General features: G+C 38.4%; 6 protein-coding genes and 1 pseudogene across 8 annotated transcripts in view; 4 read left to right on the top strand and 3 right to left on the bottom strand.

Annotated features, from left to right (window-relative positions):
* Positions 1–23,639, bottom strand: part of LOC127620086 (nuclear pore complex protein Nup153-like) — a 35,929-nt gene extending 12,290 nt beyond the window's left edge. Inside the window, exons 1-18 of one of the 2 annotated variants that reach the window (XM_052093183.1) lie at positions 23,527–23,639; positions 13,734–13,947; positions 12,541–12,825; positions 10,375–10,508; positions 9,993–10,136; positions 9,706–9,822; positions 9,507–9,551; positions 9,346–9,405; positions 6,988–7,128; positions 5,018–5,064; positions 4,771–4,891; positions 4,512–4,658; positions 4,180–4,278; positions 4,013–4,094; positions 3,827–3,925; positions 2,011–2,598; positions 1,317–1,520; positions 299–1,195 (exon numbers count right to left, since the gene is read on the bottom strand). In XM_052093183.1, the coding sequence (XP_051949143.1) occupies positions 299–1,195; positions 1,317–1,520; positions 2,011–2,598; positions 3,827–3,925; positions 4,013–4,094; positions 4,180–4,278; positions 4,512–4,658; positions 4,771–4,891; positions 5,018–5,064; positions 6,988–7,128; positions 9,346–9,405; positions 9,507–9,551; positions 9,706–9,822; positions 9,993–10,136; positions 10,375–10,508; positions 12,541–12,825; positions 13,734–13,947; positions 23,527–23,604 (3,502 nt within the window). In that variant the 5' untranslated portion in view covers positions 23,605–23,639. The remainder of the gene's footprint in view (positions 1–298; positions 1,196–1,316; positions 1,521–2,010; positions 2,599–3,826; positions 3,926–4,012; positions 4,095–4,179; positions 4,279–4,511; positions 4,659–4,770; positions 4,892–5,017; positions 5,065–6,987; positions 7,129–9,345; positions 9,406–9,506; positions 9,552–9,705; positions 9,823–9,992; positions 10,137–10,374; positions 10,509–12,540; positions 12,826–13,733; positions 13,948–23,526) is intronic. The other variant, XM_052093184.1, reaches the window with a different exon arrangement.
* Positions 23,640–29,171: 5,532 nt separating this feature from the next.
* On the bottom strand, positions 29,172–36,939 carry LOC127619483 (phosphatidylserine synthase 1-like; annotated as a pseudogene).
* Positions 36,940–46,360: 9,421 nt separating this feature from the next.
* Positions 46,361–52,217, top strand: LOC127620332 (stathmin domain-containing protein 1-like). The gene is made up of 5 exons (XM_052093532.1): positions 46,361–46,524; positions 49,160–49,307; positions 49,443–49,576; positions 49,964–50,095; positions 50,256–52,217. Exons 1-5 carry the CDS (start codon positions 46,462–46,464, stop codon positions 50,424–50,426), a joined length of 648 nt encoding a protein of 215 aa, XP_051949492.1. The 5' UTR covers positions 46,361–46,461; the 3' UTR covers positions 50,427–52,217.
* Positions 52,218–57,027: 4,810 nt separating this feature from the next.
* LOC127620198 (RNA-binding protein 24-like) lies at positions 57,028–71,473 on the top strand. Its single transcript, XM_052093330.1, has 4 exons — positions 57,028–57,538; positions 58,383–58,506; positions 59,010–59,064; positions 68,896–71,473. Exons 1-4 carry the CDS (start codon positions 57,371–57,373, stop codon positions 69,239–69,241), a joined length of 693 nt encoding a protein of 230 aa, XP_051949290.1. The 5' UTR covers positions 57,028–57,370; the 3' UTR covers positions 69,242–71,473.
* A 2,402-nt stretch (positions 71,474–73,875) lies between these two features.
* Positions 73,876–126,027, top strand: LOC127620102 (adenylyl cyclase-associated protein 2-like). Its single transcript, XM_052093202.1, has 13 exons — positions 73,876–74,014; positions 82,633–82,763; positions 85,272–85,372; positions 89,115–89,192; positions 99,080–99,223; positions 100,345–100,430; positions 106,406–106,511; positions 116,660–116,831; positions 116,930–117,102; positions 119,855–119,978; positions 120,089–120,171; positions 120,745–120,888; positions 121,235–126,027. The coding sequence occupies exons 2-13, from the start codon at positions 82,643–82,645 to the stop codon at positions 121,316–121,318; spliced, it is 1,416 nt and encodes a 471-aa protein (XP_051949162.1). The 5' UTR covers positions 73,876–74,014; positions 82,633–82,642; the 3' UTR covers positions 121,319–126,027.
* Positions 126,028–127,822: 1,795 nt separating this feature from the next.
* Positions 127,823–130,047, bottom strand: LOC127620403 (aurora kinase A and ninein-interacting protein). Its single transcript, XM_052093631.1, has 4 exons — positions 130,031–130,047; positions 129,729–129,833; positions 129,403–129,559; positions 127,823–129,146 (listed from the first exon to the last, which is right to left on the bottom strand). The coding sequence occupies exons 2-4, from the start codon at positions 129,828–129,830 to the stop codon at positions 128,107–128,109; spliced, it is 1,299 nt and encodes a 432-aa protein (XP_051949591.1). The 5' UTR covers positions 129,831–129,833; positions 130,031–130,047; the 3' UTR covers positions 127,823–128,106.
* A 1,255-nt stretch (positions 130,048–131,302) lies between these two features.
* On the top strand, positions 131,303–139,751 carry LOC127620404 (vacuolar protein sorting-associated protein 28 homolog). 2 transcript variants are annotated; one of them, XM_052093632.1, is made up of 10 exons: positions 131,303–131,346; positions 131,873–131,921; positions 132,062–132,090; positions 132,187–132,224; positions 132,449–132,538; positions 132,626–132,731; positions 133,525–133,626; positions 136,413–136,466; positions 136,569–136,660; positions 138,763–139,751. In XM_052093632.1, exons 2-10 carry the CDS (start codon positions 131,882–131,884, stop codon positions 138,881–138,883), a joined length of 672 nt encoding a protein of 223 aa, XP_051949592.1. In that variant the 5' UTR covers positions 131,303–131,346; positions 131,873–131,881; the 3' UTR covers positions 138,884–139,751. The 2 variants fall into 2 exon arrangements, with proteins under 2 accessions (XP_051949592.1, XP_051949593.1); XM_052093633.1 differs by lacking the exon at positions 131,303–131,346 and adding an exon at positions 131,465–131,500.
* Positions 139,752–144,179: the final 4,428 nt, after the last annotated feature.

Raw genomic sequence — 144,179 nt, 5'->3', positions numbered from 1 at the left:
GAATCCCATCTTGCAAGTGCATTCGCACCTTATCTACCATAATCAGTCATTGTAAAAATCTAAAAACCACATTATATTTTGGATTATATATAATATGACTTTCAGTGCACCCACTGTGATGTGTTAGATAAGATTTATTTTAATTACAGTGCGCAATAAAGAACTTGCGCTGGGAGGACAGTATGTACCGGAGAAACTCAAGTGCGAAAAGGTTAGTTTGTTTTTGGGTTAACTATCCTTTTAAACCCAATGCAAATCCAGATCTAAGAAAAAGCACTAAACAGATGATATCACTTACCTGCAACACTCTGTACAAAACCGAATGATGGCTTTGGGGATTCTGTTGATTCAGCAGATTTACCAAACGCAAAAGTAGAGTTGGGGAGGTCTTTTGGAGGGTCCAGCTTGCTGAAAGAGAAGCCCAAGGATGGCGTTGATATCTCCGCTTCCTTGGCAGCATTGAATAAGAATGTACCAGAGGGCATTGAGGAATCTTTTTTCTCTTCTGGTTTTCCAAAGGTGAAGGTAGACGACACCTGTGTTGGCTCTTTTGCTGCTGGTTCCCCAAACTTTGGGGCAGCTGGAGAAGATTCAGCTACTTTTCCAAAAACAGGGATGGTGTTTCCTGTTGTTGTTGTTGTAACTGTTTCTGAGGGAGGAGGAACATCATCTTTCTCTGCCTTGGACTCTGGCACTGAGAAACTAAATGATGAATTAGAACTTATTTTCTCAATAGGTTTATCTCCAAATGAAAATCCAGAGTTTTCAGAGCCAGCAGCTTGAGAGCCAAAGGTGATTCCACCGCTGCCACAAAATTTAACTGCACTAGAATCCTGAGACTCAGCCTTCTTCTCTTCACTTGTAAATGCAGGAGTTTTGGCCAAAGAACTACCAAATGTAAAGCCCCCTGATGAATTTGTGCTTGTTGATGTAGTTTCTGAGGAGGTACTACCAACTTTGTTTCGACCAGAAGAGGCAACAGAGGATGAGCCTTCAAATTTAAAAGACCCTGAATTTGAGGTGGAGTCACTAGAGGACCCAAATGCAAATTGAAATCCCCCTGTGGTGGAAGTAGTATCTGAAAAAGTGCCCCCAAACTTTAGTCCAGCAGAGGTTGAGTCCGTAGAGCTGGTACCAAACTTGAAACCAGATGAGTTTGTACTGTTGGACTGAACGCCAAAGGAAGAACTAAAACCTGAAACACAGCAAGAACACTGGTCATCAGCATGCTACAAGCTACAACAATAACACTAAAGCTGAACGGTGCAGAAAAGGCCTGAAATGACTTCTGGAAATATGATTACAAGGCACTTTACCTTTGGACTCTATTTTAGCTCCTGGTTTTGCTGACTGGCAGGCCACACACTGCTGGTCCTCAGCCTTATTCTGAACACAGCACACCTCGCACTCCCAGCAACCTTCAGGTTTCTTGAACTTGTCTCCGAATCCTATCAAAGGTGCAACAGTGCTTGCAGGTGCAGGGGCAGGAGTCAGGACCGCTGAAGTTGTAGCTACAGCTCCTGTAATAAGCAAAGGAGGAAATGCACAAGATAATAGTTACCATTTTAGAATCAACAAATATTAGCATTAGTTTAAATATCAACATTGAATTCAAACTAAGGAAATCAGGCAATATAATATCAGGACCTATTTTTTCCTTCCCAATTCTAACTGTATATTCCTATTTTCTGCATGAGGTCAAAATTCCTAAACAGTTACTGATATTTTCTGCTGTACATTTTAATAAAGGCATTACTGCTGTGTCCTATTCTATCAGCTAAAATTTCTACATCAGTTCAAAACTACTCAGATCTTGGTTTACTACAGAAGTTTTATTCTCTTTCCCCGCTTTCATTTCATAACAAATCGCAGAACACAACCTTTTTCCAAATCCCATTAGGAAGCCGAAAAACAAGCATATATCAGAAAGCTGCTGTGATTATAATTTGCAGGTTTGTTACATTGTGCGTTTTTAATTCGACTACAATGACTGCAACACTGAACCTTTACCTGGTTTAGGGGTCTGACAGGACACACATTTCATATCCTGTGCCTTGTTTTGAACACAACACACATCACAATCCCAAGCCCCCTCTGGCTTCTTAAATTTGTCCCCAAATCCTAACAGTCCAGTTGCTGTAGAAGAAGTGGTGCTTAAAGAAGAGGCAGAGGGGGCAGAAGAGAGGGTGGAGGTCTCAGAGACAGTCGGTAAAGTCAGGCTGGATTTCACTCCAATCCCAGGTTTGGCTGTGTCACAAGCTACGCATTTAACCACTTCTGTTTTGTTCCTGACCAGACATGTGTCACAATCCCAGCTACCAACTGGAGGGGCAAAGAGCGAACTGATGCTTGCAGAGGTCTCTGCAGGTTTACTGTTCAATTTAGAGGCAGAGTCTGTAATGAGTTGTGGTGCGAGACAAGCCACACATTTTTTGTCTGAGGACTTGTTTTGCAACAGGCAAGTACCACAGCTCCATGAACCTGCAGGAGGTCTAAACTTGTCACCAAAACCAGAAAGAGGGGCAGAGGTTGTACTCTGCATCAATGATGCGGTCTGTAAGGGTTTGTCAGCTGAGCTCTGAGCAGGGGATGAAAATCCTACAGAATAAATACAAAAAGCAAAAATAAATGCATGCAAGAGAAACATGTTTTCAGGGCAAATCCTTTTAAACCTTCGTTTTCAATACATTAAAGAGACATTAAACCCAAAAATGTTAATATTTTTACAAAAAATAAGATTGACTTTCTTCTGTGGAACACAAATAAAGATTTCAGGCAGAATGTTTGCCTCAGACATCATTAGGGATGTCATAAAATATAGATTACTGATCAGCACCTTATTTTATCTATATATTTTTGAGGCATCGATATTTTAAAATAAGCCGAATTATTTAAATTAGAAGCTTAATTTGTGTGCTTTCCAATTGTCTCAGTTGGCTTCTGTTTAACAGTTGGGAGAACACAAGAGGGTGATATAACCTGTATCACACACACTGAGCTGAAGCGGCGCAGGAGCTGAAATGGCGCAGGACATGGTAGTCCAAAGTTATAAAGGTTTTTGTACTTCAAGAATGAACAGTGAAGTTGAGGAGTTCTGCAGGTTATTGAAACTGGTGAAACTGTGCAATCTCGATTAGAAATAGTGACATTTATTATGCAATTTCACTTTGTTCAGTAGCCTTTAATAGGTCTTTCATTCAAGCTGTCAAATCACAAAACAACATACTTGTAACTGAAAATAGGCTCTATGAAAGATACATGTTCTCAATAGATCATCCAGTGATGGCTACAGTAAATAATGTTTGTCCTTTGATAGTGATGTGTCGAATTTAATGGAAAACTACGCGAGTTGCACTCCGTGGCACTTCAGAATGTTGACGCCGAGCGTTGGTGATGTGCGTTCCTTTGTAGAAAATAACCGGTGTGCAACCCCCTTTGATTTACCCTGCCACTCACACTTTACCAAAGTTGTGTTGAGAAATATGTCTGAAGAGACAAAGACTATAATGCATCGAGAAACCCTATTTATATCTGGAAAAAAATAAAACAAAAATCACAATATATTTCAATAACCATCTGGAAAATCTTCAGATAATCGATGTGTGAAAAAGGCATTAATCCCAAGCCTAGTAATCATTCACTTATATTGTATTGTGGAAAAAAATAGGTGTGATAAAAGTGAATTAAGACTGAGGCTAGTGAGCAGAATTTAGTGAGCCACAGGCTTGGAAAACTATGAGGGGGAGTAAATTACCTCATTTTCATTTATGGGTGAACCACCACTTCAACAAACAAACAAGATTTAAATGACAAGAGCGAATCTTACCAGGTCCCTTAAGTATATCCAACACACTCCCCTGTTTTAAGACTTTTGCAGGTTTGAATGGTCCTTCAAACTCCTTTTCTTCACTGGCAGCTGATTTGACTGCAAAACACACAGTAAAAGAAATTAGATGGGACTCAATAACCTGACTTCAAATTAGAGTTTGTCTATATTCAAAACAAGCTGTACCTGGTGCTACTGTTGGGGTGATTTTCCCATTGGCGAAAGAAGGAACGGTTTTCATGGTAGGTGCACTGAAGGTGAATCCAGACTGTGGAAAGAATTGTTTTTTTTATATTGATGCTTGTTTTCGTGTTATAGTTATAAGGTGCAAAAACAAAACTGAGTAGACTTACTGATGGAGAAAAAGATGGAGGGCTGGCAGCTGTTGCCTTGACAATAGGTGAAGAAAATATGAAGGGGACAGATGGAGGTGTGGATGGTGCAGCTAGCTCCTGATTAACAAGGGAAAGTTTTTTGAAATCAGTTAGGGTTTGGTTTTGAATACTTATGGTTAGGTTATGAATACTTGACTATATATTTTTCGCAGATTATCTTTCAACATAATTGCTTCATAAGGGCCTCAGTGAGTTTGCCGAGACTAGACTTAGCACAGTCAACAACCTTTTGATGAAGACTGTAACGTCATAGAGATGGCACAGTTCTGAGGTGTCAGATGGAGGCATACCTTGATTGCTGCAGGTCCTTCAGAGACAGTTTTAAGTGATGTTGTGGCGGAGGCCAGCGAGTTGGGGGGAGGAGAAGAGAAATTAAATGTGGGCAATGTGAAATTGCTGGGGAGAGAGGCGGGTGGTAAAACTGGTTCTTCAGCAACCTGAAAGGAGAACAGCCTATGTGAGAACAGCAGCATCAAAGTACTCTGATGTACCACTACAGATTAAAATTTTTAAAGTTCTACTCAAAGTACATGACCAACAGTATCTGACCTCATCGTCGGGTCGTTTGGTGGAAGGTCTTGCGGTCCTTTCCCTCTTCATTTTGCCCCCTCCTGAACCAGAGCTGCTGGCCGCTGGGGTGCTGGACATGGGAAAGATCAAACTGCTTGTGCTGGGGATTGCACAAATTAAAAGGATTAATGAGGGAAAAGAAGCTTACCCACAATGTGTGAATATCTTTTTTTTTTTTTTTTTTGGCCATCAGAAATATCTTAAACTACCATGAAGAAATTCTTACCTCGGAGGAGAGGCCTGTTCTGAAACCAGAGGCGATTGTCGTACAGGCTGCAAAAGGAAAAGTAATTTAGCTCCCAGTAGCAATTAAGAGCTCAAAATACAGATCCTTTTGCTATAATTAAATGATAGCGCTTTAAAAATATTACAATGTACAAAATTTAATTTTGTAGATCATTCCAGTGTGCAGTGTATTTTTGTTTTTTATAACAAATTTAACACGTATTCAAAATAATTCCTTTTATTTAATTAAAAGGGGAGCATCAATGTTTTGCTTTCTGCTCTTTTAAGTAGTTGCACTTCGAAGTACAGTGGGTACGGAAAGTATTCAGACCCCCTTAAATTTTTCACTCTTTGTTATATTGCAGCCATTTGCTAAAATCATTTAAGTTCATTTTTTTCCCTCATTATTGTACACACAGCACCCCATATTGACAGAAAAACACAGAATTGTTGACATTTTTGCACATTTATTAAAAAAGAAAAACTGAAATATCACATGGTACTAAGTATTCAGACCCTTTGTTCAGTATTTAGTAGAAGCACCCTTTGATCTAATACAGCCATGAGTCTTTTTGGGAAAGATGCAACAAGTTTTTCACATCTGGATTTGGGTATCCTCTGCCATTCCTCCTTGCAGATCCTCTCCAGTTCTGTCAGGTTGGATGGTAAACGTTGGTGGACAACAATTTTCAGGTCTCTCCAGAGATGCTCAATTGGGTTTAAGTCAGGGCTCTGGCTGGGCCATTCAAGAACAGTCACGGAGTTGTTGTGAAGACACTCCTTCATTATTTTAGCGGTGTGCTTAGGGTCATTGTCTTGTTGGAAGGTGAACCTTCGGCCCAGTCTGAGGTCCAGAGCACTCTGGAGAAGGTTTTCGTCCAGGATATCCCTGTACTTGGCCGCATTCATCTTTCCCTCGATTGCAACCAGTCGTCCTGTCCCTGCAACTGAAAAACACCCCCACAGCATGATGCTGCCACCACCATGCTTCACTGTTGAGACTGTATTGGACAGGTGATGAGCAGTGCCTGGTTTTCTCCACACATACCGCTTAGAATTAAGGCCAAAAAGTTCTATCTGGTCTCATCAGTCCAGAGAATCTTATTTATCACAATCTTGAAACTCCATGCAGGCTTTCATGTGTCTTGCACTGAGGAGAGGCTTCCATCGGGCCACTCTGCCATAAAGCCCCGACTGGTGGATGGCTGCAGTGATGGTTGACTTACTACAACTTTCTCCCATCTCCCGACTGCATCTCTGGAGCTCAGCCACAGTGATCTTTGGGTTCTTCTTTACCTCTCTCACCAAGGCTCTTCTCCCCCGATAGCTCAGTTTGGCCGGATGGCCAGCTCTAGGAAGGGTTCTGGTCGTCCCAAACGTCTTCCATTTAAGAATTATGGAGGCCACTGTGCTCTTAGGAACCTTAAGGGCAGCAGAAATTTTTTTGTAACCTTGGCCAGATCTGTGCCTTGCCACAATTCTGTCTCTGAGCTCTTCAGGCAGTTCCTTTGACCTCATGATTCTCATTTGCTCTGACATGCACTGTGAGCTGTAAGGTATTATATAGACAGGTGTGTGGCTTTCCTAATCAAGTCCAATCAGTATAATCAAACACAGCTGGACTCAATTGAAGGTGTAGAACCATCTCAAGGATGATCAGAAGAAATGGACAGCACCTGAGTTAAATATATGAGTGTCACAGCAAAGGGTCTGAATACTTAGGACCATGTGATATTTCAGTTTTTCTTTTTTAATAAATGTGCAAAAATGTCAACAATTCTGTGTTTTTCTGTCAATATGGGGTGCTGTGTGTACAATAATGAGGAAAAAAAAATGAACTTAAATGATTTTAGCAAATGGCTGCAATATAACAAAGAGTGAAAAATTTAAGGGGGTCTGAATACTTTCCGTACCCACTGTAGGTGTGTTAAATTTATACAGTGTACTACTATGGGTTAATATTGTACTCACAGTCACTATGTTGGTTTTTTCGACGACTCTGTTTACTCCACCCGGGGTGAGTGATGGTCTGAAGGATATTGAGCGGTTACCAGACACTGCAGCAGCTGCTGGGACCACAAGCTTCTGCACAGGAGGGACAGACGACTCCAGCTAGAAGTCAATGGAATAACATTACATTTAATAAAATAACAATTTCCCCAAGCTTGATTTGCCATAACCCTTATTTTGAATTTTGTCAGCTTTTTTTTTTATCCCAAACATGTTACCGGTGCCCCTCTAGCTATCCAACAAGTTCTTGAGTTTTAATGTACTATACTCCTTGTCTTTAATGAAGTGCAATAAACTATTCTGGTTGACAATTTTTGAATTTTCCAAAACTACGTGTATATGCATATCTAAAAAATAAATCTCTGAATCAAAGTTAACTCATGGACATGGTTAATACTCTTTGCTGTGTGGTGTCAAGTATGCACACTATTGACATCCTTCACAAATGGTTATTATAGGCTTTAGGCTGCTGGTGCTTGGTGAATAAGCACATTGTTTTGGATTAGAGTCCAGCTGCCACAGTTGTTAACAGTAAAAGACGATCAGCACAAGCTAAAAAGAATGTTGCCAACTTTACAAGACATAAGGCACAAATGTACAGTGCATCCGGAAAGTATTCACAGCACTTCACTTCTTCCACATCTTATGTTACAGCCTTATTCCAAAATGGATTAAATTCATTATTTTCCTCAAAATTCTACAAACAATACCCCATAATGACAACGTGAAAGATGTTTGTTTGAAATTTTTGCAAATGTATTAAAAAAAAAAAAAAAAAAAAAAAATCACATGTACATAAGTATTCACAGCCTTTGCCATGACATTCAAAATTGAGCTCAGGTGAATCCTGTTTCCACTGATCATCCTTGAGATGTTCTTGTTTGGAGTCCACCTGTGGTAAATTCAGTTGATTGGACATGATTTGGAAAAGCACACACACTTTTCTATATAAGTTACCACAGTTAACAGTGCATGTCAGAGCACAAACCAAGCCATGAAGTCCAAAGAATTGTCTGTAATTCTCTGAGACAGGATTGTATCGAGGCACATATCTGGGGAAGGGTACAGAAACATTTCTGCAGCATTGAAGGTCCAAATGATCACTGTGGCCTCCATCATCCGTAAATGGAAGTTTGGAAAAACCAGGACTCTTCCTAGAGCTGGCTGCCCGGCCAAACTGAGCGATCGGGAGAGAAGGGCCTTAGACAGGGAGGTGACCAAGAACCCGATGGTCACTCTGAAAGAGCTCCAGCATTTCTCTGTGGAGAGAGGAGAACCTTCCAGAAGAACAACCATCTCTGCAGCACTCCACCAATCAGGTCTGTATGGTAGAGTGGCCAGACGGAAGCCACTCCTCAGTAAAGGGCACATGACAGCCCGCATGGAGTTTGCCAAAAGGTACCTGAAGGACTCGGACCATGAGAAACAATTCTCTTGTCTGGTGAAACAAATATTGAACTCTTTGGCTTGAATGGCAAGCGTCATGTCTGGAGGAAACCAGGTACCAGTCATCACCTGGCCAATACGTCCCTAAAGTGAAGCATGGTGGTGGCAGCATCATGCTGTGGGGATGTTTTTCAGCAGCAGGGACTGGGAGACTAGTCAGGATCGAGGGAAAGATGAATGCAGCAATGTACAGAGACATCCTTGAAGAAAACCTGCTCCAGAGTGCTCTGGACCTCAGACTGGGGCGAAGGTTCATCTTCCAACAGGACAACGACCCTAAGCACACAGCCAAGAAAACAAAGGAGTGGTTACGGGACAACTCTGTGAATTTCCTTGAGTGGCCCAGTCACAGCCCAGACTTGAATCCGATTGAACATCTCTGGAGAGACCTGAAAATGGCTGTGCACCGACGCTCCCCATCCAACCTGATGGAGCTTGATAGGTCCTGCAAAAAAGAATGGGAGAAACTGCCCAAAAATAGGTGTGCCAAGCTTTTAGCATCATACTCAAAAAGACTTGAGGCTGTAATTGGTGCCAAAGGTGCTTCGCACTTAAAAGCACCTTTTTTTAAAAAAAAAAAAACTATTTCAAACAAACTTCTTTCACGTTGTCATTATGGGGTATTGTTTGTAGAATTTTGAGGAAAATAATGAATTTAATCCATTTTGGAATAAGGCTGTAACATAACAAAATGTGGAAAAAGTCAAACGCTGTGAATACTTTCCGGATGCATCATAATTTTAAGCAGTCAGCATCAACAAAAAGATGGATCAGGTCAGCTTTACATTTATGATCTCTCGACATATCCAGGACATGCCCTTCAACAAATTTTAATGGGCACTCGGTATTGTTCACATTTTAAGGTGCACGTACAATTACCCTTTTCCTCTTCGACTGGAAATTTGAAATGTCAAGGTCTGTGTGATTCAATGACTGAAAGATAAAACAATTTAATTAAAAAAAAAACTGTACTGATTTGAAAAGAAATCAGACAATTTGAAAGTGTTGCAATGTGAAAGTGATGTGGCACTTACTGTTGACAAAGGTGAAGAAACTGAAGACGGAATTCTTTTTGCATCCTGAAAAGGTATCAATAACATGTTAATGAATAATTTAGTTTTTTTTCGCTTAACATTGATTTGACAGGAAATTAAGAGTTTTGTCAATTGCTATTTCTTCAGTCAAGTATAAACATTTGGAATCAAGATAAGTGAGCAGAGTCCGTGAACTCACAGCAAGAGGGCTGGACATGCGTTCCAGGGACTGAAGAATGCGTCTAGCTGTAGCGCTGGTTACTCCACAAGGATGAACTCCAGCTGGCTTTGCTTTTATCTGCCTTCTAACTGGAGGCTGAGGAACCAAAGACCAAAATACTGCATCAGTCAAAAGAGGGAAAGAAACCAGCAAAAGCAGCAATCTAAACCATGTAATTTCGACTGATATTCTAACAAATTTTATTTTGCAAAGTTATGCCAATTCATACACATTTCAGAGTCTAACATTGGCATGATTGCTCAGACCTGGTAAGGGGTTGCAGGTCGTGTACGCGCTGTTCGGATCGCAGAAGCGCCTCCATATGTGGTCTTCCCTGGGTAGAAGGGTGAATCTCCCAACTGACTGGAGTTTAGCACTGAACTGTTCAGCACTGAACTGTTCAACACTGACTATAAGAGAGCACATCGGCTTAAAAGCAATCTTTCAGTTCTTAATGAGTATATTGGTGACATCACAAAACTTGTATATTCCTCACCTTAAAAGGAACACCATCACATTAAGTATAGAATGTCTTAGTATATCGATATGTCCTGATTTCTCAGTTCTCAAATGATAAATGAAAACGTTCCATTGCCCATGACATGATCTAACAAGAACAAATCAATGTGAAGTCTATGAAACACTTACTGATGGGGAAGTGCCGAAGACTGACAGGTTGAATGCTGGTTTCTTAATGCCAGACTGAGATTGCTGTGATCCAGAGTGGATGCGTTCCGTCTCTGGAGACCAGAGGAGCGGCACCGTCTTTGATGTGGGCACATCTGCAAGAAGATTAAACACTGATCTAAGGTCTATCTACACCTATTGTAAAACTAAAAAATCCTATTTATCTGGGGCCTGGGTAGCTCAGCGAGTAAAGACGCTGACTTCCACCCCTGGAGTCGTGAGTTCGAATCCAGGGAGCGTGCTAAATGACTCCAGCCAGGTCTTCTAAGCAAAACTGGCCCGGTTGCTAGGGAGGGTAGAGTCACAAGGGGTAACCTCTTCGTGGTTGCTATAATTTGGTTCTCGCCCTCAGTGGGGCATGTGGCAAGTTGTGCGGAGAATGGCGTGAAGCCTCCATAATGTTTCCTCATCGCACCCATGTTAAAAGTAATTTCTGCACCACTGCTAACGTAACTTTACAGCTCTCTTGAGTGTGTGAAGATGAACCACTTCTCAAGCGCACTGATGTGCATGCAGTCTACCGAGGCGTGCGCAAAACTCCCACGAAAATATAAACAAGGTATAAACGGATTCGTTTTGTGAACGCACAGTGCTCCAGTTTCACTTTACGACCATGTAATGTCAAATATCATGGTCATTATGGGTTTATTCACGCAGTGTTATAACATAGAGGTCCTGCTCTATTTCTGTGATGATCAAATGCAAGAAACACAATCTCAAAGTCTTCCTTCATGAGAAATAAGGGCTTGTTAGTTAATCAGAGAGCCTTTAAATAATGTATGAAAGTGAAGAATTTAAGGCAGAAATATTTTACTATTGCATAATATAATAGCTATACAGGTTAGCTGGGTTACAAAAGCAGCAAAAGAAAACAAAATATTGAAAGTCCAATGGATCAAAAGTAAATTGTACAAATAAGAGCGATATATTTGAGTTATTTAGACATATTTTGATAATTAAAATATTATTATATTTGACTGTCATTCATATGTTTTTGAAGCCTGAAAAAGAAATCATATACCCTTATTTTATTATATGACCCAAGATATATTTGTATAAATTACTTTGTGTGCATGAAGCACACAGTGAGTTTGTATGGTAATTAATCATCATATTCGTGAAACACCTAAAACGGACAATTAATCATCATAGTCCTAAAACAGTAATTATAGTCATAATCAATTATAAGTTTGACAATTAATTGTCAGCCAAATTTCACAATCGTGACCCCTAATTTTCATTAATAGGTTCCTACCTGAATTGTTTTGTTACAAAGAGTTGATTAAGAATGCACAAGTTTTAGTTATTCTTGTTAGCAAAACATTTAAATGTTACTCAAATTGCACTAATTTTACTGTAAAATATTTATATGTTGGACTGCTAAACTCAAGGTTGCACAATGTTTTTATATTCCCCCTGAAAGTGACTTGAATTTTACATTTTGTTCAATTTATTTTGTTGTTGGATTGCTAAATGTAGATTGCACTTTCCTTTTACTTGAATTGAACATGTTCTTACTTAAAATCACTCCAAAATAAAATTAAAGTAATCTACATTTAGCAATAGAGATTACCAGTTAAAACAGGGTTATTTTTGTTGCAGAATAATGCCCTGCAGTGCACACTTTGTTTTTTGTACAGTTGAGAAGATAATTTATTAAAATATTGAAATACTAATGACAAGTTTTTTATATTTAATTTGGGTTAATTAATTGTTATATTAATCAAGAAATAATAATAAAAAAATGTTGTTAGATTAATCGACTAATCTGAAAAATAATTGGTAGATTAATCAATAAAAAAAATAATCGTTAGGTGCAGCCTTAGCCTCCATGTGTGCCATGTCTCTGCTGTAACACGCTCAACAAGCCACGTGATAAAATCCACGGATTGACAGTCTCAGGCGCCGAGGAAACTGAGATTTGTCGTCCTCTACCCAGATTGAGGTTACTCTAGTCAAAGAGCGTTGAGTCAAATTCCATTTATCCTAAAATCTGTTCTTAATAAAATGCATTCAAGCAATTGTTACAATTTAGTGTTTTCTTTTTGTCCATTGCTAAGGAAATACAATTGGCTAATATGCAAACTTATATCTATTGCTTTCTGCATGCTAAACACTGCTTTTTACCTTTATCAGATGCACGTGACGAAAAGCCACTGGTGGTGGAGATGTTGTCATCCTCATGCTGAGAGCTTGAATCTTTAATCTCCTTCACCAGGGAAAAGTTGGAGGTTACAGCGAAAGGGCTTCCCGAAAAGGGTGCTGTAGATGTGGAGGGCTGTGAGAAGAGGAAACTTGAGCCCCCTAGTGCAGGGGATCCATCCAGAGAGGAGAAATGCAGGTGTGTGCGATTGAGTGGTGGTCTTGACAGAGCATCCTGAAAGTTCAATGATGCTCTGCTTGTAGATGGTTCTGAAAATGAATTCAACACAATTTTTTAAATAATGACCACAGAACTAATTTGCATTATCATAGCAGAACCTTGAACAACAGAGAAAAATAAAATGCATATAGTAATGATTATACTCCACAACGTGTGTTCCATAACCTAGTGAGCTCATGCGCTCATGACATGGAAAGCTATTCGAAACAGTATATAGCACAATAATGCGGACTTACGATACCTTGTTTTGACCAAAACCTAATGTAGCATTGCATGTATCCTCAGTAGATTTTCCCAGAAAACACACATTTTTGTGAAATCGGAGGAAATATCAATAAGCTTTGCATTCAGCACAGAAAAGAATTGATTGTTCCATACATTTAAAAATGCACTAATTCATCTAGTGCAGGGGTGACCAACCCTGCTCCTGGAGAGCTACCTTCCTGCAGAGTTTAGTTCCAACACACCTGCCTGTCATTTTCAAGTAATCCTAAAGACCTGGATAAGCTGGTTCAGGTGTGTTTGATTAGGGTTGGATCTAAACTCTGCAGGAAGGTAGCTCTCCAGGAGCAGGGTTCGTCACCCCTTATATAGTGTGTGCATTTTGTATTTGTTCTTAGAAAATTGTGTTGCCAGCTAACATCAGTCTCAATTGGTAGAAGCAGTAATAATAAATAATAATACATTTTCTCTTCAAAGGGCTCTGGCATGAAATGCGAGTGTTAGTGTTATCTTGTATCTCACACATGACACACTTCCTCACATGAAATGCACATCAATGGAGTTGCTGCCAAAACACTTCAACCCAGTTACTTATGAGGTTTAATTTCGATAATTTTAGGAGGTAGATGTCCATGTGTACAGCAGACTGAAATAGCTCATTAAGATTTAGAATGGAGCTTTTGGGTGTCTGCAGGACAGCATCTACACAATATACCTGTGTTACTTGTGCTCGGCTCTGGAGAGTCTTGACCATCTGGGTGTGGGGCGGCATCATCATTGCCATTGGGGGGAGGAGCAACATTGTTCTGCTCCACCCTAACTGCAGCTCCTTCACCCTCTGCAACTTCTCCATTTTTGAAGTATTTGTGCAGCCAGGAGGGGACTATGCTCTTCACCGTATCTGTCACTCGACTGATCAGGCCTGGCTGCTGTTGAACAGAAAAGACGTCATTAGCATATAAAGCAGAGCTACAACTTGAGAACTACAGCTAATCTGTAGATCCTTTAATTCATGAAAAGGGCCACACAAATAATGAAAATAATATCTAAATGATGATATGACCTTGTGCAATTATTATTCTGCAATGGTCTGCGATTTAATTAAATAAATGGTGAGCTTGCTTCAGTCCGTGCACGATGCTTTGTCATGTCTGTATAGATTTGTGCTCCACAACTCCATCTCATGCTCAATGTAATAGATGTTTTGAGAGTTTGGTTACGTTTGCTAATGTGTGCTGAACAAGTTATATTTAAAGCGCTGCAGATTCAGTTTTGCGTAATTCCAAATAGGTTTGGCCACTACAAATTAACATACAAATAATACACCCCATGGCATGGGGTATTTGTGGACAGTGGAGAAGACTTTAAAAAGAGGAGCATATTTTACAGCTTTTGTGAATGTGAGCTACACAACTTGCCTTGTGCAAGTTAACATTTTATTACAGAAATACACTCACCGAGCACTATATTAGAAACACCTGTACACCTACTTATTCATACTATTATCTAAATCACCCAATCGTGTGGCAGCAGTGCAATTAAGAAAATCATTCAGATATGTGTCAGGAACTTCAGAAAATTTTAAAATCAGTCATCAGAATGGGGAAAAAAAATGTGATCTCTGTGATTTTAACCATGGCATGATTGTTGGTGCCACACAGGCTGGTCTGAGTATTTCTGTAACTGCTGACCTCCTGGGATTTTCACTCACAACAGTCTCTAGTTTACTCAGAATGGTGCCAAAAACAAAAACCATCCAGTGTGTGGCAGTTCTGCAGACGGTAATGCCTTGATGATGAGAGAGGTCCATGGAGAATGGCCAGACTGGTTCGAGCTGACAGAAAGGCTACTGTACCTCTCTGTACACTTGTAGTGAGCAAAATTATTAGCATTAGCACCACCCCAACAACACCCCAGTGATCACATGATTATACACACACAAACAAACAAAATCAGACATCCACTATACCTCTCTCTCCGCTGTCCCTCCCCGAGAGCCCTCCAAAAAAGCCAGATATATGCCCCATTTCTCCACCAAAGTCTAAATTCCCCAGTCTTCTGGATGACCCCTCTTCAAAAGCTGCCACCCTGCCCATCTCCGAACACCAGTCCCGAAATGGGGGCACTCCAGCCAACTTCCAACCCCTTAAAACTATCTGTTTGGCGATCATAACACTACTTAGGACCCAGTTTTTTATGTGCTTATTCTCCATATTAATGACCACCCCATAACCTAAAATACTGAGTCTGGGGCAAAATAAAATTTGAGTGCCCAATACCGCACACATAAAACTCTGAATCTTCAACCAAAATTATTGGATCTTAACACACCCAAAAAAGACATGGGTTGTGTATCCATCTTCTGATTGACATTGTCAGAAAGTGGGTGTGTCTTTAAGACCAAGCCTATACAATCTAGAGGGGGGTCCAATAGAATCTATGTAAATCTTGAATTGCAAAAAGTGCAACCTTGAATGTCTAGATACAGACTTGATGTTATTTAGAATCCTAGCCCACACTCCTTCCTCCAATAAAAAGTTTCATTCTTTCTCCCATAATCTCTTGAGAAGTTGAAGCTCCATCCCCCAGACTCTGAATTAACAGGGAGTAATACACGGATGCCTCATGACCTTTTCCAAAAGCATTAATCACCGCTCCCAGAGTATCTGCCGCTTTAGGGGGTGTAAACTACTTCCCAAAAAAAAAAAATACAGAGCAGATGGCGCAGCTGTAAATACTTACAGAACTGAGATCTGGGAATCCCAAAATGTTGAACCAAATTTTCAAAGGATCTCAACACTCCACTCTCATATAGGTCACCAAGTGTAGTAACCCCCTCACGATCCACTCTGACCAGCAGATAGGGGACTTATGAATACATATTTTGGCTCAAGGCAACATTTAAATAATGTCAGAATAATTTTTTTTTGACTGGGTTCCAAAAATAATAATGATGAATTGGGCTGAGACCCAATCACAAAGTGGACAAAAAAAAGTGCACAGTGGACAGGTACAATGCGAATATGAAGACTTGTCTTTGTTTTAATTTATTTGTTTGTGGCTTAAGTGACAAAGGTCCAGGTTTAGTTATTTTTAAGAGGACTCGAGTGTAAATCCTCAGAGTAACCTTTATATTGGCAGTAGAACATGGCCAAAACATTACCAAACTTTGGTCAAAAGGAATCACTTTTGGGGCCTGGGTAGCTCAGCAAGTAAAGACCCTGACTACCACCCCTGGAGTCATGAGTTCGAATCCAGGGCATGCTGAGTGACTCCAGACACGTCTCCTAAGCAACCAAATTGGCCAGGTTGCTAGGGAGGGTAGAGTCGCATGGGCTAACCTCCTCATGGTTGCTATAATGTGGTTCTCGCTCTCGGTAGGGAGCGTGGTGTGTTGTGCGTAGATGCCGTGGAGAATAGTGTGAAGCCTCCACGCACGCTATGTCTCTGCGGTAAAGCGCACAAGCCATGTGATAAGATGCATGGATTGACTGTCTTAGAAGCGGAAGCAACTGAGATTCATCCTCTGCCACCTGGATTGAGGCGAGTCACTAAGCCACCACGAGAACCTAGAGTGCATTGGGAATTGGCCATTCCAAATTGGAGAGGAACAAAAATCACTTTCTAGTTTTTGTTTATCATATCGAAGATCAAATCGCAATATTTCAAAATAATCGCAATATGACGTGTCTTAATCAAGTAAACATATTCATGACTAATGCAGATTTGATAAAGGCTTCTGTAGGACATCAGTACAAATGAACGCTTCACCTCATTAATTGGTGGTGCCAAGAATGCAGTATTTAGTACATTTCGATACCTTTTGTGCTAATGAATATGCAGATCAAATCAAGCAGCTTGAGGAGAGTGCCATTATTTTTCCAAGCAATCAGACTGATGATTTTGATCTGCATTTGAAAAAAATCCCACAGATTTACATTCAAGGAAGGATTCAAGCAATACCTAGGGTCCAACTCAACCCGAATCTTTGGCACTGTGGGTGAAAGCAGTGAGTAGCTGACAAACAGAATTGTTTAAACTCAAAAGTTTGGGTTTCCCGATAACCATGTTCATGTCACTTTCAACTTATCTATAACTAAGTGTGCAGCAGCCACTAATACCCTTGAACAGATAACACCGTAACCTTAAACAAAAAACTTAGCGGAAAGATTCTTCTCCCAATTTAACACACTGTGTGAGGATGCAGTTTGGCCCCCAAGGCTACAGACTGCAGGGATTTGAGAGCTTCTGTTGTAGTCTAAAAGGGGCCCTGGGACCAAAACACTGTGCAAGCAATACAGGCTTACTGTTTTCTAACACAGATCCAGAGTTACGATACATCAACACCACAGATCAGCTCATTGGCTAAACACTGTAAGCATGTGACTCACAGGCAGGTCGGGAAGCTAAATAGTTCATTTAGTCCCAGCAGAAGAGAAGCCAGGAGAGAATGAGCAATCAAAATGACTTTTAATACTTACAGCTACTTCTGTTTTAAATATAGGGCAGCGAAAGAGCAAAATTCATCGTCCTGTCTTGCTATGAAATCAAAAGCACTGCATAGCTGATCAAGACTACATATAGGAAACACTAAACACATCACACTCTACGTCAGTTGTGTTCATGGCTGGGGCCTCCAGCATGAGCTTAGTGTTGCAACATAAGTCACTTCCTGACAACAGTGCACGCATGGTGTGATCCAAGGTCAGCATGGCCAGTCGATACTACTAGAAATCTGTGGAAAAGCAGTTTTAAACGGTGTACAGGAGAACATTCACTTTCTCCTTCAAAAACGTTAACTTCAGCCAAAATGCACAGCAAAATTACAGTACTCTGGCTTGACGTTACCTAATCTAGCCAACAAACCTGCAAGCACAACTCTAAGCAAGGGCTTTTCAAATTATCGATACAACATTACATCCTCATGTTCACCTTTACGGTGCATGTATCAATGCAGCTATGCAGAGTCCATGCTACCAGTGCATGTGTCAAGATAAAGCCTGTGAAATATTAGCTTTTTTTACTCTTTAACCAGGGTATGAAATTATCCAAAAGGCAGGTACGTTTTAAACAGTGGCAGATAAATTGGCTCATCCTTCTGTTGACCTGTAAGTTTCAGATCCCGCATGCATCTGTATTTAGCATTGTCCACTTATGATCAGATCTCCTGAGATGGAAGTTAATACCAGGTCTGAACAGAGCAAGAGGGACATTATACAAGAGATGTCATGGCTTAGACACAAATAGCATGCTTGAAGGAACACATCTGATTATATTTTGAAGAACAGATGGGGTAAAAAAGGAGCATGCATGTCTGATTAGCTGTTTGTTGAGGTGATCAATGTTGCTCCCACTCATGAATGCAGCACAAGCACTTCTCACAGAATACGCATTTGAAGAGTTTTCTTTATGTCAGAGGCTTGCAAACAGCTCTGTTCTTATGAGTGCTCAGGCCATCTCAGGAGTTGCTCATAGTTCATATCACTTTAAACCCAGCAGCGCGACTTTTACTTTACATGGATTGTGAATAATCTGTATACTGTATATATGAATCGGATAAAGATGGCTGTAAAAATCTAAGTGGTTGGTAAAACCGGGTCAAAAAAGTTAGTTTCGTACTAGCGCTGCAAGATGAATCGAATTTAATGAAATATCACAAATGTAAATATTGCAATCTGCATATCGCAATGAATTGTGATAACGGAATGATTTTAATACAGTAACGTTCATGGCGATATCTTGGCACTCTGATTGTGTGCAGAGTGCAAATGCGCCGTTCCCGTGTGGGCTACAAATGTCTCAATTCATTTTCTCATTTAAACATTAGCAGACTGATAACATGAGAGAAGAAACATTTCAGTATGTTGTGCTGTATCTTTCAACATACCCTCTGATATTCATTTACGTTTTTTTCATGCTATAAGTTAGAGCAAGCAAGCGCTGTGCCCCACTCCATTTCAATGTGCAGCTATTGCAATCGGTCACATGCACAATTAACACGCATGAATAACTTAAAGACTGAAACGATTTTAAGAGATTAAAATAGTGTTTTCCAAAAACTACATCTGGCTTAATGACTCCAGTCAGTTTGCATTGTGGGTAGAGTCGCATTGGGTTAACCTCCCCATGGTCACTATAATGTGGTTCTCACTCTCGGTGGGGTGCGTTTGCGAGTTGCGCGTGGATGCTGCTGAGAATAGCATGAAGCCTCCATGCACTAGATCTCCGCAGTAACAAGCTCAACAAGCCACTTGATGAAACTTTTGCCACCACGAGGACTTAGAGCACATTGGGCATTCCAATTTGGGGAGAAAAATCTACCTCTGACTCAAATGATGGAGCGTGTCAGATTTGTGGATATGTAGCTGTATCCAGCTCTGTCCTGTGCAGATACTAATGGCACCAGACCCGATATACAAAGTCAGACTTGGTTTGTTTATTGGTCTCCGTGGATCTGTGTGGTTATATCAAAGGATGGGTTTCAATTAATGGCTTGTCTATTGATTCATTTCTCTCAGTCTTAAAGGTGGGGTATGTGATTTGCAAAACGGCCGGCAGATTTTGAAAATACACAACTCTAAGCTCCTACCTTCTCTCCTCCAACGCTGGCCCTGACTCCACCCATTCGAAAAACATGGACGCGCAATCATGCACGAGCGAAAACTCAGATGCGCAGTGTTCTAGACTCACTAGTCAAACAGTGCATTCACCTGTCAGACAATTTTTCAGAGCAAATTGTTGACACAGCAGGAGGAGGGGTTCGCATACCACTCTTGAAAGGTGTAGAGCTGATTTTCTCATAACTGTAAAAAAAAGAACATCGCCAGCCCTGGCGTCTGTACAGCGGTCTTCTATTCAAAACAGGATTCATAGAAATGTGGAACAACCCCACTAGCACTATAAAAGCTCTATTCTCCATACATAAATACAATCGCTTCCTGTTACTGGGTCACGAGCTTTGAGTATGCGCACGAACGGGACACGCGCGCCAGGGTGGTGGGGGAGGGGGCATGGTACGACCGTTTGATTGACACATTTTCTGTCCAATGATTCTAGATGGTCTTGAAAATGATTGGCTGGAGTTTTTCGAGTCCTGCCCGTTCCACAGATGATTAAATTGCTTAATTTTCATTTCAGTGCTTCTAATTTACAGCCAGTAAGTGGGTTAGGAATAGGATTTCAAGTTATTTTGAAAAAATGGTCAAAAAAGAAAATCACATACCCCACCTTTAAGTTCAGCATGGACTGAGAGCATGTGGGAAAATTGAATTACTAAGGCAAGCTCTTCTATACTTCTTTTTCAAGATAAGATTTTAAATGGAACTAATATTGAAATTGATATAAACATGAATTAAGTGTAAAAACCTAATATTTTTCAACTGATTATTTTTGGATATCCCATAATATTTAATAATTAATTATATACACATTCATATGATTTTTACAAAAAAATCTAAATAATTGAATTATTATATCTGCTTCATAGCTAATAGTAAAACAGCATATATTTTTTTACATAGTCTATATCCAACTTGGAATAAAACAACTATGCTAAAGCCATTTTTTATTCCAATATACTTCAGTTTATTTGAGCGGTGGGGGTTGCAATTTTCTGCACACTCTGATGACGTCGTCCTAGGAATATTGTATTGCACATCGCATTTTTAGTCCATATCGTGCAGCCCTATTTTGTAAACTGCTCTCATCCAAGTTGCGAGAAAATGCCAAACATCTGCAGCACAGGCATTGTAGATATCACATGCGAGGGTGAGTTAGACTAACTATATTAAGAAAATACAATTGCAGGCTACTATGTATTTTCATTTGATCTTAACAGAATATATTGCACTGCCTAAAATCTGACACTTCCTGTGTCTTTATGAATATGGCCTAAAATATGGGTTAAATAAGTTTCATGTTATGATTATACAACTCTTCTTTTGATTACAAGAACAGTGTATTGAAGTGAGCTGTGTTTGACTGGCATTTTGATACAAGTTGTTTAATCATAGAGTTTGTTAAATCCAGAATTATTTATTTTTCTTTACCAACCTTAGTGTTTTGAATGGTGAAAAATTGTATTAAGTTTATTATAAACAACTATTACACTAAATTATGCTCAGGAGAAATTCAATAAAAAATGAACATGCATCACGATACGTATCATGGCCTCTGTAATGTGACGTTGGTGATTCCCAGCCATACTCTCAGCACAGAGAAAGCAGAGCTTTAGTCTACATGCTGTTGATATTTTATGTACATTGTTAGTGCAGTTAATATAGTGTGCTAGTGGTGAGGGGAGACAAGGTATGGTGATACACAAATGGACAAATAAAAAAAATACAGGTTTGAATGTCCATATAAATGAATCACATTGTATAACAACAACTAATAAATGAATAAATGCAAATATAATACTAGGGTGGACAATATACCAGCTAGGCCTACTGTAATTAAATAATTACAGCCATCACAAACTAGCTAATCGTGAACAGTCCATGTTATAGAAAGCCCTGAGGGTCTTCTCATTTTGAGACAAAAATTCATTTAATTTCTATTTAACATGTTTTTGCAGCAGTTGAGCATCGAAATTAATCACAGACAAGTCTGCTCCTCGCTTCGGTGTATCATTTATTAAAAATGGTAATACGTTTTGTTTTTCATGCTTCTAAGAGGGTCAGTGAGCACATTTACATGCAAGTTTATACACAGATTATGCTTAATAAGCCGACAACAAATATGCAGACGTGTTGAGCACATGTCTCTTCACGGTTTGGTGTCAAAAGCAGAGAATAACGTTATTATTTCAAATCTCACGTAAACATTGTCCTTCTTGCTTTCTCATTTTTTTTAAAAAAAGTTGATTTTTGGGAGTAATCAGTGTATTGGTGTGCATATAAACGTGCTCAATGTTAAGTTGACAGTTTAGGCACCATCTTCATTAACAGATTAAACAGATATTATACAAATACATAAACAGTTCTTGGAATTATTTTAATGTGTAGCCTACATAAAGAATACTGCACACAGCTGATCCTTCCAAATAAGTATTTTAATGTTATTTGTATTAATCAAAATTATTCGCAATAACAGTATCAAGAGAAGTAATTGGCAATTACGACAGTAGAAATGTGCAAACATGAGAATTGTTCTAAAATGTAGTCTAATACCAAAGAATAAAAGCTGTTTTCTTTTATATTAGTCTAAATTAGTCTTTCCTTATATTAATCTCAGTAACATTTATCTTTATATGTTCTTAACTATTGACATCATCTATAGATGGAAATCAGAAAAGATGACCAGGCAAGCATTGTGCAGCAAACAGTAGGTAATCAATCTTAAATTGTAAGAACTTTTAAAATAATATTCCTATTTCAACAAGATGGGCTCAACATTGAATAGAGCAACTTTTGCCTTTGTTGACAGCTCTAAAGCAACTATTTAGAAACATGTGATATTTGTTGGTAAAATCAATAATGCTGTAATTCTCTAGCCTACTTGATTTGCCTACAACGTAGGACCTCTTTGCATATCATGCAAGATGCAAACATAACTTTCACATTCTGGTTCATACGAGGCTGGATTTATAGGCAGCTCATGATTTCTTTCGGTTGAAAATTAAAACTAGTTTCTAATAAAACAAATAGATTGTTTACGTACGCGGATCATGGAACCACATCAATCCATTAACCTAAGTTAGTCACTGCACCATCTTATCTTTCATAAACAAAGCAGTATGTTAGTGCAGGACTTCCCGTGTGTGCGTTTTACAGATCCATCTGAAAACACGCCACGCCACGACACACACACACACACACACACACACACGCACGCACGCACGCACTACCATCCCGCCTTTCTTCAGTGTGTCATGAAGACAACCCCACTGCATTAAATACCTACACTTTCCTCCTTTGTCAAAGCATGTAAACAATGGCTTATCCAGTGTATTTTTAAACAAATAAACGACATAGTATACAGAATAAGAGAAAACAGTGACAAAAGTGCTATTAAGCTCATGTTACCCACGTGTGGGCCATTTGAGCGGCCACTATAATGAAAGCTTGATATTTAGAGCACAAACAATCTCAGTTTACAGGTCAATAAAGTTACAAGGTTGTTATAAATGCTTCTAGGTTTATCAACTTGAGAGAAAAAATATTTTTGACGCCGGCGCGAGCCGCAGCTAACGGCTTACGACACCAGTTTGAAGCAAGCCTTCATACGGCTGTGAGGGATACGCAAAAACTTAAAAATTTCGCCTCTATGACGTCATATATAGCGTATTTTCCTTAATTAACGGCTCCGTCTCGTCAGTCAAATGAGTTAACGGTATTGCGGTGACAGTGGAGGGACCGTGTGCTGGAGGAGCGTGAAAAGGCCTGAAACAGGCCGCAAAATGTCTCCTGTTTGATAAAAAACAATAACAGTCGCCAATGCGGCGCTACGTTAACAACTAAATAGCACTAAAATCCCTATCGCTGCGACTGAAGTTTCGTTTTATTCACCTGTTTGCCTTTGGCGTATGGTTTTGAAGCGATGTGATATCTTCTTGATCTGATTTTCCCTCCTCCTGTCGCCGCCATGGCTATCTAGATTGACTCTGCTCAGTAGCGCTTCGCCGGATACAGCTCCGCTGTCACACCGCAGCCTTCCATTATACCATCAGCCAGTGCGGTGCTGGCGTTTATGGGAAATGTAGTTCGGAAGGGCATGGCACGCACAGACAAATACTAGTCAAATTAAATAAACTGGTGAAAAATTCTCAGGGTGGGTTGATTTTTGTATGTCAGTTTCTAAATACGCACACATCTAAAAGTGGGGTAGGTTGTCACAATGGAACCTGCCCTTTAAAGTCCCAGGTATACTTCGTTTTCTGCGTTCTTGATCGGATCGCACCTGGTCGAGTGCGTTGATACTATTTTGACCGCGAGCAAATATGAATGAGTTTGACACATGCGTACTAAGACTGCATTTTAAGTACACTTAGACGAGCCTTGCTCGATGTGCTACAATCAGTCCTTAATAGTATGTCAGATTAGAATTAGTGTGTCTTAAGTCATAGTATGTTTAAAAAAAAGGTATGCCAAAGTTGCCCAGATGGTCTACTATTTCAGGTAGATTTTCAAATTGACGATGATCCGTGCATGCTTTTTCAGCTAATATTGCCCACAATTCCTGGTTCGATGGAAAGTTCACTTCAGAACCATAGATATTATATAGAGACTATATGATGTCTATGTTCAGAACTACAACTGACCCTTCGGTAAGCCCCGCCTTAAAAGCGTATCTGACCAATCGCAGAATAAATATGCTTTAATGTCACTCTTCATTCCAGCCCAAGTAATAATATTATCGTTTATGATAATTTTTTGCCAAAATTTGGCGCCAAATTTCATGGCAATCTCCCATTCATGGGAAGTTCTTCAAATCTTGTCACAGCGAACAGCGTGACCACGGGAGGCGGAGTTCAGCAAAGTATCAATTGTGAAACGTGAAAAACTACAAATATGGCATAGAGACCGACGGCGCTTCATATTTTTTTAAATGTTTTAACAACTTAAAGGGATAGTTCACCCAAAAATGAAAATGTTCTCATCATTTACTTGCCATCATTCCATCCCAGATGTGTATGACTTTCTTTCTTCTTTCTAGAATTTTAGAAGGATATTTCAACTCAGGTCCTCACAATGCAACTGAATGTGTACCAAAATTTAAGCCCCAGCCCATAAAAGCAGCATAAAATCCATAAAACTCCAGTTGTTAAATCCATGTCTTCCGAAGCAATGCAATAAGTGAGGGTGAGAAACAGGTCGATTTTAAGCCCTTTTTTTTACTTTGGCCTTATCATATTATTATAACATTTACATTTTACATTTATGCATTCGGCAGATGCTTTTATCCAAAGCGAATTACAGTGCACTTATTACAGGGACAATCCCCCTGGAGCAACCTGAAGTTAAGTGCCTTGCTCAAGGACACAATGGTGGTGGCCGTGGGGATCGAACCAGTTTTAGCCCACTGCGCCACCACCACTCCAATGTTTTAAAATCAAATATGAAACAAAACCATTCATGAAACAGCAAAAATTTTAAAGGTATCATACAAAAAAAATAAACCATTGTTTTTGGGCAACACATTTTGTACTTAATAAATTATAAATAATAAAATGGGATTATTCATATAAATCAGGATTGTAACCAATAAGTCTATAAATATTTATTTTGACCAACAGTTTATTTAAAGGCCTAGTTAATTCAAGAATGTAGTACAGAATAGCTTCCACTTTCTTTAACCAAAGAAAAGATTTTTGGAGTGCTGTTTAAACTAATTGGGTACATTAAAAAAGCTCATGACTTGATTTGATGTTGTTTATGATGTATTAGAATAATTGCATTAAATAAAACAAACTATTGGACATACCCTCAAGTCCCTGAAATGAAGATATTGTAGAATTATAGGTTATATGTGTGACTTTTAGATTAACATTAACTCAATTTCCATGGAATTTCAAGCTGAGTATTGCAGTATAAGGACACTTTTATTACTGTAGAATTAATCTACTTATTATTTATTTACATATTTGTAACTTTTTTTTTTCCTTTTCCCTAGAGCCTATTCTATAAAGCCAGTAACTTTGCAAAACTTGTTTATAATTGCCATATGAGTTCTAAAATAAATGTGATATTCCCAAACTGAGACTTCTAACACTAATTATAAAAATAATAAGAAAAAAAAAGCATGGAAATTTTTATTTTTTTTACTGCCATGTCATTCACAAGTTGATAAATTCAAAAGCATAATGGTCACACTTCATTTCTCCAAATGATCACGGTAAAGGGTTGAAATGGTCAGGATTCAAGCTTGACATCACATGACATACAGTTTCATTGGTCGCTTTCAGATGTGAAAATTGCAGAACCATACACATTTCATGACTGTAAACCTGTAAAATTACATTATTTTAAGTTGAAAAAACATTGCAGATACATTGTGAACAACACTTTACTAACATCTTGGGTACTGTTCATTAATGTGGTTCATGAAAATTTTAAAAGTAAAATAAATTATATAAGGCAAAAAAGTACAGCAAGCATTTAGTCGTAGCATAATAAAAGCATATGTAAATATTCAATCATAATAATAGCCATGAAAATAATTGCTGACTATTAAAAAAACATTAGACACAATATACCTTTGAAATATTTAGGAATGTTTCATTAAATGTGGGTTTTTACAGAAAAAAACTGCATAGTCATTTAAAGGCATAACAAATCAAAAAACACAAAAATAATTCTCAAAAGCAGTTGTCTAAAACCATTCCTATTCATACTGTGCATGCACGCAAACACATACACACACAAAATCACACAAGGAATGCTTTATCTCTTTTACCACAAAAGTCACCATGCAAAAAATCTATAAAATATAGAAAACAATCATTCAGAGTTGGAATGTTTTAAACTACCTGCAAAAGTTGCCATAAGTGCTTATTTTAACATTTCAACAGTTCTTGATGCAAAAGTTCAAGGACTGCCTCTCCTTCACACTGGCTCTACACAACTGTAATTTAAAAGAGCAAATATGAGAAGACTGAAAAAGTTGAAACTTTACTATTGTAAGAATAATTTCACATTGAAGTGCTTTCTATCATCATCATCATCATACATACACACCACGCATGCACACACACACACACACACACACACACACACACACACACACACGGCCTGAGAGCCCAGTGTAGTAACTTTACCTTGTAAATGTGTGTGATTGTGTACTTATTTATTCAGCGATTGCCGTCAAAAGCATCCACACACAGATTTTAGTGAGAAAGGAAATTATGTTATGTTAGCAGGGAGTGTTCCATTGTTTTTGACTGTCATTAGTGATTATTTCAATGTTTGGTAATGTGAATAAGTTGCGAACCGGAAGTCTGTATCATCCGCGTTGGGAGTACGAGCTAAGCATAATGGGTAATTTTGCCGCCTGTGAAAATCGAACATATCAATCCCCTAAAATTTTCCTTAAATATAAATTTTTTACTTAAGTGTTCCCTTGTGTTGCATAAAGCCCCATAACTGCCATTTTCCTAAGTAGACCTTAAGGGTAGTAAAACTTCATCTTAAGTGTTTGGCTAAGAGTTACAAGGTTTCTAAAAAAGGAAAAATGTGGAAGTTTATAGAACCAGTTGAAGAGTATAGCATACCAATGCAAATTTTTCACAATAGGGAGAGGCTCTTTAGACCATCTTAGCGACAATAAACAAGTGCAAGATTACTATGGGGAATCGCCAACATGATGAAAGGCAATCTTATATCACATCTAACACCTTAAACTCACCTTACTAATCAATATCAAAGCAGTCTTCCTGAAGTGACACTCGCTGGCCATAAAACCAGAATCCTCCATTAATTGCTCCGTATGATAAACTCAAGATGGATGTTTTTTAATTTACACAGAAAAATGTGTAAACAAAAGAGTTTTAAGAGGTTTATGCAGTAATCACAAACGACTGTAATTAGTGCATCCAGACAATGCCGTTTGCGTACTAGTTTAGAAGAGGTCAGACAATAATTTACACATCAATAATGATACTTAGAAACTTTAATAGTCACTAAAATGAAAAATAAAAAAACTGTAAAAAGTTAAAGTATTCTTTGTGTTAAAATTGCTCAAATGTCTATATTATAGATCAGTGGTAGGGACATGTTGTATCCATGGTAACAGTATAATTTTATTACGGTAAAACCTGGCTCACTGTAGTAAAACCCTTAATGGTTTCCCTTAGCTAAGAGAAGTGTCTAAGGGATTATATGCAACACCCTCAAACCATTCCCTTAGTTAAGGGGAAATAACACCTTAAGTGTATAAGTGTATGCTGTGATTTAACCGAACCATGGGATGCCACAAAGCTTCAAGCTTCTCTTTCTCAGTATCTCAAACAAGTAGACAACTGTACAATGTACAGGCACAGGGCTGCTGTGGTCTGGAGTGTGTCTTTTGTGTATAGAACCACTTTCTTCTCCACCCTTTCACCCAGGTAATTGTTTTACCTCTCCAACATTTGTGACAGATTTTTTTCTTACACCCCTTGTGTGTCCAGGTCCATTGAGAGATAAGCATTCTCTTGTTCCATTGATTGTTTTGCCTTTACCTGAGCCTACTTTTCTTCTCCAGTACAAATTGTTGTTCATCTCTGCTTATAATAGCAATAATAAAATATGAAAGTAAATATTTTACATGAATCCACATGCATGTAGATATTAAAAGGGGTCATGACATGCCTTATTTATTTTAATATGTTCCTTGAGGTTCACTTATAATGAGTGCTATATTTTCAATATTTTAATTGCGATTTAGCACAGATTTTGAATGTGATGAAATTTGACACTATATATAGTGTATTCAGAAAGTATTCGGACCCCTTTATATTTTTCACTTTTGTTATGTTGCAGCCTTATGCTAAAACGCTTTAAATTATTAAAAAAAATTCACATCAATCTACACTCCATACCCCATAATGACACAGCAAAAACCAGATTTTGATAACTTTGAAATGTATTAAAAAGAAAAAACTGAAATATTCCATTGACATAAGTATTCAGACCCTTAACTCAGTACTTAGTTGAAGCACCTTTGGCAGCGATTACAGCCTCAAGTATAATTTGATTCCTCATGTCATGACTTATGACCCCTGTAAGTGTTAAACTTTCAAATCCTCCTTAAACTCAAAGTTATGCATTAAAGTATAAAAATGTATGTAAGCAAATTTAAATCATTAAAGATAATTCCACTGACACAAACCTAAACACAGCCCACCTACTGTTTATATTAATACATGCATAGGCGAAATCAGGACCCCCCTAAAATATAATAAAAATATGTGTATTGTAAATAATATAATGATATATTCTTAAAATAATTGTTTAAGAAATAAAATACAAATGCAAACAGGGCAACAACAAAAAACCCCTTGGTGTCCCCTTCAAAAATTGATTTTGAGAATTGTTATGTTTATTGTCCCGCCCCCAACATTTTGATGAAATTTTCGCCCCTGAATACATGCATTCATGTAAACAGCTATTTCTAAACAAAGACACACAATGCTTCATCCCATCAAAGAGATGAATGTCTAAGCATTTAACGTCATTTAAGAGGCACTCTGGGACAAATCAGAAAGTAAGTTACCTTTGGCAGTTTCAGTAATGTGACCATATGGGTCAGTGGAGGTGTTATCATAGTCTTTAATGCTCTGTGAAAGGTATGAGATTAATCAGTTTATCAGTTACCTAGTAGACCAAGAAGGCAAATTAAGATTCACACTAAAATGCTCAATAATATCATAATGTCATCATCAATGCTTAATAACACATCTGTAAAGAAACAAGGCATTACAATTTCACACTGACTGTGCTTTCAGTTAGAGATTTTTGTGATGCAAAACTGTGAGTGACTGCTTGACAGCACAGTTTCATACTCTTTGAGTTGAAGTCTCCACTTTAATTGAGGTTCTCAGTATAACTCTTCATGTGTCATGCTATGGTAATAATAGATCACTGATTGGTTACAGTAGTTTACCTTCAGTCTTTTCCCATAGTTCTGCTCAAACCAAACCATCCCAAATAGACAGGGAAAAGTGATGAAATCCTGACAAGATGACAATAGAAAGTGAGACAAAGTGTGTTTGAGAGGGAGAAAGACACCACATTATAATTTATATATAAAAGGAAAAATGCAAATAGTTAGTGTGAAGTACAGATGTATAAATTGACATAAAAATTGTAATGTGATTTTACAAATAGCAAAAAAGCATAAAAACGAAATAAATATACATTTTCTTTGAAAACACGTTTAAGGTAAAATTTTAAATGTTGAATATTTAAAAGACCAATAACATTTTTAAAATTACAAATATTTTACTGCAAACACTCACCAAACATATAAGCCACAGGACCTGTGTTTTAGAGAACAAGTCTTGTCCAAATTTGATACAAGCTAGGGCTTCCAGGAAAGCAAAAACCCTATAAGAAGGAAAACAATCATAAACTCATACAATCAGATATTTATATTAATAAAGAACTAAGATTTCATAACATAAGTCTGTACAAAACTATGCAAAAAACAAAACAAAAAATGTATCATTACAATCTAAAATGAAAACCTGCATACTTTTTGTTTCAGACACAATGGGAACTCTATAGTTATTTTAGATTTTAGGACTCATACACTAATACAAAAGTGAGGTTTGTTAACTCTGGTCACCAGACTGAGTTGGAGTAATTTGGCAGTCCTAAAGCTTCGTTCAAGCCAAGAGAAAATGCATCCATTGTTTAGAATCGGATGGAAAAAGGGAGATTGTCTGGAAAACAGGACAACACTAAACATGCCAAATCTAACCATAAGACATGGGATACTTCATATGCCATTGTCTGAACCCTGGATTTAGGATGGACCACACCGAACCTCACTGAAATTACCAGCCAGGTTGAACTGCGTTTCACATCCCTGATCTCTGCCTGCATCACCTCGGTCTATTGATGGACTACAATCTTGAAATGCAGTGCATAGACTAACAATTGTCAACAAAACCCTTCATCAGCCAATTAACAAGGACAATTGCATCTATGTGAACTTCTGCAGTTAATCCAGGATGGACTTCAAAGACATTGGTCATTAATATTACAGTTCAAACAAAATCAATGTTTAAATACTGACCCTTAACACTTACTTAGTTTAATAATTTTAAACCATGACTTTAACTATACAGAAGTAATATTTACATTATATTCATGATGTTAGCCAGAGGGGAACTGGATCACATTTTATCTAATTACACAATGATGATTCATCGACATTATAGACATTAGTTTTATCGTCTGTTAATGCCTGATCTTTTGTAAAGCTGCTTTGAAACTATGTGTGTTGTGAAAGGCACTATACAAATAAAATTTACTTGACTCAAAACAGCTGATTTTGGCAAAACCATCAGTGGTGAGTTGAGGTCAAAAGTTTAAAATTAAATCGGCTTTACTGAGAGCTTGAGCTGTGTGACATGCCCAACAAAAGACATCACTAAAAGGTTATGAATTAGAAGAATAATTCACCCAAAAATTAAACATTTCTCTCATGCCATCCCAGATGTGACTTTTTTTTTTCTTATGCAGAACCCAAAAGAAGGTTTTTAGAAGAATATCTCAGCTCTGTAGGTCCATACAATTCAAATGAATGTGACTAAAACTTTGAAGCTCCGATAATCACATAAAGGCAGCATAAAAGTAATCCAAATTACTCCAGTGGTTTAATCCATGTCTTCTGAAGCGATCTATTTGGTTTTGGGTGAGAACAAAGCAAAATGTAACTAATTTTTCACTGTACATCGTGCCATTGCAGTCTTTAGTAACGATCATGATTTCAATCTCGATTACACTTCCTAGTGCTTGACATGTGCAGAACTCTAGATGGCGCTGGGAAGTGTAAGCAGGCTTGAAATCATGACCACAAAGGAGACTGCTGATGTCAAGATTTACAGTTTAAAAAAAAAAAAAAAAAGTTACACTTTGATCTGTTCTCACCCAAAACTGACTGGATCACTTCAGAACCAATGTGGTTATTTTTGTTCACCATTCACGTGCATTGTATGGACCTGAGATTTTCTTTTTAAAAATCATTTGTGTTCTGCAGAAGAAAGTCATACACATCTGAGATAGCATGAGAGTAAATTATGCGATCATTTTAACACTTGAAGAAAGATTAAAACTAATTTAAATTAAAATTGTGATGAGAAATCCTTTTTAGGGAGGTATTACACTGCAAATTAAAATCCGATATACTCACCCAAACACCCAACACTGTGTTCCAACTCTTTTGCACTGGGTGTCTGTGAGATATGCGAAGTACTTCCTGAATCCAAAAAATAAGTCATATGAGTAATTTAACACCTCTGGCATTAAACATAATTACAGTGGGTTTGATTATGCAAAATCGTCATAATCAAAATGAGTCTAGTTTATTTACAATGAATTATACAGCTGATTGAATCAAAAGATGGCACAATTGTGTTTATATTTAAGGATCATCACTGTGCAATCAATGTAAATAAATTAATAATAAGCACTTTAAATAATATAACTGGATTATGAAAAATTGTCTCTCTGTCCTGCCCTTCCAGAAAAAGCTTTTTTTTTTTTTAGGTACATTGGCTTTAAAGAGATAATTATTCTAATTTCTAGAGAATAATATTGAAGCCGACGTAAAAACTCGGTGTTCATTTATGAGTGTAAACCAAAAATCTGTTGCGTATGGTGAAATCAATAAAAAATCTTGACCTGCTGCCAATCCAAAGAAACTCTCATTTTGAGGGATTATGGCACACTAAATAAGGTAAATGGATATTACCTCACTGTGGGGGCAGTGATGATCCCAATTAATAAGATCCGACACCAGCTGAGAGGATGAGATGCCTGGAACACAAAGATGTGCTTCAGGAAGAATGTGTTCAACTTGGTGAGCTGTTGAGAGGGCGGCAGAACATGTCATAAAACACGAATAGGCAAATGGTGGCTATTTGATTTGTTTAACATTTTTGGTCACTACAAAATTGCCATACATCCATTACATAGATTTGATGACTATTATTATGTGTAACGAATGAGGCAGCGAGGAGACGCGGATCCAAATGCAGACTTTTATTAAAAAGGTAAACAGGCAAAACACAAAGGAAAAACCCTCGATGGGGAAACAAACATAAACGAGTAAACTCGGGCAGGAGAAACATTCCAGGCTTGACAACATACAACGACAGACAAGGAGAAAACAAGAAGCAGGGCTTAAATACACAGGGAGTGATGACTAAATTGGACACAGGTGAGAACAATGAACAAAATGGCAGTGATGATGACAGGTGGATACTGGGAAGTGTAATTCTTTAACAATAGACTAGTGAGACACAGGGCAGACAACAGAGGAACGTGACATAGCCCCCCTCAAAGGAGCGGCTTCCAGACGCTCCTCAGAAAAAAGAAAAAAGGAAATACTCCAAACAAAAAATCATCCAAGGAGAGAGGGTGGGGGGGCACACAGACAGACCAAGGGAGCACAAGGGGCAAACCGACAAATCAAGGGAGCACAAGGGGCAAACCGACAAATCAAGGGGGCACAAGGGGGCAGACAGGCAGTCCAAGGGGGCACAGAGGGCAGGCAGGAAGTCCAAGGGGGCACAAAGGGCAGGCAGGAAGTCCAAGGGGGCACAAAGGGCAGGCAGAATGTCCAAGGGGGCACAGAGGGCAGGCAGGGAGTCCAAGGGGGGCACAAGGGGCAGGAGGCCTGGGAGGAGGCCACAGGACAGGGGTCGGGTCAGGAGGTCTGGGAGGAGGCCACAGGACAGGGACTGTGTCAGGGGGCCCGGGAGGAGGCCACAGGACAGGGGCCGGGTCAGGAGGCCTGGGAGGAGGCCACAGGTCAGGAACAGGGTCAGGGGCCCTGGGAGGAGGCCACAAGATAGGGGCCGGGTCAGGAGGCTCGGGAGGCTCTGGGAGCCGAGCCGTAGGAGGCTCGAGAGGCGGAGCTCTAGAAAGCTCTGGATTCTCTGGGAGCAGTGCCGTAGGAGGCTCAGGAGGCTCTGGAGGCGGAGCCGTAGGAGGCTCTGGAGGCGGAGCCCTAGAAAGCTCTGGAGGCTCTGGGAGCAGAGCCGTAGGAGGCTCGGGAGGCGGAGCCGTAGGAGGCTCGGGAGGCGGAGCCGTAGGAGGCTCGGGAGGCTCAGGAGGCGAGCCGTAGGAGGCTCGGAGGCTCAGGAGGCGGAGCCGTAGGAGGCTCGGGAGGCTCAGAGGCCTCAGGGGGTGGAGCCGTGGGAGGCTCAGGAGGCAGAACCAAGGGAGGAGGAACCATGGAAAGCTCGGGAGGCTCAGGGGGCGGAGCCGTGGGAGGCTCAGGAGGCAGAGCAGAGGGAGGCTCGAGAGGCGGAGCTGAGGGAGGCTCGAGAGGCGGAGCTGAGGGAGGCTCGAGAGGCGGAGCTGAGGGAGGCTCTGGAGGCGGAGCTGAGGGAGGCTCTGGAGGCTCAGAGGCCTCAGGGGGCGGAGCCGTGGGAGGCTCAGGAGGCAGAGCCAAGGGAGGAGGAACCATGGAAAGCTCGGGAGGCTCAGGGGGCGGAGCCGCGGGAGGCTCAGGAGGCAGAGCAGAGGGAGGCTCGAGAGGCGGAGCCCTGGGAATCTCGGGAGGAGGAGCCCTGGCAGACTTGAGAGACTTGAGAGATGGAGCCCTGGGAGGCAGAGTCCTAGGAGGCTTGGGAGGAGGAGCCCTTGGTGGCTCGGGAGACTTGAGAGGCGGAGCACTGGAAGGCTCGAGAGGTTTGAGAGGTGAAGCTCTGAAAAGCTTGGAAGGCGGAGCTCTGGAAAGCTCGGGAGGCGGAGCTCTGGAAGCTCGGGAGGCGGAGCTCTGGAAAGCTCGGGAGGCTGGAGCTCTGGGAAGCTCGGAAGGTGGAGCTCTGAAAGCTCGGAAGCGAGCTCTGGAAGCTCGGAAGGCGAGCTCTGGAAGCTCGAAGCTCGGAAGGCAGAGCTCTGGAAAGCTCGAAGCTCGGAAGGCAGAGCTCTGGAAAGCTCGAAGCTCGGAAGGCAGAGCTCTGGAAGCTCGAAGCTCGAAGGCAGAGCTCTGAAGCTGAAGCTCGGAAGGCAGAGCTCTGGAAAGCTCGAAGCTCGGAAGGCAGAGCTCTGAAGCTCGAAGCTCGGAAGGCAGAGCTCTGGAAAGCTCGGGAAGCTCGGAAGGCAGAGCTCTGGAAAGCTCGGGAAGCTCGGAAGGCAGAGCTCTGGAAAGCTCAGGAAGGAGGAGCCCTGGGAGGCTCGAGGGGTGCTGGCTCTTGGACGGTCATGGCTACTGGCGCTGGCTCTTGGACGGTCATGGCTACTGGCACTGGGACGGACAAGACCACAGGTGCTGGCTCAGGGACGGTCGAGGCTACAGGCGCTGGCTCAGGGACGGTCGAGGCTACAGGCGCTGGCTCACTGACGTCGGAGGCGACAGGCGCTGGCTCACTGACGTCGGAGGCGACAGGTACTGGCTGGATGATCGTGGTATGCGTTAGCTTGGGTTCGCTGACCGGGGCAGGCGAGGGCTCTGGCTCGCAGACCGGGGCAGGCGAGGGCTCTGGCTCGCAGACCGGGGCAGGCGAGGGCTCTGGCTCGCAGACCGGGGCAGGCGAGGGCTCTGGCTCGCAGACCGGGGCAGGCGAGGGCTCTGGCTTGCTGGCCGTGGAAGGCGTGGAGTAGCGAGCAGAAGCTTCTGCCCTCCTCCTCCTCCTTCGGGCTGACAAGGTTGAGTGCGCTGGCGCAGGAGCAGAGGAAGCTGGGCACACCGGCTCTGGAGCGGACCAAGCTGGCAGCGTGGAGGTGTTGATTCCCGTGGAGAGCACACCCGGGATCGAGAGGGGAGGTTCGTCAGCTGCGAACGTCGACAAGATTAAATCGACGTACTCCCGCCACGTGTAACCCTCGATTCCGGGCGACTCTTGCCACCGGCGCGTAGGCAGGCCGACTCGGTACGTCGCTTTCAGCGCTTCCTCACTCCATCTGCCAATGCTGGTCACGGCGACAAAAAAGTAAGTGTATTCGCGGATCGACAGATCCGCTTGGGCCAGCTCATTGAAAAAAGTCGCTAGATCCATTGTTTGGTCTGTCGTTCTGTAACGAATGAGGCAGCGAGGAGACGCGGATCCAAATGCAGACTTTTATTAAAAAGGTAAACAGGCAAAACACAAAGGAAAAACCCTCGATGGGGAAACAAACATAAACGAGTAAACTCGGGCAGGAGAAACATTCCAGGCTTGACAACATACAACGACAGACAAGGAGAAAACAAGAAGCAGGGCTTAAATACACAGGGAGTGATGACTAAATTGGACACAGGTGAGAACAATGAACAAAATGGCAGTGATGATGACAGGTGGATACTGGGAAGTGTAGTTCTTTAACAATAGACTAGTGAGACACAGGGCAGACAACAGAGGAACGTGACATTATGAAAGAAAATCATATTAATAATATTTACATTTACATTTATTCATTTGGCAGACGCTTTTATCCAAAGCGACTTACAAAAGAGGAAGAACATCAGCGAATCATCTTAGGGAGACAGTGGTACAAAAAGTGCCATATTACAAAGTTTCACTATCATCAGAATAGTATACAAAACAGATTTTGCAACAAGAAATGTAAATAGTGTTTTTTTTTGGTTTTTTTTAGTGAACGGTTAAGTGCTTTTGGAAAAGATGTGTTTTTAGCCTTTTTTGAAGATAGAGAGTGAGTTAGCTTCCCGGATTGAGTTGGGAAGGTCATTCCACCACCGTGGTATGATGAAACTGAAAGTCCGGGAAAGTCTTTTGGTGCCTCTTTGTTTTGGTACGACAAGGCGACGTTCCTTAGCCGACCGCAGGCTTCTGGTGGGAACGTAACTCTGCATAAATGTTTTTAGGTATGCTGGAGCAGACCCAGTGACTGTTTTATATGCCAGCATCAGGGCCTTGAATTTAATACGTGCATGAACCGGCAGCCAGTGGAGAGAGACAAAGAGTGGTGTAACATGTGCTCTCTTAGGTTCATTAAAGACCAGACGTGCTGCTGCATTCTCTAATATAATAATATAGATTAAGTATGTCCACATTTTTGAGACAGTACATAATTAGAAAAGTCGCATCACACACCTGCCATATAATCATGAAGAGATAGATGCCAGCCACTATCTGGAAGGAGGATTTGGGGTTAAACCAACGTACATACGTCCAGCTAGCTGGAGTGAACTGCATAACAGCACGTTTCAGCTTGCCTGTGGTGGTGTGGATATCCCTGCACATATAAAATGCACAACTACCAGCACTCTGCAAAGTTAGGCAGGTGGTGCATAAAGAACAACAGAATGAGCGAGAGAGTGAGAGAGAGAGAGAGAGAGTAAAAATGAGAGAAAGAAAAGAGAAAGCATTAAAGAGATCCCTCAAAAATGAAACTTTTATTATAATTTACTCATTCTCATGTTGTTCAAACCTGTATGATTTTCTTTCTTCTGTGGAACACAAATGTTAGGCAGAATGTTAGGGACCGATAGCCTCAGTCATCATTCACATTCATTGCATCTTTTTTCCATTAAATGAAAGTGAATGGTGACTGAGGGCATTTTCCAAATGGCATTTTTGCTCCCTTGAAGGGCAATTCAAGAAGGGGACGTCACTCAAAAAGTCGTTCAAAAGTAAGAAAGTTTATTTTTTCACAAAGGGCCCTTTCACAAGAATTTTAGTGAAGGGTGCATTTAAACTGTAATGCCATGCTCTCTTTAGAGAGCCCACATCAAGAACTTTGTAGGGCATTGGGACTTTCGTTTGGAATTCGTCCTGAGACTGAACATTCAGCTAAAATTTCCTTCAAAGTCAAATCGAACCAGTAAAAGATGACAAAGTTTTCTTTTTTGGGTGAACAATACCTTTAAAATAATAAGTTGCAATATGCCCCTCTATAACACTCTAGGTGGTTTTCACTATAAGACTCAATCAGAAGGGATACAGAAACGCCATTGTGCATTAGTGCTAATGAGGTCTTTCGGCCATCTGTTAATCTAGTATTAGCTCACAGGTAGCTGGTATTAAACTGTAAATTGCCTAAACTGTAAAATCCACAGTCATGCTGCACCCGTTAAGAAAATGAAGTGCAGCGTTACCCCTTATGACATCACCACTATTAAAGGGATAGTTTAACCATTACCTCATCATTTACTCAACCTCATGCCATCCTAGGTGTGCATGACTTTCTTTGTTCTACTGAACAAAATCAAAGATTTTTTTACCTATTTTGGTACCCCATTCTCTTGTATTGTGAGGACCTACAGAGCTGAGATATTCTTCTAAAAATCTCTGTTTGTGTTCAGCAGAATGCCAGGATCGAGCTACACTTTTGTTAGGGCTGTTTTACACAAACTGTGTCTTAAGGTTGTAACAGTCTTTATACTGGTTGCGTGAGCCGTTCATGCGGTGCTGCATCCCTGAAGGCACAGTGAGAGGAGAGAAGTGCTCAGCCAATTGTAATTAAGCACCACACACTGAACTCGGAAAACAAGTTTGATATTGTACTCAACATAAAATACTGTACTGAACTACTCACCCATTGACTGGAAAAGAGACGTGTTGATGCATGTTAACCACCACAGGCACAAAACACTTTCCTCATGTAAATTGGATTTTATGACAGTTACGTTTTTAGTATATTTCAATTACCCACTCTCGATAAACATTAAAATTTTTTATGTCCGTTATCCCAGGAAAAATTAAATGTAGTAATTCAGAAATCACGTTATTTTCTGTACAGTCAGTCACACAGTACTGATGCGATGATAACTCAAAGCGCATCTCCCGTTGATGTCACGCAGCAATGCTGCTCACACCTTACACAAACACATAATATGTGAAACAGATGATACTATTTGGATACTTTGTTGGTTTTATGTTATTTATGTTAAGGGAATTGGAAATTTAGCACAATCCTGAGTAGCAGGCTAGCAGCTACAAGTTTGTTTACTCATGGCGGCTACCAATTCCTCGCTTTTCTCATTGCTTTATGCGTTAAACGTGTTTGACCAATCACAGGTTGCAGCTCCTCCTATAGTTCCTCTTCTCCCAAAAAGTAATAACCCTGGAGTAGGACCTAAAAAGTCTCTCTTAACAGAGGGGAACTATAGTTCCTCATGTGCGAAAGTGACAAAAATGTATAGTTCTGAGTAACATGACCTAAAACTGCCTTTTGTTCCTGGAGTTGGAAAGGGGCTATGCCATATTTCTCTTTTGAAAAATATGATTACACATTCAGCTAACAAGTTTGTAGTTACGAGGAAGTTGCATAATCAGTTCCATTACATTACAAGGTACTTCCTTTTTTCTCCCCTTTTCTCCCCAATTTGGAATGCCCAATTCCAAATGCGCTCTAAGTCCTCATGGTGGCGTAGTGACTCGCCTCAATCCGGGAAGCGGAGGAAGAATCTCAGTTGCCCTCCGCATCTGCCCCACCGAGAGCGAGAACCATATTGTAGCGACCACGACGAGGTTACCCTATGTGACTACCCTCCCTAGCATCTGGGCCAATTTGGTTACTTTGAAGACCTGACTTAAGCTACTTACTTTAAATTTGATTTGGAAATAAAAACCCACCCACACATCAAGGGAAATCAAATCCACAAAACACTGACATCAACGGTGCACCAAGCATTTATTTTCTACTTTAAAAAAGTTTTATACCTATAGGGACGGTGGAATAAATCAATCATAAATCATTCAACAGTAACTGCAAACGTTTGCTTTTACTTGATGTTGAATAAACACAGCTCGGTCCCAGAATAAGTCAAATACGACTGCCATGTCCTCCAACGCAACATGAAAAAAGTGTGCACCTACAGAGTGCACCTATAATGTTACATTACAGTATTTCTCAATTGCTTTGGCACAATCGTTGAATAACTATTAAACTTCGTCAAACTATATGACCAACTATATGAACATTAGGTCGTTTGTTCACATGACTATAGTTATTTATAATTGCTTTGGCACATTGAGTAAGCCTTGCAGATCAAAACAGTTTGCATTCATTTGCTATTGAATGATATTAGTCTCAAATGCAATTTGATGTTCATTGTGTAAATCCCTACATGCTAAATAGAACAACCAACAATCACAATAACCTGTCAGACATATATTAGATACATAAAGGTTATGTGGTATTGTTGTAATAGTTGTCAGATGGACAGACTTAGGCTACATGGGGAACAATTCAATTTCCTCACAATTTAGAGCAATGTACAGGTAAGAATTCATCATTATACACTACACAGTGCTGTAATCTCCTTGTCTTTCAGTATTGACAAGTACAACCTGTATGCAGAATATGTTATACACTGTGGGATATGTGTAACTGTATGATTCACAATATCTACTGTAAATTATTTCCTAAATTGCTAAATTGCTCTCCTATCTTTTATAGAGAGTGATGGAGCTGGAGGCTGATGAATCTCCACACATTTTTGTGTATGTTGATGAGGTAGGGTTCAACGTGACCAAAGTCAGTAGACGTGGCCATAATATTATTGGTCACCGAGCCACTGTTAACGTGTCAGGCCAGCGTGGAGGGAACATTACAATGTGTGCTGCCATATGTGGGAATGGTGTACTCAGCCACATTCCAATCATTGGGCCCTATAACACACAATGTATCCTCAATTTGTTGGAAACTCTTTACAGGGATCTCATTCCTGAGAATGAGAGCAGGTTGGTAAGAAATGATGTGTCAACGTATGTTATAGTTGGGACAGCGTAAGTTTCCATCATTCAAATAGAGTCAGGGTATGGTTTGTTGCCCACCCACATTTTTTGATAGAGTTTCTCCAACCATACTTCCAATTCCTAAATCCCATTGAGGAGTTCATTTCTGCATGGAGATGGAAGGTCTATTGATCACCATCCTCACAACCAGTTGTCCTCACTGGGTGCAATAGATGCTGGTTGTGAGGATATCACAGCAGATTGTTGTAGGGGGTGGGTGCGTCATGCCAAAAGACGTTTCCCTCGTTGCATTAAGTTATTGGAAGACCAATGAGGTTGATGAACTTGCAGCATATTTTCTTTTTTCTTGCACAAATATGTAATGTAAATGTGACAATCTATTTATTGATATCATAAAACTCACAATATACTATACTTATACTTTCTATACTAATATAAATACTTTTAGAGCGACAATTTAATAAATGATCTGTTAACACATATTCTTGACTAAGCCAAAAAAAAAAAAAAGAGAAAAACCTAATTCATTAGTTTTATCCAAAGTGACTTACAGTGCACTTATTACAGGGACAATCCCCCCAGAACAACCTGGAGTTAAGTGTCTTGCTCAAGGACACAATGGTGGTGGCTGTGTGGATCAAACCAGCGACCTTCTGATTACATTGTATTATGCTTGAATATAATACAATTACTATTGATTTATTATTAGTAGTAGTTCTACAGACAGGCTGTGTCTCATTTGGAAGGCTGTGTCCATTGGAGGTCGCATTTGTCAGCCGCATACGTAGTCTCGTTTCAGAAAAGCGAGTAGGACACTTCGAATGCAGCCTTCGACAGCGACCTCTGTTCATGGGAATTCGAAGGATACATGAGGTTGATCATTCATGGGCACTCACAACCCGCAGTTGGGAATGTCTAAAAAAATTATGCCAATTTGCCAGTAAATGTGTTTAAATGCAAGGAATGTTAATTCCTAAGTTGGAGTACCTCAGTAGATGGGTGCAGAGTATATAATATCGTCACCTTCCTAAAATAATGTCCTACGTCATTTTTTGACAAAATAAATGTTTTTGCCTAAATCATCTCCTCATGATGCTGGCCACCTCTGGTAACAATTTCTGAAAAACCTGAAAAAATGTCTTAGGACATTATTTTAGGAAGGTGACGATATGTATTATTATATTAATACAGTGCATCCGGAAATTATTCACAGCACTTAACTTTTTCCAAATTTTGGTATGTTACAGCCTTATTCCTAATTGGATTAAATTCATTATTTTCCTCAAAATTCTACAAACAATACCCCATAATGACAACATGAAGGAAGTTTGTTTGAAATCTTTGCAAATTTATTACAAATAAAATATTTGAAAAATCACATGTACATAAGTATTCACAGCCATTACACTCAAAATTGAGCTCAGGTGCATCCTGTTTTCACTGATCATCCTTGAGATGTTTCTACAACTTGATTGGAGTCCACCTGTGGTAAATTCAGTTGATTGAACATGATTTGGAAAGGCACACACCTGTCTATATAAGGTCCCACAGTTAACAGTGCATGTCAGAGCACAAACCAAGCCATGAAGTCCAAGGAATTGTCTGTAGACCTCCGAAACATGATTGTATCAAGGCACAGATCTGGGGAAGGGTATAGAAAAATTTCTGCAGCATTGAAGGTCCCAATGAGCACAGTGGCCTCCATCATCCGTACATGGAAGAAGTTTGGAACCACCAGGACTCTTCCTAGAGCTGGCCGCCTGGCCAAACTGAGCGATCGGGGAGAAGGGCCTTGGTCAGGGAGGTGACTGAGAATCCGATAGTCACTCTGACAGAGCTCCAGCGTCTCTCTGTGGGTAGAGCAGAACCTTCCAGAAGAACAACCATCTCTGCAGCACTCCACCAATCAGGCCTGTACGGTAGAGTGGCCAGACGGAAGCCACTCATCAGTAAAAGGCATATGACAGCCCACCTGGAGTTTGCCAAAAGGCACCTGAAGGACTCTCAGACCATGAGAAACAAAATTCTCTGGTCTGATGAAACAAATATTGAACTTTTTGGCCTCATGTCTGGAGGAAACCAGGCACCGCTCATCACCTGGCCAATACCATCCCTATAGTGAAGAATGATGGTGGGAAAATCATGCTGTGTGGATGTTTTTCAGTGGCAGGAACTGGGAGACTAGTCAGGATCGAGGGAAAGATGAATGCAGCAATGTACAGAGACATCCTTGATGAAAACCTGCTCCAGAGCACTCTGGACATCAGACTGGGGTGAAGGTTTATCTTCCAACAGGACAAGGACCCTAAGCACACAGCCAAGATAACAAAGGAGTCGTTACGGGACAACTCTTTGAATGTCCTTGAGTGGTCCAGCCAGAGCCCAGACTTGAACCCAATTGAACATCTCTGGACTGGAGAGATCTGAAAATGGCTGTGCACCGATGCAGCTTGAGAGGTCCTGCAAAGAAGAATGGGAGAAACTGCCCAAAAATAGCTGTGTCAAGCTTGTAGCATCATGCTCAAAAAGACTTGAGGCTGTAATTGGTGCCAAAGGTGCTTCAGCGACGTATTGAGCAAAGGCTGTGAATACTTATGAACATGTTATTTTTTTCGTTTTTTATTTTTAATACATTTGCAAAGATTTCAAACACATCAAACTTCTTTTACATTGTCATTATAGCTTATTGTTTGTAGAATTGAGGAAAATAATTAATTTAATCCATTTTGGAATAAGGCCGGAACATAACAAATTGTGGAAAAAGTGAAGCGCTGTGAGTACTTTCCGGATGCACTTGTATATATTTTTTTGTATTAGACTAAAAATACACCTGTAAAATCTATTTTCTTTTCTATTTACATCATTATAACTTACTTAAATGTACCTCATACATTCCCATCCAGGGGGAAGTTGTTCCCTTCTCACTGGAAGCGCTTGCGCAAATTAAAGTGTGGCGTGCTATCATAGCAACCATGTTACGTTCCGTTTCCATATGTCCTATGAAAGTTTACACAGCCTTCGAAATGAGACATAGCTAGATATTATTAAACTGCAAAATGTTGCTATTTAATTAAATAAATATGCAGTCTTTATGTGACTTGCGCTACAAAGTGAATTTGCGCTCCAAAAACAAGCACTCACATTTGAAGAGCGCAGCACATTCAAACGATAATTTATCTCATTAAATCGCAGCTTTTGAATCTTAATAATCTCACTAGGACATAAAGTGATTTTAATTTGCATGCTGAATGTTTACATGATAACATTTGTATGTCACATGGTATCAGTTTTTTGAGCATTTTTATGAGAACGAGTATAAGTACATGAGCATGCTATCGGGACATCCTTATAATATTGTGTGTATTATGCAAATAAAAATAAATACAATAGTAGGCAGTATATAATGTGTAATATTCAGTAAGTAGTAAGCTAGTATTCTATTCTGAACATTACTCCTGGCTTTATTAACACAAGTCACTAGCTCTTCCTGCTTTTCCCATTTGCAGGGTCCGTGGGTGGTGACGGGGAAAAGATGAGCAACAGTACCATCTCCTGACGTGACCTGAAATCAACATGAGGAATTTCAGAATCTCTTTCTTTCTTTCTTTCTTTCTTTCTTTCTTTCTTTCTTTCTTTCTTTCTTTCTTTCTTTCTTTCCTTTCCTTTCCTTTCCTTTCCTTTCCTTTCCTTTAATTTTCTTTCTTTATTTTTCTTTACATTATTTCTTTTTCCTTTTTTCTTTCATTTTCTTCTTTCTTTTCTTTATCTTTTCTTTATTTTTCTTCCTCCTTTCTCTTCTTTCTTTCTTTTCTTTTTCTTCTTTCTTTTCCTCCTTTCCTTTTCTTTGTTTATTTCTTTGTCGTCTTTCCTTCCTTATTTTTCTTTCCTTTCCTTCTTTTTCTTCTTACTTTTCTTTATCTCTTTCTTTCATCCTTTCTTTCCTTGAATTTTCTTTTCTTTCTTTCTTTCTTTTCCTTCCTTTTCTTTGTTTCGATGCCCCTGGATCAACGTGAATTTAAGTGCCTTGCTAAAGGACACAATTGTGGTGACTGTGGGAATCGAACCGGCAACCTTCTGCTTACCTTCAGCAATTCCTTCAGCTTACCTTCAGTTTACCTTCAAATGCTGAAGGAACCTTCAGCATTTATCCAAAATGTATGGATGAATGCTATTTTTTTTCTAATGAAATCCAGTGAAATGCATGTCAACCAACAACACTTATTATGTGCAAGGTAGACTGCTGATTATGTCACTTTGTGGGCAAACAATGTCCTAGAATTGCTGCCTTTGTAGTTAAGGAAATATGTCTAGGTGGCCCATTGTTTTCTGACAGGTGGTGTCATTTAGAATACAATGCATTTCCATGGAGTGAACACTGTAAATGCACCCAACACTTTTGTACAACACAAACAAATATATGCTCCATTCCCAGAACCTGAAGAAATTTGCATAGAGATTAGTCATGAAATCAGGTTGACACAGGAACCTGTTTTCACACTCACTTTGTTTTTAAGGGTGAGAATAATTTATAATTTATTCTACTTTGAAGAAACCTAAAATCACAGGACTTAATGACTACAGACCTGTCGCCCTGACATCTGTGGTCATGAAGTCATTTGAGAGACTGGTGTTGGCCCATCTGAAGGACATCACTAGACCCTTTCTGGACCCCCTTCAATTTGCTTATCAAGCAAACAGGTCTGTGGATGATGCAGTCAACATGGATTTGCATCATATCCTGCAACATCTGGACAGACCGGGGACATACGTAAGGATCCTTTTTGTGGACTTCAGCTCGGCTTTCAACACAATCATACCAGATATACGCCGGAATAAGTTAAACCAACTCCCTGTTCCCACCTCTACCTGTCAGTGGATTATCAGCTTTCTGACGGACAGGCAGCAGCTTGTGAGGCAGGGAAAATTCACTTCCACCACCTGTACCATCAGCACTGGTGCCCCAGCTGAGGAAGTTCAACCTGCCACCAGTGCTGCTGAAACAGTACTCAGCAGTCATTGAGTCTGTCCTCTGCACTTCAATAACTGTCTGGTTTGGTGCAGCTATGAAATCAGACATCAGAAGACTACAAAGGACAGTTCGGTCTGCTGAGAGGATTATTGGTTGCCCCCTGCCCCTCCTTCAAGAACTATACACTTCCAGAGTGAGGGAAAAGGCTGGTAAAATCACTCTGGACCCCACTCACCCAGCCCACTACCTTTTTGAACTGTTGCCTTCTGGCCGATGCTTCAGAGCTCTGAGCACCAGAACCGTCAGACACAGGAACAGTTTTTTCCCTCAGGCCATCCATCTAATGAACAATTAAATTGCCCCATTGAGAATAATTATGTGCAATACACAGTTTAATTTTAATTTAAATTTATATTATCCAACTTATCAACTTCTGCCATTACTTACATTGCTCTGTACATAATATACAGGTTTTTGTTCTTTATATAACAGATTGTAATAGATTTGCACTACGTGTGTATGTGGGTATGTATGAAGGTGAGTGTATGTACGTATATGTATAATTATTTATTTTGTGTTCTTTTTTGTTTTTAATTACCTATGTCTTGCTGCTGTTTTTGGTATTGTTTGTATTGTTGTTGACTGGAAGCTCCTGTCACCTAGACAAATTCCTTGTATGTGTAAGCATACTTGGCAATAAAGCTGATTCTGATTCTGATTCTGAAGAAGATGCTTCTGTATTTGCCTCCATCAAGTGTTTACCTATATTTGAAAATTGAAAGCTTCTATTGTACTGACGTTTTGATTAGTTCATGAATGTAAACTTAGTTTTAACTTCTTTTTTCTAGTTAGTGAATTTTAAATTCTTAAGGAGACTCGTGACTAATTAACAAAAGTTGTTATATGTAGGCCTACTTCATTGCAGTAATCATCAGTTGCTATTAAAAACCCGTGTTTTATATTTGACCAATTTAATGTCAAGGCAACATAACAGGTTACCGTGACCTCTGACAACAGGGTCAGATTTATTGTAGCAACGGACCTTAGCAACACAGAGAGTCCATGACGACGATAGTCGCTCGATCGTGGCTCATGTGTCGGAATGTGAAAGAACTTTTAACAGATCAATTAGTTTCGAAGCAGCCTTGAAGCATCGCGCTGTCCTGAACAAGAAACATGGGATGTGGGAGCTCCAAAATCACGGTGGTTGAACCCGTGAAACCTTTCAACGGAAATGAGGTACAGTCCTTTTGTTTTTCGATTTAAAATTATTGTAAATATGTTATGATCTGTATATTAAAGTGAGTTATATGATGTTGAAAGATATCCCAGGAAACTGATGAAATACTCTTGTTCCCATGACTACGATTATTGCTTAATAGATAATGTGAATTAATAATTAAACACACAATGAAAAGCGTTACACCTAGAGGTTACACTGGTAGTGTTTTGTTATATGGATCAATGACGTCACGTTCATTTTTAGTAGTTATTCATAACTACATTAAATAAATGCAGTTCACACGAACCAGTTACTTGAATTCACTTCTACTATGATGAACGTGGTTTCCATTAGGCTACTCGGTTCAAAGTCATTTTCATATTTTTTTCTGGGGTGTAAAGGGAAATATGTTTAAGAAGTGCAGTCGTTCGAACAGTAAAATAAAATAAAAGTAATTCAGCAAAAAAAAAAAAAAAAAGTGGTTTAAAATATTGTTAATATTGTTTTAAATATTTTTGTTCACCAAATACAAGGTGGTATAACCAATTTACTTGCAATTTTTGTAAAAAGGCACATTTTGTACATGTCAAATGGAGCAATCCTATAAAAACGTATTGATATTCATAACTCAATTTAATTAACAAATCCTAATATTAATAATAAAAAAATAGAAGAAATTAGTGACCCAGGACCTCATTCCACCCCAGGTACCTACAAAACTCTTTAGTATTGTATCTCTCTCTTATTAATAGTGTAATACCCAAAAAAAAATTACAATGTTTTAAGTTCCAAAAATATGTTTTTTTTTCACTTCCATAAATTATTCATAATATTTGATATTTTATGACTATTTCGTATCTTTATGAGTTTACTATCACAGGATATCTATTTCTTTGCTTATTACAAGAGGAATGAGTGATATATTCATTCAAATAAATAATCAAAGTCAGGTGGTGTAACCAACTTACATGGCATTCTGCTGTCATGTGAGGGGGGAAACTTAAAACTGGAGAAGACCCCTTTAGACCCTCCTGACTATATTACATTTAAAAAATGATCATATATTTAGACATTTTTGTGAAGTCACATTTTGTTCAGGTGAAATGGAGTAATCATATAAAAATGTATTGATATTCTTTACTCAACCATTCCTGATATTTAAAAAATATGGGTGACCTAGAAAGAGTAAGAGTGTCATTTTTTTTATTTTATATTACATCTGTGGATGTTTTGTCTGTGTGTTGTTTGCCACTGTTTTGGTGTAGGTTGTTTTCTGTTTTCCACCTTTCCTGTTGCTCTTGCTCTTCTCTAACAGGTATTGATGACTGCCACCTGTTTCAATTTGCCAACTCATAACCCTTACCCGTTGTGATTGGCCAATGGGAAGAGGGTGCCAGGTTAAAGGCCCAACAGACATCATACTCGGAGAGACACTGAGAAATTTGCCTCCAAAGGAGTGTTTCGTTCTCCTGCCCCAGACAGTGTTATTGTGTGCCTCATTGACTTGTTGCTTTATTTTGTCCATTTAAAAATGACCATTTTAAGTTATAGGTTATGTGGGATCATTTGTAGGGAGCTGGATGCCAGTTTTGTTTGTGTAAAAGTTTTACTCTTGTTTTTAACAAAGTGAGGTAGGGAAGTTTGCTATTGTTTGTTTTCTTTTATAGGTAATTTACTTTCCTATTCCAGTGAAGACGCTTTTTGTTTGTTATTTTTGACTAGCTCTCTCCTGAACTGATTCTCTTTTTCTGAACTGATTTTGTATAATAAAGTAATTTTGCTTTAATTGTTGATTTGTGGTCTTTGTAGTGCTGGTGATGGGGAAACCTGAAATCGTCTGATCTGTCCACCTTTAACCTTTTTGTTACTCTTCTCCAACCTGAGACTGAAAAGAATGTAACTACTTGCATATATGATATTGTTATGATTATTTCATATCTATGTAAGTTTATCACAGGATATCTATTTCTTTGTTTATTACAAGAGGAATGAGTACTCCTATTCATACAAATAAATATATCACCTTGATTTTCTGTGCAACAATGAATTAACAACAATGATGAATTATCTGTATCACATATGCGTGTACACATATGTATTATACATTCTATTTCTTACTCAAAGTGACACTGTTTCAGTGATTGACTTGATTTTCATTGGACATTGCTATTTGACGAAGCGAAAAGATTGAAGTGAACTATAGCAAGTATAACACATGAACAGTATTACATGGTTATTGTCGTTTGAATATACTATTGAAATTATTTATATTGGGCATCTATTAAGACTCAATAAGTGTCTTGTGTAGCTCAATGTGTAGCTTATGTGCTATGTGTAGCTCAATATGTTCTGACAGCCAGTTGTGTCTCATGAAATTTTGGTGTTAAAGTAATGAATCCTGTTCTGATGTTTTATGAAAATAAAACATCAAAATATATTTTATTGTATTGTTTTCTACATGTCTAATTTTGTAATATCTGGGCATTTTTTATTGATCCATTTGTGATATTCACATGCATTTAAGGGTTAAAGTCAAAAAAAGGAAAAAAAAAAGAAATGTGTGTATATATACACATTTCTTTTTTCCTTTTTTTCAACTTTCATTGCTGTGAGACTGCTCTGTAACTTGTTCTCGTCCCTGTTATTTTGCAGGCCGAAACTATGGGGTTTGTTGCTCAGGAGGGATCCCGCGGAGACTCCGCTATATCCAAAATTACCACAGACAGCGGGGTCAGCCTAGATGCAAGGGAGCTGACAGTTCTGCCAGGAACTGTACCCAGACTGCTTCCACCACTGCAAGGTTTTGCTTTCATAGTTTTTTAAAAATAATAATAATGTGATTTCACTTTAAATTAACACAGTTTTGTACATAAATCAACAAGACTTTAAAAAAAAAATTATATTTATTTTGACTCAAATGATGTCTGAAATCTAGCCCAGAGTCCTGGACGGGCCCAACAGAGCCAAGACAGACCTGAGTCCAGTGAGATTCTGGAGCAGCTACATATCCAGGGAATTATTCCAGCTCAACAAATACAGGGATGCAGTGGAGAATCGTACAACATTATGGTGAGAAATATTAAGTGTTAAAATAGCAAAAGTCAAATTTTGTGATGATTTCCCAAATATTTCTGTATACATGGGTATAGAAGGCAGTATACTCCAGTGTATTTGAGTCTATTTTTAAGATTTACCCATTTCATGGTCCCCACATGAAAGAAAAAGCTTAATAAACTCACTAAATAATGTCCACACTAAATAATGAAAACCTAAAAATGCCACAAGGTCTGTAAGTTCAGGAGTATACATGGGGGATAGAAAATATTATTAGCTCACTATAAAAAGAACAGAACTCCATGGAAAGTCCCCATCATGATAGGAAAACAAACATGTGTGCATGCGCACATACTGTATGTATTTCTGTTCCACTGGAAAAACATTTATGATGTCTGTCAGATGGATGACACTGGGAAGCCAAGGAGCAGACCACCCGCTCGACTTGAGTCACTCAAGACTCGCAAAGAACAAGAGGTCACCAGAAAGGAAGACATTGAGATGAAAATGAAACAAGTGGAGGAGAGGAAAAAGGTCAAGCAGATCCCTTATGGCATTTATCACTTATCTTTATGGATTACACATTACTTAAGGAACTAAAATCCAGTTTCTTTTGACCTCTGATTTGTCTGCTACAACTTGAGTTCATTACACTGTTTTTGCATGGTTCATATGATGAAAACATCTCTTTTAGGAAAGAGAGGAGGACCTGAAACACAGATTGAGGACTAAGTCAGCACGGCCTCGTGCAGTGAGTGCAGAGCAGGATCTCAATCCTGAGGAACTGCTCCATTCCAAACAGCTTCCTGTCCCAACCAGAACCAAAGAGCTGCAGACACAAATCAATGGAGAATCTGAGGGCTAAAGACTAACTGAGTCTCCAGAACTGGAAAATGACTCCACCTTTCAACAGATTGAAGACACAGTTGAGGGCGTTTAGATTTTAAGACTAAGACAGGTTAAAGGGATAGTTCATCCAAAAATGGGTGAAATTCTCCCATCAATTACTCACTTTCCTGCCACCACAGATGTGTATGACTTTCTTTCTTCTGCTGAACACAAATATTTTAAGATGAACACCTCAGCTCTATATGTCCTTTCAATGCAAGTGAATGGTGACCAGAAGCTCTAGAAATCATGTAAAGGCAGAATAAAATAAAAGTAATCCATAGGACTCCACTGGTTTAATTCTTATGAAGTGATGTAGTCACTTTGGGAAATAGACTTCTGTTTCTCACCCACACGTATTATATTGCTTCTGAAGATATGGATTTAACCACTGGAGTCATATGGATTACCTTTGTGCCACCTTTATGTAATTTTTGGAGCTTGAAAGGTCTGGTCACCATTCACTTGCATTGTATGGACCAATATGAGAGATATTAGAGATATTTTTCTCAAAATCTTATTTTTTGTTCTGCAGTAGAAAATCATACACATCAGGGATGGCATGAGGGTGAGTAAATGTTCAGATGTTGAGAGAATGTTCATTTCTTGATGAACTACTGCTTTTAGGATGTTCCCAAGTGTACATTCTTAGAGTTGCACATGCACTTTTCATGTTAATCATGATTATTTTTACACAGGGTATGGTCAGATCAAACTCTGACTTTTTGTTTGGAAAAAGAAATGGAAAAGATGTGCATAATTAGTGTCAACAGGGGTCATTGTGTTACTGTCAAGTCAGCAGAATAATGGGTTAAGAATTGTAAATGAAATCTGTATAAATGGCCAGTGTTCTTGCTAACAAGGGCAGAATTTCAGAACTATTACTTTCATGTGGTTATTGTCTTGCTAGGGAAACATTATTCTTGTGGAAACAGTAATCAAGTTTCTGTCTTACATGATTATTTTGGAAGCCTTATTATATAAGCTATTGTGTATTTATTTTTATTGTATGTGTAAATGTTTTTTATATGTATTAATTTTATATTAGAATAATGTGTAGATATTTTGTCAAAGTAATCAATATATTGTTAAAGGAATAGTTCACACAAAAATGAAAATTCTGTCATAGTTTACTTTCCAAACCATCATTGATTTCTGTGGCACCCAAAAGGAGATGTTAGGCAGAATGTTAGCCTCAGTCACCATTCACTTTCATTGCATCTTTTTTCAATACAGTGAAAGTTAATTGTGAATGAGGCCACTTCCAAACTAATACATTTTATTTTGAAAATGCATTACAGGAATATTCCAGATTAAATACAAGTTAAACTCAATTGACAGCATTTGTGACATAATGTTGATTATCACAAGAAATTGTTTTGACTTGTCCTACTTTTCTTTAAAAAAAATTAAAAATAAATCTGGGTTACAGTGAGAAATGTAAAATGTAAGTGAATGGGGCCAATCCATAAACATTAAACTACTCACTGTTTCAAAAGTATAGCCACAAGACATAAACATTTGTTTTAACATGATCTTAGTGTGATACAATCGCTTACTAACCTTTTCTGTGTAAAGATATATCCCATTTTACAACTTGCCATGATGATGTAGCGTTAAGTTACATGAATGTAGCACAATTTAAACAACTTTACATTTCAAATAATACACAGAATAAATAATGTTAGTGCTTTAATAAAATTATAAGCTTCACATTTCTGCCTTTAAACCCTTCGAAAATCGGCCCCATTCACTTACATTGTAAGTGCTTCACTGTAACCTCAAATGTTTTTTTTTTTTGTTTGTTTTGTTTTTTTTTTTAGAAAGGAGGAATGATTTTTCTTATTTTATATATATATATATATATATATATATATATATATATATATATATATATATATTTTTTATTTTTTTATTTTTATTTTATTTTTTATTATTATTTTATTTAACCCGGAATATGCCTTTAATTTCTCTAGTTTTACGGTTCTCATTCACACCAAAATGGCGTTTTCCATCACCGAAAACGGAGCGTTTTGAAAACGCTCTGAGGAAAACAATCACGCTACATGAGTAAATTACTACAGAATTATAATTTTTAAGAGAACCCTTTGTTGTTATTGCCTGTCACTGAAGGGAAAGGGCTGTCCACATGGTGGCGCAAATTAACTTGTTTTTGAGCGTAGTGAGAAGTTTGACGCAGAGAAGTTGCCTTTTCTCTTAGTGACAACCGGAATCTGAGCTCTGTTATGTTCACTGTATTTTAGTATATCTCTTTGTAATTATGGTGGTGTAACTAGACCTCTTTGCTAATTATATAAAACTAGTTTAGGGTATCATTAAAGACGTGTTTTCATCAGTGGAGTTACTATGCTTTGTGTGTGTGTGTGTGTGTGTGTGTGTGTGTGTGTGTGTGTGTGTGTGTGTGTGTGTGTGTGTGTGTGTGTGTGTGTGTGTGTGTAGAGAGAGAGAGAGAGAGAGAGAGAGCGAGAGAGAGTATTTATCACTAAGGATAGTAAAACCAGAAATTTTTGACATTGTGGGGACAATTTGTTGGCACCCATGAGGAAAACAGCTTGTAAATCATACTAAATGATGTATGCAGTAAGTTTTCTGTGTGGGATAGTGTTAGGGTAAGAGAATAGAACATAAAGTTTGTACAGTATAAAAACCATTATGTCTATGGAAAGTCCCCATAAAACATGGAACCCCAACATGTGTGTGTGTGTGTGTGTGTGTGTGTGTGTGTGTGTGTGTGTGTGTGTGTGTGTGTGTGTGTGTGTGTGTGTGTGAGAGAGAGAGAGAGAGAGAGAGAGAGTTTTTACTTGAGTGTGTGCTGTTACAGCTGCCAGTGATTTGTCTGACTCCACTGACTTTCTGACAGGTCCCACCTGTTACATTTGAAAATGCCCCTTCTCTCAAAGCAGTCATGCTGTACCATTCAAATTAGATCTTAGCAGACAGACCTTTTATGACACTGCATTAAAATTTGTGTCAGAGACCCAAGCACAAAAAAACAGTAACCACAAAACTAGTATTCTCTTGACCATTTAATAAAAACAAACAAAACCTATGTTTATAGGGTTTTAAACTTTAGTTTGTTTCTTTTTTTATGACAGTGTGTGTGTGTGTGTATGCGTGCGTGTGTGTGTGTGTCTGGCCAATGAGTCAATGGCCTCTGAAAGCTGTAAATGTGTGTTTTTGTGAGTGCAGTGACTGTGTTTGACAGGTGGATTGTGTTGAGGGCTCTCCAAAATCTCCCTATAGTATTTCTTTATTTTTGTTTGACCAATAAAACCAGTAGATAGGTGTATGATAACCTGCTCAGGCAGTGTGCCAATTATTATATTGTGTTTCAACCTGAAGAGGAAGAGAACTTGGAGCTTTCAACTGGCATAACCATTCAAAAGTTATTTCTTGAAATTGAATAGAAAAGTTTTTGAAAATTAATTTCTACTGATGCAATAGGTGTTTTTGATGGACCTTACAGGAAAAATAGTCAAGTCAGTGTCTTGTAGGTAAGCATAGACAATCTCTTGTAAGAAGATAGGTCTTATTTTGTGATCCTGGTGAAACACAAAGCCTCCACCTGTGGCTTAACGGGCGTGTGGCACTGCATGAATAAATTAGTGGACTTATGGATGCACTCTATCAAGTTGCTGCCTAACATTTTTTATATAAAGCCTCAATTGGGCGTTAGGATCTCCACATGGCTCGGCGATTCACACCACATAGACCTGTTCTCAGGTTGCAAGCTTCCACAAAAACTCCATCACCTGAGTGCTTTGGAAGATGCATGGTCTAATTGAGAAGCCCGTTTAATAATTCACTGAGTCACATATCGCGTTCCTCCCAATTGTAAGGAGACATAGAAAATCGTCTGTTCTTTTTGTCCTAAAGGAGATGGGGATGGTCTGACGTCAGCAGCTGTAACTGTTGATGATTGTTTCAAAGATGTGGCTTGCCCATATGTCAATGAAATATTAGAATGTTAAACTATACTTTTAACAGGCTTTCATTTGACATTGAGATAAATAGTTTCCAGGTTCTTGAAAAAGGTTCATGGCCCACAAAACTTCCATGAAGTCAAATCATATCATAAAAAAAAATATTTTGTCAGTATTGTAGTCCTCATATACACTCTAAAGCTTCAAATGAGTATTTGACATGGTGTTTTAAGCATTGACTGTGCCTGGAGTCCTGTGGTGGAAATACTTAATCTTAAACCTTTTAAAAAACTGTTTTTCTAATTTTTGTATAATTATTTTACATACGTTTTTGTGACCTTTCATTATATTAATTGAGAGACAGCGTGGGTTTTTTGTTGCTTATGCTACTTTAACAAAATAATTTGTCACACCCAGGACTGCAATTTTAAAGATGACCAGCAGTGTTTGTGTAATCTGATTACAAAATAATTAGTTACTGTAATCTAATATCTTTTTGTTAAACAAAAGTAGTGTAATGTATTACATTTGGAATTTTTTGTGATTAGATTACAGTCACTAACTTTCAATTAAGGTAACTACTTTAAGTACATTGTGGGTTTCACATATTTCTAAATAATATTATTTATGTATAATACATTTAAAATATTAATTAATATGTTCACATGTACACTCACTGAGCACTTTATTGGGAACCCACGTACTTATTAGTGCAATTATCTAATCAGCTTATCATGTGGCAGCAGTGCAATGTATAAAATCATCCAGATATGGGTCAAGAGCTTCAGTTAATGTTCACATCAACCAATAGAATACGGAAGAAATGTGATCTCAAGGATTTCAACTGTGGCATGATTTTTGGTGCCAAATGGGCTGATTTGAGTATTTATGTAACTGTTGATCTCCTGGAATTTTCCCACACAACAGTCTCTAGAGTGTACTCAGAATGGTGCCAAAAACAAAAAAACATCCAGTGAGTGTCAGTTCTGCAGACAGAAATGCCTTATTGATGAGAGAGGAGAGTGGAGAATGGCCAGACTGGTTCAAACTGACAAAGTCTATGGTAACTCAGATTATCACTCTATACAGTTGTGGTGAGAAGAATAGCATCTCAGAATCCACAACTCGTCGAACCTTGAGGTGGATGGGGTACAACAACCACGTCAGGAACGTTGTTAGGACCATAGTGTTCCTAATAAAGTTTTTAGTGAGTGTACATCCATTTGTGTTTCTTTGACAGCTGAAGAATGTATGAAAATTAAGGAGGAAATTGAGACATTATTTTGAATTTGTAAAACAAAAAAGTTCTGTAAAGTGTTTTATAAAGTAGGGTACAATGGGCCTTAAGGCACACCTTAAGGATTTTTTTTCAGCCACAAAGTGTATCAAGTTTAAAAAAATAAATGTATTTTTATTGAATAATTATGGAGCAACATCATTTGTTTGAAAATGAATAATGGAAGATTTATTAAAACTATCTTTCAACTTACTAAACAGATATTAAAAAACGTTTTATTTAAACACCTTGAGCAAAAATGAAAATGACATTTTAAATGATTAAATATGAGATCAAATTATATCAAAATCAAACTTAAGACATTGCATGTAATAATCTCATGGATCAGGAATTGTTTTTGCAGTGCATAGTGACAAACAGGTGTTAAAGAAAGTACTGTGGTTTGATGTTTCGGGAGAAAGTGCCTTTTACCCCGGGGAAGCTGTAAGCCCTGTTGTTCCATAATTAGTAACGTGATTACTTTTCTGACCAAGTAATCTTATTACAGTGTTTTAGAATGAATTGCTTAATTACTTTTTTTTGTTGTCTACATCTAAAGGTGAATTTGTCACATGCAGGACTGAAAAAGTTATTAAAATGGTGAAATACTTAAATGGTCGCCAGTTACAGAAATCTTTGTTTGTAATTTTGAAATTGGAAAAACAACTTTCCTTTTTATTTGTCAAACACCCACATGCTCACAAAACATATGTTGACTAGACAAAATGTGCGCTTTTACGCACGCACACACTGATCCAGAGACGCAGTGAAAGACTTTGGAAACATGTCCAGACACTCTCTCTGTTTTTAGTTTCAATGAAACAGCATTTAAAAAGCGTCCGTCCTCAAGCACATCAGTGTATATTCCTCTGTTTGTAACACGCACACCAGAGCCCTCACCTGAAGAACTCTTTCACCTCACCACCACCTGCCAAGCTATCCTAACGGACAAGATCTGACTGATAAGATATGCTGGGCTGGCCTGTGTGGTTATCTAAGCATAACGAAGCCTGATGTTTTGTTTGTGCTTAAAATTACACCACATTATTCTATTAGAAAATAAAATAAGCTGTGCCGTTTTGGGTTGTTTATTTGTATTTCTATGTTTGCCGCTGTATATCACACACACATATACGCAAACAAACTGATACACACACACATTTGCATGAATTTACAGAGACAACAACTGTATGAAATATTTCTAGTTTTTCAACAAAGGCGCACAGATGCCCGTTGTGCGCGCCGATGTTCAGCTGTTTTTCCGCGCGTGCAGTGGGCGTGTGGTAATGCATGGCTCGTACCTCCCTCAAAAGTGATCTGGGTGTGGTTAACCGGGTGCTTTTAGGAATGGGACACACGCACTTTTTAGAAATCACGTCAGTTAGGAAGAGCTCGACCCACCTGATGATCCTTGGCTCAATCCGCTCCACATGATTTACCAAGGGAGGGCAAATTAATCTACCTCTTACATTAAACACATCTAATGCGCTTTTTATATTCCTCGGACTCGGAAATCGACTTTTTGTAACTTCGCGCGCGCGTCTCGTGAACATTTTAACCGACCATTAAAGGAGCGATACAGTTTATAATCAAGCCTAAAACTTTGCACTACGTTTGCTAGTTGTTTTATATATATATATATATATACATACATACATATATATATATATATATATTTTGCACTTGAGCATTTTTGTAAGGATGCATACCACCCAAAAGGACACCACTTACACCAAGATATTTGTCGGCGGTCTTCCGTACCATACGACGGATTCCAGTCTAAGGAAATATTTTGAAGTGTTTGGTGAAATTGAGGAGGCTGTGGTGATTACCGACAGGCAGACTGGGAAGTCCAGGGGTTATGGATTTGTAAGTATTCCCATTTTCCTAATTCCTCTTGGAATATATGCAGTTAGATAGAAACTGTCAAGTTGAGGCAGTCGTTTGGACATGCACCAGGGCTGTGTGACAGCATGACACAACAAATTAAAACGGCAACATGCCAGATCGATAGTTAGAAATGTTTCATAAGCGCTTTTGCATTTAGGTTATGCGCATAAAAAGCCAGATGCAACGCATGACATTACGGAGGTGTCTGAAAAAACAACAATAAATTGCGCAACGGTCAAAGACGTCCGTCGAGCGCATGTTTACATAGGAAAACAATTGTAAAACGGTTCGGACGGTGTGAACGACTACTTACAGGCCCATATGTTGTCTCAGCTGTCGAGTATGACTAGTATAACCTGCTAAGAGTTCCACAGTGACAGAGTAAACAAGCCAACTTGAAAAGTTTTGACAATCCACAAAGCCGAAATAAGGGACTCCCAACTGACTTCACAACACATTAATGATGTCTGGTGTAGCCTGATTATTAGACATACACGATGGTGTAGAAAAGATTTGAGTAAATTCTGTTATTAACGATTTTCGTCTGTCAGACATCTAAGAATGTATAGGCATTCTAAAACTTTGGGTTTAAAGCGTTGTTTGGGTCAGGTGTCATGAGGATTGGGTCCTTCTACAGTGATTTTAGGCTGCAAGCTCAGTGCTAAAAAGAGTGGACCTTGCTTTTGTGTTTACAGTATGTCACCAGATATTTCAAGATCAGTTCAACTTTAACTGTTGATGCGATTATCCTTCTAGTTTTTAGAGGATTTGTTACATTGGCTGATGTTTATGTCTCATACGGAACACCTCTGTATGTGTATAGGTGACTATGGCAGACCGCTCTTCCGCAGACAGAGCTTGTAAGGACCCCAACCCCATCATCGATGGCAGGAAGGCCAACGTTAACCTGGCTTATCTGGGAGCCAAGCCACGGGTGATGCAGCCAGGTAAGGCTACTGTGTGTTGCTATGCAGAGCGACGACATATAAAGAGCATAATCATCAGTGGAAACCATTGGTTACCAATGCTGTGGCTGTTTACAATCCATAAATATTGTCACAGTGACTCTCAATAAAACCCACAGGGTTCAATTTGAGTGGCAAACTGCAGAGACATTTCCAAATGGTTTGTTTCAACAAGGACACATACATTTTTCCATAGTGCAGTTTTTTGTTTTTACATGCAAAGAAAGTTTGTGGCATAATATATGATAAATGAGGAATGATCTGTGTAATTATATGATTAACCATAAGCTATTGTAGTTCATGTATTCTACACCATGGGATAATAAAGTGCCAATACATCACAAAATATTCAATAGCTCCATCACGAAAGATTAGGAGTGTTTACCATCAATTACTTACTGCCATCTTTTGGTGGGTGGTTTTAGATAAGGGGGGAAAGAGTTATATTAACATGCTTTTAATGTATTCTCATGCATTGTGTGCAGGTTTTACCTTTGGTGTCCCTCAGATTCACCCTGCTTTCATCCAAAGACCATATGGGTAAGTGTCAGCAACACCTAAAACTTCCCAAAACAGACTGAATGTTTTATTTATCACAATAGTTTTAGGTCCAGTTTGTGAAATCCCCTTAGATACTTTAATGTGTCATGCTTGTTCTTTCCAATTATTCAATAATTTGTACTCCGATAATGTAGAACAAGACATGACATTCAATGCTTAATCACAATTTCAGACCTAATTCAATACATTAATATAATATAATTGGATGGATGTGTGTGCATGCGTGAGTGTAAGCTGAACCATTACACTGAACACTATAGCCTGACTCAATGTTATCTATCTTTCTCTGGTCCGACAGGCTCGTTTTGGGTTAAGATAACTGGTGGTTTGAGGAATAGCTGTGAGAGCTTTGTGCAGATCAGTAGCTACAGTACCTGTAGACTCAAACACACAAAACAAGCTCAAAATGGTGATTACAGATGCATGTATGTTGGTTTTATTTTGGTTTGGACTTTCACTTTTAATAGTACATAGAGCTGTGTGTGCGTTATGAAGTGGTTTTAGTAGCTTAACTGTGTGCTTTTTAATTTAATGGAAAAGGCTGGTTTTGGGGTGCTGGATTTCAGTGTTGTGGAGGAGTGATGACTTTGCCACGGAGCAAAGTGTGATTTTTACTTTGCTTTATTTTATTTTTCTCACGTTTTTAATCGCTGGAGCTTGTGTTTTTGATAATTTTTTTTTTGTATATTATTTTTCACTTTTTGTTGTGTTTTCTGGTGTCTTGTTATTGGAGTGAGTGCCATTTGTTTTGTGTGCCGTTGTTGAACCCCTCTTCACGCCAACCCATCAGCCCGACTACAAACTTGCACGTTTCGGTTTTATTTTGCTCACTGATTGAGAGTTCTGTCACACTCACACCACCGAGACTATGACACATACTCGCACTTTACCGTTCCCTCCCATCTCCATTGTGTCTCTTCACTTCTTTCTTTTTCAGCTCTCTCTCTCTCCTTCTCTCTGCTGTCATCTCTCTCTATTCTAGCCCTATAAGGCATCCGGCAGTGGACCCTGAGTATCTAGAGTCCTGCACTTTCTCTCTCAGTCATGATATCCTTGTAAATCGCCTGTTGTCCTTTTCTTTATGGATTCCAAATACAAATCAGAAAATGTAACCTTTTCATGTAGGTCCAAATCTAGAGCTCAACCGACAATGAATGCGTTTACATGCACGCCAATCCACTGATAACTACCAAAAAATTACGGCAACATAAGAAAAGGGCATTTGCCTGATTTGAAATTATTAAACCATTCTCTGTTTTTAAAGTCAAAACGTCATGGTGTACAACACTTATGAAGTGAATAAGATAAAGATGTTTACATGCAGAGCGAAATTGGGGTAATGGACACAAATCTACATATGCTGATCGGTTCATTCTTAAACTGTTTATGACATTACCCTAATATAGGATTTTTTTTTAAAGCATTTACATGACCACACACATTGTTGCCTTAAGCCCCAAAGTATGCTTCGGTCAGAAGCGTGACACAAATTTCATCATCAGCAGAGTGTTTGAGCACTGAATGTGCGCAGCAACCACATGTCTTTGAATGCGCATGCGCCTGAAATAATTTGCACTAATTAATGGGTCCACAAGGTGGCAATACTCACATTTGAGCCATTGCAGTCAATAAGAAGGGCAAGAAGATTTATTCACCGCTAAACAACTGGAGATGTATTTGGAAACCACAACAAAAACAAAGGATGTATACTGTACATGGAAAATAGTGTCTGAGGGGGCCTGGGTAGCTCAGCAAGTAAAGACGCTGACTACCACACCTGGAGTCGCAAGTTCAAATCCAGGGCGTGCTGAGTAACTCCAGTCAGGCTTTCTAAGTAACCAATTGGCCTGGTTGCTAGGGTGGCTAGAGTCAGTTGGGTTAACCTCCTCATGGTCGCTATACTGTGGTTCTCGATCTCAGTGAGGTGTGTGGCGATACCAATTGCAGTGTTGCCATATCTCACCAAAATTAGTAAAAAATAAGCAATGTTTTTTCCCCTGTGTGGTGGATTTATCAGCATAGAAATAATAACAATACAGTTAATTAACAGTTAAGGATCATTTTAATTACAGATCTGCTTCTCAGTCAAAACCCTGCAGCATCAAGTTTGTATTAATGCATAATATCTAACAATAATTGAGTGAAGACTTGGAAACAACTGGGAAATGTTCTTTTTAGCTCCTTATAATGTTTTCCTTTTGTATCTGGATTAGCCGTGCACGGACAGGATATGTGGTAATTATTCTTAGTTGTTAAAAAATGGCTTAATTCACAAAATGCAACATCCACAATGTGAAATTGGGTGAAATGTGTGCTGCAGCAGTTTCTTGCATCACACATTTTATTTATTATTAGTATTATTTGTTTTATAATGAGTATTTTTATGATTATTTATGCCTTAATAATTAGGCATAGTTGTTCTGTGGTCTAATGGTTGAAAATGAATTTAGGTCCTTTTATTCCACTTATGAATTAATGACCGTTACGTAAAAAGTTAATGAGTGAATTAAGTGTTTACCTGTCAACACCATTTTATGTTGCAACTGAATTCACTGTGATATAATGCCATTGTTTGGTGCTTTTATGGAGAGACCCACCAAATGGTGCCATTTACTGGTAGATGTGACATTAAATAACTTAACATTTATTGCTAAAATCAAGGCAAAAAGACATATAAACAACATTTCCCTGAGGCAACTGGACAATCTACTGTACAATCAACTGGCATAACACATTTTTGGCAGTCATGCAGTGTCATAATTTAATCTGCGGAAGATTCCACTGCATATGTGTGTGGGTGAGAGTGTGTATTTTTGTGTAAGTGTGTGTGTTTGTTATATGTATGTATGTGTTTGCAGGGTTGTGAGCCCTCTGCTGTGACAAATAAATGTCTAGATGCCACAGCCCCCTGAGCGAGCCTTGGTCACATGGCCCTGTGCGGCGTTAAGGAAAACAAGCTTCACCATTGTTTTGCACAAATGCTGTAGTGCTGACACTGCAGTCGCACGAAGCCTTCTCTTGCTATTTTACGTTCTCTTTCTCGCTCGCTCTCTTGTTGCATTCACTGTCACACATTCTCCCTCTTAGCTTTGGGGGCTGGGCTGTTCCTGACATTTAGCTTTGAGATAAACTCAACAAAGCCCAACATGTGCCCCATTGGCACTGATATGGTACCTCTCACGAGGTGGAAGGAAGCCATGAGTCAATTGAATTGGGGCATCAAACTTTAACCATGGAGCAGTTACCGAGTGACGTTCATTTACATGTAGACATTTGACATACGCTTTTATCCAAAGCGACTTACAAAAGAGGAATAATACATCACAAGCGTACAAAAAGACTCAAGATTGCCACAAAGTTGCGGCCCTTGGTGCATGCAATGTAAACTTACCAGTAAGGCCCCTGACTTCCATTTTAATGTTAGCCTACAAAAACACACGTTTCCTAATTTGTTTAGCCAAATTGCCCTTGTTGCTTAACGTAAGGGGTCTGCCGCTAGGAGTGGGGTTGGGAGGACGTGTGCAATGCAGTGCCAGTATTCAAATTGGGACTGTTTAATTTGTGGGTCAGCTGTGAAATTTGCAAGTCATGACTGTTTTACAACTCCCTTTTGTAGACACGAGTTTCCCATGAGCTCATCAATGACTATTTGAAATCATCATGCATAATTCTGTTATACTTTTAAAGAGAACCCATTCAGTTGGTGACAGGCTTTCACTAAAATGTAGTTTGAATAGAAAGCCTAATATGCATGTTTACATTAACATCAGTACGTTTATAATGACCTAAAATCTGCTAATTAAGAAAATCTGACCATGCCAGAAAACTGCTTTTACATGAGATTTGAAATCATAGGGTTATTCACTGCTTTTGTCAAAACATGAACAGACGTTCACACAACAAAATCTACGTGTGCTGATCGATGTATGCTTAATTGGTTTAAGACCTTACCTGTAAATGAAATCTGTTTAAGGCTTTTACATGACCTTATGCGTTGTCTACATATTAAGCATTATCGGTGTAAGATTGTGCATGTAAACACTCACGGACCACATTTACCTGCACTTATGAATAGAAAAGTTCTGTAAAGTCATGTAAACAAGAATGCTGATTTCTTCACTGTGTTTAAGGGATTAAGAGAAAGCAGTTTAATCCACCCAGGTTTCTCCCAGAGAACGCAGCTTATGTGACATGTAAACACACAAGTGGAGTTCTAACAGGTTTTTGAGGAGTGCCATGTGTGTTAACAGACCAGATAACAAACATCAAAGGATGGAGCCCAACAACAAGTCAACAAAGTGGAAAGAATTCAATACTTTCTTGAGAAAAACACATACACTCTAAACTTTACCCATTTATACACACCAATGTGAAATGTCCGTGGTCCCTCAAGTTCGCATACTTTAAATGGGCTTGTACATTGGGGGAATCCATGAGTCTTACATAAGATGGAACCCTACTATTGCAGCAGAATTCTGCTGCAGGTCTCTAACAAACACAGTAACTACTCTGGAATGTCTGGAAAAAAAAGAGAAGCAACGAGGAATAAAATAGTGTTATTTCTACAAACGTTGCGGGGAAATATGTTGCTGTTGAGAAAGCTGCTTAATTACAGAGCCACATGTATATGTGAGTAAAGTGTACACCGCTTATACAGTGCATTTAATCCAGAATGCTGCTTTCTCGCAAGAACCTGCTTTCTCACAACAAGCCGCTTTCTGGTGTCCATGTAATCATAGTCACTATCTGTAGAATAGCATCTCGGCTCCTGATTGTAAAGCTTAGTTATCCATGGATGACAACAAAAGTCTACATTTGTTTCTATGTAACACAAGTCTGAAGTTGACCTTAATTTAGAAGTGAATCTCAAATTGTAGGGCATCAGTGGACTAGTTAGAGAAGCAAGTTTATTTATGGAAACTGTTGTGCTGCACAGTAACAAATTATTTTTAATCCATATTTGAGAGAAATGATCTCCAGTTTTACATGAGGGCAGGTTCTGTTGAGTTTATGATCTAAAGCTAATACATAAATCATCTAGTGTTTCCCAAGTCACCCAGTCAGTATTGGCTCAGAGCCATGTGGCTAATGTAAACAATCAAGAGCATAGTATGCTTGTTTTAAAGTGCTTATTATTTCATGCTGACACTATAGAACAGAATGGGGTTGTAGCTTAGGAAGAGATGGCATCAAAATGTAGAGACCCCAAATGTGCAAGACAGAAAAATAGATAGACAAAATATAGAAGGGGAAATGTTCCTTCATGACGCTAACTCTTGTTTGGAATGACATAGATGAGTGCAGCCCTCTCAGTCACTTGCACTCAAAGGGCCACATAGACTCTGTTCTTGAGTTAGCTGCACTTTATTTAACACTAAAGTAGTTGCACAAGATTTCTGTGACTGCTTGTTCTGTATTGTGAATTCCACTGCAAGTTGAATAACAACAGACCAGCCTAATCTTGGGCTACGTTTCTTAGCCAGACATTTAAAAGTTTGCTACTAACTTTTCCTGTAATAGTTTTTATATATATATATATATATATATATATATATATATATATATATACAGTGAGGAAAATAAGTATTTGAACACCCTGCTATTTTGCAAGTTCTCCCACTTAGAAATCATGGAGGGGTCTGAAATGGTCATCGTAGGTGCATGTCCACTGTGAGAGACATAATAAAAAAAAAAATCCAGAAATCACAATGTATGATTTTTTAACTATTTATTTGTATGATACAGCTGCAAATAAGTATTTGAACACCTGAGAAAATCAATGTTAATATTTGGTACAGTAGCCTTTGTTTGCAATTACAGAGGTCAAACGTTTCCTTGTAGTTTTTCACCAGGTTTGCACACACTGCAGGAGGGATTTTGGCCCACTCCTCCACACAGATCTTCTCTAGATCAGTCAGGTTTCTGGGCTGTCACTGAGAAACACGGAGTTTGAGCTCCCTCCAAAGATTCTCTATTGGGTTTAGGTCTGGAGACTGGCTAGGCCACACCAGAACCTTGATATGCTTCTTACAGAGCCACTCCTTGGTTATCCTGGCTGTGTGCTTCGGGTCATTGTCATGTTGGAAGACCCAGCCTCGACCCATCTTCAATGCTCTAACTGAGGGAAGGAGGTTGTTCCCCAAAATCTCGCAATACATGGCCCCGGTCATCCTCTCCTTAATACAGTGCAGTCAGCCCTGTCCCATGTGCAGAAAAACACCCCCAAAGCATGATGCTACCACCCCCATGCTTCACAGTAGGGATGGTGTTCTTGGGATGTACTCATCATTCTTCTTCCTCCAAACACGGTTAGTGGAATTATGACCAAAAAGTTCTATTTTGGTCTCATCTGACCACATGACTTTCTCCCATGACTCCTCTGGATCATCCAAATGGTCATTGGCAAACTTAAGACGGGCCTTGACATGTGCTGGTTTAAGCAGGGGAACCTTCCGTGCCATGCATGATTTCAAACCATGACGTCTTAGTGTATTACCAACAGTAACCTTGGAAACGGTGGTCCCAGCTCTTTTCAGGTCATTGACCAGCTCCTCCCGTGTAGTTCTGAGCTGATTTCTCACCTTTCTTAGGATCATTGAGACCCCACGAGGTGAGATCTTGCATGGAGCCCCAGTCCAAGGGAGATTGACAGTCATGTTTAGCTTCTTCCATTTTCTAATGATTGCTCCAACAGTGAACCTTTTTTCACCAAGCTGCTTGGCTATTTCCCCGTAGCCCTTTCCAGCCTTGTGGAGGTGTACAATTTTGTCTCTAGTGTCTTTGGACAGCTCTTTGGTCTTGGTCATGTTAGTAGTTGGATTCTTACTGATTGTATGGGGTGGACAGGTGTCTTTATGCAGCTAACGACCTCAAACAGGTGCATCTAATTTAGGATAATAAATGGAGTAGAGGTGGACATTTTAAAGGCAGACTAACAGGTCTTTGAGGGTCAGAATTCTAGCTGATAGACAGGTGTTCAAATACTTATTTGCAGCTGTATCATACAAATAAATAGTTAAAAAAATCATATATTGTGATTTCTGGATTTTTTTTTTTTTTAGATTATGTCTCTCACAGTGGACATGCACCTACGATGACAATTTCAGACGCCTCCATGATTTCCAAGTGGGAGAACTTGCAAAATAGCAGGGTGTTCAAATACTTATTTTCCTCACTGTATATATATATATATATATATATATATAATTTAAAAGTAGATTTAATGTGTATGCTTATCTAGGGCTGGGCAATATGACGATATATGTTGTGGTGATGAGATAGAGCAGGGGTATTCAATTAAATTTCCAAGAAGTCTGGTCTCAATTTTTTTTCCCAGCAAAGGTCCTGATAATAGTATGTAATTTATACTGTCATATGGCTATGAAATGTATATTTGTATATATTTTTATAGTGTTTATAACTTGCCACATTGGTAGCAATAGTACTTTGTGAAACAAATGGAAATTTATAAACAGTCAAAATAGTCTCTTCAAAACTGGGTAGGGATGAGGACATTGGGTGCCCAGAGACAGTCAAAGTAATGAGGTCTGAGGGATCTCCTACCAAAAGATTAAAATGTTTCATGAAGACTTTATCAGTCTCATGAGGGGACATTTTTGCAACCACTTTTTAATATCTTGGGAATTTTGTGTGTGTGATATATTTTGTGTATTTATTACTGTGGTAGTCTATATTAACACAATCCCTGCTGTTACCTCAGGCTGTCAAGACATCTATGAAACATTTCGAACATCTTTGCCCTTTGACCAGAGTGAGAAAACACTGGAAGGTTTTATATCATCCCTCTCATTTATGGCATTATGTGAGCGGTTGTGTTTAGTTGATGTTGGTAATATGTATTGTTGCCCTCTTTTCTTGATGCCTATTTTCTGCTTTTTTTTTATTTATTTTTTATTTGGGACAGGGCTTTTGAAGTTTGTTTGGGGTGGTTAGGGTTTGACTTGAGGTCTTCCTTAATTATTTGCAAACCAGCTGTAAAGTAGATGGTTTTTAAATGTTTCTGTTTCTTAAAGGGATAGTTCACCTAAAAAAGAAAAACTTTTACAAAAGTTTACATCTTCATTTAGCCTCGTATCATTCCAAACTTGTTTTGAATTTCTTCGGTGGGACACAAATGGAGGTATTTAATGGATTGTCTAAACCTGGTCACCATTCACTTTCATTGACAGCGATGGTGAAGCAGATTGGACATTCTGCTAGAGATTTCCCTTTGTCTTTCATCAAGTCAGACTTCATTTTTGGGTGAACTCTCCCTGTAAAAAATGGCATCATAAGCACTTTATGATTCAATTCTCAGGGGAATTGTTGATGATGATCTCTCACGCCCAGTTCTCACAAATAATTTAGTCCTGATGTTGTATAGTCTTATTACATCATGTTTAGCAACTTGGAGGTCATTGAATTCATCGCATCATCCCTTGAACCAATTTTAAAAGTTCTCACCAGTTCGTTTAGTGCAGACAGTGAACGTGTAAACCGCTCTGAAAGTGCAGTGGGGTTTGTAATGAAAGGCAGAATGGGTGCATTGTTCCTGATTGCTTATTTAATCAAAACTCCCTTCTGTGTACGCTGTCCTGCCTCAGGCTCATTGTCTAAGTGTGGAGGGGGAAACAGCCAGCAGCGTCTCTTTTTGAAAACTGTCCAGCTGTCAAAGTAGCCCTGACATTTTCACAATGCTCCCCTCATCTCCTCTCTACCTCTCCTGGGTCTTAACTTCCCCCGTTCACAGAACAAGCACCAGGGTGCTGTATACATGTGACTTTTAGCAAGGCTTCAGCCACAAATGCTGGTGCTTCTCAATTAGTTTTCAATTATTCAATCAACTTTTTATCTATTGAAAGCTGGTGTAATTTTTCCAATGTAAAAAATAATAGGCTTCTTTCTCTTATCCCAGCTTAAAGCTGAAGTGTGTAATTTATTTGCCCCATCCTGCCACTAAACAGAATTAGGAAACCAAACAAGGTTTTTTTTTTAAATGCCAGGCTGTAGATAATGTTTGGATCACTCAACATGTTTGGCAGACATGGGACCATGGTAATTAGTACAATGATTCAGAATTTAAAATGAATAAATTTATAATTATGCTAATTTCCGACGTAATGTATGTAACATCTCGAAAACAAGGATAACCAACACTCCTGGAAACATAATAAACTATTTGATAAAGCTATATAGCTTGATATTATTTACAATTTCACAATGTAGTCCCTCTGTCACATATGTGGCATACATATTTAGGAAAACTATTTGCTCTTGAGAAATTTCTTTTTTGCATGTTTATTAGGTTCTACTAGTTACAAATCAAAAAGGGAACTTTAAAATGCACACAGCAGCCATGCTCTTTCCTCAGGAGGTTAAGCTGGGATAGGAGAAAGTATTTTAACATCGGAAAAGCTACTCACTCAATCTTTAATTTAGAGAAAACCAAGTAAACCATTCAAGTTTGTGTTTGTCCAACCAGTGGCAGATGGGGGAGTGTTTGGGAAACTACTTTGCTTTTGCAACTCTTGTTTGATAATGCTACATGAGAGTACATTACACACTTCATTTTTAGATGGACACTAAAGAAGAATACACAGTTTCAGGTCACTCTCTTGGGCCTCATGGTTTTCTTGGGAGATGTTTATTTTGGCAACCTTATATCTCTAATAATCACTAGCAGGCATTTCTGTGGTGTTGCTGAACTGTGGAAATTGGTTGCTTGGCTGCATTGTGGTTGTGCCCTGTGATTGTTCTGTATACTTCCATAAGTTTTCAAGACTAACAAATTGTCACTTCTTTGTGTCACAGGATCCCCACTCATTACGTGTACCCGCAAGCCTTCATGCAGCCCAGCATGGTCATTCCTCACATCCAGCCAACCGCTGCCTCCGCCACCGCATCCTCGCCTTACATCGACTACACAGGTGCAGCCTACTCTCAGTATGCCAGCGCAGCAACCGCCGCGGCAGCCGCAGCCTACGAGCAGTACCCTTACGCGGCCTCTCCTGCCGCAGCTGGCTACGTAGCTGCCGCCGGCTACGGCTACGCCATGCAGCAGCCGCTGGCCACCACTGCACCGGGTTCTGCAGCCGCAGCTGCTGCAGCCTTCGGTCAGTTCCATCCCCAGCAGCTGCAAGCAGAACGGATGCAATAGCAACCAATGGCGCAAATGGGAGACATGCGGGGGGGTTGACGCCCAGCGACTACTAATAGATGAAGATGTGAAGAATGATGAAGAAAATAATTGCTGGTTGTGGGTTGATTGCAAAAGGATGAAGATGGAAAGAATTCGGGAGGGGGATAGTAATTGGTGGAGATTATTAGTGAGGTGGGAACTCCAGTACTTTCCAACTTGCTGTGATTAAAATCAAATTAGAAAACAAAACAAAAAAAGTTTGCAGAAAAGGAAGGAATCTAGCTTTTTACTATTATCATTATTATTATGTTATCTTTATTACTATAATTAATATTAGAGTAGAATATTTATTGTGAAAGGAGGTATGCAGCGACTAATCACTGTGGTATAGGCGCATTGTAGACGGAACCTTTAGTCCCTATGCTGTCATTAATGTAGGTGACCGTTTTCTTCAATGGACACTTGGAAATGTCCCACAGTGTTTTGATTCTAGGGCTCCTTTACCTATATATTTATTCTAATTTTTTGAAGGGCCGTTTTTGTTCTGTCTTCTCAAGTGCATTTTTTTTTATCATCAGGGAAATGGAGCAATTTTCAGCGAATTAGAAAAGATAAACTCTGCCAATCAGGGATAGTAAACCTAACTGTGGCAAAATGGAGAGAGATCCAGTGTTAGCATGTTTTATGTGTTCTGAACTACCTTTTTTATTATCTGATGCTGAATGTCCCCCTTTCTCCTGTCTTGACCTTTTGACCTATGCAAAGCAAACAAGCCAACAGGGGACAAAACAAAGTGCAGGAAAAGGAGAGATTTTCTCTAGCTCCTCCACAATGGGCATCGAACAATTTAAAGGCACTCACAAAAGATGAAAAAACTGAGACATATGTATTATATGCTTACAAACACACATGGACTAACATATACGCAGTTGCCCACAAATTGAAGTGTTAATGTCTGTCTTTGGGTGAGGAAGACACATAAACGCATACACAAAAAGAAATGACTATGTAGGGAAAATGTCTTGCTCAGTGTACTAGAATCAGGGAGCAACTGTTGTGTTGGAAGAAATGGGCACTGATATACACACCCACAAACAGCTTGCTCTGGAAAGATCACTGTTGCTTGTTTGAGCTGTCACAGTTTAATCCTGGATCCATTTTGAAACTGGTCCTGCTATGGCTCCGTCAACAGTCCCTCTCTTTCTAGAGAGGTTTTGGACACTTATATCACCCAAGTCCTCTCCCATGGATCTCTCTCGTGAGTGACTCCTCGCTGGATCAAGACAAGGAACCGTGTTAAGAGAGGTGGTTAACGCAAGCTTTTCACCCTATACAAATATACCGCTATCAGTCAACACAAATGATAAATGATCTCTGGTTTTTATATGTTTAGGAAGAACTATGTCTAAGCACCAGCACACGTTTATAAAGTCTATGTAGTTCAATGAGCACTAAAGCGAAAAAGGATCCCAACCCATGCGTATGAGGGTGCTTTGTGTGCCTTGCATTTGTTATTCTATTTAAAGAAAAAAAGACGTGCTATTTAAGATATTTATTTTGAGTTGACTTATGTTGTGCTCTAAGATCGCAGACTTAGAAGCGGTACTGTATGGATATAATGTATTCATCTCATGGCATATTATTCTAAGTTATTGAGTAGGTTTAGTTGTAGTATTATTGACATACTCAACCAAAAATGTTGGTGTAGAACTTATTTAAGATACAATTCTGTATGTGCACTGTACAATTCTTTATTTTTTTTTCTCTATACCTTTTGCAATTTTAGAACATGACATTAAATATTGGCTAATTTAATGCCTATTGTATGACATTTATTTCAGGCCTGTTACTCTAGGCGTGTAAGCTCCATTTGTCATATCTAGAACTGTTAAAAAAAAAAACCTGGCAAAACCTATGGGACATGCTGCTTCATACACTAGAATGTATTATTAATTTCAAGGATGGATGCTGTGCTTATATTGCTTTAAATATGCATCAGATGGGCTATTTTACACTGTTTTATACTTGAACTCTTTCTTACAAGGGAAAATATGAAAAAAAAAAAAAAAAAAGAAACCCCACAAGAATAACAACAAAAACAAGGACATTTTTCATTGTCACTGGATTTGGGCATGTAAAGTGTTATTGACTATTTAAATACAAACGTTCTGTTGGTATTTAAGCCTTATTTCAGATTTTCAACACTATTTACTCTAAATGGAAATAAAAGGTTATATATTTAAACCTCAACCGCTTTGTTTATTGCATGGACTGTTGTCACCAACTGTAAAGAAAATTCCATTAGGAGACAATTGTACTTGTAAACTGCAGTGCATGGGATTCCTGTAAGGTGAGGTAAAGGATTGAAATGATTATATTGTGTAATGTTTACACTGTTCTGGGTCATTGCTACATCACAGAGTCATTGAGTCATCCCTATTCAAAACTATTGTTATAAGGTGTATTTCTAAAAAGTTGAAACCCTTATGTTTTATTTCCTGGGGTTTTTGTTTAAAGGGGCAGTAGATGGTAGCTTTACTACTGTTGTCTCACTGCAGTGAGAAAGAAGCTGTCATGCGTTGCTTGGTGGATGAAGGTGTTGTAAAAAAAAGCAGCAGATATGCTTGGCAGGCCACAATATAAACATGCAGTGTCACCCCTCCTCGCCACACACAGATATGATAACCTTGTTTATGCTTGTTTGGGAGGTGACAAATTTAACTCGCCCCAAACTCTATACCAGCTTAGTTTAATAATGAAGCTGTTAAAGACCAGCTAACCTCATTCTTTGTTTTCTTAGGAAATTCTTCCTTTTTTTTTACGTATTGCAAGTTATTAAAAGCTAAGTTTTAAATTTAAGTTTAGAATTACTTTTTAAACCTAAGTGTTTAACTCACAGCACACACATTTTATATGTACTTAAAACCAAACCAGCACCTGTATACTTTTAAACTCTGTTTCACATATTGGAGAATTGGGGCTCCATTAATAATTCAAATCCTCTCTACTTAATAAGAAATGCCAAAAAGCAGAGTCTGTGCACAGGGCACTTGTTCTTAAGTTCTATTTCTGCCTGGTCATGTAACTTGATGCAGGCTCATGTCTCAGTACCACTGTGACACAGCAGTGGTGGAAACTTTCCAATACACATCACCAGACGCCTGTCCAACGTCGGCCATGAGAGTGGGAAGATAGGTGCAGGAGGTAAATGCCACCAGGAGTTAATGCAGAATCAGGGGACATTGACGACTGATAACAATTGACAGGCAGATTACTTGATAATCTAATCTTCTATGTGTGTCAAAAGTGCAGGCATGTTGAGTATGGATAATTAGCCATTCAGGAGTTAATGCACCTTAAAGGGATAGTTCCCCCAAAATGAAGATTCTCTCACCATTTACTCACCCTCATGCCATCCCAGATGAGTATGACTTTCTTTATTTTGATGAACACAATCAACAATTTTTAGAACAATATCTCAGCTCTATCGATCCATACAATGCAAGTGAATGAGTAACAAAATGTGTAAGCTCGAAAAGAACATAAAAGCAGTATAAATATTGAGCTGTTCCTCACCCACACTTATTTCAGTTCTGAAGACATGGATTAAACCACTGGAGTCATCTGGATTATTTTTATGCTGCCGTTATATGATTTTGGGACCTTCAAAATATTGGCACCTATCCATTTGAATTGTATGGACCTACAAAGCTTAGATATTTTCTAAAAATCGACATTCACGTTCAGCAGAATAAAGAAAGTTATACACATCTGGGATGGCATGAGCATGAGTAAATGAAGATAGAATTAAAATTTTTGGGTGAACTATCCCTTTAAGAAAACATATTTGTTATGTCCAGGGTTCCCACAGTTATGGAAATCGGTAAATTGTGATTTTCAGGCCTGGAAATGTAATGGAAATGAATAAGATCTTAAAAAGTTGTGTAAAAGTCATGGAAATGTATATCAATGTAATCTCTCTTCTATCAATATATATCGCTATGAATTAGTTTTCAATATTTTTATCCAATAATCATCATTGGCGACATACTGGAAAAGTTATCATTGGTGACGTACTGAAAAAGTTATGAAAATGCATTGTTCAAAAGGGGTGGGAAACAAATAAAAGTATCCAAATTTCTATGGTATCACCATGTTTTTGTACATGATACAATGCTTTTTCAACCATGTTCCATTGTAGTACCACAGTGTTCTGGAAGTATCTTGGAATACCATGTAAACATCATGGTACAGGACCATGGTACAGTATATAAAAAAGTCTATTGTTATTACTGTGTTTTTGGACATGTTCCATTTTAGTACCATGTTGTTTTTTTCAGTAGCCTTTCTTGAAATCCCATGTAAATACCATGGTGAAAATGGTAATCATAGTACAGCATATGTCCAGTACCATTGCATTTAATCACTTTACTATGGTGCCACTACAGTGCTTTTTATTAGAAATAAAGATGTAGACCTTTTAATATAGGTTACATGCAATGTCAGATATGTCTATTTTTGCTGAATTATGCGATTGTCAATCTTTTAGTATAATTCCATCAGGACTTCTTTCATAGAAACCTTCTCTATCAATCTGGCTCGCTTCACCACACCACAGCTTTCTCTGATTCATCCTTGCCAAATATGGAAGTCCCGGAAGCGTACTGATCGGCTGCTCAGTTGAATGACAGCGGGGAGAACGGGGACACCAGGACCAGACCTGCATAGCTGATCTACATCTCGATATTTCTCAAGAAAACGTGATAATAAGACCCTGATCCCTTTTCAGAGGTAATATTCCTTTTAGAATGACTCGGTTTCTGTTGTGTATTTTATTCCAGGTGAATAGTGTGTGAATGATCAGACATAAATGTCTGGTCGCGCGCTCAACTGAGCGGGTGGGAGGTACACATTGAAACGAGAGTGTTTTTGTCTGTGAAAAGACATTTGCTGTGCTGGCAGGAATTAAAAACACTAATGATAACAATGGTTTCTCGCAAACTAGAATAGTTTTGTGTTTTCGGTGGTGTATTGGTGTCAGAGGGCAGGGTGCGTTATCTTTTCTCTAATTGCTGTGTCTGTCAGTTATCTGCACGACCAGGCGTCTGCTGTTTGCGGGATAGGTGACGAACACGGCTATTTTTTACTTTCACTCTGTGACAGACACACACTACATTTTAAATGATGCTGTCTAGTAACCTAGTATTTCAAGTCTTACATTTTGAAATTTACAGTAACGTTGAATTAAACAACTAATATATATATATATATATATATATATATATATATATATATATATATATATATATATATATATATTGTTGTTTACTGCAACGTTACCATACATTTCAAAATGTAAATAGGCTATATTATACACTGATTAGCCACAACATTAAAACCACCTGCCTAGTATTGTTTAGGTCCCCCTCATGCCACCAAAACAGTGCCAACAGTGACTGAGATCACATTTCTGCCCTATTCTGATGGTTGATGTGAACATTAACTGAAGCTCCTGACCCGTATCTGCATGATTTTATCCACTGCATTGCTTCCACATGGTTGGCTGATTAGATAATCGCACGGATGATTGTTGATGCCAGACGGGCTGGTTTGAGTATTTTTGAAACTGCTGATCTCCTGGGATTTTCACAAACAACAGTCTTTAGAGTTTACTCTGAATGGTACCAAAAACAAAAAATATCAGTGGCAGTTCTTTGGATGGAAATGCCTTTTTGATGAGAGAGGTCAACAGAGAATGCTAGACTGTTTCGAACTGACAAAGTCTACGGTAACTCAGATAACCACTCTGTACAATTGTGGTGAGAAGAATATGATCTCAGAATGCTATTCTGAGATGCAGGTTGGCGCAGTTTTGGCAGCACGAGGGGGACCTACAAAATATTAGGCTGGTGGTTTTAATATTGTGGCTGAACAGTGTATACAGCACTGTGCAAAAGTTTTAGGCACTTGTGAATAATGTTGCATAGTGAGGATTTCTTCTAAAATAATGCCATGAATAGTTTTCATTTATAAATTAATGTCATACAAAGACCAGTAATTAAAAAAAGGTAAATCAATATTTCGTGTGACCACTTTTGCATTTAAAACAGCACCAATTCTCCTAGGTACACCTGGACACAGTTTGTTTTGGTTGTTGGCAGATAGGTTATTCAAAGCTTCTTGGAGAATTCGCTTCAGTTCTTCTATCTATTTAAGTCTCAATTGCTTCCGTCTCTTCATGTAATCCCAGACTCTATGTTCAGTGGGGGCTCTGTGGGTGTCATGCAGTCTGTCGCAGGGCTCCCTGTTCTTCTATTCAATTCTATTTGCAAAAGGAATGATTGGCATCTAAAATGTATATTTCATTTTGACACACTAAAGCTGAAGATATAAATAACCAATTTAAAAGGTTTTTGTGAAATATCTTATGTGCCCAAGACTTTTGCACAGTACTGTGTATATATATATAAATAAATGATTTTGTTTTAATATCAGTTAATGTAATAGATTTTTGGGGGATAATAATTATTTCAAAGTTATAGTTCACCCCAAAATAAATCTCTGACATCATTGTTGTTCCAAAGCCCAATTACTTTCTTTCTTCTGTAAAACACAGGAGACATTAGGCAGAATGTCGGGGACTGACAGCCTCTGTTATCATTCATTTTCATTGTATGAAAAAAAGAGCAGCGTCAGCAATCTTCAACATTTCTCCTCTGGTGTTCCATTAAAGAAAGAAAGTCATACAGGTTTGGAACCATCAGGATACAATCAGGTTCTGGAGTGATTTCCATTGAAATGTTATTTTTTACCACATGGGCTTATGCCCCCAGTCACCCCCTCTGCCATTTATCTGGGTGAAGCATTACTCTCCATTTAGATGCCAAGAATAGATATTCAGAAATAGATAAGCGTGCTTAGTAACTGTAGGCATCTGCATCACTCCTGGATTATTTGTTCAGTAATTATCATGTTGTGCTTCTGGTTATATGTCAGACTACCTAACACAAACACATAAACCACTGGGTTTAGGCACCAGGCTACTTTTAAGTTTGACAAATCTATTGTAAATGGGTCACTTTTTAAAAATAATTTTTACCATACCAATTTTTACCCCATGAAATCGCTTGACAGGTACAGTTTTCTTTACTGTATTGACTAGTGATGCACCAATGTATCGGCTACCAACATTTATTGGCCAATTATTGACCAAATGAAAACTATCGGCATATTGATAATAAGCATAAAACACAGATATGAATAAAATGTAAGGTTTATTTATAATTAATAAGTAACACACATTTTAAAAACTTTGTGATTTCACAATCCAGAAATTTTAAGACACTACTATATGTAGAAGGGTTGGCACTCCTAAGAACGTGTAATATTACATTTTTATTCTGTCTCATTCTAACATTAATGCAGAAAAAAATGTTTCATAATTGATTGATTCATTTTAAACTGCAAAACAAAAAGTTAAAAACTGTTTTAGAAGTACAAAATACAAATTTTCATATTAATCATCATGTTATCATATTTAGTATCTTTTTATACTTTTTATCTTGTATGTATCTTTCTTTGTGGCTCTCTTTACATTTTTGGCTTGTTATGCGTTCAACAGATCCAATGTTCAATGAAAATTTATAATTGTAAGATCAGTGAAAAGGCTTTTGTAGCTCTTTGTCAATTTTATAAGCATTCGTAAGCAAAACAGTGATATAATGACAAAATAAGTTAAGATGCAAAATATGTCAGTATCATATTGGCCAAAAGATTTAATATCGGTGCATCCCTAGTATTGACATATTTCCTATTGAAATAGGAAGTTGGGGCAGGAATTATCAAAGTGCTTATCCCTTTTTAAAAAAATAGCCAATAGGTTTCATTTACATCACAGCCAAGAACCATGATTTGCTACTTGCTGGTTGGTTGCAAGGGGAGGAACATTTTCATTTTAGAGAGAATTAGATTGGACAAAAAAGTGTGTAATGCAAATTTTTTTTGGACCGTTTTTCCAAAATAATAAGACTGAATTTGAAATGCACATGGAAGCACCTTTCCAACCAATAGTCCCGCTACTTCCCCCCTTAACTTTCTAGATGAGAACTATTAAGAGGAACAGCACACTGAAAGAAGCTTTTCCCTCTCTTGCAATCACAAACACACATACACTAAAGGAACCGCTGTAGTGACATCATCTAATGTCAACCATTTTTCTTCTAATGTGTGAAACAGGCAATACTCTTTGGATACTTTGTAGTTTTTATGTTATTTCTGTAAAGGGAATTGGAAAATTAGCGCAATCCTCTGCATAGCAGTCTAGCAGCTACAAGTTTGTTTACTCATACCTACTATTTACCTACACTTTGCATTTCTCTTTGTTTTGTGCATCATACATGTTTGACCAATCACAGGCTTCAGAACCTTCCACAGTCCCTCTTCTCCCAAAAAGTACATTCCCTGGAGTAGGACCTAAAAAGTCTCTCTAAAGTCCCTAAATGGCTAAGAGGTATGACAGTTCCTCAAGTGCGAAAACGACGAAAAGTAGTAGTTCTGTGTAAAAGTAACTAGAACGGGCTTAAATGTAGTCCAATTTTGATTTCATGGGGTCTTTAAAGCCATGTGTATAGTGTGTATCTTTTGCGTCACTAGCTTCACCAAATAAAACCGCACAAATAACGACAAACCCTCATGACTTTTTATCTTCTGTTGAAAAATTGAGAAGTTAGGCAGAATAAAGGTTTTAGTCACTATTCACTTTCATTGTGTTAAAAAATTATGCAATGAAAGTGAATGGTGACTGAGGCTGTATGTTTCTATCATTCTGACTAACATCTCTTTTTGTGTTCCATGGAAGAAAGAGAGTCATTTGGGTTTCTAACAAAATGAGGATGAGTAAATGATGACAGAATTGTTATTTTTGTGTGAACTACCCCCTTAAGGGAGTCGCTTCAATTATAGAATTCGGTTGTCAATGTCTGTCACAACTGAATTGTGTATGAATAGAGCTGTAGTTTTCACTCCAAGTCCAAACAGGATGGACAACTGTATTCTGCTGCTGTGTGAATTTGTCACAAGCTCATGGGTTATTCTGCCTCTGAAAAAGCCAACTGAGACCCAGGTCAGGCATTTGGCAGGGCCTAGAGAATTCTCTAGAGAGATAACTAGATGACGTGAGCGTTTCCACACTGGGTCACTATTAATTACTGCTGACATGTGTCAGAGAGAGAGAGAGAGAGAGAGAGAGAGAGAGAGAGGGTTGCTCTTTTAGTAACTTCATGTTAAATGCAGCTCTTTTGTTATCTCTGCTCTCTCCAATGTGCAGGTAAATGAATCAGTGCTTGCCTCCATGTGGTTGTGGCGTGCTGTTAGATGCTAAGTGCTATTGTATGATGTTGTGTTGTGTGATGGTGCTCAAATTAGAATCCAGCTAGACTAGTGTTGCTTGCAGGATGATGTGAGCTCTATAGACATTAGTCTTTCCTTGCACTCTGTTTGTCATAAACCGATGATAATAATAAGTCATGACAGAATTCATGAACTTAACATTAGATTTGATCAAACAGATGGGGTTCAACAGTCTGCGTTCACTTTTTAATAAATTTTATTTTCATTACATATCAGAAAGAATTACAACTTAAGCAAATTGTTTGAAAAATGTAACATTTCAGAATCCCTTAGTATTTGGTATGTGCCCCTGTTGACAGCATGCATTCAAGCTGGCATGGACTCAACAAGTTTGTGCAAAACCTTATGATTCGTGTTATGCCCGCATGATTTGAAAGTGTTCCCAAGAGCATCTTATGTGTTTCAATGGAAGCAAGCAAATCTGAGCTGTCATACAAGAGTTTACATGGACAATGTCACAAATGTGTTTATTTGATTGATGATCTAGAGATGTAGAATCTAAATCAAAATCATATTGAAATTTTATAGAGATGATATCCAAGATTGCCATCTCTGATTGATTAGAGACAATTAAAGTTTAGGGAATAGTACCAGTTCATATGATCACAAAGATGGTTCAACTGGGTTATCCAGATTGGGTTATCAGATTCCATTTCTTTCCTGTCATAGGAAAGATTATGATAAGTAGTGATAGCCCAATATATCGGCCAAGATTTGGCCATTTTGCAATTATCGCATCGTCTGATAACTGTTTGTTTAACTTTCCCTTGTCTCAGTTCCAAAATAAATTTGTCAATGGATAGTGAACACTTTCTGTTTTCAAGGTTTTTTCTTTTGAAGTTCATACATATTTTAATAAATATTGCATAAAATAAGTGTATGCTTCACTTTAGAAAATGTTTGTATATCTGATTTGCTGTTATTAAATTGTATTATATTTATCAGCATTTGTATTTGCCATCGTGCTCTCTAGATATCTGTATCGGCCATTGAAAAACCCAAATCTTTCGACCACTAATGACATGCCATTCATAACATTGTTTCTAAAGATCGAGCTTATGAATGTACATATTATTGCATTGCTGCAGGTTTTGATGTCTATCAGATTTAATCTATTTGATTTGATACATCTATACATTTGTATAGAGAGTGGCACTATGACTGGGGGAACAAAGAGTTAGATTTAAAGGAGACCTATTATGCCCCTTTTTTACAAGATGTAATATAAGTCTCAGGTGTCCCCAGAATGTGTCTGGGAAGTTTCAGCTCAAAATACCCCATGGATCATTTATTATACCATGTTGTAAATGCCTCTTTTTGTGTGGAATCAAAAACATGCAGTTTTCGTGTGTCTCTTTAAATGCAAATGAGCTGCTGCTCCACACCCAGACATGCTCTGGACTCAATCAGAGATAATGGTAACTTTAGCTGCATTAGCCATGGAATCAGCTAACAAGCACATTCGGAAAGGCGATTTGCAAACATTCATGTAATATAAAGTGTAATACTTACATCTTCAGGATATAAAGCTGGAACACGAACAGTTGGTACTGATCCATGTTGAGAGAATCACATTTTTTGAAAATCCTGCTTTATATTGACACTCATTCACCAAGCAGTCCAGTGTTAAATGATTTGCACAAACATACACAAATTTTTGTGTGTTTTGGGGCACATTTCCTATTTCCAAAAACAAAACTGTCCACTGCGTCTTCATTTGCTCTGATGCCAGGAGTACATGAAGGGAGTACTTATGTTCACTTTTACCATCAATAACAGAACACTTATGATGCTTACGAAGCTGACATTATTCTTCTCTCTGTATCTGCTCCAACGCAGAAAAAAATGGCAGACTGTGTGTAGATCACTCGGGAGGATCTATGGATGATTATAGGGTGGAGTCCGTCACCAGTCGTGGGCAAGGCCTGCTCTAATGTGATGTCACGTTAGAGCAGAAACGAAAACTATTCATTTTGACACACTGTTTTTGATTAATAGAAATATAAGAAAGAGGAGTGGGTGGGCTTTTTACATTGTAGGGTGATTGTGTACACACACTGCCTACTCACATTTATGTACAAAAGTGAATTTTGCATAATAGGTCCCCTTTAATATTTAATTGACTTTGCATCATTTTTGGAGGACTTTTAGAACTTCAAATCTTGACTAATTACTTTACCTCACAGACTGATTTGATGTCATTTTGATTAATAGCGAAGCTTAAGAAATCAAATATTCATCCTCTCAGAGATGTTGAAGTTTTTTTTCTTTCTTCAGTCTTACTAAAACATTTCAAAGATTTACCAGGAATGTGCATTTGATAAAAATAGTTACCTAGAATATGTACTCTATAATCAGATGCTCAGATGAAGCCTTTGTCAAATTGAAACTTGTCAAAATTTCAGCAATATTTATTTTTCTGCATTTAAAGTAATGAGATCTTTTTTTCTTCTTCTTTTAAAAGATTTTAATTTGGGAACAAACATGTTGTAAAATGAAATGGTATTGTAAACTGGGCATTTTGAACTGTTGACAGTGAAGTTCTTGGCCTCGTCTTGATGCTGTCATGGCTGAATTGGCTGTTACATTCCTCCTAGCAGATGAGTACTAAAGGTGTGGTCATGTGTGGTCATTACCAGTGAATTTTCCATGCTTTCAAACACTCCTACTGAATGTACTAGCTTACTAGATTTGCAGAAAGCAAATATTAGCTGATATTGATTTATTTATTTATGGTAAGTTATTGATAACACTGACACTGGTTTAAGCCATCATTTTTAGATTTAGGTCACTGTGGAGGTGAGGGGGTGATCAAGCGCCGATCTGTGTAGAGTGAGGTCCGGAAAAGCTGAGTGGTTAAGGATTTCCACCTGTGCTAACACCTGTTTGTATTCCCAGTGAGCTGTGACATGGAGATAAAAGTGGAGGAGACGGCGGCAGATGAGAGAGGGAGCCGAGCTTCAAGCTGTGTGTGTGTGTGTGTGTGTGTGGCGTGTATTTATCACTTTGTGGGGACCAAATGTCCCCATAAGGATAGTAAAACCCGAAATGTTTGACCTTGTGGGGACATTTTGTCGGTCCCCATGAGGAAAACAGCTTATAAATCATACTAAATTATGTTTTTTGAAAATGTAAAAATGCAGAAAGTTTTCTGTGAGGGTTAGGTTTAGGGGTAGGGTTAGGTTTAGGGGATAGAATATAAAATTTGTACAGTATAAAAACCATTATGTCTATGGAAAGTCCCCATAAAACATGGAAACACAACATGTGTGTGTGTGTGTGTGTGTGTGTGTGTGTGTGTGTGTGTGTGTGCGTGTGTGTGTGTGAGCGTGTATTTATCACTTTGTGGGGACCAAATGTCCCCATAAGGATAGTAAAACCCGAAATTTTTGACCTTGTGGGGACATTTTGTCGGTCCCCATGAGGAAAACAGCATATAAATCATACTAAATTATGTTTTTTGAAAATGTAAAAATGCAGAAAGTTTTCTGTGAGGGTTAGGTTTAGGGGTAGGGTTAGGTTTAGGGGATAGAATATAAAGTTTGTACAGTATAAAAACCATTATGTCTATGGAAAGTCCCCATAAAACATGGAAACACAACATGAGTGTGTGTGTGTGTGTGTGTGTGTGTGTGTGTGTGTGTGTGTGTGTTCTTGTGTTCGTGTTCTGCTGAATAGCGAGGTATTGTGTTAAATAAAAGACTGTATTATTGGAACGAAGTATGCCGTTTCCCGCTTCCTCATTTCCTGGAACTAAGGGATTTCTTATAGTCACCTTCAAGAATTCACTCGAAATTCAATAAAACTTTCTTTAAAACTATTGTTGTCACGTGTCTCTGGGTTACACTGTTGTGTTTGTGTTCATTCCAGAAATGGACCAGTTATTATAGTAGAACCTGTTTTATTTAACTGGCTGGTACTTAGGTCATGAAGTCCCAACTAATCTAACAGCTTTCATGGGCCATAACGCCCACTTAGCACAGATCTCTCTGTTTTGACAGGATTGTTGCTATGGAAGCACTGGTTGAGCGGTTGGAGCAGGCTGTGATTCGTCTAGAGGCCGTGGCTGTAAAACTACAGAACTGTCCTGTGGGCTTGGTCAATGGTGGCATCACTAGCATAATGAATGGAGGTACATTTGCACATTAACAAAAAGCAGAGATTTTTAATAGGGAATGGACTGTATTATTGGAAATAAAGACTAACGGTCCAAATAGATAATGTGCGCCTTGTAAGACAATCATACAATGACCATTCATCGAAACACTGGAGTTTTATGACAGTCAGTCTCTCTTCGTGGATACCATAGAAATGAGTGTGTAGTGCCATAAAATAATGCTACATCAAACTCTACAAAACTAGCATCTCCTTTATTGGCTTCCATTCAGAGACCAGAACTTGCAGTCTCTCCCTGAGGGAGACAAAAAGCTTTTCTCAATGGATTTATGGGATCTATAGAGCTTATAGATTTTGCAATGTGTAATGAAGAGCAAACAAACATGACAACAGCTTCAATCTGTTCTATATATTAATCTTTTATTATTATTATTATTTACAAGGCCTTCCTTGAAAAATGGTGTTCTGGTCTGTTTTGATGAATGAACTGAGAATTGTTTGTAACTATGGATTATCACAAGGAGTAGACCTGAGGCATTTTGCTATATATTTCTCCATGGGAACTGAATTCTCTTGGGAGAAGAGCAACATTAGTCTCTGGAAACAGATAATCACACATTCACTATGGATGTGGATGACTATTAATGCCATTTGAAAACATCCCTCACAACACATTGTTGTATGGGGAGACCGGGGCTAGTTGTCACACAGGGAAGTTATCATATATGGCATTGTTTCTCTTAAGGGTTGTATTTCAGTATAACGATAAGATTTGGAGTCAGAAGACCAGTACACAAATGTGTTTTTTCTAGCAGAGGTTTTGTATTTTGGTTTCAATCACCCTTTAACCTTGTGCGACCCCGTGTACACATGCGTGGACTTATTTTGACTTCGTTATATACATCTCATAATTTAATTTAATTAAAACCAACTGATCTCAGTTCAGGAGACTCTGTGCTGTCATTAAAGGGTTAAACTTCAATGGACAAAGTTATTTGACAAAACAACATGCCGCATATCACAGTGGAGATAATATTTTTGAGAAATACCAACAAAAAAACATCTGGTAAGAAACCAAATTAAGTTTTTACTAATTAAGTTTGAGTCAAAAAGATTAGTCTCTACATTCATCCGAGATGCCATTTTTTAAATTTCAGCGATTTATCGCGAACCGCCATGCTGCCAAACACAGTTTTCATCAGAAATCCTATATTTACTGTGCAGTTTAACATTGAGACATTTTTGTTTTGCTTTCAGAGGCTTTATATGGAATTAGGATGAAAATACGGTGTGAACTATTCTGAGACCACTTCAGACAGACAGCACACTGGAGGTTAAGTCATGAAATAAAAGGGAGCACGGGAGCATCCTGTAGCTTTCCTGTGAAGCCCAGTGCATTCACTCCTAATTTCCTATCAAAAGTTCAGTTTCAAGCTGCAGATTATGCTTGCACCACTCAACATGTTTGGCAGACATGGGCAATGGTAATCAGAACATAGATTCAGAATATATAATGCTAAATTAATTGTAAAATGGTTAGCAATGATTGGACAATGCTGGCCATTACTGGCCATTACAGAATTAATTATGCTTATTTCTAATTGGTGAAAAGCTATCACTTGTTTGTTTGACAGTGCAAAGATAGAACATTGAGCACTGTTGCTAAAGTACAAAGTAAAGTACTTTGTAACATGAGTCAAATCAAGTCCAATAATTTTATTTGTATATTTTTTTATTTGTGATTTTACACATTGTTTTACACATTGTTCCAAAGCAGCTTTACAGAAAATCAGCTGTAATGTCTCAATAACATGAATAACCAACACTCTTGGAAACATAATAAACAATTTGATACAGCTATATAGCTTTGTATTATTTAAAATGTAAATTATTTGAATAGTGTTCAACAGTTGATATCAATGGTATTTTTCATAAATGTCAGGATGGGGCTAGTTGTCATTGTGTTTAAATTGATAGAATGTGTTATAATTACACAATTGTTGGCCAAAACAATGGTTTGATATTTTTGTTGTTTCCTGAGTTGTTTTGCATTCCATAATAGTTTTATTTTTTACATTTTTCTGAAGAGCCTGAAAAGCCTATATGCCTATACAGAAATTAACGTTAGAAAATAAACCTACCCTGAGAAATATTCACTGGAGTAAAAAGTGTGACATCTTCCCATGGTCTTACCCTATTCAGCATTAGGGCAGTGGTGGCTCAGTGGTTGAGGCTCAGGGTTACTGACCAGAAGGTTGGGGGTTCAAGCCCCAGCACCACCAAGATGCCACTGTTGGGCCCTTGAGCAAGGCCCTTAACCCTATCTGCTCCAGGGGCGCTGTATCATGGCTGACCCTGCACTCTGACCCCAGCTTAGCTGGGATATGTGAAAACTAATAAATTTCACTGTATATATGCAAAAAAAAAAAACTGTGTGTATAATGTGTGACCAAAATAAAGGATTCTAAGGATTCTATTAGATTCAATGTCACAGTAGTACATTTCTCCTTTGCGGTTCTCTCAGGTGAATCCCAGTGCATGGAGGCATTCGACCATTTGCTAAATGGGCCAGTGTCTGAATACATGAAGACCAGCGCAGCTATTGGTGGAGATGTGGCAAAGCATGTAAGTGTGTGTAATTGTGAATTTGTATGCCAATGTATATTTTAAAGAGAAATAAAAATGCAGATAGGGATTAGAAGAGACAGAGGAGATGTAATAGTTAGTAGAAAACAAATAAGAGTGCAGTCATTTTAATATGAGCACTTAGTTTATAATACCAAATGACTGCACATACTCACAGTAGCTCTACAGTACAGCTGTTTAGCGAACTCACAACTGTTGCTTTCCAGGTTCACATAACTCTGCTATATTTGACAATTGACTTTGTTTTATTCTGTTAAAATGACTGTGACTCTGCTGTCTTGATAGTGATAGTTCAACCAAAAAAATACCGTTTAGCCTCGGTCACCATTCACTTTTAATGTATGGAAAAATTATGCAATGAATGTGAAAGGTGACTGGCTAATATTCTGCCTAATATCTACTTTTGTGAAAGTCCTACAGGTTTGGAACTACAAGAGGGTGAGTAAATGATGACCGAATTGTAATATTTGGGTGAACAATCCATTTAAATCTTTTTACATTATAACAAATGGGAAAAAAATTTGAATATCTATCAGTGGAGTCATGACGCAGGCACATTCCCCTCTCTCTCCATTAACTTTCTCTACATCATCTTTCTCTCTCAACTGGCCTATAAAATAAATACAAAAAGCTTGAAAATAAAACATCTTTGAGATGGAGGTGGGGAACCTCTGAGAAATAAAATTGTCCTCTGTTGGTGCAGTATGGCCACACAAGCTTTGAGATTCATACAGTCCCAGAGTGAACTGAACTGAAAGCTCTTGGCCACAAACTCCATCAGAATTTAGTGTGGGGTGCAGCATGCACTACACAGCAGTCCTCACAATTCATCATTTGTCTGTGAGTGCTTCTGTCCTGTCTGTCCTAACACAAGGTACTTTTTGTGTTGACACTGGGATGACAGCCTGTAAACAAAGACTAAAATGTTAGGGTCTCTTTTTGACTGACAGTGCAAAATGAATTATATGGCTTGCATTTCATGGCCAGTCGCTACCGATTGGTAACTAAAGAGCTGCTTGAGAAATGAGGCGTTGGACAATGTACTTAGTGTACACTGATGCACAGTGGGTCATTCTAGTATGGAATGTAATATTATGAGAAGACGGAGGAAGTGGTGAAAAAAGAGCAAAAAGAAAGTGGGAGAGAGCGATGTATGTGTCCTCTTTGTTAACACTGAAATTCTCCTCTAGCTCTGTTACTCAGAGAGGAAACATTTCCCTTTTGGTCTAATAAGAGATGAAAAATGGCTTTATGGTCATGAGTGTGTGCGGGATCATTGACTCTGTGGAAACAGACTGTATGCACTTTCACTGTATATGATAACTTATCTTGTCCTATAGGCCTGTGTGCATGTTGTCTTGTTTGTCTTCCTTGTTTGTTTATTGTTTGGGCCCCAAGAGGAAATCAGGGACCAAATAAGTCATGGAAAAATGCCTAAAGGTGTTTGTAAAAGGTAGGGGTAAGAAGTAGGATAATATTATAATTAATTTAAATATTAAAATTAAATTAATTTAAAAAACACAATTTAAAGGTTAATTGTGTAATTTCTGTGTCACATGCAGAACCAAGCTTCATTGTAAATAAATAAATACATATATTATAATACATTTTATAAATAAATGTATATAAATAAATAAATGTAATTAAATCATATTAATTGTATTCCTTTTAAATGTTTCATTTAAACATAATTTATTAATTTATAATATGACATAAAAATAATAAAATATTAAAATGTATTTATTTTTAATTTATTATTTTTTATATTCTGTTTCCAAATCAGTTTTCCAAAGATTTCCACCACCCCTTCCACACTATTGGTTTAGCCAGAAATTTACATGTTGGACTGCTCAAATAAACAGACCGATGTTTTGAAAGCGTCACAGTGTTTATACTCTTTATGAGTCAACCTGCAGTACGAATGGCTTGCTTTAGTTGTCTCTTCACACATTTCACACAACAATAGAAGTTAATGAAAGGTCAACATTCTCATATAAACATGACATGAGTATAAGTATGCAAGTGTGATAGCTATAGTAACACACTACATAGCACAGTTATTTTGTTTAATTTAGTGATATGATTGTCATTGTCAAATTCCTTTGCAGAGATCTAGAAAACCACATAAAATATCCACTTCACCTCTGCTTCACACCGTTGATCTGAACTGCTGTCCGATTCCCTTGATTTAACTGGGACCCATGCAGATCTGATCTTTTGAACCTGAAAGTGTGGGTATAACAGGATAATTCCTGTGAAGTGCCTTTACCTCGAAAGGCAACATTCACCAATCTAGGTTTCTCATCAGCACTGAAAGAGATGTTCTGGAAGAGTATTTTAATCTTTTATAGTCAGCTCCTTTTAAGGTAAAAGAGTCCTCTGGCTTTCCCCGTGTTCTGCAAAGGGAAGTCTTTTCCTAAATGTGGGATTTGCCTCAATGTGTGTATGTGAGTGTATGCAACTATTGCAGAAAAGGGTTCAGTTCTATCAACATTTACTAATGACGAATGTGGGGAAAATAGTGATTAACAGGGTACCCCCAGTCATGGAAAACCTGGAAATACAGTATAATTTTCAGACCTGGAAATGTCATGGAAATTTCAATAATGAATATACATTTTTCTAGTAATGCTCATTTCTAAAATATTTCATATTTCATTTACTCAGCACTTTTGTCTTGTTTTATAAAATGCATAAAATATTTAAATATTCTTAAAACAAGATAAATTACATAAGATTTTAAGGCTTGTTTTCAGATAAACAAAATGTATTGAGTGTTAATGCTAAAATTTAAAGATAAAACAAGCTTATTTTTATTTTATTTTCTTGTTTTAAGAATAAACCACACATAAAGGGATAGTTCACCCAAAAAGGAAAATTCTCTCATCATTTACTCACATTCATGCCATCACAGATGTCTAGGACTTTCTTTCTTCTGATGAACACAAAAACAAAATTTTTTAGAAGAATACCTCAGCTCTTTTGGTCCTTACAATGCAAGTGAATGGGTACCAAAACTTTGAAGCTCCTAAAAGCACAAAAGGCAGTATAAAAGCAATTAATTCGACTCCAGTGGTTAACTATATATCTTCTATGATAGGTGTGGGTGAGAAACAGATCAATATTAAAGTTTTTTTTTTTAATCTTTAAATTCTCTTCGCTGCCGAGTAGGTGGCGATATCAATGTAGAATGTGAATTGCCAAAAACAAGAAGGTGAAAGTGGAGATTAATATAATTAAATATTGATCTGTTTCTCAGCCACACATATCATATTGCTTCTGAAGACATGGATTAAACGACTGGAGTTTTATGGATTACTTTTATGCTGCCTTTATGTGCGTTTAAAGTTTCAAAGTTTTAATACCCATTCACTTGCATTGTATGGACCAGAAGGGATGAGAAATTATTCTAAAAATGTTTTGGTTGTGTTCAGCAGAAGAAAGAAAGTCATAGACATTACAAAATGACAAAAATACTCATTAAGAAAAAATATATATATTTTTTAATGCAGCTAGAAATTGCTCTTTGTGAGTATGATAACTATAAAATTATAAATTCTTTAGTCAAAAGGAATTGAAACCCTGGATTAATGTGAACTATCATCTTATGAACAAATACTCATATTTTCAATGAGGGTTTTGATGGCACTATTTTCACTGAATAGGAAATAAAAATAAAAACGTTTTACAATGTACTTTTTGCTTGTTTTTTATCTGACAGGCAGAAATGGTGAACAATGCCCTGCAGGTCCAGCGTATCTTCCTGAAAATGGCAACCACACATCAGGAGCCATCAAAGGTACAATCAAACCAAAGTGTTCTTATGAGTCGTTTAATTTATGATTAAACTGAATGTGAACTTGCAAGAGTGTGTGATGTTTCGTGGTTTCATGACAAGAAGTAATCTGTGCATTAAGGACCATTAACATACCTTACACTACAGAGTTTGTCATATATTAAGCACAGTTAAAACAATGTTTAGTTTGTTAAGAGTGCCTGCTGGGAGAATCTTTTCAACAAAAGACCCATATGACTCTGTCTGTGTAGTCTCTCAACAGAGGCACTCTATGTCCACCTGAAAATGTGTTAAAGAAAGGAGTGATATAAGTTCAGTGCTTTTCAACCTGCTTTTCTTCTCCATACTATTCCAAGCGATGCAATCAGCCATGCAAAATTGGTCTCTGTTCACATAGGGATTACCTCTCCTGTTAAAAAAAATGCCAATGTGACACATTCCCAGTGCATTCACACAGTGGCCAGGGGGAAGTGCAGGGGGCCAGTGTGATGTCATTCCATCAGACTTTAGTTTGTTGTTGTCCGTTGGCCAAACAGGAAGAAGCTCACAGGCCAGGCTATTGGACGAGAGTAGGACAGAGACTCTAGCACCCTTAAAAAGTTTTTAAAGGGCTAGTTCATCCAGAAATGAAAATTCTGTCATTTACTTTTTTCCTATGGAACTCAAAAGAAGAAATTTAGGAGAATCTCCAAATTGCTATTTTCCATAAATGAAAGTGAATGGTGACCATGGGCTGCCAAGCCAAGAAAAGGCCAAAAAAGCAACAAAAAAAAAAACTGAGTAATATTCCAAATATTCTTTAAGCCCTAACATAGCTTTGTATGACGGAAACCAAAATTGTACTTGTTTTTGCTAAAAATTATGTTACTTTTATGTTACTATTTTGTCATTCTTGGAGCTTGACAGCCCCTGGTGTATTACAAAGAGCAACATGAACATTCTGCTAAACATTTCCTTTTGCATTCCATAGAAGAAAGAAAATAGCATGATGTTTTGGAGGGTGAACTATCCCTTTAAAGTATTTTTACTGTTTTTATTTTTATTTTGGTCTTGGACCTTGTTTAATGTGAACACGTAACCAATATTTACAGCACTCAAGTGAGATTTAAACAGTAGAGGGAAAAATCTCTGATCTTTGTGTGACAGGCTAATGGCCTTTGACAGAAAAACCCATGAGAGGAGCCAGACATTTACAAAGTCTTACATTTACAAAATCCAGCCATCCTCAAAGAACACACACAGATACGTTCACTCTTTCACCCCAAATTTTGTTTTCTTACTGAAGGTTAGCTAGTTAGCTAAGGCAAGCATCATATTTGGCATGAGGAATTTAATGTAAACCTCCTATCTGTAAGTATTAAACTTCAGTGCATAACTCGTCCGTTAATGTGCTACAGACATACAGTACTGTGCAAAAATGTTGCATAGTGAGGATGTCTTCAAAATAATGCCATAAATAGTTTTCATTTATCACTTAATGTCATACAAAGTCTAGTAAACATAAAAAAGCTCAATCGATATTTAGTGTGGACATCTTTGCCTTTAAAACAGCAGCAGTTTTCCTAAGTACTGTCAGGGTTCAGAAAGAAGAGGATTCAATTGCAGGGTAAACCACGGTTTATTGGGAAATAAACAAGCACAAGCCAGACAGGATAATGTCCACAGACAATAACGGCCCCAGAAAGCGTTGACTAGGTCCATGGAACGGTAACTCCCAGATCAAGAGCAGTCCGCACAAGAGGTCAAGGATGGTGGCGAATGAGACTGGGTAAGCAACAGGTAGTGGTGGCAGGTGAGGCGTGGCAAAGGGGAAGGAGACTGGAGAGAAAAATAAAACTTGACTAGATAACTAGACTACCAAGAACAGCAAGATAAAAAGCAAGACGTGAATAACAACACGCAAAACACGATCTGGCAAGGGACAAAAAACACAAAGGGAATATAAAGAGAGGCTAATGAGGAGTAACACGTGAGTGTAATGTTGAACTAACAAGGTAACAAGAGGGAGGGACGACAACTTACAGTTGAACGCATGGAAAAACAACACGTGCAGACACACATGGTGAATGAACACAAACACCACACTCTGAAGTGCGCGGGCGGACAAAAAAGACATCCAAGCGCTCCGGACGAACAACGACACAGACACAAACACAACTAGGCTGATCAAACTGGCTTCCTGACAGGTACACCTAAACACAGTTTTTCTTGGTTGTTGGCAGATAGGATGTTCCAAGCTTCTTGGAGAATTTGCCACAGTTCTTCTATCTATTTAGGCTGTCTCAGTTGCTTCTGTGTCTATATGTAATCTTAGACTGACACAATGTTCAGTGGTGATCCCTGTAGGGGCCATGCCATCTGTAGCAGGGCTCCTTGTTCTTCTATTCTAATATTTTCTGTTTGTAAAAGGAATTTTTTGGAGTCTATGTATTATTTCTTATTTACACTAAAGCTGAAGATATAAATTACCATCTAAAGACAAATGCTTTTGTGAAACATCCATGCACAACTCACCACGCACCTCACCGAGAGTGAACCACATTATAGTGACCACGAGGAGGTTACCCCATGGGATTCTACCCTCCCTAGCAACCGGGTCAATTTTGTTGCTTAGGAAACCTGTCTGGAGTCACTCAACATGCCTAGAGTACTGCACTTCACACTTTTCAGTCCTCCTGCTGTGTCCAGGTGTAGCCTACTTCCCTAAAGTCAGGTTCAACTTTTTGACAAACTCACTTTGGGCTGATGTTTCTTTTCCCATATTTAGTATGGATAATAGGTGAATAGAGACTTCTCCCCTCACCTGTGTTCTTAAATGTATTTTCTGACTTTTATGCAATTGAAACGCAAGTGCCAGCTTTACAAGTAACACACAGAGGTTGCGCTACAAATATGTAATGGACTGAGTCGTACAATTTCCATCATGATCTATTTCATCCGTCATATTAGTTGAAATAACCCTGATACGTTGTAAATTTGATTTAGTCTCTATACTGTCAACTTTTTCAGTTAGAAATGACTTTGCATAGAAAGCGTGATTCTGATAAAACGTGTTCTAATGAATAATTTGGGGAACGTACTTTTTAAAGTGTACTTACGTTATTGATATTTCTGGATGAGAGCGGCAGAGCACGTCTGGCGAATGACGATCGTTTTCCCGCACACACACATACAGTATTAGCGCGCGGGTGAGTGAGAGAGTTAAAAATTTACTTTGAAAGAATCGCCCTGCTGCTCTCAGACAGAATAATCACACGTAAGGACATATATGCGTGAAAACTGATGCACAGTATAAAATACACAGAATGTATGATAGTACTAACTGTAGAGAGCTCATCAATACGAAGAAGCCAAACATTTAGAGGCAATTTTGAAATCCCTTTTTCAGGTCTCAAAAAAGAGGACATGTCTGGGGAAAAGAGGACGTATAGTCACCCTGTGTTATGTTATTTTTTTGTTTTTTTGTTTGTTTTTATTGCATCACAAATGCCATGGACCTGAAAAAAGTCCCAAGTCCGAAAGGCTCGAGTCTGAGTAAAAATGCATTAGAGACTGTGACAAGTCCAAGTCCATTAAAATTGGACTTGTGACTCGGACTCGAGTCTGAACTCGACTACCCCAACTCTACACACACACACACACATGCACGCACTCTCACCCACCAGTTCAGCTCAGCCATAATTCTGAAATGTGTTTTTTATCTGTTCTTGTATATATATAAATATAGCCCACAAACATTCTCTCACTCACACACACTATGTTTAGCCATTGTTCCCCTCCATCAGTAGTGTGAAGTGTGTGTAGCTACCAGGAGAGATGCTGGACAGCTGCCCTAAACCTCTGTCTTTTCTCTCTCTCTGTAAATGTGTGTGGGACTGAGCTTGCATTCTGTGGCTTTTTATGGGCATGTTCTATATTTGAGCCGGTGTGTGTCTGTGGCCTGGTTCACGTAACTGGCCTGTCGCTGTATGTGGAGTGTTTGTGTGGCCTGCAGACTGCAGCTGTTACTCTCTAATTTCCCTTATAATGGAGCAGTGCACTGTCAAAATGTGCCTCACCATGACTTTAAGTCTGGGATTCTGTAATTTCTGTTTAAAGGATACTTTTCTTGTAACGGTCTGCACAAAGACCGTCTATTTAGATTATCTTATGCGTATATCAAATAATGTTTGTGGCAGGTGTATTGTCGCAGTGATTTCAAGTTTGTTTTGAATACGAAACTTCTAAAACAGGCTAAATCTGTGTGTAAAGGAAGAGTTTACCCAAAAATGAAAATTCTCTCATCATTTACTCAACCTCATGCCATCTCAAACTCATATGACTTTTGCACTTCTGTAGAACAAGAGTGAACAATTTTTGAAGGAAGAATGATGTGTTTTTATCCATAGTGTAAGTCAATGGGGTCCAAGACATTCAAGCTCCAAAAAGGGCATAAAGGTAATTTGTTTGACTCAAGTAGTTTAATCCTTGTCTTCTAAATCTGATGAAAATATGATAGCTTTGGGTGAGAAATAAAGAAAAATGAAGTTCTTAAGCAAAGCATAAATGCAGTAAAGTGGTTTTTTTTTTAATAAGGACTGAATTTTTGCTGTGTTTGTTTACCCAAAACTATCATATCACTTCAGAAGACATGGATTAAACCACTTGCATCATTTTGATTTTTTTATGCTGCCATTATGGAGCTTTATGGAAATTTTGGACCCCATTGACTTACATTGTATGGACAAAAAGACATTATTCATTCTTCAGAATATGTTTGTGTTCCGAAGAAGAAAGAAATTCATGTGAGTAAATGACGACAGAATTGTAATTTGAAAAATGAAAAGTCGTTCCAAACCGTATTACTTTCTTTCTTTCATAGAACACAAAAGGAGAATTTTTTATAATGAAAAGAGTATACAGGACTCGCGGCACGGTGGTGCAGCGGTTAGCACTGTCGCCTCACAGCAAGAAGGTCGTGGGTTCAAACCCTGGTTGCCCCGGCCTTTCTGTGTGGAGTATTGCATGTTCTCCCCGTGTCTGCATGGGTTCTCTCCGGGTACTCCGGCTTCCTCCCACCATCCAAAAAGACCTGCAGGCTAGGTTAATTGGTGTCTCCAAAAAATTGCCCTAGGTGTGGATGTGGATGTGGAGGTGAGTGTGAGTGTATGTCTGTCTATGTGTGGCCCTGCGATGGACTGGCGACCTGTCCAGGGTGTCCCCCGCCTTTCGCCCAATGTTAGCTGGGATAGGCTCCAGCCCCCCGCGACCCTGTACACAGGATAAGCGGTTGACGATGGATGGATGGATGTATAGGACTCCGCTATATGCTATATTCTAATTTGTACAATAGCTTTGTGGGAGGAACAGACTAAATTTAAGTTGTGTTCACAAAAGAAAAGAAAGTCATACAGATATGGACCACTTACATATGAGTAAATAATGACAGATTTTGTATTTTTCGATGAACTATTCTTTTAGATTTTTTTTTTGTTTTTTTGTTTTCTCTTCTTTTCTCCCCAATTTGGAATGCCCAATTCCCAATGCGCTCTAAGTCCTCGTGGTGGCGTAATGACTCACCTCAATCAGTGTGGCGGGGGACCAATCTGTTGCCTCCAGGTCTGAGACAGTCAATCCGTACATCTTATCACATGGCTTGTTGAGCGCATTACCACGGAGACATAGCTCGTGTGGAGGCTTCATGCTATTCTCCACGGCATCCATGCACAAATCACCACACACACACACACACCACCGAGAGCAAGAACCACATTATAGTGACCAACGAGGAAGTTACCCCATGTGACTTTACCCTCCCTAGCAACTGGGCCAATTTGGTTGCTTATTAGACCTGCCTGGAGTCACTCAGCACACCCTGGATTCAAACTCACGACTCACGACCCGATGAACTATTCTTTTGAAGTGTGAGGCAATCTCACTTTTTCTGGGGTAATTCGTAATCTGAAGAGAGAGCTCTTAACACTTGTCTGACTCCATTCATAGCTCAGAGATAGTCAGGCTATTTCTGTCCTGCTCTTCAGCTGAGCATTATGGGAAGGGAAGTTCACAAAGATGCCGGAAAGGTACAGAGTCCGTTCCACTCTGGACAATGTCTTAACAAGAGCCGTAATGTCGGAGCAGTGGATGAAAGAGGTGCCTTTGTTTGCAGAAATGAAAAGCATGCGCATGTTATTATGGGTGGAATTTATGTAAATAAGTTTTCTCTCTCTCTCTCTCTCTCTCTCTCACTCTCTCTCTCTCTTACTTTTTATCACTTTGTCACACACTCACAGATACACATACACATGCAAAAACTCACACCATGGCAACCACTACAGTCCTCTGCAGTTTAACCTTGTTGAGACCACTATGACCAAATTCATGATGAGCCACATTTTTAGTGACAAAATTAGTAAATATAGGTGAATAAATACACAATGTGGCAACATATCCTGTATAAATACTCTCTGCCTGTCCTGGCAAGTTAGGTCTTGGCATTAAGACATGGGTCTCAAACTACCAGCCTGCCAGCAGGCCACATTCGCTCTACAAGAAAATTTCATGTAACCTGGGCTCGCATTACTATACCTACGTTTTTGCTAATTCATTTTTACTTGGCACGTTGTACATATCGCGCCATTGTTCTGGTGAAATGAACTATGGTGTTAAGGTGATAGTATGAGCACATCACAAGGAATAATGATTTTGTGCCCTTGAACTGCACTCAAACACAGGTTTAGCCTGTTCCAATGAGTCCAACTAAAAACTAGAGAGGTATTTTTAGTGCAGAGAAGTAGATTGTCCCACCAAGTTAAGGAAAAAACTGAAATAGTGGACATGGCAACTGCTGGAACACAAGTGTAAATACAAAAACTTTAATTTAACAAAGGAAACAGTGTGTTCCCTCACAGCCTTGTTCAATGGTAAACTGTAAACATGAGACAGGAGAGGGCCTTACAAGGCGATGGGGGATCTCCCCATCACAAGCTGGAATGCTGAGTGGGAGGGAGGTGAAGCTCTCTGGATGTTTCATTGGAAAAAAAATGGTTGCACTATTACACGTCCACTCGAGAGCTTCTGGTTTTGTGATTTTCTCTGGGTTTGCTTTAATTGAGGAGAGTGAGCTGTAGAATATTAAACAACAGTGTTGGGAACAAAATTTTGTTTTCTTTGCCTTGAAGAGGCAAATGCCTACTGGGTGTGCCAAGTTAATCAAATTATTAAAGAAATTTGGTTAAATTATAACATAATATGATGGATATTTCATAAGAATATTAACTGTTGAAGTATCTAAAAGACCTCAGATCTATACAAATCTCACAGTTGAGCCATTATCTCAAATTAAATAGCAGAATGGAGAATTACAAATACAAGTTTATTAGTGGTACTTGCATCACTATTATTGCCCATACTTGAATTTAGGGGTTTTGCAAAACCCTTTACCCGAAAGCAGGGGTGTCAAACTCAATTTCAGCCTGGGCCACTTCAGCATTATATATACCCTCAAAGGGCCGGTTGAAAATCTGATTTGGTAGCAACCATACAAATCCAATAATATTGCATATTTTGTGCATTTAAAATACACATTTGTCAATAAATCATTCAATTTGAGGTTGGGATGTATATGTAAATTATTATATTTACAGTTACATCTGTGAGAATATGAATGCCTAATCTGTATAGGGCTAAATGAAAATGTTTTGACAGAGCAACTAAAATGGGTCTCCTCTGTAGATGTCTTTCATCAGGCTCCTACTTATTAAAATACAGTCATCTCTTAGAGTTTATGAAAGCAAACAAACCCTGTTACATTTTCCTACAATCATACAGCATTATTAAAGAGACCAGATTTTACAAAGAAGGAAAACTGATAGCTTGGTTCATAATAATTATGAAATTATGAGAACAGTAAAGAAGAACAGTAATTTAAATACCATAATTAATACAGTTAGTGTTTTTAAATCTGTGGTAAATGTTTGTAAGGTGTATGAAGTGTATGTGGAGTGAAAATTCTTCTGATTCATGTGTGGTTTTTTTTTTCATGATTTCTCTGTTTTTTATAATGGCTGGGCTGTTTAACATGGATTTAAAGTAGTTTAATCAATGATACATTTGAAGTTTTGCATTAGAATTCAAATGTGGTTTGTTATCCTTACCACGTTTGACACAAGCGCTGTTTATAATGGTCTGCACGGCATGTTGCAGTCTGGGAAAAATGCATCTGCCCAGTGCTCACGCACCTCTTTGCATTTTTCTCCATTGATCCAGGCAGCAGTTGGTGCTGTTGATAAAGATGTGCGCTATACGTTATAGAGTGGTAGGTGAATGAACGCACCTTCTCTGTGTTCACGCCGCTTGACCAGAGCTGAAAGTTGTTCTGGGTAGCGCTGTTTTGTTTAGCTTTTTAGAGAGTTAAATGTGCTCCAGGAGAATGCTCATTAATATTCATGGGGAAAGAGCTAACTGATTGGTCAGTGAGACGTTCCATTTACCTTCCATCATACATTTTAGAAAACAGCTCGTGGGCCACATGAAATAAGGTGGTGGGCCTGTTTTGGCCCGCGGGCCTTGGGTTTGACACCTGTGCCCTAAAGGCTCTGTATACTGCATATGAAGAACGAACAGGTGTGACATAATTTAGAACGAAATAGAATGAAAAAAACAAAGGTGTTTTTGACTTCGTTTCGTTGGTTTGGAAAAGCTGGCCTGGATGAGCTTTTAGGAAAACTTCTTACCAGTGTCTAAACAACTTACTGCCATTAGTCCATGTCATTGGTAGGTGACAAGGTCAACTTTGAGTTGGTACAAATTTTCCTACCTACCTTACCTGTATAATCATTTACTTTTAGACATTTTCTAAGATCATGTTATGCAATTTTTCTTAATCAGTCTACAAAAGGAATCCGATCTACTCAAATGCTCTTTTAAGTGCCCATTGTCTCATGTGCCAACTGCAGCCCAATTTTTGTCTGTATTCTACCCATTAACACTCTTTTATACACCCATCTTTGCAGTCGTATCATTTTCATCATTAATTAGAATAACAGACTGTTATCGGTATATATTATGTCTGCTTATATGTTATATGTGGAAATGGAGTGGTGGTGGTGTAGTGGTCTAATGCACATAACTGGTAAACTGGTAATCAAAAAGTCGCTGGTTTGATCCCCACAGCCACCACCATTGTGTCCTTGAGCAAGACACTTAACTCCAGGTTGCTCCGGGGGGATTGTCCCTGTAATAAGTGCACTGTAAGTCGCTTTGGATAAAAGCGTCTGCCAAATGCATAAATGTAAATGTAAATATGTTAGTGCATTAGCATCAGAGTGTAAACAAGACAAATTACACAATATCTACTGCATATACAGTATATTACTTAAAATCTTCACCAAGTAGTTAAAACAGCTTCTTTTAATGATCTAGTGTGAATTATACACATAGAATGAGGCATAAAGTCATTGATAACACATTTCAATGTAACATTAGTTGATATTTAGTCTTGAGTGTCCTCATATTTAAATGTACCTTTAAACACCTCCCCTAGCAGTGTGGCTGATGTCTGAATGTTCGCTAAATGTCTGTAGTTGCTCAGCTGTTTCAAACTTCTTTTTGTCCTTGTGCTATGGACATGAGTGAAACTTCAAAGCATGCAACTTATTGAGGATGCCATATCTAATGGTCATGATTAGAATGTCATTGAGACATGGCTCTTTTGACTTGGCCAATAAGGAACCACCCAGAACACCTAAGTAACCTCATAGTAACGCCCTCGCAACCACCCATAACAGCCCAGCGTCACAGCCACAAGTTTTGCTCGGACAAGCGGCACTCACATTTTCTTCAGAAAATGTAAAAATCTATGTATTTATGTTTCACAACTTTTGTCAATGACGTCTGTTATTCCCCATCAGACGGAGCTGACTGACCTCCTCAGGCCCCTCTCCGAACAGATCCAAGAGGTCCAGAATTTTCGGGAGAAGAACCGTGGCAGCAGCCTGTTCAACCACCTGTCTGCAGTGAGCGAGAGCATTCCTGCACTGGGCTGGGTTGCTGTGGTGAGTGGAAATGCAATTTCTTGGATATTGACATGGGCCCTCACTTCTTATGGACAGTCTATGAAGAGTCTTTACAAAAAACACCTCTTGAATAATGTTTTTAATTTATGAAGGCCATTTTAGAGTACATGGTACGTAGTAACCGCAAATTTCCAGGTGGCAGAATGGAGGTGGCACTGAAAGCAGCACCACTTGCCAAGTAGTTGCATGAACATCCTGCCACTTTGTCTTGCCTTTGTCAGAGGTGATTTTATTAAAAAACAATCAAACAGTATTTTGATTGTGTTTGTGTTTAGTTCCCTTCAAAATCTCTGCCCATTAATCATATTTATTTAGGTTGTATTCATGGTTAGCTTATTTTATAGAGAAATAATAATAAATTTTTTGTAGAAATAAATACCATTTTAGTTATTTTATTTTAGTTTTATTAGCTATCACTTACATGGTACACTTAAACAAAATGTACAGTAATCACCACATTCAGAGTTGCAGTGTGTATGGAAAACACAAGATCACAAGTAAACTTGACTGTTGTGTACCTTCTAAAATGCCCTTAACTGATCCATAAAGCATCTGGTTTTACTAATACAATCTTATTTGTTTTGACTTTTTGCATTCAGAGTTGGTCAAGGCCTGTGCCTTATCATGCAGACATCAGACAATGATGAATTAATGAAAGCCCACCAAATAAACTTTGAAATATATCACCATATTAGGCATGTTTTCTTTGATTGTGACAGACTTCAACAAATCATCTGAGACTGAAAACACCACCAAACTGTTATTTGATTTTGTATTTATTTTTTATTGTGTATACTCTTCTAAAACCATACACATGGAGGTCTTCTTATCATGAATGAGTGTATCTAATCTCTACAATTTGAAATTGGACCAAGAAAGATCTGGATTCTAGCATTGTCCTGTTTTCAACCACCACTGCTGTTTTCTTTAAAAATATGCTAACAAATTCTCTTTTCTTGTCATCCTCTGGCATACACCTGCAATCATGTCAGTAATGGATATGGATGCATCAGTATTCCAGTGCTTCAACTGTAACAGAAATTGATGATGCTATTCTTTGTTTCTTTCTTTCCCTGTGGTTTCTGTCTCTTGTCCTTCAGTGCCAGAAGCCAGGGCCTTACGTGAAGGAGATGAATGATGCTGCAATATTCTACACAAACAGAGTGCTGAAAGACTACAAAGACACGTTAGTGTGTTTTACGTATTTATTTACACCTGGGTTATATCAATATGCATGCTAAACAAATCATTGAAAATATATGTTACTGAGTATTGATAATATAAGTTACTTATACATAATATACATCATTGCAAAGGGGGGGGGGGATCAGCTTTCTAATGACACCTAGAATTAATTTCTAGTCCACTCAGAGGCCGAGATATTCAAAGAAACGTCTCGGGTTACATGTGTAACCCTTGTTCCCTGAAAAAGGCGGAACGAGATGTTGCGCTGCTAAGCGCTACGGGGGGAACAGCTTTCGCTGTGAGCCGAGCTGAATAATGTGTGGAACACGTCAGTGGACATTGACCGGAATTTATAGCCTCGGCTGATGTAATCATTAGATGCACCTGAGGCCAGGCTATAAATGGATACGTCACCAGGTGTCGTCAGATACTTCTTTTTGAAGAGCAGTCCTGGGACGTCCCAGTGCGGCAAAGCAGCGCAACATCTCGTTCCGCCTTTTCAGGGAACAAGTGTTACACATGTAACCCGAGGCGTTCCTTTACAAAAGGCTTCACTACGATGTTGCGCTGCTAAGCGCTACGGGGAACGCAATACCCACGCCACCGCACTTGGGGCTGTCCGGACCCCTACGGTTGTGCAGTGTACTCACAAAAACGCGAGAGGTCTCAGACATGAGCTTGAGATGTCGACTCAAGGGCATAAGAGCCCAGAGTAGCATAAACATCTAAACCATACATTTTTTGATGAATGTGTGCGGAGAGGACCAGTCTGCCGCATCACAAACCTGTTCAGGCATGAGTTGAGATGTCGACTCAAGGGCATAAGAGCCCAGAGTAGCAAAGCATCTAACCCATAAAGCTCGATGAATGTGTGCGAAGAGAACCCTATCGCAACACAAACTTGTCATAAAAACTGATGAATGTGCGTGGAGAGGACCAACCTGCCGCACCACAAACTTGCTGCAGAGGGAGACCTCTAGCCAAGGCTTTAGAGGAGGAGAGCCCTCTGGAAGAGTGCGCCCTAAAACCTACTGGCGAAGCTTGACCGTGCGCCTCGTAGGCCCGGGCAGTAAGGTCCCTCACCCAAAGTGACAACCCGGTCACGGCTTCAAAGTGAAGAACTGCTGCCCTGACTTTACGCCACTAGCAAGTGCAGTGGACATAATTCTGAAGGGCACAGACTGGACAAAGTCTGAGTAGTCTTTAGCTGCTCCGGCATTTACAAACGGCAGGGAGTAGAAGGCTTAGAGAATGACTGGCCAAGGGCCGAGAAAGGCACCTTGGGCAGGCATTCAGGGTGAGGGTGCAAAGAATGCTCTTGGTCCTACCTGGGGCAACTGAAAACAGGCCGGCAAAAGAGACAGAGCCTGTAGTTACCCAAGTCTCCTTAGAGACGTAATTGCCATATGAAAAACCATCTTGAGAGTCAGAAGTCTACCAAACGCTGACTCTAGAGGTTTTAAAAAGGGGGGTCTTACCCTATGAAGAGGTCCTAGCAAGGATGCCTCTTAGAGGGCACCCCGCCCACCAAGGCGTGGCAAGTCGAGTGGAAGCCACATAGAACCTGGCAGTGGCGAGGCAAGTGCCCGCTGACAGTTCTTTCCACAGAAAATCCAGAACTGAAGCAAACTGGCAGTTAGCTGGTTCTGTAATTTGAACTTATTAGAAGGAAACGCATGCAGGCGCATTTGTGCCATGTATGCGCCACCAGGATCAGCACCCCGAGGGGGACTGGGTGACTCGGGAGAAGTAGAGGAGACATTGCGCTATCAACAGAGGCTGAAGAGGTCCTCTTCTGCCCTGTAAAATCTACCCAGATCAGTTCCAAGGGAGGGAGCCCTAGCACTTGCAATGGTCTCGATAACTTCAGGAGAAAGCCCTGTGAACCTCAGTTGGTACCCTACAGGGGCCAAGCATGAAAGGTTTCACAATTCGGGCCGGGGATGAATATGCCCCCTGAGCCTGAGAAAGAAGGTCCTACCTGATCGGAATCACCCAAGGCGAACCGTCGAGGAGAGATATTAACTCCGAGAACCATATCCTGTTCAGCCAGCACAGCGCCATTTATAGGAGGCAAGACCCTTGCTGGTGAACATTGCCAAGACCCCCGGGAGCAGAGAAACCGGGGAAAGAAACGCATACAGACGCATTCTGGGTCATGTATGTGTTTTAACGTCCAGACCCAAGGGGGCTGGGTGATTTCAGGGAGAAGTCGAGGAGACATTGCGCTATTCATAGAGGCGAAGAGGTCCTCTTCTGCCCTAAGATCTCACCCAAACTTGTTCCAAGTGGAAAAAGCCCGGCATTTAAAAAGGTCTCGATAACCTCAGGAGAGAGCCCTGTGTCCCTCAGTTGGTACCCTTAGGGGCCAAACATGAAAGATTCCACAATTTGGGGCAGGGATGAAATATTGCCCTGTGCCTGAGACAGAAGATCCTTCCTGTTCGGCACCGCCAAAGGCGAGTCGTCGAGGGAAGAGATTAGCTCCGAGAACCAAGCCCTGTTCGGCCAGCGCGGTGCTATCAGTAAGAGGCAAAAACCCTTGCTGGCAAATTCTGGGCAACTACTACCTTAGGGTGGAGTTCTTAACTCCCCCGTTGGTATTTTCTGTCTGGACCGTAAATCTGCTCCCATATATGGGCATCCAGGGATATAACTGACCTGAGTGACAGGAGCTTGCCCTGGGCCCTAAGGAGAACCCAACGTGTCAGAAATACAGCTGACAAGAACGTGGGTCTCCTTGATTATTTATGTAAGAGGCTACCGCTGCATTGTCCACCCGCACCAAGACATGGCAGCCTCAGGAGGAGGTATTTCAGGGCCAGAAATACAGCCATCAACCCGAGACAGTGACTGTGACAACCGAGCTGACGACCCTCCTATCCCCTTAAGCTGGACTGACCACTTAAGGCCGCTACCCGCCCATCAGGGAGGCGTCTGTTGTTAGCAGCCTGCGACAACAAGACGCACCTAGAGTGGGACCCAAGGCAGAGAACCGGGTCTGAACCACATAGAAAGGGAACGAAGCCTGAGGCGCGTAACCCTATTTAGCCTAGGGGTTTTGGCCCTTGGAAGAAATCCCCTGGCTTTTGGCCACAACAAAAACGGTCTCATGAGCAGAAGGTCCAGAGGGATCACTGTGGACGCCTTCAGCCCTGAGACCTGGAAATCATTGATACTGATAACAGTGCAACCTTGACCTAGCCTGACTTTGCTCAGGGTGATCTAAATGGACTCAATACTAGCGGGAGACAGTTGTGCCCGCGATTGAGATTGAACTCCATACGATGCCCCGATAGACAGTGTTCTGAGTGGGAGAGAGGACGCTTTCTTGGCGTTGAGCCTCAACCCCAGAGAAACAGATGAGCTAAGATGATGTCCTTGTGCTGAACTGCCAGTTCCTGGAACTGCGCTAGGATCAGCCAGTCGTCTACATAATTCAGAATGCAGATGCCCCGAGTCGCAAGGAGCCAGCGCTACATCATGCATTGTGAATGTGCGGGTAAAAATGGCTAGGCTGAGTGAAAGAACCTGACCCTGGAAGACTTCGCCCCTGGAAGTGAACCTCAGGAACTTTCCATGTTGTGGCAGAACTTCTAAATGAAGTATAGAAGTGCGTCATAAGATCGATGGTGACCAGCCAAACGAATTGTAGGGCTTGAGACATGACCGTCTTGACAGGCATCATCTTGGACTTGAACACCCACGGGTAGTTCAAGCTTTAAGATCTAAGCCAGACGCCACCCCTCACCCTCCATGGGTAACGGGAAGTATTTAGTGTAATAACCTAACTCTCTCTCTGGAAGGGGAACACATACCGTGGCCCCTTTAACCAGGGGAATGAGTTTTTGTTTTTACAAAAAAAGAAATCCGGTTTACGGTAGTGAGAACATGCCGTGAAACACGGAAAAACGGCGAATGAATTAAATCCTGACGTCCTTATAAGACCCACAAAAAGAATATATCCAGCAGGAGTTTCCACGCTGCCAGGATCTCTGAGATGGGTATTATATTTTAACACTTCCTGTTGAGGGGTTGTCGGGTGCTTCGCGTCCTGAATAAGATGCAGGAACAGCGAAAACACCCAATTTTGGTGGAAGCCTCTGCAACCCGAAACACCAAGAGGTGGCGGGAATGGGGGGCTTCGAGGGGGTACCGGGAGGGGTGAAGTGAAACACGCGCCTAATCTAGGTGCAAGACCATCAGGGTTTTCTCTTGGGTCTTGCTTCGGGGCTGGCGAGGGCGGCGAGACTGTCCCCAATCCCTGGGAGGAGGAGCACGACTCGCCACACTTTGTTTTTGAGCCTCCCTTCAGTCAGGACCGAGGCGGTCTGCGGCTTGCTCGTCAAGCGCCAGAACCCACACTCAGGTCAGCCCAGGGGTCAGCCTGGTACGCCTGTAAAACAGCATAGTGTGCAGAGCAGCACCAGCCTGACCTGCTGCTTGATAAGCCCTTCCCACTAAAGTGGAGGTTGTCCTACAAGGCTTTGAGGGAGAGAGGGCTACTTAAGTGACGATGCCGAGCCCGGCAAGAGATAGCCATAAGCGTCTCTTCGACCGGCGGCATCACTGAATACTCGCCGTGCCTCAAACACGGGAAGAAATATATATATATATATATATATATATATATATATATATATATATATATATATTTTTTTTTTTTTTTTTAGGGGTTCTCCATGAGCTGAAAAAGCTCTTAATGGAGGTTTATCAAAGAAGGGAAGGAACCCATGAGGCGTTCCCTGTCTTAGACTGGAAGATAAAATCTATCCCCTAATTTGGAGCGTTTGGGGGTCTCTTTTTGACGTGGCCAGACCAATCTGGCAACCGCACGAGTAACAACATCGAGCAATTCCTCCGTAGATCTTTTATCGCGGACGGAAAGCTTCGAGGCCGGAAGAGAATAGCGATCCACCTCATGAGCCGCGTCGAGATCATGTGAAGAAACAGCTGGGTTTGGGGAGAGAGTGAGAGAAGGGATCAACCCGTCTCTTGCTCCTCAGCCAAAACCATGCAAGAGCCCCACTGAACGATCTTCTTTTGAGAGTGCTGACTCCGGAAGCAAGCGAGGCGAGCACGACGCACTCTGCCTGTTAAAGCAAATCGCAGTGCTCGCACCGCCCTGCTGCAACGCGGAGCAGCGTGCTCCCAAACAAACAGCAAAAACTGATGTGTGTCGTCTTCAGCTATAGAGCGAGAAGAGGGAACACGCACGCTTGTGGCTTTCAGTCATTCTCTCTTTTTAGAAATATATATATATAATATTTTCTAAACAGAAGAGAAAAGAGAACAAAGAACAAAGTTCACTGCACACTGTTTAACTGATTCTAACTCCTAACAGAGGAAAGAAAGTTTTGACAGGGTGTGTGAAACACACAGAAACAGAATCAGCTCTGAAAAAGAGTTTCTGACTGACACCTGGTGACGTATCCATTTATAGCCTGGCCTCAGGTGCATCTAATGATTACATCAGCCGAGGCTATAAATTCCGGTCAATGTCCACTGACGTGTTCCACACATTATTCAGCTCGGCTCACAGCGAAAGCTGTTCCCCCGTAGCGCTTAGCAGCGCAACATCGTAGTGAAGCCTTTTGTAAAGGGAACAATGGGGGTGGTGCATGAAATGAAAATTAGACTGAATGTCTATGGGCGAGGAAATCTTTTTTATTAAAAAGGGGGAGGGAACCATTTTTGGCAATTAGTCCAAAGTATGTGTAAATGGTGAGCATTTAAATTTGAGTGTGAAACTGCAGCCCAAAAATGCCCCAGAGTTGAAAAGGTTAAAGTTCTCAAACACAATTCATAGTGAATTACATCCACATTATTGTCATATATTAAAAGTTCTATAATACAATTAAATTTATATTTTCATACAAATATCATACATGATATTTGCTCATTTGAAACGTTTTACAGTTGCTGTGCAGTTGAATGTTCTCTTATGTTTTCTCCAACCGTCTCTGCTGACCCCAGTGACCCTCATCATGTCGAGTGGGTGCATTCCTATCTAAGTATCTGGACTGAACTCCAGACCTACATTAAAGAGCACCACACCACTGGACTCATCTGGAACAAGACTGTGAGTGTGACTTTGAATTACAACATTAGTTTGAACTGACCACAAGTTACCACTTGTTTGTTTTCAAATTCATAAACAAATCTGCACTTTTCTAGAAGATAGGAGATGGCCAATTTTGGTTTAGATATTGTGTTTCATTTTCAAATTAGGGAATGTTGAAACTGCAATACATCAAAGCAGATTTTCCATTTGTAGTCATGCAGGGGATGGTTGAATGCATAAAGAAATTCATCTTAGATATTTAACATATGCACTGAAGTGTTTAGTTATTACAATAAATAGTAAAGTCTAGTAATTTTTATTTGTATAGCGCCTTTCACGACAAAACAGCTTTACAGAAAATCATGCATTAACAGAAAATAAAAATTTTGTTAATGCAAACTAAAAGTTTGATAAAATATGATTGTGAATTGTGTATAGAAATTAAATAATAATTGTATTTATAACCACAGTGAGCAAGCCGAAGGCGACTGTGGTAAGGAACTCAAAACTCCATAAGATCTTGGTTAATGGAGAAAAATAACCTTGGGAGAAACCAGACTCACTGTGGGGCCAGTTCCATAGATATGTCCAACCAGTGCCATTAGATTCATGCCAGCCAGCTTTGAGAATTCTACTCAAGTTTTCTCTTTTCCAATTGTGTTTTCGTTGACTGAATTTAGACATATGTGTCTTCTTATAATATGCAGTGCTGTTTCAGAAGGTAACAGAAGTTTCAAGAAAAGTTTTAGAAGGAAAGTGGCCAACCTATGTGGTTAACATAGACTCATACAGCCAAAATTAAAATATAATAAGTAAAATAAATTCTGGCCAAAATGTATTTGAAACAGAAAATATTTTATTTAAACCTTCAAATTTCAAAATACAGTGTATTTCAAAAACTACTACCTGGACAAGAATGTAGATTTCTAATATCAAATTAAAATTTGGTATTTAAATGTAAATATTTGTGTGTTCTATATATTTAGATTTTGCAGTATATAAAAAAATGTACAACAAAAATATCTGGAAAAATAAATAGCGCAAATATTATAAAAAAATATATATACGTATTTTTATTAATTAACATAATTAATAAATTGAAATAACAGGTGACTCAACACTGTTAATATACAACATTACTATTGCTCCTTTGATATTGCTTTCTAATATTTGTTATATTTCATTTTATAAAAATATATATTATTTCAAATAAATATTTTATCCATATATATACTGTAGATATATAAAATATGTATATATAATAATATAAAAATATCTATATATTTTATAATATTTTTGCTATTTATTTTTCTTGGTAAATTTATTGGACATTTTTTGTATATTGTAAAATCAATATATATATATATATATATATATATATATATATATATAACCCACAAACATTTACATTTATATACAAAATGTTATTTTTATATTGGAAATCTACATTCAATCATACAAATCCGGAGGCAGTTGCAAGGTACCGACAGGCCCGAAGGGCTGCGGCCTCGGCCGTGAGGGAGGCAAAGCAGTGGGTGTGGGAAAAGTTCGGAGAAGCCATGGAGAAGGACTTTCGGTCCGCACCAAAGTGCTTCTGGAAAACCGTCCGCCATCTTAGGAGGGGAAGCGGGAACCATTCAAGCTGTATACAGCAAAGATGGGACGCTGTTGACCTCAACTGAGGAGGTTATTGGGCGGTGGAAGGAACACTTTGAAGAACTCCTAAATCCCAACACGCCCTCTATGGTAGAGGCAGAGCCGGAGGATGATGGGGATCAGATTCTATTTCCCTGGGGAGGTCATTGAGGTAGTCAAACAACTCTGCAGTGGCAAAGCCCGGGGATTGATGAGATCCGACCAGAAATGCTGAAAGCTTTGGATGTGGAGGGGTGTCATGGATGACACGCCTCTTCAACATTAGCGTGGAAATCTGGGACAGTGCCTAAGGAGTGGCAGAGCGGGTGGTGGTTCCCTCTTCAAAAGGGGGATCAGAGAGTGTGTGCCAGCTACAGGGGTATCACACTTCTCAGCCTCCCTGGTAAAGTTTACTCCAAGGTGCTGGAGAGGAGGGTTCGGCCGATTGTCGAACCTCGGATTGAAGAGGAACAATGCGGTTTTCGGTCCTGGCTGTGGAGCGACCGACCAGATCTTTACTCTCGCAAGGATCCTGGAGGGGGCCTGGGAGTATGCCCATCCGGTCTACATGTGTTTTGTGGATCTGGAGAAGGCGTATGACCGGGTCCCCGGAGATACTGTGGGAGGTGCTGCTGGAGTACGGGGTGGGGGATCCTTCTTAGGGCGATCCAATCCCTGTACGTCCAAAGCGAGAGCTGTGTCCGGGTCCTCGGCACGAGTCGAGTTCATTCCATGTGGGGTTGGTCTCCGCCAAGGCTGTGCTTTGTCACCAATCCTGTTTGTGATATTCATGGACAGGATATCGAGGCGTAGTCGAGGTGGGGAAGGTGTCGCGGTTCGGTGGGCTGGGGATCTCATCGCTGCTTTTTGCAGATGATGTTGTCTTCATGTCATCATCGGTCCGTGACCTTCAGCTCTCACTGGATCGCTTGGCAGTCGAGTGTGAAGCAGCTGGGATGAGGATTAGCACCTCTAAATCTGAGGCCATGGTTCTCAGCAGGAAACCGATGGAGTGCGTACTCCAGGTAGGGAATGAGGTTTTGCCCCAAGTGAAGGAGTTCAAGTACCTCGGGGTCTTGTTCACGAGTGAGGGGACAATGGAGCGGGAGGTTGGCCGGAGAATCGGGGCAGCGGGGGCGGTATTGCACTCGCTCTATCGTACCGTTGTCACGAAAAGAGAGCTGAGCCAAAAGGCAAAGCTCTCGATCTACCGGTCAATTTTTGTTCCTACCCTCACCTATGGTCATGAAGGTTGGGTCATGACCGAAAGAACTAGGTCGCGAGTACAAGCAGCCGAAGTGGGCTTCCTCAGAAGGGTGGTGGGCTTCTCCCTTAGAGATAGGGTGAGGAGCTCAGTCATCCGTGAGGAGCTCGGAGTAGAGCCGCTGCTCCTTTGCGTTGAAAGGAGTCAGTTGAGGTGGTTTGGGCATCTGGTAAGGATGCCCCCTGGCCGCCTCCCTAGGGAGGTGTTTCAGGCACGTCCAGCTGGGAGGAGGCCTCGGGGAAGACCCAGGACTAGGTGGAGAGATTACATCTCCACACTGGCCTGGGAACGCCTCGGGGTCCCCCAGTCAGAGTTGGTTAATGTGGCTCGGGATAGGGAAGTTTGGGGCCCCCTGCTGGAGCAGCTGCCCCCGCGACCCAACTTCGGATAAGCGGTTGAAGATGGATGGATGGATGGATGGAATCTACATTCTTTCCCCTGTGGTACATTTTTGATAATAAAATATTTTCTGTTTATATATATAATTTATTTATTTATTATTCCTAATATTTTTTATATATATTTTTTTTGTATATTTTAAAATCAAAATATATAAAAAGTCCACAACATTTATATTTATATATAAAATGTTATTTTGATATTGAACATATGTTTTATTTAAAAACAAACAAAAAATAAAGAATATATGTTTTGCCAGATTGGGACACAAGTTTTCTTTGTTTTAGTTTCTTAATGAAATAATATTTACTGCTTTGTATCCGTTGTGTAAAACAAATTTAAAGCAACACCTTCGAGAGGATACACAGTTCACTCCTCAAGTAGTTCTGACAGTTTTCATGATGTTAAATCCTGCCTGTCAGGGGGTGAAATAGTGTGTGGGTCTCAAACAGAAACCTGAGAGCCCTCACTGACTGTGTGTCAGCTGTCCCTCCTGCCGTGTGTGGAGGACTGTATAGTATGACAGGTGGTCCTCGGGGTCTTTTTGCATGGGGGTTTTAACACAGAAATGTCCTCAACAAAAGCTTTGTGTCTCTCTGGCTTAAACACCTGCTCTCACACACACTCCTCGTAATTCAACCTCTACTCTCATGTATTCTACATTCTACCTCCTAGTAAACTTAGTTTACTTCTGAATATATTTGCACATTAAATACAGTTGAAGTCAGAAGTTTACATACACCTTAGCAAAATACATTTAAACTTTATTTCAAACAAATAAATTAAACTTAAACAAATAAATTAAACTTTTATTTATTTCATCACATGCCCAGTGGGTCAGAAGTTTACATACACTGTTAGTATTTGATATCATTGCCAATTGTTTAACTTGGGTCAAACATTTTGTGTAGCCTTTCACAAGCTTCTGACAATAAGTTGCTGGAATTTTGGCCCATTCCTCCAGATAGAACTGGTGTAACTGAGACAGGTTTGTAGGACTCCTTGCTTGCGCAGGCTTTTTCATCGGATTGAGGTCAGGGCTTTGTGATGGCCACTCCAATACCTTGACTTTGTTGTTCTTGAGCCATTTTGCCACAACTTTGGAGGTATGCTTGGGGTCACTGTCCATTTTGAAGACCCATTTGCGACCAAGCTTTAACTTCCTGGCTGATGTCTTGAGATGTCGCTTTAATATATCCTCATCATTTTCCTTCCTCATGATGCCATCTATTTTGTGAAGTGCACCAGTTCCTCCTGCAGCAAAGCACCCCCACAACATGATTCTGCCACCCCCATGCTTCATGGTCAGAATGGTGTTCTTCAGCTTGCAAGCCTCACCCTTTTTCCTCCAAACATATCAATGATCTTTATGGCCAAACAGTTCAATTATTGTATCATTAGACCAGACGACATTTCTCCAGAAAGTAAGATCTTTGTTCCCATGTGCACTTGCAAACTGCTGTCTTGCTTTTTTATGGCGGTTTTGGATTTGTGGCTTCTTCCTTGTTGAGCAGCCTTTCAGGTCGATATAGGACTCGTTTTACTGTGGATATAGATACTTGTCTACCTGTTTCCTCCAGCATCTTCACAAGGTCCTTTGCTGTTGTTTTGGGATATATTTGCACTTTTCACACCAAACTACGTTCAAATTTAGGAGACAGAATGCATTTCCTTCCTGAGCGGTATGATGACTGCATGGTCAAATGATGTTTATACGTGTTTATACTGTTGCTTGTACAGATGAAAGTGGTACCATTTGGAAAATGCTCCCAATGATGAACCAGACTTGTGGAGGTCAATTTTGTTTTCTGAGGTCATAGCTAATTTCTTCTGATTTTCCCATGATGTCAAGCAAAGGCACTGAGTTTGAAGGTAGGCCTTAAAATACATCCACAGGTACATCTCCAATTCAGTACATCGCTTACCAAAAGCTAATTGTCTGAAGGCTTGACATAATTTTCTGGAATTTTCGAAGCTGCTTAAAGGCATAGTTAACTATGTATGTAAATTTCTGACCCACTGGCATTGTGATATAGTCAATTAAAAGTGAAACAATATGTCTGTAAACAATTGTTGGGAAAACAACATCCTAAATGACTTGCCAAAACTATAGTTTGCTAATATGAAATTGGTGGAGTAGTTAAAAAATTAGTTTTAATGACTTCAAACTAAGTGTATGTAAACTTCTGACTTCAACTGTATATATCACGCACTATCAAACTCCATGTTTCAGCATCACTGTTTGTTCTACTATAATTCCCGCTTCCTTTAACAATTTGTCCCTGTGACTTTTCACCTTCTCACAAGGCATTGACCTTTAGGGTCAGAGGCTGACTTGCCCAACTGTTAAACGCCTACTGAACATCAGCACAAGTACTGGGATTACAATTGTGTGTGTTTGTATAAGACAGGAAAAGATGAGTGTGCAACAGTTGTTTAAGTGTTGAAGTGGGGACCTCGTGCAACTGTTAGTGGCAGCTGTGCTGACGATGTGAAACAGGCGTAAGTGTGCTGTCAGGGTAACACAATAGCCAACTGTGCCATACAGATCTGTTCTTTTACTTTAAATGTTGTTGAAAGAGATTTTTTCCAGTGTCAGAAACACATGGACTGATGTTAACTCATTTTGAGGATCAGTACTAGATTAATAGAGACATTTCTTAAAGAATACTCATCGAGCTGTGATTGTATTCAAAGCATTTTTTACTTAGCACAAACCAATCCGTTTCTTAAAGAGATATTTCACAAAAGCTTTTTACTGATATTTATGTGATATTCATAATTTGCATGCACAGTGGTTGACACACATACTTGGTCATTATTATTACTATTTTTCACACTTTGGTACAGCAGAAGTAAGGCTGCATGATTATTACAAAAATCATAATTGTTGATTATTTCCATTGATATTGTAATTGCGATTCATTTCGATTAATAGAACTGACATTGAAATCTTATTTTGTGTGGTTGAGAACTATATTCCTGAATTATTTTATTGCTGTTTTATAAATCAGTAAAAAAAAGTCAGTTCCAATATGGTGAACAGTTCTTTGGCCTTTATAGCAAAATGATAAATATTAATTATTTAACCGTTGTATACATTTTACACAAAGCGAGCAAAGGACATATTTGAGATTGGTTAATGCTCCATCTGCAAAAAACACGTAGTAAAAAGAGCATTTCGACTTAACTGAAAAAGACTTTGAATGCTGTAATTGACAAGTTTCACTATTAGTTAATTGTGGCAGCCGTAATTGTAATCTTAATTATATATTTTTAATTATTATTATTTATTTAATTGTGAAGTCCTACCTTGAAAATGGCATGCACTGAAAAGATTACTAGTAAGATTGACTATTTTCCACATATTTATACACAGTTTTTTCTAAGTAAATTTTAATGGTATAAAAATTAAGTAAAATCTACTTCGACAAGTCAAGTCATTTTTATTTGTATAGCGCTTTTCATAGCACACATAATTTCAAAACAGCTTTACAGAAAATCATGCATTAATAGAAAATTAAACCATAAATTGTAAACTTTGTATAAAAGTAATGAAATAGTTAAATAATAATTGTATTTAGTGAGTGAGGCAACTGTGGCAAGGAACACAAAACTCCATAATATGTTGATTAATGGAGAAAAATAACTGTGGGAGAAACCAGTCTCACTGTGGGGGCCAGTTCCCCTCTGGAAACAACATGAATATTAATGCCAATACTAGTTATTTTTTTAAAGTGCAAGTCATGTTTTAACATTTGTAAACTAAGTTTTAAGGGTCAGTTTTTAAACAAAGATTTTGTATGAAATCTAAGATTAATGATGACTATGAAGTCCATCCTGAATTAACTGCAGAAGTTCACATAGATGCAGGGGCCAATGTAAATTCATTACATAATATTGATTAAAGTGAGTAAGCAAATGTAACTTAAACATTTCAGTTAATACAGTTTTACTTATAAATCTGATGTACATGGTACTTAATTTAACTTAGTACATTTTAAATAAACAAATTCTATGAAAATGTAACTGTAGAGCAGAGGAGGGCAGGGCCGGGCTGGAACAACGCACACCCGGTACCCAATCAGCTTGATGGGGCCGCGTGAGGGATAAAGGCGGCCGCTGACGACGGTTTGAGAGAAAGAGAGATTGGCATGCAGCTGCTCTGTGTTTATGTTTGTGTGTTTTTGGTTCAGTTTATTAATAAAACTATTATTTATATTGTCAAGCCAATTCTCGCCTCCTCCTTTCCCTTAACCCGCTTTACAGTAACATTTAAAAATGTCCTTGTAAACATGTTTAATTGTGTACATAGACATATAGAAGCCTTCCACTGGGAAGCTTATTGCATAGTTTATTAGACAACATCTACTTGCATTTCTGGCAATATACAAGATACATAGCTGTGCATTCGGATCTCAACACTTGGTGCACAAAACACAACGACGGTGACAATCTACAGGTACATTTTTGGATCATGAATGGTTTAATTTTGAGTACAAATGAACTTTAAACTTCATATAAAAACAAAAAGTTACAAAACTTAACAATAAAATAATGTATAAATATACTTGCAAACAGTGAAACCATGCAAGCTCATTAATTATTCAAGCCCGGTGAAATGAACTCAAATAAAAAAAAAAAGGTTTTCTGCTTTAGGTTAATGCATGATGACACATTGTATAAATAATAAACAATCAAAAATAATATTTACATCTAAGCTAGAGCATTTGTTTTTACATGCTTGAATTGAGTAAGTTCACACAAACGAACTTATTCAATGTAGAAAGTACTTAAGCTTTTCTACTAGATATACTTAACCACAAAATAATTATTTTCAGTGTGAAACATTGCAGTTTCAATAAATATTAGATTTCTTGCAAGGCATGGCACATTTTGTTTTAATTAGAATTTATATTTTGTGGAAAAATTAATAGAAATCAATAACTCATTGCAGACAGTTATGCATAAGCCTTTTGAACAAATGTTTTTAAGATGATGCAAACATACATTCTGTCAGATGTCTAAACTTTAACTGGTACTACTGCAAAATATCCATATTTTTTAAAATTGTAGTTCAAAGTCTTTTATTGGATAAAAAGCTAATGTACAACATCTGATAATGGAATGGGTTTCGAAACATAAGAAGGAAAATGAATGGTTCAGACACCTCCTATTGCAAATGATGCTCTACAGACATTACAAGGAATAAAACAGCTTCTTTTTTTTACTTCTTTTGGATGTCATCTTGGTTCTCTCAACTTTAAACCCCCCTTTCAGGTCAGTGACTCTGCAGACCCAATCCATTGTTGTATACTCCCCCTACTGGAGTGGAATGCTGTTTCAGAAAACTCACTATCAAGTGGTTTTCAAGTCAAGTCAAGTGGTTTTTATTCTCGTTTCAACCATATACAGTTAGTACAGTACACAGCAAAACGAGACAACGTTCCTCCAGGACCATGGTGCTACATAAAAACAACAAAGGACCAACACAGGACCACATGAGACAACACAGCAAAATAAAATACCTATATAAAATACCTATGTATACCTATATAAAGTGCACGTGCAAACGTGTGCAAAGTATGGGACAGTACAACAAATTACTGACAATGAGCAGGACAATAGACACAGTGCAGCGCCGACCAGTACTCAGTAGTGCAAAAACCATAAACATAACATACTATGAGATAGTGTTCTATGGACATAGCAGTTATTGGGGTAGCAGACAGTTATAAAGTGACAGTAATTAAAGTGCAACTCAGGACACGTGTGTGTGTGTGTGTCAAACCAGTCTCTGAGTATTGAGCAGTCTGATGGCTTGGGGGAAGAAGCTGTTACACAGTCTGGCCATGAGGGCCCGAATGCTTCGGTACCTCTTGCCAGACGGCAGGAGGGTAAAGCGTTTGTGTGAGGGGTGTGTGGGGTCGTCCACAATGCTGGTTGCTTTGCAGATGCAGTGTTTTTTGTAAATGTCTTTGATGGAGGGAAGAGAGACCCCAATGATCTTCTCAGCTGTCCTCACTATCCTCTGCAGGGCTTTGCGGTCCGAAACGGTGCAAGTCCCAAACCAGGCAGTGATGCAGCTGCTCAGGATGCTCTCAATAGTCCCTCTATAGAATGTAGTGAGGATGGGGGGTGGGAGATGTGCTTTCCTCATCCTTCGAAGAAAGTAGAGACGCTGCTGGGCTTTCTTGGTGATAGAGCTGGTGTTGAGGGACCAGGTGAGGTTCTCCGCCAGGTGAACACCAAGGAATTTGGTGCTCTTGACGATCTCCACAAAGGAGCCGTCGATGTTCAGCGGAGTGTGTTCACCTTGTGCTCTCCTAAAGTCAACAACCATGTCTTTTGTTTTGTCGACATTCAGGGACAGGTTGTGGGCTCTACACCAGTTCGTCAGCCGCTGCACCTCCTCTCTGTATGCTGACTCGTCGTTCTTGCTGATGAGACCCACCACGGTCATGTCATCGGCAAACTTGACGATGTGGTTCGAGCTGTGCATTGCTGCACAGTCGTGAGTCAGCAGAGTGAACAGCAGTGGACTGAGCATACAGCCCTGGGGGGCCCCAGTGCTCAGTGTGGTGGTGGTGGAGATGCTGTTCCCGATCCGGACAGACTGCGGTCTCCCAGTCAGGAAGTCCAGGATCCATATAGATGCTAGATTTTGCTGCACCTTCATAAGATAATGACCATATTACAAAATAGATAGTTCCAGTCCTGGATGCACACAATTAAATTACAGTTATGATGTGAAACACTATTTTTTTTTTTTTTTCATATATATTCGTTTTGATGTACTCTCCATGCTGGGCTGAGCAGACCTCCCTATCCATTGTTACTCAGGGACTAACTCAAATGTTCTCTACAGGGTCCTGTAGCCCCTTCCTCTCTGTTCAGCACTCCTTCAGATGGCCCTTGCCCTCCTCCACCACCAGGACCTCCTCCGACGTTCATGGAGAACAGTCCTAAACCAAACAACACAGCAGCCCAACACAATGCTCTGTTTGCTCAGCTCAACCAGGGAGAGGCCATCAGTAAAGGTGGGCAAGAGGCCATCATATAAACCTCTCAATTAGTTACTTTAACGGCATCAAAACAAACCCCATCACTGATGTCATGTAATATGTTCTGCCTTTAGGTTTAAAGCACGTGTCTGATGAGCAGAAGTCCCATAAGAACCCGTCCCTTCGCTCTCAGGCAAGGACACACCAGGGATCTCCAGCCAAAGGTCAGAACTCAAGCTCGTCTTTCTGTGCACCTGCCAAGAACCACTCCCCGGTGCTGGAACTTGAAGGAAAGAAGTGGAGGGTGGTAAGTTCCCCCGGCCCCTCAACCTGCATGTATCTGGCTATGTTTGGAATAGGGTTAATGCACACTAATCATACTGTTTTAGCAGAATGCAGTATGTATACAGTATGCACATTTTCTGTAAACATGGAATACCCAGATGACATACTAAATTTACTGTATAATGTGTGTAAACATTTGCAGTATGCAACAGAATACACTGCGAAGAATACTGTATCTGGGTTTTTCTTCAACTTAAGGCACTTCTAGCAGTCAATGAATAGAAAGATTTAAAAAAATTTAAGTAGTTTAATTTGTTTGCTGACAACGTTACCATGCTAAGCACAGTGCTATGCACAATGATCATGTCTTATCAAGTACTAATTCTAAGAGCAATTTTCGTGACAGTGCAAAGTGCAAGTAGGCATGGGTAGGAGTGTTTGCGCTATCTGTGGGTGTGTGCACGCAAACTTTGGGTGTAATGTATGTAAATTAAATTCAGCAAAGTGCTATTTGCTACTTACCCTCAAAATAAGTAATTGAACTAAGATGTTTGAGAAGCATATCATATATCAGTGCAAGTCTAAAATCAGTTCCTGCATTTGCAGTTTGGGGATTTCACCAGCTGGTGGTAATAAAGTCCATCTCCAAACTCTCAATAAAGTTGAACATCAAATAATGTCCCTGACAATCATTGATGTTGCCAATTTATGAAACAAAAGATGAGACTTGTGTTAAACTTTCTTGGGGTCATGGTGTATTTTTTAAATTATTATTAATGTATTTATATTTACAATTATATTTATGATCTAATTTGTATTGGTATTTTTCCACCTGTGATTTTTGGGATTTGGGATGAATTTTTTTTTTACCACTTTGACCACCATTATTTTGATTATATTTTTGTTTCATTTAAAGTGAACTTTACATTACCAACTTCTTATAAATGTTGGAAATGACGCCCATAAACAATACTGTAGATACTTACAAGTGATATATATACCTTGATTTTTATTTATTTATTTTAAATAACTTATCATATTTCATCTATAAGCATGCTCTTTGCTGACACTTTTGTCGACTTAGATAACAAGCACACTAACTTTTGAAGAAAAAAATAAATAAACGGTGGTACAGTCATCCTTTTTTGAAAATAGATTGAAATAATTTTCACACAAAAAATATTGAAATGGTTTATTTCACTCATTGTTTAAAGATTCTCATAGTTTAAAACATATAATAATTTGTATTTAATACACTGCATGTAAGTAATAATGGATTTTCATAGTTTAATATTAAAAGTCTGGGTCTTGGACAAAGCTCTAACAAACAAATCTATACATACAAGGCATTTGAAAAGTACAGAAAATAAATAAATTAATTATAATAAAAATCAACCCCTTGAACATGAAATTGCCCAAAGTTGAGGAAACACCCATCCCACAATGCAGTGTGCCTGACTTGACCTATTGTGATTAATGAACCAATCTGACATTTTACTTTAGATTGGCTTAAAAATGCAAATAAAACCGTTTTTGTTTCTGAAATTATAACTGGATGCAGCTCGCTGAATAAATGCAATATATTCAGGTCATGTGACAAAAATATGGCATACTACTGTTTGAAATGTTCATCGCTGCTAGTTTACACCGTGTCAGTATACAGTGTTCACTCTGCAGTAAGCTGTGTTAGTATTCAAATTCAAACATTAACTCTGTCTTTGAACTGCTGGATATCTGTAAGTTTGTGTCTAAATGTAATATGTATATATCTAGTGAATAAGGTATTTTTGTTGACATTTTAAAAAGTCAAAGAACAAATGGTTGACTGTTTAATTTTTGGAAGTATGTCGAAGTGGCTTACATTGGCTTACACTGACACCTAGGGGCCTGGATGTTGCATCATTCAAACAGTAGTTTTCAGTTACAAATGCCACTGTAGAAATTCACTATGCCCAGTCACCCATGATTAATTTAATCCATGAATGAAATTTTCTAATAACAGGGCAGTTACTGAGATAAAACGAGTAGTATTCAGATGGTCATGTGATGCTAAAATGGCTGCTCCCATGAGGCGCCCCTATCCCATGTAGAATAAAAGAGCTTTTATAAGGTCACTGATATGACTGAACTCTTCATCTCACAGTGATGTGGTCATGATTTTATACATGTTTAAAAATGACTATTCATTTCTTTAGAAGTAAAACTTTTTAAATTAGGAACAAATTACTGAGTGAACCTTTTAAGTATATTATAATAAAGGGTTGATTTCCATATAATGAGCCTGATTCAGTGGGAAAACATTGGATTACTCAAACAAATTGTTTGCTGTATGTGACCATTGTTGTTTCATTTTGGAACTAATGTCATTTTAGAACTATTTTGTTGAAGGGAGCAAAAATACACAATTACTTGAATTTGTACATGCAACATCTCAATATTTGTTTCATAATACATGCTTTATTAAGTTCATTATAATTAACATTATCTAAGTTAGCATGTTCTTAGTAATAGTAAGAAATGTTGAAAAGCCTCTAGATATTGTACAAATACTCTAAATACTTTAAATATATTTTTAAAAGTGCAGGAGACTCATGGAGCTATGTATCTTCAAAAAAATGGTGATTATTTCTCTAAATAATCACCATTGGGGGGGGGGGTGAATGTAGAAAGGCATTAAAGTTATAATCCCATGCACTTGCTGACTAGGCTACTGCGCCCTGTCCTTGCATTAAACCACATGTTTAATGGATCTATTGTGTGCATTTGGCCTATAGGAGTACCAAGAACAGGCTCATGATCTAGTGATAGAAGAGACAGAGCTCAAACAGGTGGTTTATGTCTTTGGCTGTAGCAGTTCCACACTCCAGATCAAAGGCAAAGTCAACTCCATCATAGTGGGTAAGAAGAGCTCCTCTTAACACCAGCTGCTTCTATTCTGTAATGTTATCTTTTTCTTTATCATAGCACTGCACACCATGGCTGGGTAATGTCTGCCTCTGTCCTTGCAGATAACTGTAAGAAGCTTGGACTTGTGTTTGACAGTGTGGTGGGCATTGTTGAAATCATCAACTCCAGAGACATTCAACTTCAGGTTAGAAGAGACGTAAATGTTTGTACATAACAAGTTGCAGGCAGAAGTGTTTTGTTCTGCGAGCGATCTGCACTACAGGTTGTTATTGTAAATGAGAATGTGTTAACGTAATGTATGTGCATGAGTAATAGTCACAACTGCGAGAATTAATAAAGATTGTTGTCTACACAAGTCCAAATGTTAAGTAGCCTTGTGCCATTCATTCGTTGATCTTTTGCCAACGTATGACAAAGGAGAAAGATGTTTTACATGACATTGCTGTATATGGAGCTGTTCCGCAGTGATGTCAATTTGTGGGTCAACCCGGAAAGCTAAATGCCATGGGTTTCTATTGGAATTTCCAATGGATATTTTAGAATAGCATTTAATTTTTTTCTGTTTATATAAAATAATCAAAAATGTAAGTTATACCTATCACAAGGATGCAAGTTAACGTACTTGACGAATCAGAATTTAAGCACACAACTATTTTAAAATTCACATTTGTACATAATTTATTTTTTTTGCAGTCCGTTTAAGGACTACAAACTTGTTTGTAATGTCAGCCACTAAAGTACTTTTTTGGCCTCACAGGTTTTGGGGAAAGTTCCTACCATTTCCATTAACACAACTGAGGGTTGCCATGTCTACTTGAGCAAGGATTCACTTAACTGTGAGATTGTCAGTGCCAAGAGCTCTGAAATGAACATCCTGGTTCCTGAGGGAGAAGATGACTATGTGAGTGTATTGACACTGGCAGTCTCTTACACCTACATATATAACCCTTTTGTTTAAAAAAATAACTTAATGTGTTGGTACTAAAATAAGAATTTTATTAATATTAAAGTGTGTAATTTCTGCATAATCACAAAACTTATTATTTTCATACAGGTTTCTCAAGCACTCTGCATATTGAGCTGGGATAAAGAAAAGTGTTCTAACATAGAAAAAAGTTACACACCTTTAAAATGTGGAAGAAAGCTGTTATAGGCTTTAAATGTTGATATTATTGTTGAAGCATTGTTTGTGCATATTTTACGCACATACTGTATATCTAACAAATATCTTATCTTTTGATACACAGAGGGAGTTTCCAGTTCCAGAACAGTTTAAAACGGTTTGGGATGGGTCCAGCTTGGTGACAGAGCCCACAAAAATGGCTGGTTGATTCCTCACCTTTTCCAGCATATCGTCTCTTTCCTCCTACTCAGAACTCTTCATGCACTTTCACTGTATCACTTAGCTAAGACGTAAGAACTCAGTATTAACTCATGCATTGTGGTTGTTAGAGTTGTAGTTTTAGGATCAGTGCCCGATTGCATAAAGTACCTTAAGTGTAATTTTCCCTTAAGAACACCCTAAAGATTCCCTTGAATTTAAAGGAGTTGCAGAAAATAACCGTTACGTGTTACGTTTACTTAAGAATGCCCTTAAAACATGTTAAGTGTTGCATAAAGCCCCTTAAGGTTGGGAAAACTTCACCGTTAAGAGTTACAAGGTTTCTGAAAAAACAAGATGGCTTAGTTTATAGAACCAATTGAAGAGTACAGCAGGTCAAGGCAATTTTTTTTAAGCTAGAATAACTACTGCAGGAGTACATATTTGGTAATCATGTATTATGAGAAGTTTCCAACAAGCTAGAGGGCGATCTAATAGGAACACACGCAGATAATTGTGCCTCTCTGCATCTTTACAAACTGTATAAACGGATGCATTAAAATCATGTCGCAATTTAATTTGAGATATATCGCAAATATGTATATAGGCTGTATATCTTACAGTTTTACTGACCACCAATAATATTCTTAATTTCAATCAGTTGCAATTTCTGCACAGTTATACAAACATCTAACATCTGTACCTGGCACAGTCATTCAAATTCAAAGGTGTGTTCCTCAGGAGGGTGCTTACTGGCCGTAAAAGCAGAATCCTTCATTAATTGGTCCACATGCAAAACTCAGGATATTTTTTTTACTTAAACTGGAAAGATTTGAACACAAAAAAGTGTTTGAATCTATCAGTTTCGAGGATTGTACATCATACAAATGGAAATCCGCCTCAGTGTTTCCTCCAGAAATTAGTTGAAAAATATGTATGCCGTAATCACAAACGACTGTAAAGTGCTGAGAACAGTTGTCATGTGACAACACTCCCCTCGTGCATTTATTTTCCGCTTCAGAAGAGGTCGTACAATAACTTACACATTAGTGATACTGAGAAAGTTTAATAGACATTTAAATGAAAATAAAATCATAGTATAAAGTTAAAGTATTTTCTATGTGGTAAAATTTCCCAAATGTTGGTCGTGATATTTCCGATCTTCTGAAAGTTGGTAGGGACATCTTGTATCCATGGTAACAGTAGAATTTGATTATGGTAAAACCTGACTCACTGTAGTAAAACCCTTAACGGTTTCCCTTAGCTAAGAGAAGTGTGAAGGGGATTATATGCAACACCCTTAGGTAAGGGAAAGTCAAACTTTAAGTGTTGTACTTAAGGGAAAAACTTAAGGTCTTTTATGCAACCGGGCACAGATCATTAGGATAAAGAGCAAAATATTTACAAATTCTGTTTTCCACACACCAATTTTGAAACCTTTTTACAAATCTCCAGACTTAGATAATTTTCACCTTTTTATTGTGCAGAATCATGGCATGATAATTTGTTAATATGTAACTTGTTTGTCGTCAACACAAAGTGATCTGTAACGTCAAAGTTATATGTCAATAAGTAACTTTTAAGAAATACATTTCTTAAAGGAATATTTCGGGTTCAGTACAAGTTAAGCTCAGTCGACAGCATTTGTTGCATAATTTTGATTACCACAAAAATGTGTATCGACTCATCCCTCCTTTTCTTTAAAAAAAACAAAAATCGAGGTTACAATGAGGTAGAGGTCTGCATTCCTTCAGAACTCCCATTGGATTTCTTGTGGCGTTGAAAAATCTCCAAGTTGAAGGCGGAATTGGACGGTACCTCCGTGAGATGTGGACGGGAGCGGGCGGTCAGAGAATAGCCTGAAAAATATGATATGGATCTCTTTTTTTTATTTTATTAATTAATTAATTAATTAATGCAATGTAAAATAAATGTGTAAACAGCTTGTGCATTAAATTATCCAACATATAGAGCAGGCAGGTATAAAACTGGGCTTTAAAAGAATGGCAGAGCAAACCGCACACTGTGTCGTCAAAGGATGTGAAACTAGGACTACAAAATATTCAATTTAGTGTTAAGAAACCAACTTCAGGCATTCAAATTTGTGTCATATTTACACGTTATCTGATAATAGCAATGACAGAAAAATAAAACGTTCTTTGTGTACACTTGTCTATTTCTATGGCTTTTGCTCTATGTGGAAAACAGTTGTGGAAATGAGAGATGTCGGGAAGAAAATGAGGGCAGAGAGCAGGTGAACCTGGAGTCAAATTCAGCGGGAGCGTTCGGGAGCGGGATGGAAAAAACAGTCCCGCGCAGACCTCTACATTGAGGCACATACAATGGAAGTGAACGGGGCTACGTTTTTTTGAGGGCTTAAAGGCAGAAATGTGATGCTTAGAATTTGATAAAAGCACCTACATTAATTTTCTGTAAAAAAAAAAAAAAATGCATTATTTAAGCTTTAAAGTTGTTAACTATTTTTTTTATTAATAACTACTGTCTTGACGAACACAAAATAGGTATTGTTTTAAAGCTTAGAAGCTTACAATGCATTTAGGAATTATGACAAAAACTCAACAAGTTCTTTGAAATTTGCAGACAAATCAGAACTGTTCCGTTTTGATCATTTATTAATAATTGTGCACTGCACAAATTATTGTAATTGGTAAAAACATCAAACTGATCATATAACCATGTGTCATATGTTGTTTGAAAGTTCTCAAAGAGTAGAATACAGCCAGATAATCCACATGAAGCACAATGTACACACAGCACATAATATAATATTTGGCTAAAAACACGTTCGCTTTCCTGGATCAGATTTCTTTATCAGAAATTATGTAGTACGTTGTCCAGCGTCATGGAACACTAAACCAATTTTATTAGGATTCAGATCACTGCAATCAGAGATAGAAGTCATCCAAATATGGGCAGAGAGGATTGTTCACCCTAATTACATATGGCCACCAGGAGATGGTACCAAATACGTGGCACAGACTCAGTGATGTCTTAAATGACACAAAATGGAACTGAATGAGATCTCATTACTCATGCCTGCATCCTTTGGAGAGAGAGCATACCTTTAGTCATTGTTGTACAATTATTATGTTTTATTTGTTTCTGAGAGGCTTTTGGACACTTGGGGATGTTTTTGGACACTAGGATAAATTATTTTGGAATGCTGTTACTTTTGATTGCTTTGTCGTATTAACACACAATTTACTCAGTTACAGGTAACATGATTCGAAATTAAACAAAAGCTGTTTTTCTGATGTACCTTATTTACACCCTGAAATATATAATGTTAAATCAGAAAAATAAGAACAAAAAAACTTTGCTCAAAAAAAGGTTAGTATGTGATTTTATTACACTAAAATCATGTTAACAAGCATATTGTTTATGTCTTGTGGCTATACTTTTGAAACAGTATTTTAACATTTACAAATTGGCCCCATTTACTTCCATTGTAATTCACACACTGTAACCCAGATTTTTTCGTTTTATTTAAGAAAAAAAAGGGACAAATCTAAATGATTTGTTGTAGTAATCAACATTATGCCACAAATGCTGTTGATTGAGCTTCACTACTGAACCTGAAATATACCTTTAAATTGTTGTTCATTTAACTGTCTGGAGTTTTTGGTCTTTGACATTAAAGACTACTTTCTGTTGATTGCATAAAATATCAGTTAAATAAATCATAGTTCTTTGTAGTAAAACAATTGAAATTTGATCCAAAAGCAATAAATATTTGTAATTGAAGGCCCTATATTTCCAAATGAACCCATTAGCTTTTTGATAGTGACTGTTTTCTCAAACTTAGATTAAGCATTGTTTCAGATTTAATGGAATTACAAAAGTGATTCTCCGGTAGAGAGGTTATCTCTGTTTAGGGAAACCAGTCCATTCTGTTTTGAGTTGTTAGATTTCACATTTCCTAATCTCAACAGACCCCAGTTTTAGTTCATAGCATTTATTATTTTGCAATAAAGCATGCTTATGTTTTGAAGTAAATTCAATTACATGGTAAACTTCAGAGATAAATCAATGGATTATTGAGAGTCAAGGCGCTTCTTATAAGTGTGATAACTGGTCTTTGTTCGTCAAATGAATGAGTGCCTTTGGGGATTTTTCTTTTTTTTTTTTAATAAGATTTTATATTATCTTAATTTAGTTTAAAAACTAGAATGCTTAATTTTGTCTCTTTGCAACTGCCCATTTCTGAAATGTCCTCCTGTTAGTCGCAAAGGTTTATATTGACTGGCATCCCAGATGTCATTCAACACCATCAGGTTGGTAATAACATGTGTATGTGCCATGTTAAAACATAACAAAAAGTAAAATTTAGTGGGTGAAACCTGGAAATGAAATTTTCATCGTTTACTATACTGTTTGTATTCTCACTTTCACATCTGTCTGTAAATGTTCATCATGCTTTAAGTGTTCTTGAACATGTACTTTAGCTCATTTTGAATGTATGCCAACAGGTGTTAAATTGTAGCACTCTTTAGTACTTAAAAGGGAATAATTGTTACATTTGTTTGGTCAGTGAACAGTCTACAGTACATTTAACTAAACATTTCTGTAATGCAGTTTAGCAATTATAAATACAAAGTAAAATTTGTGTACACTGTATTAAATTGCACACCTTAAATTGTACTTTACCATTACCAAAGTATGCTGACGTTACCATATATTCTATCAAATAAAGAAATTGTGAAATATCTACACTGTTATTTATACTTATATTGACTATTCCTGCATCAGAATAGAGCATCAGTTTAGTTGTCTTTCTACAAATGCAGAATGAATTTGTGAGACTATGGCTCTTTACTGAAACCATGGTCATAAATTAATTCCCTGACAGCAAATTAACTTGCAGACTTTCAACATAGACCAGCAATGTGAAAACATCCATTTGGCAAACAAGATCAGAATGTGAAGTATTTGCATTGCTGAATGCAGTTACTAGTGAATAGTAATATAATAATTAAAAGTTTGGAATAATGTACAGATTGTTAGGAATTCCTTGTCTTGTTTCACTGTTGCCCTCTGTCTGCCATTTTTGTCACCTTTGCATTCCATAGTTTTCACTTTTGTCCCTTGTTTAGCTCCACTGTCTCACTTGTCATTGTTTAGAACTACACTTCCCAGAATCCACCTGCCATCGTCACTGCCATTTTGTTCATTGTTTTCACCTGTGTCTCATTCTGTCATCACTCACTGTGTATTTAAGCCCTGCTTTTTGTTCACTCCTTGTCGTTCGTTGAATGTTGTTAGCCTGGTGTGTGTGTTCCCTGCCTGTGTTTTCTAGTTTTATGTTTATTTCCCCATTGAGGGTTTTCCTTTGTGTTTTTTCTTGCTTGTTTATTTAATAAAGTGTAACTGCGTTTAGATCCGCATCTCCTCGTCTGCCTTGCTGCTCAAGCGCGACACAGATTTTGCTGTTTCGGAAGGAAATTGGTAGTTTGATTCACCAAAGTGGCATTCAACTGATCACAAAGTATAGTCAGGACATTACTGATGTAAAAAACAGCACCATCACTATTTGAAAAAAGTCATTTTTGATCAAATCTAGACAGACCCCATTTCCAGCAGCAGTCACTCATTTTTTATTTTAAATCTTTGTAGTTTAAGAAGTTATGAAAAAAAAAAATATAATAGTCATTTTTCATGTTTTTAATGTCCTGACTATACGTTGTGGTCAGTTGAATTCCACTTTGGTGAATTAAAGTACCAATTTCCAAAATCTGTACATTATTCCAAACATTTGGCTGCCAGTGTATATATATATATATATATATATTACTCAATGATAATGCTTTAACTCAAATATGAAAGGACAATTTGTATAAATGTTCAGACATGTTCTACCTCAAAAAACAGATTTTATAAGCATAGAATCTAGTTTTAACTCACCAGTATGGAGTATGGAAAGAACAACATGGCTTGGTAGCAGAAGTTCATGGTATATTCTGCCCTCTGGTGGCAAACATGGCATCACATGGAGAGAGTTTAATGTTGTTGCGTAAACTACTTAACTAATGTTACAAATAGGGGCTATAAAGGGGTGAAGTTTAGAACGTTTCCAAGGGCCCTGGACAGACAAGGCCACTTTGCACTGAGTAAGCTAAAATGTATTAAAATTAATCTGGAGGTGGGGGGGTCTGGATTTTCTTTGCCTTCAGATATTCAAATTAATATTATTTTCATATTAGATGACATAAATCAACATGTAAAACATAGAAAATCCAATATTTCCATTATAAACGAAGTCCTATCAACCCAACAACAAGTGACACAAACACTCTAATATTCCTTCATAAATTTTTAGTTATTTCTATTAAATGCTTTAAGTTGATATAATGAATTTTTCAAACTCAAAATAGTTTTTAGAGTCTCTTATTAAATGCACAATCATGCTTATGCTCATGTTTATTAATAATGATAACATTTCATGAAACAAAACAATTGTACAGTATAGGTTGCAATAAGATTGGGGTCCCAAGGGCAAAGTTGTCAGGAGGCCCAAAAATCATAAAGGTGCCCCTGGTGACAAAACACGTGAGATACTGCTTTACATTGAAGGTGAAGAAGTGTGTATTTGTTTTTAAAAAAATAATTCTGGTTTCATTCTTTTTTACATTTATTTCTGTATTTAATATAATTTTCAATAAAGAAAACAACGACTTTTTTTCACTCTATCACACATGAAATTCTCTTTTACATGAAAACAATCAATGCAAAACATTATTACATATTTTGCCTTTAAATACAATTATCATCTGTTCATGGCTAATGCTTGATAACCATGTTTCCTTCTGAGTCCTGAGTGAAAAGCATCTCTGGTTCGAGGTCAGATTCTTCATCCTCCTTTTCTAGAAATCCAACAGATTGTCTACTGCAAGACTCTTTGCTCAAGGATAAATTGGATTGGTCTTTTAGTTGGCTCCTCGAGTGTTGGTCACGATGAGCAATCACACGAAAGCCCTCTGAGTCCTGAGTGAACAGCACAGCGAGAGTTTCTCCAATCATCTCTGTGCTTGTCTCCTTATCTGGTTTCCTCTTTGGGGAAAAAGTGTATTTGTCCTTTAAATTGCACTTAGCTGGACTTGAAATTGAATGCTGCTTAAAAGTTGATAGAGAATTGCGAATGGGTGATGCAGGCCAACTATTTTCTTTTCCTATTAGTTTCATGGGTGATGGCTTTTGTTTATACCAAGCTTGCTTTTGATCCTTATTAGTAACTGCAGAAGAACTTGGTCTTTTGTGGTTTTCATTGACATGCCTGGAGGTTTCAAAAGGTCCCACAATAGTGGAGTTCTGATCTCTTAAAACACGTTTATCCTTCAACCCAAGATCTTGAGGCCTTGGAGACTGGAGCAAATCCTCACAAGAATCTTCAGAGAGCTTCCTGACCATCAAAAGATCATGTCCCTGGGAGAAAGTCTCAGTTTCAGGGATTCTTTGACTCTCATCTGGGATTCTTCTTCCAACAGATGCATCTTTATTCCAATATTCCTGTGTCTCTAACACATTTTGGTCTGTATAATGGGCAATAGGTCTCCTCTTTTCAGGTGGCTCTTCTTCCTCTGGCTCAAAGCCGCATATTAAATGGAGGAAACGCTGCTCTTTTTGGTCATCTGAATCATTAGTTGTCAGCTTTTCATAATCTGAATCACAGTTCTCCTGATCCACCTCAGATGTTTGACTGGTTAAAAGATCAGAGTCTATAGATGGTTCCAAAGTCATCCCATGTTTTCTTTTGGCACCAGTGAGAGTCTTTGTCTGCATGGAGGTGTACATCTCAGCACGGGCCACAATTGGTTTATGATCTGAACAAAGAAAACATACCAGTCAGGAAGGGTAAAAGAGGGGCAAAGCAACAGGGTTCCGAAACTTTTAAACCAATTAATGCCAATGACCTTTTCAGTCACTCATGATTAATGGATAATATTTTGTAAAAAAATATTTTAAAAGAGGATTTCCATTTGTTTGGGTGGGAAGCCTGAAAACAAAGGTAATTGTAAAAGGTGTGATGATTTAACAATTTAGCATCACATAACCTGATACAGCTTTGGAATATCTTACCTTTAGGTTTGGGTGAAAAGAAAGATGATATTGAGCTCTGTCTTGTGACAGGCATGTTAAGTTTGGTTTGAGTGAAGCTCAGTGCCACAGCCACACTGTATCCTCCAGATCTGGCCATTGGGTTCAGTAATTTGGAGATTGGACGGGTTAAATATTTCTAAAAACAAGGAGAAAGGATACCTGAAACCACTTCTTTTAATGCAGGAATATGTATATGTTTCCTTTCACAGAAATAAATATATTTTCAATGCACTATAAATAAATTAGATTTTGTATATTAAAGAATATATTTTTATAATAATATCATATTTTTTATTAAGTGTTACCTTTTGTTTCTTTTCTTTTAACTCTGCTGTGTCGAGCCATTTTCCACACTCTTCGCTTGCTGATGCTGCAGGTTTTAATTGAGTACTCTTAGTGGATTTCATTCTCTGAGGAAACAAGAAGCAGTGTTTACAAATCTCGCGCAGTCAAATATCCAGAATCGGGTTATATAGCGGTAGCGCACAATAATAATCTGAATCACTAAGACTGTGATTAAATAAGATAATGATTAACTTAAAAAGATATACACGTTTTCTAAATTGAAATTTTAGAATAGTTAGAGTATTTTAGATTCTCTGTTTACAGTTGTTGTCGACTTGCCGTTCCCGCGCGCGTGTTCAAAGACACTCTTGGGTTGCCAAGTATTTTCACGAATGTCTGACATCTGTGTAACTCATGTTGTTACTGATAGATTTTGGTGAACATTTATAATAATATATTATAATTATTTATAAATTAAAATTAGTAATGCGTTTAATTAATAATAATCAATACATTAACTATAAACATGTACGTATACATCTAAAATTATTATGCCATAACTTTGCTTACGTTTCTCATTACTTAGTAGAGACTATTTAGCAGAGACGGACCACTTCTATTAAAATTAATAGGAGAAATTGGAACGCCCAACGATTGTAGAGAAGTCCCGCATTACAGGTAAAAGAGCCAATCGGCTTTTAGATCCAGAGATCGCCTGTCAGTCAACTAAGAAACGTGAATGCGCATTATCTGAACCAGCCTCAAATTTTTTTAATTTTTTTTTGCATGACTGAGCTGAAGAAGCACAATTTATGAAACAATTGTTGTCAGACTTTACTGCTGATTTATAAAATGTTCTTCAATTGTAATCTTGATCAAACGCTTTAGAGATTTTGGTCTTTACACATTCAAGTAGATATTAGCTGTGCTTTTATGGCTCTTGTTTACATACTGGTGCGTCCCAAATCACACACTTCTGCACATTTCTACGCCATTTTGTAGAGTAAGTAGTGCAAGTAGTATCTTTACACGGATTATCCTACATTCCACTTCTGAAGTGGGCACTACGAGAATGTCACGTTCAAATGCTTTGTTGTCGGAAAGAACGAAATACATGGACGACGTCTGGTTTGTTCATACGTATTTCTTGTGGAACTTTTACTTTGACATCATAATTCATATTACTCAGTTAGCTTGCTAATGATAATGGAATTCTGGTCAGATATAAGCTATTTTCACAGTTTAAAAATGAACAAAATGCATCAATTGTTGCTGATATACATAAATGAATATGACGGAAATATGGACCGACTTGCCTTGAAAATGAGTTTGTTAGTCAATGAGCTCCGTGTAAAAATGGAAGGCTTGGCAACCATCCCAATGAAAAGCACACATGTACTACACTGTGAGATATATGAGTAACACATCACAGTATTCTTTGGAAGATAAAATCAATACATATTAATCATTTATATTACTTACATTTATATTACGGGTAAAAAAAAAACTTTTTATTTTATTTTAAATATGTTTTTCATAGAGCAAAAGACGTAATGGGAGAGTGGAGAAAACAGGAAGTGATTGAATCATCAGGCGACCTCACGTCAGCTTTCAAAAGTGGGTGACGTCAATAAAAGGGTGAGTGACTTCTCTTGTTTCTTATGCCTTTTCGCTAAAAAAAAAATATTTAACTTTTTGATACTTTCATATTCAACATCAATTTTGTATACTTTACTGAGTTTGGATGAATCAGTGACAACAACGTCTCTTGTATAGTTAGAGCGAATTGAAGGTAGGAATATTAGCTAGCTTGCTGTGCTAACATCGCCATTTATTTGTCAACAAATAAACAAACCAGCACAAGATGTTATATTTTCAAGTTAATATTCACCATTTGCCTAGACAGGAGTGCGTCAAACATGTCGTGAAACTTCTAAAATGTAATGTTGTTTATGTTTTCTAACTAGAAGCATCTGTATTTCCTTAGCTCGTATTGACACTGAATCAGTACAGAGATAGTGGGTTTATTTGTAGATACTGTATTTGTAGGCAACTCAATAGGTTTTGATATACAGCCATTGTGTATGTCATTATTTACTTCGAGAAAAGTGGCCTGTGGCTAAACCTAAAATAATTTGATTGTCTCTTTAAAATGATTTTGTAGATATTCATCATGTTTCATGGAATACCTGCCTCTGGAGTGATGGGTGGAGGTGAGTGAGCGAAATCATAAGCATCTAAACAATTATTCTTTCATGCCTGTCACTTACTGCTATGAGAGTTCTGCATTTTCACTTGGCTAATGTCAGGTTTTTTTTTTATTATTATTTACTTGCTTCTTCAAATTAATTAGCACCTGTCAACAAACCAGAGCTGTATGAGGTAAGGGTGTTACTATAAGTAGTTGTGATCAATAATAATAATATCTTTTCTGTCCCCACTAATTTTTTTATTTTTATTTTCATCTGTCTCTTAAAGGAAGTGAAGTTGTACAAAAATGCCAGAGAAAGGGAAAAGTAAGTTATTCAGAGTTGACCAACATCATATTAGACAATATACATTGTATTCTGTATCCAGGCATGTGGAAACTTGCCTTATCAGCTGAGCTATTATGGGTTCTTAGTTTGATTGATTGATTGATTGACTGACCGATGTTACACTTAAGACAGTATAGGAGGACAATGTAGGTGATGGTGTTGTCGCATCACATTTGAAGTCCTTGTTTACTTTGTTTTGAAAGATATGACAACATGGCAGAGTTATTTGCTGTGGTGAAGACACTCCAGGCTCTGGAAAAAGCCTACATTAAGGACTGTGTGACTCCCAATGAGTTAGTTACATCCTCATTTTATACTGAATGGCATGATTTATATCTGTCTGAGCAAAATGTAATAAATATTTGCTTTATTTTTTGCAGATACACAGGAGCTTGCTCAAGATTGCTGGTCCAGTACAAGGCTGCTTTCAAACAGGTCCAAGGATCAGATGTGGGCTCCATCGATGACTTTTGCCGTAAATACAGGGTACAGCTTTGTGCATATTATTTCTATTTTAGTAGCGCTAAATTCAATAAATGAAAAAATATTTATTTCCCGATGCATCTTCATTAAAACAATCTCAATTACGATTCTTAAATCCCAAGATCAAACTATGCGCAACCCTCCAACACAATGAGAGGAAATCACTCGCGTTTGCAACCAAATTTCGTGCTATTCCACTAAATATGTAGACATTTGGCAACTTTCTGGTAAACGTTTAGATTTCACTCTCCAGTGAATTGGGGTATTCAGCAGTGAGATGTTTTCACTTTGTGTTGAGGGTAAAAGTTGTTCAGTGTAAGGTGTATCCAAAGACTCATTTGTCATTGAATAATGTCTCTTTTAATATCCTTTGTTCTTTTACAGTCAGTTGTTGATCAAAAACAACATAAAATAAATATTTAATTCTAATCATGCATGGCACTGATGAGATTGAGCCATATGAGTCCTCTCTTGATAGCATGTGCTCCTCTACAGTCGTTCTTTACAGAAATGCTGGGTTTCCTTAAAGAGACTGTGCTTTTTTTTTTTTTAGTATGTGTTCAAAATATCAGTGTAAATAGTGCAAATTATGCAATTAAACAAACATGTATCAAAATATAATATATGCAATATAATATTTATTGGATCTTGGGTCAATAATGCATTGGTCCAAGGCATTGTACATATTCAGGTGACCACTGAAAAAAACAACATTTTTGTAGCAAACCATTTAGTATGCTACACGTTTACGAATTCTCTGCTCTTTCATATTTCTTTTCCTCTGTGTACATGGCAGCTTGACTGTCCACTGGCCATGGAGAGGATCAAAGAGGAACGACCAATCACCATCAAAGATGACAAGGGCAATCTGAACCGCTGCATTGCAGACATAGTATCTGTATGTATCTTAAACTTTTCGATGCAGAGAATACTAGAATGAAAAGCTTTACTTGAGTTAATGCCAGAAAGCCACTACATTATTGAGCATGTCTTTGTGTTCCAGCAGTTCCATTAAATAGATGTATACGATCAGACTAGAAATTTTCCTTCTTCCACAATGCCAATATGTAATTTGTCACAGTGCTCCACAGATGTATTAGATTATATAGTGCATTGAGTTGGAAGCCCTACTTAGATAAGCAGAGGCTTCAGTCACCAGAGGTGGGAGCAAGTCACACTTGTTCAAGCAAGTCTCAAGTCTTAACCATCAAGTTTCAAGTCAAGTCTCAAGTGCAGTGTAGACAAATCAAGCAAGTCAAGTTATTGACTCACCTCAAGCAAGTCAAGTCAAGTCCTGATGAGTTTCAAGTCGAGTCAAGCCACAGGTCTAAAATAAATAGAGGTTACATTTTTAAATAAATATTTATTTTTGCTCTGAAAAGATGAACTTGTATACATATCTTTACATGCATTTTTTTTAATGAATTGTATAACAGTAATGTGTTATACAATATATATATTAGTAAATTGCATTAATGAACATGCACTGTATTTTTATTGTGGGCACTTAAAAATACTTTGAATACTTCTAGATACCTTTTTATCCAAATTGTTTAGATTTTTAGAATTAACCGGTTAAAATGTATAACACTGAGTATGCTGTGTTAAAATGCGGTCAGATTTTTACATTGATCTAACAAAAATGGCAAATGGGCTGAATTAAAATGCTAATTCGCTCTCTGACAGTAGGTCCCGCTTATACAGCAGAAATATAGCTGTTACCCTGGTAAAGCCTGTACACAAAGCAGCCCTACGCTTATAAACAATACATTAGGCATTATACCAGGGGTTGGGAACTTGTGGCTCTTTGTTAAAAATCAAGTGGCTCGTCTGGTGTCTCACCATTCACCAACACATGGTCGTTTAAAACTTTCTAGAGATCATGTTATGATAACTTTCTAGAAATGCTGTTAGTCAAAAGATGCGCTTGAAGAAACACGCTTTATTATATTTTTAAGAACAGACAAAAGAAAAGCCGTCAATGATTGTGTCTGATTTGATGTTTGTTCAGAGGCGTGCAACTGGACCCTGTCTCATGGAGCAAGCCAATGTAAAGAGTTATCGCTCCTTTTTCTCCGTTTCATTCAACTGAAAACTGTTTGCAAGAATAATGTAATCTATGAGAATACTGCACATGATCTCATAAGGTACTGTTTGTTTCGCTTTACTTCCACGGAGATGTTCGCTCTTACACATTGTGAAGTAACTCTGCAGGTTCAGTAATATATACAGGTATCTTTGTATTAAAGAAACAAAGATGAAAATGACTAAATCATGAAGTAATTCAATGCACTTTCACATTGAACATAAAATTTTGTTCTGTTTTATTTTATTTAGGCAGCATAAACTGTATTACCCAAACGCAATACAAATACATTCAATAAGTACACACATTTGGCAGCATTTTTTGGGAACACAAGGGAATTTATTAGGCTTATTTGTTATGATGATGATTATTATAATATATGTCTTTTTAGTTCTTAATTTGTATGCTATTAGTAATTTTTCACCTGGTGTTGCTGACTGACGCTTGCGTGATTGCATATTGGGCCGTTGGAGACTGTTAAGTGTGGATTTTGGGAGGTGGTTATATATAAGATTCTTTAATCACTTCGTTATTTTAATAGCTTTTTTCATTTTGTTTAAAGTTCAATTTGAATTTAGAAATGTCTTTTAAGTTTTTTGTGTTTCAATAAGTTAATTTAATTTTTAAAGCAAAATCAATCAAGCAAAAACATTCACCATATAATAGAATATCAATATTTAAATTATCTCCTATGTGAAAAAAGTTTCCCGACCCCTGCATTATACATGGGTAAGATGAAAAGAAAATGCCATCAAAGCTTTTCTTGAACTGTTTGATCCCTTCAGAGATACATTTATATAGAATAGTCATAAAGGTGTTGCATTCAAGGGCTTTAGTTCATAATCACTATGAGGGCACTTGGATTTCATCACAAGCCATCAGTATATTTTATACTATATTTTTAATACAGTGTTCTGACTGCAAATCTGCCTGTTATGTTTTTATATTGCCAACAAATGGAAATGGTATATTGTTGACTATTGAGAAGGTTTTAAAAAGGCACACACACATTTGTGATTGCAATGTCAGGTAATTTCAATTTGTCATGCTAGAAAACATGAGATTAATCATGAATCTTTTTAATTTACTGACAATCCTCAAACATTTGAGGTCGAGCGTTAACTGCACAGATGCAGATCAGTGGCGCTGGTGGGCTTACATTTTTGCATATTAATTAATTGATGTCGCAATATTTTTTAAACACATTTCATTACTGTTTATAATAATTTATTGAAAATAATAATAATAAAAAACGTTAAAGTCATTGTCGAGTCATGCAGGTCAAGTCTCGAGTCACTAGTTCTCAAGTCAAAGTTAAGTCATTTTCTTAATTTAGTCAAACAAGTCCTTAAATTTGCAACTCGAGTCAAGTCATGTAATTCGAGTCCCCCACCTCTGGCAAATACAGTGGTTTAGCATTGATATTGCTGTAACTTGCAAGCTCTGCTCCTGTAACATTCTACCTTCTTTATAAAGCTTGCTTGCATGCTTTATTGCGAGCAAATCCATATCGACTGTTATTCTGGTCTTGTAGTGTAAAATGTTTTGAACAAATAAATTTGATTAACATTTTAAACGTTTGTTTTTCTCCCATGCAGCTCTTTATAACAGTGATGGACAAACTTCGACTCGAAATCCGTGCAATGGATGAGGTACTCCTTTCACAGCATGGGTTTAGATTACATCACCTTTTTAGATACTGCTCACATCATTCTGAATGTAAGCTTTGAATAATTTAGATGATTGTTTTATAGATCCAGCCTGACCTGCGAGAGCTCATGGAGACCATGAACAGGATGAGCAATATGCCCCCAGATTCAGAGGCCAAAGACAAAGTCAGCCTCTGGTAAGGCTAGTTTCACTAGTTTCCATCTAGGGTACACATTTTTAAAGTGTAGTTCTGTCCCAAATGTAACATTTAATGTAATTATTTTACTAAACATTTGAAAAGTACATGATGTGTTGCCTCAAATAATATACAGCCGTTGGCAAAAGTATTGGCAAATGTTTCTGCTTCAGTTGTTGTGTTGTTGATTCAAATTGTTTCTAGATTAGGATTATATTCTGATTGGATTATATGAGTTTACCTCTAAAGAAAGATGTGCAGCCATCATTGCTTTGTATCAAAATGGCCTCACATGCATGGAAATTGCTGCAAAGAATATTGCACCTGAAAGAACCATTTACCGGATCATCAAGAAATTCAAGGAGAGTGGTTCAACTGCAGTGAAGAAGGCTTCAGGACGTCCAGAGTCTCCAGCAAGTGCCAGGATCATCTCCCCTTGAGGAGTCGGCTACGGAATCGTTTCACCACCAGTGCAGAGCTTACTAAATAAATATTGGCAGCAGGTTGGTGTGAGTGCATCAGTGCAACAGTGAGGCAAAGACTTTTGGACAATGGCCCGTGTCAAGAAAGGCAGCAAAGTAGCCACTTCTCTCCAAGAAAAACATCAAGGACAGACTGAAATTCTGCAGGAAGTACAAGGATTGGACAGCAGAAGACTGGTGCAAAGATATTTTCTCTGATGTAGCCCCCTTCCGACTGTTTGGGACATCTGGAAAATCGATAGTGCAGAGAAGAAAAGGTGAACGCTACCATGAGTCCTGTGTCGTGCCAACAGTGAAGCATCCTGAGTCCATTCACGTGTGGGGTTTCTTTTTATCCAAGGGAGTTGGCTCTCTCTTCTGCCCCAAAACACTGCCATGAATAAAGAATGGTATCAAAACATCTTGCAAGAGCAACTTCTCCCAACGATCCAGGAGCAATTTGGTGACGATCCATGCATTTTCCAGCACGATGGAGCACAATGTCACAAGGCAAGAGTGATAATGAAGTGGATCAGTGATCATTACATTGAAATTTTGGATCCGTGGCCTGGCAAATCCCTGGATCTTAATCCCATAGAGAACCTGTGGTCAATCCTCAATAGGCGAGTGGACAAACAGAAGCCCACAAATTGTGATCAAATCCAAGCACTACTAAGTCAAGAATGGATTGCTATCAGTCAGCATTTGGTCCAGAAGCTGATATCCAGCATGCCAGAGTGAATTGCAGAGGTTATGTAGAGGAACAAGGGTCAACACTGTAAATATTGACTCTTTACATATATTGAGTGTTTTTGCCAATAAAAGCCTTTAAAACTTATGAAACGTATACTCGATGTTTTCCAGTATACCATAGAAACATGTGATAAAATAATCTACAAATACTGAAGCAGCATACTTTGCAAAACACAAATTATGTCACTGCCAATACTTTTGGCCATGGCTGTACATATTCGCACAATGTGGGGTGATGGTAAAGCATTTGTAAGGTGGTGTCTTCACAGAAGTTTAGCTAGATGTCACATTAAAATGAGCATGCTGACAATGGGCCTCATTCATGAAACTCGAGTAAACTTTTTTTTTGTTTGTAAATCGACATTTGTAAAGCCATTCTGAAATAAATTCTCAGATTCATGAAGGTTTTTGTATTTTCAAAACATTAGTTGGTGTGAACAAAATTATGAATAATTAAATGAGTGAAATTAACCTTAAAAAATAACAAATTATTTAAAAAACCAATAGCCTATACTTTTTAAATCATAGCTTATTCTTAAATAGAAATGTACCATCATGATTTACCCGATGATGAAATGATGCTAAGTCCCCCATAAGAAACACATGATTGGGGTTCTGAAACAAGCCCAATCATGCAGGGCTTCTTAAACGCTGATTAGTCATTCAGACAACCCACCAACTAGTCAGTTTTGGAAATCCCTTGTCATGTCTATCAAACTGGACTTTTGTTATTTTCATTATCATGCATTTATACTTTTCATCTCTCTGAAGTATGATATTTAGACCTTGAGAATTTTTACTTGTGTAAGCTATACACAGAACTAGTGTGCACAGTATGCTTGAACTTTAATAAGACGGTGCTCACTGTTTTTTGGTTCTTCCTCGCAGGTTAACCACACTAAGCAGCATGTCTGCATCCGATGAGCTGGATGACTCCCAGGTTCGCCAGATGCTGTTTGACCTGGAGTCTGCCTACAATGCATTTAATCGTTTCTTACACTCTTCTTAAACACCCCCTTCCCTATCAGATCTATTTGAACTCCTTATCACCAGCTTCCTCTCTTTTATCAAACTTCTGTGTTTCTTTTTTTGCCCATGTCTCTTATTCTGTAAGTTCTTGAGATTTGCATGTAGAGACTCCTGTAAGAGTACTGCTTACTCAGGCTGATCATGTCTTTCAGTAGTGTTTGTTATTATCTTTATATTATTTACTGATTTGTTATCTTTGAAAAGTTTTTTTTTTTTTTTTTTTTTCTTTTTTTTTTTTACAATAAGAAATGTGACATGGAAATGTCTTCTTTTTTTTCTTTCCCACTATGTCTATGAAAGTTTTCTCTTGCTCCTGATCTTTAGGCTGGTTATAGCAGATATATTAAGCCATCGAAGATGCATTAAGAACATAGTGGAAAAATATCAAAAATATTTTGAGCATAATCTAGGTAAAATATGGTGGCCTATGTTAATACGTATGATAAATATCTGAGGGATGGTTTAAAAAAATCTCTTAATATCATATTAAAAACAAGGTTTGGCACAAATTTGTCAGCTATGAATGAAAATATAAACTGATAAAATCACTTTCCATGTTTCTCCTTGTTTAAGTAGATTATTTTCCTGTTTTAATTTTTTTCTTTTTGAAATGAGACAACTTTAAGTCATTTAGAGTAGCCTACTCCAGAATTGTTCATTGGTAAACTTTCTTTCTATAAAAAAAGAATCAAGTTTCTTTTTAAGAAGCTTGATTCTTAACTTGTGTGCACTGTCCTCTGATTGGTTTATCTCAATTAATGATGTAATAAGTCATATTTATTCATTGTAAATAAAATAGTTTTGAAATAAACTAAATAACAAACAAAAATAAAAATTGGTCCTGCTTGGTGTGTGCTGAAAATCTGTTTTGACAATTTTGTGGTGGCTTAATAATGTTTACAATGAAGTATTTGTGCAAAAACTTTCATGTGGTTCAACTGTCAAAGGCATGATGTATATCACAGACACATCTTTTTTTTTTTTTTTGTTTTACGCCTTTATTGAAGTAGCCAACTGATAATTACACTTTGTAAAGGAAGGCAAGACTAAAACAAGACATGACATTTGGGGCTTTACAATTTAAAGTGATCAGTAATAGATTTAAAGATTCTTTCAGGAGATCCATTCATGTTTAAAAGAGGTGGAATTTAGGTTGAAAGTTTGGACATTTTTGATTATGTAATTTTTGTTATTCACAATATAAAATTTTATAACATACTCCATCCTATTAATTATTTATGTAGGAAGGTATATTTCAAGGACAAAATTGAATTTGAAGTAGGAACTATCATGTAATTATACCAAATTCTAAAGACAGAATACACTTGTTAAAGAAATGAATGAAATCCTCCTAATTTTTACCACAAAATGGGCATTTATTATCGATATCCTTATATTCAGATAAAACCTGCATTATAATGATTTGTGTATCCCTAAGCTACCTGTCGTCATTCCGTTCTATTCTTGTTGAGAGCGCAGGTATTGTTACATCACAAAAAGGAATTCTTTTTCAGAGGTGAACGTATTTTGCTCGAATTTTCGAGCTTCTTGTGGGTCTGAAGTCGGTGGAGAATAGGTTATTTGTTGTTGATTTCTTGTTTCTTGATATATTTTACTTGTTTGAAATTTGTTCTTCAAAATGTTTGGCTGTGGTCCAAATCGTCCGCGTATTGTTTGGCGCAAGGTAATTCGCAAATACGTCAAAATATGATTTTATAACAAATTTGTTTTTTTCCCCTGCAAATTCCAAAGTATATATACTTCCCTACTTTAATTTTCTTAATTAAAATGTGTTTGTCTTCTTTATTGTAACATCTGCATAACATTTGACACAAAATATTGTTTATTTCAACCCCCAGAATAATAAAATTTCGCCAAAACGGGACACTGTCAAAGAGAGGTAGGTCTGGCAAACTGTCTGAAATATACCTGAAATGTCTAGAATGCTATTACTGAAGAATAGCCATGCTAAATCTGAATAACCAAAAGTTATGATTGCATGTCTGAGTCTTAGACTTGTAGGAAAGAGTTTGGATTACTTTTAGATAAGGGCTAAGCATAGTATGACATTTATCTATGTTTCACAATCATCTCACTTGCCAACTTGGTCTGTCTGCAACCTGCACTGTATATACATACTGACTTTAAACACATGCTACATTTTGCCACATTCAAAATATATGACAGATTGTCTGTGTTTGTTAGTCTACAACAGTAGGGAAGCAGTGTATAATGTGCATCAATGTGTAATTGAGCTTAGGGGTCAAAGGCATTGCTAGAGCCTATTTAGGGGGGCTTCAGTCCCCCCAATTCAATCTCAGCCCCCTAAAATCTGTGACTGCAATCAGCATTCAAATCTGTGATTGCACATTGTGAGCACTAGTTTGCAGCACAAGACTGTTTTGGTGACTTTTCTTTCCTGTAAATACTCCCCAACAGATTGGAAAAGCCTACGTTAAATGGGCACACCTTAGCATCATTGGAGCTTAGCCCCCAAAAGATTCAAATCCTAAAATCGCCTCTGTTATGTGTGCATGTGTTTAATTGTTTTGGGTACTTTCTGACATTTACAGTCAGAGGGTGACTCCCACGACTCAAAAGTCGTTTGGGGAGAAGGTGAGAAGCTTCTTGAGAAGGTCTTCGAGGACAGTGCCAACTGTGGCAGAACCCGAAACCTTCAATAATGAGGAGGTCACGAGCATCAAAACGACCCCTCATCCAGCACCACCAGCCCCTCTTTCTGACCACACTGGAGAGTGTTCGGTCTCTTCCTCTCCTGTCATGTGAGTTTGAAGCAGTATAATTATCCCAAAAGGGGAAAAGTCAGGTCTAAACATCAGAATGATAACAAATACAAAGCATGTGTAAAAATTTAAAACATAAATCAAACTTAAATCTCGATCATGTCTCTAAAGGAAAGTTCTGAGTGATCTTTCTGAATTATTTAGTGCTATTTTTATATATATTAATAAACACTGTAATGACTAATTAGTCTTAAGTCATTAACAAAGAAAGTGTCCTGCAACATGTATGATTTACTTAATGTAGCGATTACAGATACCCTGTATTTGCTTGTCTACAACATTAGGGACATTGTGTATCAATGTGTAATAGATGGAGGATGTGGGCATATTTTAACTTTATTTGAGTTCTTCAATATGTTTATCAGCTTCTTTTGGATGTTAACAGGCAGAGGGAGACTCCTGTGGCTAAAAAGTCATTTATGAAAAAGCTGAGATGCTTCTGGAGGTCTTCGAGGAAACAGGGCAAACTGCCAACTGTGACAGAACCCGAATCCTCGAATATGGAGGAGGTCCCTCTGTCTGATATTAGCATAGATTGTTCAGTCTCGTCCTCAGCTGGCATGTGAGTTTGAAGCATAAGAATTATCCTGAAATTGTGCGTTCTTCAAATTGAGTTGCACTGGGTTATGCACAATGCAAGAAGTTCCATTTGATCGTAGAGTAATGCATCAAACAAGCAAATGTAAAGTGAATAAAAAACTATCCTTAAACTAATGTAAATATCTCTCGATTGAACAAAACATGGCAAAGGACATTCGGTTTTGTACTTCATAGATTAGTAGTTTATGAATATTTAAATATAAATAGCCAATATGTTATTGATAGATCAAATAAAAAAAAAATATGTTTACATGTGTTTCAAAATTACTATTTATGTCTTTAGATATAAAACTTGTTAAAAATTACTGAGTGCACCTTTATTATACTTTGTAGTCATTGAGTACATTTAAATGCACGCCGATATACACACCATTAAGAATACCAGCAAAGGTGTTTACATAAAGAACAAAATCAGCATAAGTACAAAAATCTACATGTGCCGTTTATTTAATTACTTTAGCACACTACATGTGCATTAACCATTTATGATCTTACCCCGCTAAAGGAAACCTCTTTTAGGCATTTACATGACCTTACACATTGTTGGCTTATTAAGCGTACTGTAATAAATGTAATATTATAAAATCAATATAGAGTTCTGCTACAATCTACTACATTCAGCATTTTAAACATACTTCATTTAGGGACTATAGATTGCATTATGCATTGGCATAATGTGCATCATTGTGTAGGAGAGCTCGGGGCTTGAGGATGTGTAGATATTTAAGCTGTATTTGGGTAGTGTGTACTTCCAGTGCAGATATCAGTTTCTTTCGGACATTTACAGACTGAGCATGGCTCCCAAAACTCCCAAAAAGTCACTTGTGAGGATGTTGGCTGAACCTGGGCCCTTGAATACTGAAGACGGCACTACCATCATTGTGACCCCTCGTCTAGTGTCACCAGCCCCTCAGTTCAAAGGCAGAGCAGAGCGTCGTGGCACTATCTCTTCTAAACTGTGAGTTTGAAACATTATAATACTTTAAGAAACATTCTGAATGTTTGATCTGTTTATAAAAATGTGTGTTTTAATAAACAGAGTCCTTCTGTGTATATTTTCTACTTGTTTTTTCACTTGTTCAGGGTTATTAAAGGTGGTAAGTCCAGTTCTGTGGAAGTGAGGCCATCCAGCAGTGCTGTCCCCCAGTTCAATAACAAAGAGCTGCTAAACAGAGGGTACGAGAACATGACAAGTGCTCAAATTTTGGCACAGACATATTGATGATGTGTAAAGTGCAGTATATATGAACTGTGTTTAATTGAGAGTTTGTATTGCAGATTGCCTAACCTGGGTCAGACCTGTTATGTGAACGCTGTCATGCAGTGTCTGTTCACACTAGAGCAGTTCTGCCAGCAGCTGTCAGATGATTTAAATGGTGGCCACACATCAGCAGCATCCATCAGGTAATGAGAGATAATGTGTTTCCTTGTACGTGTGGATAGTTCATAGGGCTGTGCAATATATATTGAATACTCGTAAAAATGTTGCTGGTGAAATAAAATAAGCAACATATTAAATATTGCTATAACTTGGATATTAAGTTTCATAAAGACTGTGTTATTAGGCTAGTTTCATGATCCTACATTTTCTGTATTAGAGTTGGTATGTGATTCATTTCTGTGAATCAGTTCAAACTGTCCATTGCAGTGAATGGATTCATAACTCTGATTCAATGATTCATCATACGTCAACACTTTAAAATGTTCATGGAAGTCTCATTAAGTGATTGATTTGTAAATTTGTTCAAACTGTCTGTTCCAATGAATCGACTCTTTACTCTGATTCAATGATTTGTTTGTGTCATCATCACCCAAAAATGTTGCAGTTTAGTGTACGTTTCAACATTTTTGTCAATATTCCTCTGTAGGATA

Source organism: Xyrauchen texanus, chromosome 26 (genome assembly GCF_025860055.1).
Source record: "Xyrauchen texanus isolate HMW12.3.18 chromosome 26, RBS_HiC_50CHRs, whole genome shotgun sequence".
In the NCBI taxonomy this organism is placed as follows: domain Eukaryota; kingdom Metazoa; phylum Chordata; class Actinopteri; order Cypriniformes; family Catostomidae; genus Xyrauchen; species Xyrauchen texanus.
The sequence above is the reverse complement of the archived record's forward strand: the minus strand, read 5'-3'. Positions and strand labels throughout refer to the sequence as shown.

What these genes read in the sequence shown, in the direction of transcription:
- LOC127620332 (XM_052093532.1), top strand. Translation starts at nt 46,462, where the DNA reads ATGGGATGTGGGAGCTCCAAAATCACGGTGGTTGAACCCGTGAAACCT. An exon ending in ACTGCTTCCACCACTGCAAG is followed by an intron (nt 49,308 to 49,442) that starts GTTTTGCTTTCA and finishes TCTGAAATCTAG; the next exon opens with CCCAGAGTCCTGGACGGGCC. An exon ending in AAGTGGAGGAGAGGAAAAAG is followed by an intron (nt 50,096 to 50,255) that starts GTCAAGCAGATC and finishes CATCTCTTTTAG; the next exon opens with GAAAGAGAGGAGGACCTGAA.
- LOC127620198 (XM_052093330.1), top strand. Translation starts at nt 57,371, where the DNA reads ATGCATACCACCCAAAAGGACACCACTTACACCAAGATATTTGTCGGC. An exon ending in GCCACGGGTGATGCAGCCAG is followed by an intron (nt 58,507 to 59,009) that starts GTAAGGCTACTG and finishes CATTGTGTGCAG; the next exon opens with GTTTTACCTTTGGTGTCCCT. An exon ending in TTCATCCAAAGACCATATGG is followed by an intron (nt 59,065 to 68,895) that starts GTAAGTGTCAGC and finishes TTTGTGTCACAG; the next exon opens with GATCCCCACTCATTACGTGT.
- LOC127620102 (XM_052093202.1), top strand. Translation starts at nt 82,643, where the DNA reads ATGGAAGCACTGGTTGAGCGGTTGGAGCAGGCTGTGATTCGTCTAGAG. An exon ending in CACTAGCATAATGAATGGAG is followed by an intron (nt 82,764 to 85,271) that starts GTACATTTGCAC and finishes CGGTTCTCTCAG; the next exon opens with GTGAATCCCAGTGCATGGAG. An exon ending in CACTGGGCTGGGTTGCTGTG is followed by an intron (nt 99,224 to 100,344) that starts GTGAGTGGAAAT and finishes CTTGTCCTTCAG; the next exon opens with TGCCAGAAGCCAGGGCCTTA.
- LOC127620403 (XM_052093631.1), bottom strand. Translation starts at nt 129,830, where the DNA reads ATGAAATCCACTAAGAGTACTCAATTAAAACCTGCAGCATCAGCAAGC. An exon ending in TAAAAGAAAAGAAACAAAAG is followed by an intron (nt 129,560 to 129,728) that starts GTAACACTTAAT and finishes CCTTGTTTTTAG; the next exon opens with AAATATTTAACCCGTCCAAT. An exon ending in CTTTTCACCCAAACCTAAAG is followed by an intron (nt 129,147 to 129,402) that starts GTAAGATATTCC and finishes TTCTTTGTTCAG; the next exon opens with ATCATAAACCAATTGTGGCC.
- LOC127620404 (XM_052093632.1), top strand. Translation starts at nt 131,882, where the DNA reads ATGTTTCATGGAATACCTGCCTCTGGAGTGATGGGTGGAG. An exon ending in ACAAACCAGAGCTGTATGAG is followed by an intron (nt 132,091 to 132,186) that starts GTAAGGGTGTTA and finishes TGTCTCTTAAAG; the next exon opens with GAAGTGAAGTTGTACAAAAA. An exon ending in AAATCCGTGCAATGGATGAG is followed by an intron (nt 136,467 to 136,568) that starts GTACTCCTTTCA and finishes ATTGTTTTATAG; the next exon opens with ATCCAGCCTGACCTGCGAGA.